This window comes from Erithacus rubecula (assembly GCF_903797595.1).
Source record: "Erithacus rubecula genome assembly, chromosome: 12".
In the NCBI taxonomy this organism is placed as follows: domain Eukaryota; kingdom Metazoa; phylum Chordata; class Aves; order Passeriformes; family Muscicapidae; genus Erithacus; species Erithacus rubecula.
Genome location: NC_136664.1, coordinates 8,707,794 through 8,851,972, shown reverse-complemented (window position 1 = coordinate 8,851,972; position 144,179 = coordinate 8,707,794). Strand labels below are relative to the sequence as shown.

The 144,179-nt window shown below is 38.5% G+C and overlaps 1 protein-coding gene across 1 annotated transcript; it reads left to right on the top strand.

Annotated features, from left to right (window-relative positions):
* The first annotated feature begins 37,596 nt into the window (after positions 1-37,596).
* SMPD3 (sphingomyelin phosphodiesterase 3) lies at positions 37,597-136,263 on the top strand. The gene is made up of 8 exons (XM_079316561.1): positions 37,597-37,877; positions 101,999-103,620; positions 115,205-115,280; positions 121,570-121,725; positions 125,711-125,800; positions 126,606-126,669; positions 130,814-130,976; positions 131,785-136,263. The coding sequence occupies exons 2-8, from the start codon at positions 102,289-102,291 to the stop codon at positions 131,884-131,886; spliced, it is 1,983 nt and encodes a 660-aa protein (XP_079172687.1). The 5' UTR covers positions 37,597-37,877; positions 101,999-102,288; the 3' UTR covers positions 131,887-136,263.
* Positions 136,264-144,179: the final 7,916 nt, after the last annotated feature.

The window sequence follows — 144,179 nt, the reverse complement described above, 5'->3', positions numbered from 1 at the left end:
CAGCTGATTACACATTTCATCTTGTTCTGGGAATTCACCACATAGGCCTGGTTTTCACTCCAGTATGCTGTGGTTTAGAGCCTTGGTACTTTTTTAATCAATCAAACTCCAACTGGATTATCACAACATTCCTAATTCAGGATGTAACATAAATACATAATTTAAATGTTAATCTTTAGAATAGACAGAATTTAAGGTTTGCAGTTAGTAATCTATTCCACAGAGAAATTCTTCTTTTCAAAAACATGTTATGAAATCTTTAAAAATATAGACCTGATTATGAACTTAATCTATAGTTTTAGGTTTTCTAGCCTCAGAGTCTTATTGGTATTATTGAAATCAATAAATTCTAAAATACATTTGTATCTGGGAGAGAAAAGATCCCAACTGAGTGTCCTGGGCTCCAAAACATACACTGTGCCATGTGAATACCCACACAATGTGTGTGTGTTTTCATTCAGGTAAGAAAATACAAATTTATTTTGCTGTACTTACATACCTAGGGTACCACGCAATAGCAATGTTGCTATGGGAACAGGTTTTCACAAAAGTAGATCACACATGAGAGGCAGCACATTTTTGGGTGTTTTTTGTGTATATTATGCCAGAGTGGATAGTAAGTATATCAAAGTAAAGGCTAACTTGAAGTCCTACATGCCCTGATTTAAGATGAGATTCTATTAATTATTTTGCATTATATTTTTTTAAGGATTCTACAAAGCACTACTTGTTTTCTTTTCCCTCATCTGTATGTACTTTATATTTAATGTGTAATTTCCTATCTTCGTATCAAGTCCTCCCCTTTTATTTGTTTTTCCCTAAATATATTCATAATGCTCATTTACTCATTCATTCTTCCTGCCCATTATATACCTTTTCCTTTCTTTTTTGCACTCTTTCTCTCTCTGTGCATATTTTTCTCAGGATTTTGAACTCTCTTTTGTGTATTTTGCAGTCTCCCTTTACTCATAGTGTTAACCCCAGACAAAACACTCAGCATTTGCTCTGACATGAAGGCCAGCAGACAATCAGAGCCACTGTAACAATGCTTAGAGTACATTTTTTCATTCAACAAAACTGAATATGCACTTCTTCCTTCCACTTCCTCAAAAGATAACCCAAGAAGAAGAGTCACTTCTGCTTCTTGTTTTATGCATTAAAAGAAATATGGCAAAAAGACATACACTTTCATTAGTTCTTTCAAAATCTCTCAATAAATCAATTTTTCAGAGTTTATTTCCTACTGTGCAGAATAGCAGGTATGATGTTTTTTGTAAACTGCTGGTATAACCTTTGCATCCTATAGAGAGTTTCAAAAGCCTAAATCCCCAAAACTTTAAAACTGCAAGGTAACACAGGCAGCCAGCTGAAGAGCAGCTAACGACTGTGCAAGTGTAGCAGTATTCCAGAAATCTGTCACAACAAATCCTTCTTTTTAAATGCCCACAAAAATTATTAAAGATTTTTGTACAAAGATTTTGACATTAAAAAAATGGTATATCATGCCTTATTTTGACTTAATATGTATTGAAGAAGACTCTAGACTAATAACTTGCCTGATGAGCATCCTGTCCTGGGGTATAGAAGCCATATTGTGCTTCATTTGACATTTTGAGCTGTTAGTCAGACACCAGCAGTGTCAGGAAAACGTCATCCAAAGTGGAAGGTAATATATTCAGATCAGTTCTACTTTTCCAGCTTTCTGATTTCTTCCTGTTCCATGATTATTCTTCTGCATCAACATTTGCAGGAATTTGTAATTCAAATATAGAATTTTTCAAACACCAGCAGCTCAAGTTCCATCTGGGATTTGAACAGTCAAGCTGAGCTCCTTCTGCCACACACAATACTTACACCACCACTGCCAATAAATATTGTGAAATTAGAATTCTGCAGGCAGACTTTCTAATGAACAGAACAATTTGCTCTTTCACACTCTTACTATGATTCTAATTCTGATTCCCATAAAAACTAATTTTGTGAGGTAACATTTTTATATCCCAGTCAGTCAAAATGTTAGCCACATAGCCCTAAATTCATGTGCATACTTAATAAAGTTTTAAAAACTGAGTATGAGTGGCATGTCTACATGAACATGAACTGAAAGGTGCATAGCACCAATTGTGTTTTTTTTATTTTTAAATTTTTTTTTATTTACTCTTACAAAAACACAGAAGACTCAGCATATGCTTTTATAAAATTTAGCATGCAACAGGAGTAGTGGTATAATTAGCTTATACATACAAAGCCAGAAGAGATTTCGGAGTTACCCTCTTTATGCTTAATGTATTCAATTAATTAAAAACACCAAGATCTGCAGTTTTTTTTACTGTATTTCAACAGACATTAATTTTCAAAAAGAGTGTGTTGCATTTTTGTAAGATGTGCCATTTAATCTTTTCCATTTATAGTCCACTACTTCCCCTGCTGCTAACTCAGAAATAAAGTAATTCTGAAGTTCACCATCATACTGAAATTATTAACTATAAGCCATTTCCCTTCTTCAGCTATAATCAAGATAAAGTTGCATTTGACAAGTATTTGAAATAGTTCTCATTTCAGATGAGATGGCTACCACACCACAAAACAAGCTGCTTCTATACTGCTTTGCCTGAAACTGTTAAAAATGAGGGCAATTTAGAAAATTGACACAAGCTCAGAAAATAAATATCAGAAACACAAAGAGCTTGAATATAGTGAGTTTTTCCATTTCTCCCTCTTGTTTTGAAGAAAAAGAATGACATATAATTATGTGAGTTATTGTGTGAGGTGGGGAAAAAAACCCCCAGGTATTAATAGCTTTGTGAAAGGTCTTTAAGCACACATAAGATACTTAGTGACTGCATGAAATCCCATCTGTTTGTAGGATAAAAGCAGAATAAGTCAATATTGACCAATTAAGCTTACTAAAAGAATATACCATTACATTGCAAAACATACAGTGTGAGTAATCCTTACAAAATCTCTGAGGCTGTTAACAGTTTTCCCTGTCCAGTTATATGCATTTAGAAGCCCTCAGAAAATAGTTTCTCTTTGTCATTTAACTTCTTGGTAAGTATAGCATGAAGTGAGCATTTTCATATAGAATGCTACAGGTTTCAGCAGTTCCTTAGGCATAACCACCAAAATGCATGGCTGTAGCTGGCAGAAGAGTATTTTAATAGATGTGTATCCACAGACAACAAGGGTTATTGAACAGAGCACTACATGGCAAATATTAAATTAAACAGTCAGTAAAAGCAGGTGTAAACATCAGTTCTTTACTGACTATGCTCAGTAAGCATAGACAAATAAAGCATAGACAATAAAGCATTTATTCCTGAACACACAATATTTCAGAAAATCCCCCAACTCTCCAAGTGTACTGTCGATGAAGGATTTTGCAGTTGTCCTCCTTTTGGGGAGTGTGACACTAGATGGCACATCACACCATGAAATGTGTAATGAAGTGTAAGAAAATGCTGCTTGCACTACAGCACACTACTCATTTAAAAAGCTCCTTTAATCAATTCAGTAGCATTTCTATATTAGACTCCAGGTCTGCTTCTGAAAAAGGCCCTTGAAGAATAAATTTCATACAGTATTCATAAGTAGATGTTTAATTTACTACTAAATTAATCTTAACAGGCTTTATTATATATTAAACTTTTATTACATTAGCTGATGCTAAAATACAATTTAATATCCACATGGGAGTCATAGGTATTAAGTTATGCTTTTCTTTTAAAGCCATTTGCAAAATAACACCACCCTGGTTTAGTGCAACTAGTGATGTTTTACTGTCTAAACCATTATTTTAATTCACATAGTGTAACTACCAATCTTGGAACCCAGAACTGATAGCAGTTCTCAGTACTCAGAACTCAGTGATTTTTTGCATATTAGAAATTACTCAGACTATAAAGGTTAGTTGTAGTCCTTCAGAAGTCATTTTTTCATGAGGTGAGGTTGTGTCACAAATCACAATGGTCAAAGCTGTACAGCTCAAGGTCTGCAGCTCTCCAGGCAACCAGTATATTTTATTCATAAGGCAAGTATTAAGCACATTTTTAGGCCTGTAAATAAATATCTATGATTCACCTAGGTATTGTATTTGTGATGCATGGTTACACAAAACCCTTTAAATAAATTAGATCTGGATCTGTATTTCACATGCCTTGTAACAGCTTAGAAACATTTAAGCAGGAATCTAGCAGGCAGAATACTCTTAAGTTACACTGATGTTTGATGCATGGATGCTGTAACAAAACACAAAATAATCTCTGAGTAAGATTTGGCATGCACTTCTTTTGAGCTCCATGAATAAAAAAAGAGAGCTTCTCTTTTCAAAATAGAAATAAAGGAAGATCTCATAGGGAAATAATTCAGTCAGGGGAAAACAGTGCTTATATTTGCTTTCATATAAAGGCAAGGAAGTGAGAACACAGAACAAAATGTAATTTTTTCCAGAAAAAAAAAGCAATTTTTATAACTCTATTTCATATAAACTGAGTCAAAAGCCTAGAATGTTTTAAATGACAATGTAATTGAAAGAAAAAGAAGTTAAATGGTTGCCATGGCTGCCTCCAAATGCCTTCATATGCTTTCCCATCTTTATTTTTAATCCCAACTCTGAATTTATGTCTTTTACTACCATGTCAAACATTTTTCTTCAGAAGTCTATTCCACTGGGTGATATCTTTAGCTGGTAAGGCCAGACAACTTTGGGATAGTAAGTCTCCCAGTCCAACATTTCAGTTCAACATTTTCCATGTTAAAAACACGACTGAAAAGAATACTTCAATGTCTAGTTCCTCTGCTATGCAACAATAACTTCAGTTAAACAGTTATAGCCTTATTTACTTTCTCAGCAGGATTTTTCTTGTCTCTGGGTAGATAACCCAGTCTAGAATAAGATTCTCTTGCTGTATAATATGATTTGCTCCAATTACATAGGAAAAAGAGCCCCTGGTGCTCTAAGTTCAGCTAGGCAACCAGCACACCAACCACAGCTATTTTGGTAGCAGCAGCACCTTACAAAGTGGGCTCCACAAAGATAATGTGGTTAAAACAGTTTCACTCAAGGAGGCTAAATTGGCAAAAATAGCTTTCCCTCAAATGCAGTAATCAGGCTTGTATTTGCATGTTGAAATTACAGGCAGTTTTGCATTGCAAACAGGTTTGTGGCAAACCAAAAATACCGGGTTTTTTTCTCTTCCCAAAACCCACATGTTGATTTATGCTGTCCATTAGGTAGAAGGAAGTTTCCTCTGTCTTCAAAATAAAGCAATCCTTTAATAAAATGAGTTTGGACTTTGAAATGACAAAATAGCAGCTGGGATAATGTAACCCAAAGACAAACTCTCTCCTGTCATAATGTTGTGGCTATAACCACCATAATCCCTTGAATTCCATTATTTTTGAAGAAAGATCCTGGCTTGTCCTACCATCAATGAGGCACTGTTTCCAACAGAATTACACTCTAATTCAGACAGTTTAGAGTATGCCATGCTTTTCCTCTGTAACCTAAGGGGCAAATTGGAAGTTGAAAGAGTGGTCAGCTTCCTCATGAGGAATTGATGCTAACAAATTATTAATGAAAGAACTGTGTTTGCTGTTATTTCAACACAGTGTGAGGGTGCTTTTAACATATTTTATATAGAAATCATGGTTTAAGTGCAGCATTATGTGGGATTCCATCCTAGGATGGACAAATAAAACACAAACAATAAGCATTGGGGGGATCTACAATTTCAGCCAGTATCTAGATACATATGGTTACATAAACTAAGAATTATCAGTGGGTTTGGAGAGACTTGATTTTATTTGTGTCATTTCAGTTAGTGATAGTGCTGGAATTAGAAGCTGAAAATCCAAGGATGCAAAAAGATTCAGAGATAGCACCACAGCCCTGACCTAATGTGAAACTCCTGTGCTGTGAGGAGAGCAGTTTAGGCTTGGAGGATAACAACCACCAACAGCTCTAAAGTCACTGTGGGATCATGCATGAACACGACCTTGTGCACAAACTTTAAATAGCAAAGAACAAAAACATGAAACAAAATAACCAGATTAAAAGGCTACCCTTTCAAAAATCACTGGAACTGTGTGCTATGTACTTTACCATTTCAAGCCCAGACTTACAGCCTTGTGTTAGCTAAGTCCACAATTAAAGGGAGAGATTCTTCAAAGAAGTCAGCAGTTTCCATTTAGGATTGAAATGAAAAGTCTCCTAAACTCCTGCTCAACCAGCAAGTTTCAATCATTTCATGTATTTTTAACATGCCACTGTTGCATTTTGGGGGTCTAAATATCTATCAGGCCTTGTTAAATAGAATCTTTGATGCAGTGTGGCGAAGAGGTATTAGAAAAACATTTTTCTTTAAAACACAGTTTTAAAAAACCAGAACCACTTCAACTAAATTATCATCCAGTCTCTTACTGCAGCCACATTCTTGCAATGACTGTATTGAAGTGCCACCTTCTTTGCAGCAATAAAAGCCCTACAGATCTGCCACCATAAAAACAGAGTTTTGTGGCATGCCAGCTGGGTGCACTCCTCAGATTTGCATCCTTAAAACACCCCAGGTAGTTAAAAAATCTGGTAAATTTATCCTGACATTTCTGATTTCTTTCTTTCTTTGTAAAGGGTATTTTTTAACATTCCAAGTCTAAACATCAGCAGAAAGCAAAAGCTGGAAAGCTGATCACAGTACAAAGCTGACTAAGAAGGAAATAAAAGAAGAAAATGTACATGCTTGGATCAGAAATCTGTTTGCAGTGGTAGATAATTTGTACACTTTTCCCCTACTGCATCTGAATTTATAGGAAATAAAGCCAAGAGCAGAAGACTACTATCACTCAGGAGTGTAGTTCTTGAAGCTACAAAATTCTGAGTACTTTCTTTTACTGTTTCAATTTGACTTTACAAATGGTGTTCTCCATTTCTTGCACTCATTGTAAACTACATAATTAAAAGACATCATACTCTGCCACTAAAGAATTCTTTGTTCCCATTCCTTTTCCTAAAATAAATTCAAGTTAAAGTACATTATTATTATGGATGTCTAGGAAAGTAGAATACATCTAAAGCTTTTAAGTGCTCCTTCCCTAATTCAGTTATTCACATTAAATTAAAAACTTTCACTTCAGAATGTGGAGTTGATATTGCTATGGCAACATTAGAGGAGTGAATCCACATTTTGGAAAGATTTGCTATCCAGATTTGTTGCAGTATGACAAGCCAGAGGATCCACTCTGGCACCCAGTGTTTCTTATCACACTCAAGAATGGGGGATTAAAAGAACCAGGAAGCAGGATCCTCTGCTGACACTGCAGGTGTTCACAGATTTAACAGTGGCCTAGCAAAAACCTGGAAATCAAAAATAAAGGCTTGTCCAAAAAATGTCAGTAAATTCCCTCAATGTAGGACAGCAAGCAATGACAGCAGAGGAGTGAAGTCTTCCAGTCCTTTAGATGTCACAAATTTATGGACAACAGAGTAAGTCAGGTTGGACTGCAGTTTATTGCAAATTGAATTTATAACCAGCAGTAGAGATTCAGTATTTTCACTCTGCATAGCAATTTTTTCCAGTAACACTCTGGAAAGGTTTAAGTAAACAGGAACAATTTGTTCAAGAAAAATGATATCTCTATGACTGTTATAAATGTCCCATATCATCTTATCTAGAGCAAATGCAAAGGAAGAAATTTAAATACCAAAAAGAGACTTTACTTAGACATATGTCAACTATACCAGGCTTAGCTGAATACCATATGCTATGGAGACATGACTTACATTCATATCCATATGCAAGTTAGTGACATTGTGCTTCTCTATCAAATTAATATTTTAAAGGATATTGCAGAAATAGTGGAACAAGGGTAAAAATCAGATTATACAGGTAGATTAGCCTTTGGCATTCTCTTTACCTTACTTTAAAAATACTTTCATATTGGTCTGTATAATTTAAGAAAAATTCTTTAAAGAATAGAAGCCAAGATACAAGGAAAATTTAGAAACATATTCCATTTAATAAAATCTTACTAGATCAAAGCCACCCTAGGCTTAATTTGAAATTCATATGTTTAAACCACAGAATGGAAATTTCCAGTTATATTGAAAGCCATGTCCTGCATATAGACTTTCCTTTTTGGAAACTGGAACCACAGCCTTGCTCTTTATTTACTGAACTTTCTCTGTACTTGCTCATCATTGAAAGTCTGTCATTAGAGACTCTCTGCATAGTTCCAGGCCAAAAAGCAGAACTATTTCTGAACCTTTGCAGCAGCAGAGGTAAAACAGGGATACAAATAGGAATTCAAGGCATGTGTTAACATTCAGGATCTTGAGCAGAATTCTTTAGGCAAACAAGAAGGCAAACAAGAATGAACTGCAAATGCTGTGTACATTAATCCTAGACGAACATATGCAGCAGAATAAAATGAGCTGTCATTCATTCACTTTACTTCCATTTTTTTCATTTTCATTTCCAAATGAGCACCTAGTTTGAAAGGAATCCTGTTCCCTGATCTTCACTATGATTTGCCAAAACTAGAGAGCTTGCTTGAGGTGTTTTCATGAAGAGTAGTTTAATTTTTTTGCTTGAGTTCAGTTTTTAAGGATCAGTGAGTGAACAACTGCATATAATTGTACATCTTTCAATGTGAGGAAAAAAAATGGAATATTTCTTAATAATAATGTTGTAGCTATGCTGATGTAGGGATCAGGAAACAATGATTTTATAGTCTAAAAACTGCATGAACAAACAGAAGCTCAGCAAGTAGAAAATTGTCACTAAAATCTAAAGTCAATCTGGTACATGCTAACTAAAATCAGACATATTTAGCTGTTAATTTTGTCTTATAAAGCAGTGATTATCTATCCTTATCACAGCTCTTTTTCAGTTTAGTGCTTATGACAAAACACTGCTTGTTAGTGTAATATTAACATTACTACAGTAATATTTTAATGATTCATGTCTGTGTGGAACAGAATTGACTGGTTAACCATTGTTATGATCCTCCAGCTTTTTATGGCTTAACAAGCAATGTGTACTCACAAGTGTTCACAGCCTAACTGTTTAATCTCCTTTGTTCTAGGGATCTTACTATTATCTGGAGTTTGATTTGTTAATTCTTAATTTAATCAAAATTCAGAAGATTTATATAGCACTTGCACATCAATTGTAACATTAACTCTTCATTCACAAAATTCTCCTTTTGGTGCCACGTGATTTTTTAGGCCATCTCAAATGTTTAAAATAAAGTAATTAAGAAATTCTACATGGTTTGAGGAAACCATAGCAAAAAACAGCTTTTGTAGTTATAAAAGACCCCAAGGAAGTGCAAATGAACAGTTCTGCATATTTTCCATGAAGCAAGTGAACTCACTGTGTAACTATGAAAAAATAATCCTATTATTGGAGTTCCAGGAACAGTATAAGTAACCTACATTCCTTTTTTTCTCCATTCCACATAAATTCTCTTGATAATCTTCCTTCCATGCAAAGATGAACTATCAAAGGAACAATAGAGAACATACATATATAAGAATCACCAAAATCAAAATGAAGAAAGTCCAGAGTAACCAGACTTCTCTGTTTTTCAGACCACACTTGAACTCATGAAGTCAGAAAACACAGTGTCATTATGTGCCTTAAACAGAGCTTTTTATTCCATTTGTGCTCCAGAAGAGGAACTGTGTTAGGTGGATATAAATATTGCTCTTTTTACATGAACAAAAGCAATCGTCTTCATTTTTTCTGTTCTATTTAAGTAGTTTCATTGCTGGCTCTGATGACAGTCACATAATCTCCTAATTCACAAGTAATGTAAAATCTGGCTAATGAGTGGCAAGATTTATTTTCATATAACTGACTACATATAAATTATGCAAATCTAGATGCTAGAAATACTCAGCATCTTAACTCTTACTTAACTTTTCTGATTTGCTCAGTTGAATCCCCTTAGAAATTGAGATAATATTGGTTGAATATTTCAGACTTTGAACAGAATTCTTGCTTATCATCTAAAATTAAATTATTAGAATTTTTAAAGAATAATGTCTGTGTTTATCACTATCATTGCCAGTGCAGAGAGGATCTGTTTTTAAAACATCCACATGCATTTAAAAAAATGCAGTTTAAATCAGCAATCTAAGCCAGGGTTTAGAAAGGGGCATTAGGATACAATACACTACAATACAATATGTTGTATTTTATGCTCTACAGCAGTGAAATTAAATTTTAAAATGAGCTGGAGGTTAAAAACTTCTCTTAAACACATGGCTATAGACACTCTTGGAATTATGATAAAGGCTAGTAATTTATCTTAGTTAAAAAAAAAATCGTATAAGTTCAAGATTGCAATTAATTACTGCATCTAAAGAAAGAACACCAAGAGAATGAACAGGATGTTTTAGCACAGAGCTGCTTTTAAGTTCTCCTTTCTTTGTCTGATCCTCCCTGTAACATGCAAGGAAATGCCACCAGGCAGGGATTAGTGTCACACTCCTGAGGCTGCAGTAACTCCAAGGGATATTCCATAATCCTTCACTCCTAGCAGAGGATCCCAGCTCCAGAGGGACCCATAGGAACACTCTGAATATTTAGCACATAATGAGGAGAGAGGCTTTGGGCAGGGCAAATATGTAGGGAGAGGGAAGGTTGTAAATTATTAAATGTTTCAAGAATTACGACTGTTACTAAATGACTGCACAGTTACACCATGTATCATCTGTAAAGGGTGATTATGAAACAAAGCAATGTTAAAACAGGATGCTGAAATCAGTGTAAAGAACTCAAGAACTGTTCTCTCTTGACAGGTTTATGCCATAATATTAGTAAAATATCTATAAAGATAGATATTTTCAAAACCTACCAAAACATTTAGCCAGAGCATTCTGCTACTAACAAAAAAAACTAACTAAATATGTGCTGTCTTGGATAGGCTTAAAAATGCTGCAGTATAATAAACATATCTATAAACTAATCTCTTAGAGAGTGTTGATAATTTGATGTGCTTCTGAAGAAGAAAGCTCAGAATACACAACTGTTTTTCATATTGATAGTTTAGACCAGGTGGCAAAACAATTACAAAATTTTAACTTGCTAAAGTCCTCATTATATTTTCTCATACTCTATTTACTCTAAAGCTTCCACTTAAATTTTTTTGTAATAAACAGAAAAGAAGAATCCCCTCCAAATAGTGCTAAATTGGGTATGTGTCTACATAACAAAAGTCAAAATCAAAATTCCAGCTTGAATGTATGTTGTGCATCTCTTTGTTACTGGTAAAGTACATCTTACCTTTATCTTTGCCAAATATATGCATCATCTTTAACATTATTTTCTCTGAGAATTGCTACTCCTGGTAAAAATGTGAAAAAAGAAAATAGAGAAAAGAAATGGTCACATTGTACTTTCTTAAGGTCATAATATAATTTGTCACTCCTGTTACTATAGAAACAGAGTGGATTTCATCATTCTAATGCATGCAGTGATAATTGTTCTGCTTTCAGTCCATGGATAGGTAGTTAATGGTGCCAGTTGCTGTTAGCACAGACACAGACTATTGTCATCTAAGCACAAAGCTGCTGTCTCCTGCTCTGTCACTGTGAGCTTTCCTAACCATCAGCAATTCATATGGGAACATTCAGGCAGAAGGAAGAACTGTTCACAGGCCTCCCTTCTGTGGCTGAAACAGAATTCCCTGCAGGAATTATGTTTTCAGATGAAAATCAAATAAATATGACACAGCACAGAGTGTTTCTTCAGATTGTCCTGTCACGTCATTGCACAAAAAGTGTTTTCTGAGTGGTAACTTACAAAATTTGCATTGTATTGAGAAAAGCTTCAGTTGACATCCTATCTATAGAGGAAGCTTTTACTGTACAGCCAGATACCATGAGCTTACAACTCACATCTCTGTGCAACTGTGTGTTTTAGCCTTGAGATTATCAACAGATCAATGGGTACTAAATAAATGTAAATCCTGTAGTTCTGGGAGATCACTGTTATTCCACGGGTGCTCAAATTTAGGCTCATTTAGAACATGCAAGTGAAAAGCAACACAAAGTGAAAGCAATATGGGATAAGAGAGCAACTGTCCAAATTTCAGCAGGATCCAGTCTCAATCCAAAACTTAGCTGCATCTGTTTTACAAACAGATAAAAATGAGCAGATAATGGGTTACTGAAAGTATTGTTATCACTTTTACTCAGGTTTGGCTTAAAACATGAAATATTTATTCCCAATCAGTTATTCTCAGTCCATGTTAATTTGGTGATAATTAATGGAAGTTATGGGAAATATTAACTCCTTATAAGAGATGAAGCTAATGTGTAGTTTAAATATTAATGAGCTTATTCTTTATAAGGATAACTGCAATGCTTAATATAGATTAGCCAAGCATACAGATGCTTTCTTAAAATTGTCATGCTTCAAATCAATAGGGTTACAGGTTAACTATAAAACACTCTTTTCTGTTCTTAGCCTTCCTCACTCAACACCACGAAATACATAAATTTCACACAGGATTTCCCTCTGACATCTCTGTGCAATTTGGTTCTGAAACACTTTCATAAACCAACACTATATGAAAAGCAATTGGCTTTTCTTGTCAATTTTCCCAGTCTAGAACTGACAAAAGTGCTGTAATGAATTACAGCAGTGTATGATCAAAAAATAGACATTTATGCAAAGTACTATGAAAACTGATTTATGACTGGAATTATACTTGGAAAGGTCTGTTTAGAGGTCCCATCTGTGAACACAGAAAATTACAACAGACAAAATGTTGATGGTGGTATAATTTGTAAATACCCATAATGACATTAGCTGTTGCTGGATGGATAAAACCACCAAGCCACACAGCTCCTGCACAGTTGTTTTATTAATTATTTCTCCTCAGATCCTAAGAATTGTAACATATGGATTCTACTCATGAGGTTTTATTCTGTGTATCCGTGTGTGTTTCTGACTCCTGAGATTTTCCCAATTCTCCTGGGAATCATCTCTCTGTTATTCATACATGTGTACATACATACCCTACTTATTTTGTATTTAGGTCACATCAGCTAAGAGCACACAGCAGCACCAAACAGGTCACCATATGTCCAAAAATTCCAGTTATAATTGTTATGTATGTGCATTCTGAAACACATTTGTAAGCATACACATTTGTTCAGAAAAATGTTAACCACAATTAGAATTTTGGCAATATATCAGTCACACAGTAAACTCAGTCTTTGGAGAAACATCAGGGTTACATGAGTTCTCCACAGTGCACATGCTCATACAACTTCCTCACAAATCTCAGGCAAATATGACAGCCTTGTGTTTTCTGAAGATTTTACTTTCTTGGCAGACAGCCAGGCTGAGAAGATTCTGCTGGAGCCCTATAAGCCATAGTTGGTAATATCTCACTTCCTAGCAAGTATATATAGAACTAAGTGAGAGGAGAAACAAGGTTCTAATTCTGCACCATTTGACAAGAGCCCAGTGGAAGGAAAACCAAGAGTGTTCTCTGCCAGTGTGGCTTGCTGCAGAAAGCTGGAAATGGCTGTGACCATGATTCCTCCCTGGCACATTTGCCCACAGCCTGGCTCATTTGCTCAGGACAGGCATTGAGCTGGGACTTGGAACAGAAACAAAGCGTGATCAGTAAAGTCTTGTTGACTTTTTTTAAACAAGTGTTTGCTTTGAGCAAGTATAGCTAAAATAAATAGACCATAATAGGAAGAGAGTAACTAAGGCATGCTTCAGTAGCCAAATTGACTCCTGTAACACTTTGCTATAGACAATATTAAATATTTCACCTTCATTAATGATATGATGTATCAAAATATACTGTTTTCTAACCTGAAACTGGACCAGAATGCACTGTGTGGCAAAAGACAAATGAAAATAAGTAAGAACAAATTACATACAGTGGTATGAAGAACAGCAGTACAATTAAAATTTGGAGAGCAATAATCCAGCAAAAGTGGCATTCTTTTCATATTCCAAGTATCAGGTAGTGAGATCAGTACCTTGTAAGCAAAACTGAAGCATGTAAAGAACCTGTAACATTTCAAGACAAATCACCTATGCAATTGCAGCATTTTTTATTATAACAATACAATCATATAAGGCTGAATGAACTCACAGATAAACCAGTTGGGAAAAGTTTCCTGCAAAATCCACATACAGAACATTTGTGAGCTACTTAGATGAGACTGCATCTTTCTTCAGGGAAAGCTGGGGAGAGAATCCGTGTCTGTGATCCAGGTCCTATTGAAATCCACACAGATTTTGCACAAGAAATTGAATCAGCTTGCTTTTTTAGAGATGTCTTTTGCATGCAGCTGTTAATTTTCTCGATAGTTTTGTGATTTAATTGTATTTCCCTATACTTGGCATGGTGGGCAACACCACAACAAAGAGAAATATCCTCACATGTACCAGAATCTAGAACTCACAGGACACTTACTAGAAATTTTTAGACACTAATATTGAATACTTCCAGGCCATGCACCCTTTACAGATATTAGAGAGGGGACTGAGACAGGAAATCACTTATTAACAACATTTTAATGTAGGCTGCCTTGTTCAGCAAAGCAAATTGGATCTAGGAAAAAACCTTTCCCTATCAGCTCTTAAAATAATTCAGGTAGTATTCTGCCTGATCAAAAAGACTAACCAATTTCCTCCTGACCACATCCTTCTCTGCTCTGACAGTGAATGCCATGAAATAAAAGCCTGTAGGCACATGTTGGAGTAAAAATATTTTTAGATTTTTAATCCCCTGGCTGGATACAGCCATATTAAATATAGATTACTTTTTATGACTAGAGATAAAGTGGAATGAAAATAAGAAAATTGTCACTGAATAAAAAAGAAGTGTGTCAATGAAGGTATATCATGTCCTGTAGATAATACAGTATAGAGAAAGTTAATGTAGATGTTCATCACATAAGGCAGAACAATGAAAATAATATTTCTGATGTATATAATTTAATATTAATAATTTATAAATATAGTCTTACTCTAATTCCATGACTGAACCATTATTGAATTTACAGGGTCTTATTTTAAAATGTCCTCTATACAAAATGATATTCAAGCCCTGCAACCACCATTTACATAATCATATCTGGGGACATAGAGAAAATACAATGATTTTCCATTTTAAAAAATCCTAAAACTCAGTGTTATTTGTACTTAAAACACAACAATTCAGTTCCTTTAGCTAGTCTTGCAAAAAAAAAACCCAGTCCCATTGCACAGAAAGATTCCAAACATAACTTAGAATTATAAATAGTATGACAAGCTGATCTTTCAACTAGGTTTTCACTGTACAGGTGCAGTCAACAAGTTGGACTTTTCTTGTTATAATTAAAAATATGTTGGCTTTCCATTGAGGTTTCAGGGTACCTCCTTTTGTTATGGATAACATTTTACTTTCTACAAACACATCTGCCTTTAAATACAGAAGTACCAATCTAGCAAACCAGGCAATCCTCTCTGTGTAGTTGACCACCCAAATGCCAAGATTTGAGTGGGATGGAACTGTGAAGCTGTGGTGAGCAGTGAAGGGACTGCTGGCAAAGGCCACTGTGAAAATTAACTGCCCACTGAACAGTTTAGCAGCAGACAGAGAGAAAAAACATTAAATTCCATGTTTTAAAATATCACCCCAATTTATCCAATTTATTGCAAGATTCATATAGCCTATCTTTTCTGTCTGGAGCAGAGTGCATATAGGATAGATTGGAGAAAATGAAGGTGTTTCATAACATTCCTGCTACCTTCAGTGAAAGCAGCAAGGCTTTCCCATGAAAATGCTTCTCTGACTATTCCAGAATCCAAGTTTACTGAGTTAGTCTGGAATCTTAATTTAATTTATAAACTTAAATCATTTTTGGTACATCTTAATAACATATATAAAAACCCAAGGGGAAAGAAAAAGGGAAAAAATCAATTCCCTATCCTTTGTGCATATCTCTCTGCTCTGTTTACATAAATCAGTTGTTTATAGCAGGAAAAAAAGGAAATAACCCCTTTACTTCCAACACAGGAGGTATCTAACTAGACAGCCAATGGGGTGGTAAAAGTCCTGCATTTTTTTTTTTTTAAAGCATTCTTTCATTTTTCCCCCCAAAATAGTATAATTTATATGTATGATTTGGTCTGGTTTGTTTTTTGTCTTTTTTTTTTTTTTTTCCAGAACTAACTCTTTTCCCAAAATGTCATGGCAGACATCTGAAACACTAATCAACTGAGAGACTGGAAAAGTTCTTAGTGGCTAGAGTTTTCACAGAATAAACACAGCCACTTAGCAGTGACTGAATTCAAGGGCTCTGCCCCAAAAATAATGCAGAACTCCAGTTTTACCTATTTCATAGAAGGAAATAACATTAGAGTTCAACATCTCTCCGCTGATGAAAAAGGGTTATTTGGGCTGAAACTCCATATTAAAGTGTAATGTTCATTTTTGTGAAGTAAGAATCATTAAATAACACTGAAGCATCTATTATTGCACAGTGTTTAAAACATTTTGAACTCATAGTTCTATTTCTGGATGTTTCTTTGTCCGTGTTTGAAATTTTGAAATTGTTCACAGCTCAAAGAGGAAACTGAAGGCAGCCTTTAAATAATTGTCTCTGCAGATGAAAGAACTATATTTTGAAGATCTAAGGAGTCGAGAAGAGCACAGTACCACAAAAAGGCAGTTTGATTACAGAGGGTCAGACTAGCCTATGTTTCATCAAGTGTTATACATTCTGCTTTTAAAAAAACCTTTAAACTTGTGGAAACTTTCAGTATATTACAGTATGTAGACTTGAGAGCATAATCCTACACCTCTGCTATTTGTCTTTGCAGAATTGCTCTCTCAAATGTCTTCTATGAAGAGTTCATATTAGCATGTTGACAGAATTCTCCTCTTTTCATCACTCTTCCTAAGAAACAGGTGTCAGCACACTAAAATTACTTCTGTTTCCAATAGTGCCTGCCCAGTACTGAGCTCCTGGTGCATTTTCCAGCTTCTGTTTTTTTATTTCTTCTCCAATTGGAAGATCGTCTTCTACCAATGGGAGTCTGAAGGGAGGGTCATTTGAAAACCTCACCAGTTATGAGACACATAATTGTGCTCAGATTGGACACTGGTATAAACCAGCAGGAGTCAGTAGTTGGGCACTGGCTCATTCCAGAGCTGAATTTGATACTTTGTGTTTATATTAATTGTTTCTCCATTTCAAACAAATGTTTATTTAAAGCTGATTGAGGTAAGAGCTGACACAGTGTGCCATTTATATCATCAGTGCCTTTGCCACTTCAGCTCAGCAGGTTTTACTTTGAAGAAGCAAAAATAGCTTCATCAGACAGTGAAAGAAAATCTTAACGTTCTGGTTAATCAGCAGCAGTCTGTGAAGAAAACAGCAAAGTAATGAAATCTCCACTTCTGAATAATTGTACTTGGGAAGCAGTGAGATTCCAGCATAAATTAATTCTGAGCATCCAACTCAGTTTTCAGCTAGAATCAATCAATCAAGTACTGAAATGAAATTCACAGCTCTTCACAGCATACTCTTTTCAGTAGGATGCAGAAAGATTAAAAAATAGTATAAAATTAAGGTACTAAATTATTTTTTTCCTGCACAGGACATCTATTATTTGTACAATAGAAATCAGTTACTGATGTAGAAAATTTTAATAACCTTATATTCTCAATGTTCCAAATCCAAGTGATGGATACATTGAGGTATATTCCTCAGAATTCTAACTAAATGTGATTTACTACTGAAGAAATGTTAGCAGCTCTATCCTAACACCCTGCCCCCAATCTTCTGTTGTTCTGCAATCTTTGCACAAAGTTCATAAAAAACTCAACTACAAATTTTGAAGAGGAGTCCACATCAACCATACTTCTTAGACTGAATTTATCATTTCAACCACTTAAGAAAGTATAATGAAAAGAAAGCAGGTGAAGTGCTATTTAAGATATACCACAAAACTTGGGGCCTTCACCACCTTGAAGTGACAGGAAAGGGAAGGAACCAGGAAAATTTTTACCCACAATAGTGTCTTGTACAGTGTCAAGTACCCAGTCACAGAAAATGAGAATTGTGTAAATAGAATGCAAGAGTGAGACATAAAAATGACATCCTAGGTTAGAATTGGGCTGTTATGGGTAAGCCAAATGTAACTCTTAAGATCATTCCACCTTAGCTAATCAGAATTTATAACTTGCTCCAATTTAAGTCTCTGAAGTGCCTGAAAACATCTTTTGCAATTTTATTCCATCACTGCACACATCTGTCTCAAAGAAAAAGTGTCCTTAAATCCATGAATATAACATATGCTACTTATTCCATTCCTTTGGGTACTTGACCAGTCTTCCAGAGCCCAGAGAAATTTAAAAGCCATAAAAAAACCCTAGCAGAAATTCTAGATCAATTAGATAAAGGTTTGCTACTTTGCTAATAAAGGACAAATTTTCTGTAGAAAAATATCCTTATTGTGACTGGAATTAGCTAGAAAATGTCTCCATTATTCTGCTGTGCTTCAATGCAAATGCCTAAACTTTTAATATTCTTGAAAAAGTTTTAGCAATTTAAACTGCAACCTGTGTAATCCCTAGAACCTAGCATTTTTCAAAGTGGGATTTTTATCTGAAGAGAGACTCAGTCTATTTTATCTTCAGACTACAATTCAATGGCTTCTGCTGAGGGTCTTGTGACAGGGGAGTTTCTGTGGTAAAGAAGTGTTCACCCTAGAGATCAGTAATAATACCAAATAATTTCAATATATATAACACCAACCACTGAAAAAGCACCCTGACAAAGAAACATAAACTGTTCATTGCTCATCAGGACCATGTTTCCATCTAGATGAGAGAGGAATTGAAAGTAGGAAGGTTTAAGTTTTCTAAAAATATTGTCAGTATTAGAAAATGCATTCCTTAATATAATATGTAATTTTATATAATAAAATTATATTATTTTAAATTCTGAACAATTAAGGAACTTTTCACTGTTTAGTAATCTCTGCATCTCAATTAATTAATATCCACACCAATTATTAAATTACTGAACTGGTCCTCATTTGCAATAAAACAAAGACCGTTGTAACATTATGTATGAAATGCTGTAGAATTGGCAACCTTACTCCAGTCTCTTCTATACTGAGTGAATTTTGTTACCTTGTGGTGGCAGGAAAATTATCTATATCTCTTCTATGCTTTACTGTAAGAAAAAAACATATGCAAACTTTTGCTCTCTTATTTTTTTTCAGTTACAGATTGTTTAAATGCTAAAATATATTTTAGACTCTATTTCAGCAAATTACTGGGGGAATGTAAAGAGAATTCCTTCATCTGCTTTTCCTATACCTGCACAAAAAGCATTCCCTGCTCATGGCCAAGGTGTGCCATAGAGACAAGAAGAACCACAGGACACTTAACTGTGTATCAACCAGACAGAGACAAAACATGCCAATACCGAATATTAGATGAGATATATCTTATACTGTAAGGACTGCTTCCACTTACTGATACAAACATGGACTCTGATCACAGAAAACTGAAGGTGCCCTTCCAGGGAATGGTACAGTATCTCATTCCAGCCAAGCTCTCTGTAGTGCCTCTGGAAGACAGACAGAAGGCAGAAATTTTGATGTTCTAGAAGTATACAAATAAACACTTAACTAAATAAAGACTTGCACACTTGGTTCTGCTAACAGCCCCTTCATTATCTTCTGCAGGTGCAGCAGCCTCTGCAGGGGGAGACCTGAGCTTTGATAACAGCTCTTCTGGTTATTAGAAAGGCAAAGAACAGGACCTATAACAGCCTTTCTAACACCTTCAACTAAAAGAGAAATAGTTAATTAACCTGGGACCAAATCTGAAATTATCACATCAAAGAAACAGATCTGAGAATTAACAGTACATTTAACAGTTTTGTTTTCTGGAAAGATAACTGGAATGACTGTCAATAAATAAGCATCTTCATGAGACTTCTGAAAAATAAACCAATTGGAAGCTGACCAGTAAATGAATACTGCTGAAAGGCAGAACACAGAGCACATAAACATATGATGGTTTTGCATCATTGGAACAAGTGTCATATATGTAACATTTCCTCTGCTTATCCCAGTATTCAAAGTCCTGCTGTAACAGTTTCTAAACCACAAAAACTTACAAGTTGACCAAGTATCAACTGAGAGTTTAATGTTGTAAAACGGAGTATAGTTTTCTTATTTCTCATCTCTCTCTGAAGGATGATGATTCCTCTTTCCCCTTGCTGGAAAAGCTGAAAGCTCTCTGTTCATTTGTTACGATATCCCAGGAGATCAGGAGAGACAGAAATTACACTGTCATGAGCACAGCTCTCAGCATTTGCTTTCTGGCTACAGCATCTCCAATTTCAGTTTTGTTTTTAATGCTCGCTAGTGACCCACATCAATGCAGTTCTAAGGCAACATTATTATGTAAAAGTCACTACAGAGTCCAAATTAAAGATCTCATAATTGATCTGAATGATGTGTTTATCCATAGCAGAAGGCTTGGATTGCAAGGCTTGCTTCTCCTTAAACTAATGGTAGTCTCCTCTGTGGTCTCAGTTGCACTCTTTATTGCTTAAATTAGAAGATCAAAATACAGTAGTTAGTAAAGATGTTTTGGACCACATTCATCTCTGAAATTACTCCTGCAAGTTGATAAAGAAAAAGTAAGCATTTTTGCTTTAAAAAATCACAGTGAAACTAGTGTTTTTCTATGAGAGGAGCTAATTATTATTGTACAGACAGGCAGTAAATTTAGAAACAGAAAAATAAAGCATAAGCAAAAAATAAAAGATTTAAAACACTGTCTAGGTAGATGCTGGCTTCACAGATGCCACAAACAAAAAACCCCAACTGGTTTAAACTATGTGATTGCCCACCTTGTGGTCACTAGATCTTAATTTCCATGGCTTGGGAAAACTTTTAAACTTGTTTCTTTGTGACAAAGCTCAACATAACTGTGAAAGTGATGAAAATTATCATGAGCATAGGAAAAGCAAGGCAGTAAAACTACTTTTGCATAAAAATTCTATAAAGCAATGTAGAAAAGTCTTCCTCAGCAGTAGCTAACTACAGTTCAGTTTGTTTTAAGCAAGATTTTGAGTGCAAGTCAGCCACTGCAGTTGCTACTCAAACTCTATCCAACATCATTGTAAAAGTGATTTTACAAGCAGGAATTATTCAATGTCATAACTGAAGCAGAACTTTGGCCCTTGTACTTTAATCAATAATGGGTCACATATCACAAGAAGAAAGATGTTGTGTATCACAACTGCTGTAAGAACTAGCAAAATCCTGGGAATGAGCAAGGTTGGCAAACTGTAGCAGCCAGCCCTGTGATGCTGCCACAGCAGACAAGAACATAAACTTCTTTTTGAAATACTTGGCATTATAAAAAAAAAGAAAAAAAAAATCTATTCCACCTGAACAGACCAGATCAGCAAGAAAGTATCCCCCTACCAAGGTTATCCATGACATTTTATTGATTTCTGACATTCTCTAGGATTTAAAGAGCATTATATCTACATAAACCAGTGCAGTATAATCCTAAAACATCTAATCTATCCCAGTTATTTCAAGCTAGAGATGTTTTCCAGCCAAACAGACCTAGCACCAGGACCCAAGGACTGCCTCTTCTCATGTCAAGTTGAACAGAACACAAATCCTTAATTCCTGAACTGTCATGAAAATGCTCCCTCGAAGTGAGTTACCCATGAGCTCCTGCATTCCTGCTCTCTCACTCAGGGATATTTATTTCAGCACTCTTCCCTTTCACCAGCACAGACATGTGCAGCTAACAAATCTTAGAGTTGAAAACTTCATTTTCATCAAAGATCGATTTTCTGAAAAGCACAATCACATCACCACATATGCACCAGTGTCAGAGCAGCAGCAGGTTGCAAATTTCTGATCACAGATGGCTGGGCTTGGCTTCAGTCTCCTAGGAACTCTAGCCTAAGTTCTTACTGGTTTGTGTATTTTACAGTCCACTTCTACATCCATTCCTATGTAATGCTCTCCATGGTTTTAAAATGCATTCATGTATTCCACAGATTCTCTGATAGGACATCAGTGATCCTGCCAGAGGGGGGAAAAAGAAATATTTCAAAAAGTCATGTTTACTGGATTTAAAATGATATGCTACTGATTTGCTAAGGGGGCAGATTAGACAAAGTGCTACTATGAAATGTAACTGAGCTTTCTTTGCCTACTGAATACTTTGGAACAGTCCACAAAAACCCTTTACCATTAAGCTCAAGAAAACTTACTGCAGTTCATTTAATCAGAATTCTTGCTAGCACAGATTCTTGTCTACACGTACTTACAGGCCAAGAAATCACTTACTACTGAGCCATTACAAAACCTCTTCTGGAAATTACTCTTGCTGACAAAAACAAACAAAAGCCAAAACTCAATTCTGTACTGTTTAGTGTCCTCTCAGAAAGAGCTGGCATATAAAGATTAAAAAAAATTCATGTGAATGATGAAAGCAAGAATTTAATTTATGCCTTATTTTCAGCCTCTTGTTAAACAAATCTTTCATTTATTTGTCAAGACAGATTTCATCCTTAGGTGTGTTCTTTGCTACTATATGTAATCCTCATGTCAGATATATATGGAATGCACATTTGTCTTCCACTTATAAATTAATCAAGCTAAAAAAATTGCAACAGTTTTTCATTCTCACATGTAGACATTTGTGAGCTCTAGTTGGCAAAACTAAAGAAATTAAAATATTCTTGTTATCTTCGATATCTTTTTCTAATTTTCTTAATATAATGGCAGAGTACAGAATTAGTCCAAATGATGAAAAGAAAGTGATTTTAATCTCATCCTAACCCATACCAATTATGTCTAATACATTTATGTACAGAGTTCAGAACTGAAAAAAGAAATAGGATGACAGATGCATAGTGACTTTCCACTGGACTTTTCTCTTTTTTATGCTATCTTAATCTATTCCGGGTGTCTGATGTTGCAGAAACTTTTAATTTACATTTTTTAGTACTTAAATACTGTTTAACTGATATTTTATACACAGAGGATTAAGTTATCTACTTGAGCAAAGACTTCAAAATTAGTCCTTTCTGATGATATTTTTACTCTACTGAGCGAGAAGCTAGAAAGACAAAAATTGTTATATTAGCTTGATTATGCCTATGATTAGCTCAGTCTTGTCTCCAGTGCTGTCCGATATCAGACACTGATTGCAGAAGCATAACAATTTTGAATCCATTTTGTAGGCAAACCAGGGAGTTATTTTGTTAGGCTCTGGGCTTGCTGTAGAGCTGAAAGTTTTCTAATAATTCTTAAAATCCCACAACATTAATGCAGTAAAAATCATACTAAATTGGTATAAAAATTCTGTTCTCTATTTTAAACTAGAAAAATCTGAAAACCACACTTCCTAGGTCAGCTTAGAAGTGGCTCTCTTCCAGAGGGCTCTAAAGTCCATTTCCAACTATTTAACAATTCTGCTTCTGGATGCTGGGAGCAATATTTACAGATCACTAGATGGCCTGGGACCCTACTGAAGGGAGGAGGTAAAATGCTCCATTGGATTTGTGGTAGAAGAGAATTCCGTGGCAAATTTAACAGGCCCTGCAAAATCCAGTTTGAATGAACACAGAAAGGTCACAGCTGCAAAATAAGCAAAGAAGGTTTCAGAGAAGAGTTCATAGGAAATACATAGAAAAGGCAGTCCTTTCTAAACTGAAAAGTGAGGATGCAAAACAAAGTCTGATGTTCCAGGCATGATTTTGATTGTCTTTAGGCTATAATTATGGTGATACTACAGCATCAAGTTCTCAGATCCATCTTATGTGAAATATTTATTATTGTCTTGGAGCAGTCAACACTAGGAGCTTAAGTAACAAATTTTTAAAAAAATTGCTCTAAGTGCTAATTTCTGTGAAGACTTTAGACCTCAGACCTCTTTTTCCATGATGCTTGTAGATTATTTCCAGTTCCTGCATATGAATTTCCCAAACCTAAGAGCTCTTTTTAAGACACCAGAGAAACTCGATTTATTTCAGTTTTCTACTTTCACTTATAGTAAGAGCTAGGCTAGATTTCCCATTACATTGTATAAACTACACTTGGATATATTTACCATGCTCTATAACTCAGTCTTTCAACTTGATAAAATAGACAGAAGATACTGGAATTGGAGAAATGTGTTAGCTTGTTATACCAAGTGAATTCAGAATGCATACGAGTAGAGGGAAGGTAAAGAAAAACATGTCAAGGTAAACATCTTAATAATTTGTAAAAGTTTCTGGTTCTACAAATAATATAACCACTTATGTATTTGAAATTAGGTGCTTCTTGTGAATTCTTGTAGCAGCTGGTAAGATCCCTGCTGCAGGTCATGCATGACAGTACAAGAAGAGTAAACAAAACCAGGAATAGCTTGTCCTAGTGAAAGGAGATGGGAACATTTTGCCCAGAGATTGCATTTTTATTTGATTAAAACTTCAGCACTTCTCATGACATTAAACCATTTAATTAATTTACTGGATGATTACTTTCAGTGCTATGCCTTTTAATAGAAACTTAACCTGCAAGAGAGAATTTCTGAAGTGAGCAGGACAACCAGCATACTTCAAATAACAAAGCAACTCATATAACAAAGCGTGTACATAATTCTAAAACAATCCCATAAAAATCTACTGACAGCAGGAGCACTGCATTAGTCAGGGTAAAGAGATGAGTTACTATCAAAAGTCAGGCTGGCAGAGTAATGTTTTTCCTGTTCATCAGTGTTCTAATGTGCCAAACAAACCATTGCAGATCACAATGACATCAAAGCTTTATATGGAAGAGGGAACTCTTGTCTTGGTATTCACTGTTAAACTCAGATCCAAATCCTTGGCTTATTTAATTCAAACCTGTTGCAAACATTCAAGCTACTGCCCATCCATCCAGACTGCAGGTTTGCCTCAGTTCTTCCTTATTGATGGGATTTCACACCTGAACAGATCAACAAAGAAACAAATACTAAGAGCTGAATCCTGAAAGCAAATCATTTAGAGATGAGAGCTCAAATGCAAACTAGCAAGTTCAGGAAAGAGATTATATTTCTCAATGTGCTGTTGACAATGGCTGTTACTAATTTTTGGCTCACAGGTAGTAATTTTCAAGAAATAATGAGAATTTGTTGTATTCCAGCACAGCTTCTGCACACAGAAGCTGTGAAAATAAAATACACCGTTGTCAATATTCACACAGTTTGAAGGAATGAAAAGAAGGATATTTGGCAGAAAGTGTCTCCAATTTTTAGGACAAGTTATGTGTCTACTTCACATTCTCTTTGTTAATAAACATAGATAAAAGGAATTGACAGCTGTGCAGGGGTCTTTTACATATGTGGTGGGCATGTGAAAACACACATGATTTTTAAATTTTATGACTGAAAAAATGTACAGAATATCAAGTTGAAGTCCTTGTGCTTCCTAGCTCATTCTTAAATACATTCCATACCCAATTATTTTAAAATAGAGTGAAAGAAAAAAAAACACCAGCAAACTTCAGTGCTGTTCACTACCTGTGACTAAGAAGTGTTTCCAGCACTTTTAATTTTAATCTCCTGACACAAAATTTAATTTATCTTGGTCCTCTGATATCAGTCTTAGCAGATGATGCCTAATGACAACATTCTGGTGTTTTAATAATAACAAAAAGAACAGCTATTTTATTTTATGACCTGTGATTGGTTCTGCACCTCTTCTATATTACAGTTAGATTAAAGGGTAAGTAAATATATTTTTTGGCAAGTTTTCATGTCAAGTGACACTGGATTGTGCATAAATAAATGCAACAAATGTTAACCAACTAAGGAAATAGTGTTCAAGTGCCACAGCATACAGCTTGTGGTAATGGTGATTATTATAATGAACAGTAAAAAACCAAAAAAAATCCATTTTACCAGATCCAGAAAATAGAGAAATGGTTAACTTTATAATCAGCATCCCAGCTGACTTGCAAGAACCACTATCACTCTCTTGGATGGTATCTTAGAAGAGCACAGCTCATCAGAAGGGAGAGAGGATCAGCTGCAAAGAATTTTTTTTTCTTTATGAGGAGATAAATGTGGAAATGAGAATTGATATTGTGTTAAGCTAGTTTAGGTTTGAAATGAAAGTCAGATAATTCAAAGTTATGATTCTCATAATTAGAAACTGCATTTACCCTTCTCTGCCATGGCACTGCAAAGCACCTGCTCACAGGAGCTTCACAGCAAACAGATGAGAACCTTCTGCTCCAAAACCCACCTGTGAACTCCTAAATCAGAAGATAATGTTATGTCTTTCATTTGCTGAACTTTGCTGGGATGCAGAGGAGACTGAAATGTTCTGTTGATATGACTTAATCCAGTTGGAGTATTTACCCACTGTAACCTTTTGTTTAGATGAGCTCTTGAGGGCCCACACTTCTCTTCCTGAGTGAGTACTGAGTATAAATGTGAAGTGATGGTCTGGAGCAAAGCCTGTGGGTGTGTCTGGGGTTTGTACAAAGGTCTGTTTGTAGAAGGGAAAGGTTTCATGCTGCCTTTCTTTGCTCTGAACTTATGCTTTGTTCAGCCCCGAGGAAGTGAACTGAAAGAATGAACTTGCAAGATGTGTGAAATAAAGTTTTAAAGATGCAAAGAACATGGCATTAACAAAAGCAGAACTGTCAGGTGTTAATAAGTTTAATGAAGAAATCATACATACCCTGACAAAAATCTTCAGGACACAATGTACAAAAACAAACAATGCATATCCCAACAGTTGGTCCACCTCTTTTTGCTAATATTGAGACTGCTCTCATTAAGAACAAACTTTTAAAGTAAACTATACACTAAAAGTTTTAAAGCTCTCTTATATGAGCTAATGCTTTTTTCAGTTCTCATTCCCTCTCCCAGGAGAAATTATCTTCATATTGCATTCAACAAATACACAAAAGCATGATGAAAAAGTATATTTTATTTATTTCCACTTAAGTTGCCAAATTCCCTTGATTACTTGGGCACTCTAAGCATTTGAAAATGAAAGATATTTCACTCATCTGCCAAAATAGGTGACAGAACCTTTGACACCAATGATCTAGGGGAAGCCACAACCTAAATTAGGCAGGCCTGTTGCAATAAATTGATAAATTACTTTTACAAAACTGCACAGCCCCAAATGGTATGCAGCAATTAGCAGAAGAGATTCTTAGCACCTCACCAACATGTGGAAATTCAACACTTTGGATGTGGCAGGGGATTGGAATATATGACCTTTAAATGTCTCTTTCAATCCAAACTATTCTCTAAGCAAATACTTCTAAAATTGAAGTATTGTACAATAAAATATATACATTTTAAGTATACAACTTGACTATTGTAAAGCTTGCTTTTCACAGGAAATATTCCAATAGCAATGGTGATTAAACAGCTTAAAATTTCTGGTACTTCTATGATCATATCCCTTGAATCTTTACCTTACTATTTTTCCAGAGCACATGACTTTATGGAAGCCATTAATGAAGGATGGGGAAACATTTTCCTTGGAGGAAATTGTGCCCCATTCCCCTTTCCCCTCACCTCCCTCAGCCCCTCAATTCAATTCTTGATTCCAATTTTGGTGAAGATACAATTTTAAAAATGAAAAATCAGCTGAGAATGAGAAATGAAGAGTTCTTTAAATGGCTTTAAACAAAACCACATTTCTGTTCATTCTCAATTTCACATCTAAATGGCTTGTGGCAATTGCTCAGCATAGATGAAAGTTCATAATCCTTTTAATAACAATTTGCCTGCTGTTCAAATCCATTTTATTTTTTGGTTAACTGAAGATATTTTGGAAAGTATCATAAAATCATAAGAAACCAATTACATTGCTTTGTTGACACAATCCATTTTTTATGTCACAGGGTGTGAAACTGCTAAAATGTTAAAACTGGAAATTTAAGGATGAAGTCACGCAGAAAAAGAACTCTGAGAAATAAATTGGAGTGCTCAGTGTCATCTTCATATTCCTTTAGTTAGCATTGGAGAAAGGAAATATTTAGCACAGAAATCCAGACTGCAGCAAGTCCTCAGCCTTCAGTGAGCATCCAACCTGAGCTGCTCTGAAGGTGGGATGATCTTGCACCTGTTGTACAGTTTGAGGCAGTTCTGCACCTACCACAGTGAACACTTTCAAAAAATGCACTCAAGTGCCTGCAGGAGATAAAAGCAAGGAGCTTGGCAGTCTGTCACTTGAAAAAGAAATATCTCTGATAGTAGATACCAAAAATGTTTCACTGGAGGAGAAAACTATGCCATATCAGAAAAAATGTTAACCTCTCTCAAATTCTGAGTCAGCTGAGATTTCTACCAAATTCATGTGTTCAGGTTCATTCTCCCTCCTGATTCACTTGTTGAATTGTCCTTAGAGGAATTAAGGATTTAAATAATCAGTAAGTTTTTAAAACTAACTACCTAGTGGGAATATATTTAATAAAAAAATTGTGAAACATATAGCTCTAAATACTAAAATCTTTCTTTCTAATCCAGAAATAATCACAAAATAGAGCCAACTAGCAAGATCAAATCAAGTAGCTACAAATATCTTCAAAGGCTTTTGCTTGTGGATTTTTTTTGTTTGTTTTTTTTGTTTGTTTGGTTTTTGTTTGGTTTTTTGTTTGTTTTTTTGTTTGTTTGTCGGATTTTGTTTTTCACCAAGAAAATTAGAAGGTAATAGAAAAGCTCTTCAATTCTTGACTTTGGTCTGATCTTTTGATTTATTATACAATGTGTTCATTTTGTCTCATCTCTCTAATATTTTTTTTCTTAGAGGTTTCTGCTTTAGTAGAATTTGTTTCAAAAAGCTCATTAAACTTTTTCCTAACTTTTTATTACATTAATTTTTCCACCAGATAGGCAGTATATTCCTTCAGTATGGACTAATACTTAATGAATTTTGTTTTAATCAGCTTAATTGTTTCCCTCCTCCCTGTACTACTTCAAGATCTATATTCAGATCAAATGTTCTTGAAATAATCTGTTATTCAATGTTAATCTGAGAATCAAAGTCAATTTTTTTAATAGAACCTAATAAGGCAAACTGTTTATGGCAATTATTCAATATTAAACTAATTTGAATCACAAAGCATTTTGAAATTTCCCAACTTGGATGCCCAAATGTAGGCAGCTTGATCTATGCTTAGGAATCTAAATTAATGGTCTGGCTTTTCAAATTTGCTAAGTAATTTTTTTTTCTCTAATAAGGCTTAACTAATTAAATCTAGCACAAAGGTAGTATTTTTGAAGGATTATGAAAGGGGCAAACACTTGGGTTTCATTTCACAATGAGCTTGCAAAAAGAATAATGATATTTTAATGTTTTTATACTAAAAAGTAACATGATAAGTGGCTTTCTACTCCAACATAAATAAAACATTAAACAAAACAGTAAAACCATCCATAACATCAATGGAGTTGTCTTCTAAAAACCAAAACATCCAATTCAAATGAATAATGAAAGGCTTCAGCACAGTTTTTACGCTTACAGTATTTACTTATAGATCATCTAATTTCCTCCTAAGGCTAATGTGGAAACTGGAAGCTGCTACCATACACAATCAATAATCCTCTTAGAAGCTTAGTGTGAGATACAGGAGACACTGCCAAAAGTAGTTGGCCAGAAATTAAATTCATTTCAGTTTTGTTGCTGTTGCTGTTGTTTTAAGGAGAAAGCAACTCAGACATTTCCCAGCATCTCTCATTTTGTTTACTGACTTTTCCTTGCAAAGGATGATGTTCAAATCTTCTAAAGCTTTGTCTGTCTGACTGGACCTTATTAATACAATTTGGACTTGGAAAAAAAACCAACCAAACATTTTGCAGTTCATGATTTCTGTGAAATGTTGGTTACAACACAGAGGGCAAATTCAGCTTGTCAGTCATTAAACACATTTTGGGCCCTGAAGAAGGTCAAATCACTTTTTGGTGATTTTGGGGTAAGAAAATACCTGGTTGCAGTAGAAAGTGGAATTCCAATGGAAGATCACATCTGATGAAAGGGACAGCAAGGAGCAGAGCCAAGTAGACTCAAATATACAAGATGTTGCACATTTTAACTAAGGCTGTTCTTGAAGTCAAGCAGAGAGAGCTACTCTTCTAGGAGTGATCCAGCCTGACTCAGTAAAATGATAACATTTTCAGAGAATGATCAGAATGGTCCACCATTAAACAGCTGCATCAGGCACTCCCAAGGAATAAAGCATTCAAAAGAATTATCCACTTCCTCTAGAGTCACTTAAATGTCTAAGTTATTAAAATATACATCCCAAGTGTTGACTGATAGATCTGTAGGCACATTTAAGTTTTCCCATCACTGGGCCATCCAGAAAAATAAGCATTAAACACGATTTGGAGAGGTTTCAAGTCAAATGTAAGAAAAAATTCTTGGATTCACTGGCAAATTCTTGCTTTAATGTTATTTTTTCAGGTTTTGAACAGAAGCTCTGCAAACCCCTTGTTCCCACAAGGGAAATTCAGACACTAAAAAGTGAAGGGAAATAATCAATGCAATGTGAGTTGTAAGGAAAAGGTAGTCTATTATTTTGAAATGTCTATAATCCTCAAAACTTGGTAATGTTATGCAAGGGGAGAGAACTGCCAAAAATCAAGTTAGGAGATTGCACCTCCTACTTGGAATTACTTTCAGTTCTGATTAAATAGCAAGCCCAAAAATCAAGAAAGCACAAGCATTTCCAAAAAATCAACATAAACTAGTGATCACTCAAAGTAAAAAGGACTAATCAGAAGAATCCTTAAATTTAGTAACTAAGATGTATTTTGTACACTGTGCTGAATCGTATGTTTTTTTTTTTAAATCAAGATTCCCCTTTACTGGGGACCTTTATATGTTATATAAATCCAGTAGTGAAGGAATGTGCCTGCATTCCCAAGGATGGACAGTGAGCAGGGAGGAATACAGATGAGTGCATAGCTCCAAACAGAATGATCAAAAATCAGAGACATTTTTATTTGCCCATAGAAATCAGGGCTGTAGTGTCTATTACATGTCATTAAAACTGTTCACAGGATGAGAGCTTGAGATGCCCTGATGTTTCTGGTTATTAGGACAAGACTAAAAGCAATCATCATCCTCTATTGCTCACTTGGAAGCTACAATTATCCTGGCCAGTAGGACTTGAAAAAGGACACCCATTCTCCCAGAAATCTGAAGCATAGTCTACTAGTCTGGATAATTACACTGCTTAAATTGCAGATCCAACCATAATTATTCAATTTGCTGAGCAACAAAAAGATCTGAAGCTGGAAATAAACATTTGGGTCCTAATTTGCAGTCTTTTGTACATTCTACCTAGAAACATAAGATTGGATTGTGTGCCTTCAACCTAAGCTTACGTGTTTTTCTGAGTGACTGTCTAAATTTAATCCTTCACTTTTACATTTTCTTCCACAAGGATCCTTCTAGATCTCAAGACATTTGTCAGATGGGCTTCAAAATGAGTTTTGTTAGACATCTAATGAACAAATAAGAGAAATACAGGTCAAGAGAAAGAAAAAAAAAAGAAATTTCAGACTGCTTTCCAATCCTGATGAGGTAAAAAGAACCTACCTACAAACTCCAGCACATCTAGTTCCCTGAAGATACTCAGATACTGCATAAATCATTCACCCCCATTACCTTATAAGAGGTAACAAAACCTCTTACAATATTGAACTCAATAAATGTTATGGCATCAGATATCTGATGACAGCTAGCTAAGTGTAATACTGCTGTCTTGAATTTAAACTTTGAGAGTTGAAAGAAATATTAAGTGAAAAAAATTACAAGAAAGTTGCTTTAATTATGCTATTTTTAACTTTCAACATTTTCTAAATGTAATCTGCTCTATGCAGTTGATTTGACTACAATTTATATTAATGAAGCATTTCAACAGCATACTGCTTTGCAATAAAAAGCTTGCAGCTACAAGCACAACACTGATTAAAATGAAGGTTTTGGTAGTAATCTGAAGAAAGCTTTGTTGGGTTGCACCCAGTAACTGAGAGGGGTTGTGGTGCTTTTTTCTCCCCCTCCACGGAAATAGAAACAACCTGTCATGGTTCAAAACTATCTCAGATTAAATTTATTGCATTTTTTTCCCTTGTTAGAGGAAGATTCTCACCCATACCCATAAAAAATTCCATCCATAAGTTATAGGCAGCCTCGAGCTAACTCGTGTACCATAAATACCAAAAGAGGATACTCTCTGTCAGCTACCAGATGTCTTCATGTCAAACGATGGTAACTTCCCTTCTGGTTGTGTGGTCCAACAGGTGATTTAAAACAAGTTTAGTGAGCTCCAGTGATTTTTTTACACTGCAGGCCTTCAGCTCTTGATAGTAAGCTGAATTTAGAAGTAATTGCTACTCTCTTGTCAAGCAAATGCAAGTGCTTTTGAAAGCCAGGGTTTATGGGCATTATTCTGATTGTGTTTAGGAAGATAAACGAAATAATTTTATTTTTAAGGATTCAGTGTTTAATTAGCACACTTGTTTTACAAAACTCAGCTGTAGTGACATGATATGTTTGCTTGCCTTTTGGAAACTGACACTTGAAATGCTGCTGTGCAAAAGAAGCTAAACTGAAAGTGCAGCAGTAGATTAAGCAAACTTGCTTTTGGGTGACCATGTCAGCAGAATATTTTCATTATCAAAACAACACTGTTAATGAAAAAACCTATCTAACTTTATTCTCTGGATCAAGTTTTACCTTCTACTGCCTTCAGATACAGTTTAGTCATTATGAGCCCTCTTATCCTTCCTTGGTGACAGCAGGACAGTCAATATAATCCATTCTCTTTTCTTTACACAAAGCACAGCTGCCTTATCATGAACAAGACATAAATTTTTTCCCCCATAGAAAAGAATATTTCTGCTTCAAATTTCTTTCTATTCATGTAGGTTTCACAGTGAGGGAGTCAAGCCACAGCATAGACTGGAAAAATTAATTTCCCACTGTGGATACTAATAAATAGAAGCATGCAATTAAATCATAACTAAAAATGTCTATTCATAGCAGTTAAAAGAACAAAATTTGCTGGCAACAATTTCAACACCTATCCCATTGCCTTACTGTGCACTATACCTTGCTTTCCCTGGTTTTTTCATTCTGTACTTTTAATCTTTTACCTGACTTGCTTCCCAACAATACAGCTCAATTGGAGATACTGCATTGTGCTCCATTTCATTTCTGCAAATACCACAGCTGTTGTCACCTTCTGTGGAGCCCACCTGATCACCTTCTTGCATTCTCCAGATCTCAGAGAACTACATCAAAAGATTGGACTGTCTAATTAAAGTCTTTTAGCATTATTGTCTGACAATTCCCTGTCATAATTCTGAAGTCTTGCACATTTACAACTATTTCACACTTTTTTTTTTCTCCTGGTTTGTTAACTGATGCTCTAAAATCAACTGCTTTCTCAGTTCAGTCTATTCTGTCTGTGCATTTGACATCTACGCTTAAGCAGTGATAAACAAAGCAATACAACTCCACACATAAAATACTGTGCCACAGTATCTCTCACTGATAAAACATTGAACCTTCAATGGCAGAATCATGAAACGCTTATGCAAGACACATCAAACCAGTTTGCAGTACTCTGTATATGAATTGGAAGGTCTAAAATTAATTTCAAAGCCCTATTTAGGTGGTGACTACTTAAGACCTGATCACTTAAGTCCTGATTAAGGCTGTATCTATGATTTTTTTGAAACAGTTGTATTTTTGAGTAAGTAACTTGAATTTCTTCTTTTATACATAATTTCAATTTATGAGACTCTAACTGTATATGGCTGTGCCATTTATTTTAGGTATACCATTTGGCACAATCTCAGCTTTTTTATTCTGTTAACAACTTAAGAGAAATTATTCTTACTTTATTCTGTCAGTTTATTTCTTTGCAAGGAAAAGAAAATGTTGGTCCTTTATGGTTATAATCTACTGAGGATGAGAAAATGGAGGTAGTGAGGGTGAATCATCACATCTGCTGTTCTTTCATTTAATAAGAACAAACCTTCGAAAGCATAATTGGGCAGTCCTTAGACAGAATGATCAGTGATCCTTCAGTATGTCTAATTAAATGTTTACTGAGACCATCAATAAGAATTTGGATGTACAAAATCTAAAATAAAGAAACACATTGTGGTATCTGTTGAAAATAACAGTAATTTTTTTCTTGCTTTCCTTCATAAGATAGATGACCTACTGAGATAAATGCAGGGATTTCATTGAAATTGGGAAGAAATTTAATCTTCTATCTGGGTTTCCCTGAATCTATTTTATGTGTGCAGGAAAATGGGAGTCACTGTCTCCAGGGTAAGCAGATTGGTTGCTGCTGACAACAGCACACTACAGCTGCTGTTAGCAGAAACCAGGATCCATGAATCCAGGAATTCAGCTATACTTGAATGGGTGATAACTCCTCATGTGAGATCTCAAAAAACTTTTCATATCTGATTTTATATATATTCCAATTTTACTTCTGTCTGCAATCAAGTGTAAGTGTAAAAACCTTAACCTAGCCAGAACTAATTGCAGATTTGAAGGTGGTTCTCAGGAATTTCTAGGAGTGCTTGGAAGCAAAGCAATGTTTGTCTTCTATTTTGGTGCCCAGAAAGTTACAGTTCAGAACTAGGGGTATGAAAGGGGAGAGAAGGAATGATGTGAGCTTTTGATTAACTATGTATTAAAATAACTTGTATCAAATTGTTTCAGCCACTAAATCCTTTAATTAAACATAATTTGAACTGTATTATGGTTTGAATGAATATATTAAGATTATTCACTACTATTTTGAAAATATTTTTAGTATGTCAATATTTCTATTTTTCTTTTTTGCTAAGCAAGACATAGCTAGTAGCTTAGCAGGACCATTTCAGTTAACAAAAGAACAAACTTGGCTTCATTAAGATTAATGGAGTGGGGAAACAAAGAGCAATGAGCAGGGAGTAATGGTGGCTGCCCTCCACATTAGCACTAAAACGTTTTCTTACTTGTGGTCTTGTACTTTGGGATACAGCTGCCTATACTCCTGAAGGTTTTCCTCAGGCCTTGTGTTTGCCTCAGTCAGGCTCTGGCAGGGCAGGGCAGGTTTCCCACTGTCTCCATCTCAGGCATCCCCCTGGGGAGGGAGCCCCAGTTGCACACAAAGCCCCAGCCTCGAGGAAGTACATTCTATTGTTGTGTGAATGTGAAGGAGATGCCAAATGGAAGAAATTGTTTTCCATAATTTGTTCATTACTATACCAAACCCACATCATGAAGGATCTCAAGAAACATTATTCAAAGTGAAGCATTTGCTGTAAAATTTTCATAAATACTTTCCACATCTACGAATATGTTTCAGTCAAATAAAAGTTGTAATAAAGTAAATGCTGTCTTAATCTTATCTACTGTACTTTGCTACAACTTTCTGATGCTGTAAAGTTCAGCAAGGTAGAGAACAGAATATGTAATTCTGATCTGAGTGAGTCTTGTGGAAACACTGGGGAAGGTACTTCAGGAAGCAATTTAGCAGTCAGCATGTAGCAAAGATGAGAATAATTATCAAACAGCTGTATATATTCCAAAGACTTATGCTGTGATCAAGTTAGCATGCTGGTGGCATAGAATGCCATATCATATCAGAAATCCATTACAACAGATCTGTCAGTACTTTAAATCCATGAACCACTATGCAAAATGCAACATCAGCATCAACTTTTCATGCTTTCAGCATGGCTGCAGAAGAGATCTTGCTCAGTAGGGTGTGACTCTGATCCAGTTGCTGTCTCCAAAACCAATTACATTTAAGAACTATCCAAGAAAGCATCCAAGAGTGGATGAAAAGAAATTGTTAAAATATCCACCCATTGAATAAAAAGAAGCAGTAAACCTATCTCCTGCACCACTAGTTTAGAATAAACCACATAGGGATGAAGACAACCCAAAGGGAGGTTTTGCTAACACAGTATGAATAAAACATACTGCTCCTTTTATTTGGCTGCCCCAGATTTCTGACATGTTTCTTGAGAGTTGGCAGTTTCTTGAGAGTGCAGTTACTAAAACCTTCTCCTGGAAGAGGGCAGTGCTTGGAAAACAGGATTTCAAAGTATCAAAAGCAGGAACCTTCATGCAGCTCACATGTACCAGATCCTCTGCACCATTTTTCAATGCCACATTGAAAAATATCACAAATTCAGGGTGAGATGGGAGCCCAAACTTCAAAATTTACTTGTTAACTGTTTTTTTTTTTTCTTTTAAATAACTCTTGAAAGATTCTTCTATTGCAGTCATTAGCAAAAGAGTAAGAGAACTTCTAAGTTAAAACTACACTAAATAATGACTTTTTCTTTTGATGAGCAAGTAAATAGAAAATACTTAAAAATACTGTACTATTTCATTTGTAAGTTAACTAATAACACATCCTGCTTCAGAAAATGCTTCATAACTACGTGAAAAACCCTGTATAAACATAGATATCACATACACCTTTCTAAAAGCCATCTGCAATTGGATTACAGGCTTTTATACTACATTTTCTGTAGTGTTTAGCTTTTGATGAGGCTAAATTCTGACTCTGCTTAGGTGCTCTAAGCTGCTAAACATGTATCATATAACCTACAACATGTATCATATAACACACAACATGTATCATATAACATACAACATGTATCATATAACATACAACTTGTATCCTCTATCTTCGGGATCTTGGTGGGAGGAAGGGAGGAAGGATGGCTTTTGGGATTCTCTCGAAGACTGTAACAACTATACTACCACTTTTTATTTTTCTCCCCAAAAACCAAAAAAAGGATAGTCAGACGGTGCGGGAGTGCTCCCCATATTAAACTAGAAGAGCCAGAAAGACAATTGCTGGAAGCAGTAAGTCAAGTGTTTAAAATCAAGTAGATGTGACTGGCATGAGTTCTGATGTTACTAAAGGTTCTCCAGTCTGAATAGAAATACAGTACTTCTTATATTCAGCAAGATGTTCTTATTTTTTCCTTTGTTGGTTTATTTTGGACTTTTTTTTTTTTTTTTGAACACTAATGCTTAAGGTTCCGATGTGTAATTCATTTCCAAGCTATCACACATTCAATTTGTTTTACGTAGGCCGCAGATAGCAGACTTTGCGCTTTACTGCAATATAAAAAGAAGTTTTTTCTACCCCCATCAAAAAATCCCGAAAGAGGGCAGGACGAAACATTTTGGAAAGTCTGCGCACCAAGCGCAGCGCCGCAGTGCCAACACCCGGCGCGGGGCAGCGGCCGGGCGGGCGGAGCTCCGTCCCTGCTGGGGGCGGCGGCTGCGGCCGCTCTCCCGGGGGCTCCCGCCGGGCCGGAGGCGCTGCGGCCGCCGCGATCAGCCCCGGCGCGGCCCCGGCCCCGCCCGAGCGAGCCCGCGCTCCGCCGGCGGCGGGACTACAGCTCCCGGCTGTCCCCGGAGCGCAGGCGGCCCTGCCGCTGCCCGCGGGCGGCCGGGAAGCGCGGCCCCGCCGCCGTTCCGGGGGCGCCGCCCGGGCCGGGCCCCGCCGAGCGCAGCGGGGCGGGGCGGGGCGGCCGCAGCGCGGCGGGCGGAGCGCGGCCCCCCCGCGCCCAGGGGCGGGAGCGCGGCGCCGGCCCCGCCCGCGGCGCTCCGTGGAGCTGTTCAGCGCCCAGGTGCTGAGTCTCCCCGCGGCTTACGGAGGCTCCGGCGGCGTTCCCTTCCCACCGCTCCGCGGCGTGGCCATGGGCCCGGCGCTCCGCCGCCTCCGCCAGGCGTTCTGAGCGCCCGCCCGCCCGCCGCGCCCCGGCGTGGATGCAGCAGCTCCAGGCGCCCCTGGCTCCGCGGGGGAAGGCGGCAGGTAAAGCCTTTCCCTCCCCGCCCATCCGCATTGCATCCCCCGCCGCCCTCCGCTCGGAGCTGCCGGCTCGGGGGGCTCTTGCCGAGCCGAGAGCCGGAGGCTGCGGGAGGCGCGAGTTGTGTGCAGGGAGCGAGCTTCGAGAGGCGGACCGCGGGGAACAAAGCCGTGCGGTCCAGATGCTTTTTGAGTAGTTTCGTTATTTTAGTTTCCGGGGAGTGGGGAAGGGAAGAGCGGGATGGGTGGTTAGCTACAAATATCTGTACTTAGTTAAATGTAGGGAGAAAATACCCTACGTATATTAATTTGCTCATGGAATCACATTCCTATTCTCACGGTTCAGCAGGGTAAAAGATGTGTTTGTCACACAGGTAAGATAGCGCTGTAGTCAAGACTGCAAAATGGTTTCCTTGAGTACCCTCCTTAACTGTAATGCTTGTATAGATTTTTCACTGCAATAATTTCTTTTTTCTTTCCGTGAGGATTACCAGCCCCACTGAAGAGCTAGGACAAGCAGCAGAAGGTCAGGGTAGCAGCCACCGTGTTTCTGTGACAAGGTGTGAGAAAAAGAGAGGAAAAATTCCACTGTATTTAAGGCCAAATGGCAAGTTGCATCCTACATGAAGTCGTTTACAGCCAAGCATTGTGCTGTTATGCCTGATGCTTCAGGCTTCCTCTTAGTGCTGGGTGATGAATAGGGAATTGAGCAAGCATATTAACCATGCATAATCAAGCAGCAAGTGTTCTTCACTGCTTATATGTGTAGTACCTTCTGTCACAGGATCAGCAAGTATTCCTGAGCTATCAAAAGACTGTTTCACCCTAAATTGAGTAGGATGCAGCTGCTCCCTTTTTCTGTTGTTTGAAAGACAGGTTCACTTACTCTTCTGAGAGTGGCAGGGGAAGGGGAATCCTGGCCAAACAGAAACTCAGCACTTTTCTCAGGTGTAGATGGTGAGAAAAGTTTAACTGAGCAGACCGCATGGAGTCAGACCAGGAACTTGTACAGTTTCTGTGCTGATTTTCAAAAGAAACTGAAGAACCAAACTAAGATTTAAAAATTGCTTCCTTTAGAAAATCAAATGCAGTCTCATTAGCATACATCTAGCACTTTGCCTTAAGTTACTTCTGCCCTGTATCTAGAATTTCTTTGTGTGTTAAGCATCTCCTGTTCCCCATGTTACTGTATCATTGTCAGAAGAAAGCAGGCAGAAAAACAGTTGCAGGGAGCAGAAAGGTAAGTGCTTAAAAGCAAAACTGTGGGACTCACATAAATTCGCATAATATTAAAGGTTCTCCAGTCTGGACAGAAACACAGTACTTCTAATTTTCATTGACTTGGCTTTCTTTTTTTAAAAAAAAATTTTTGTACTAATGATTAGAGTTCAGGTGTGTAGTTCATTTCTAAGATAGCATGCATTCAATTTGTCTTATAGAGGCTGCAGATTAACAGATTTTGTTCTTTACTGTAATAAAAAGAAGTTGAACAGATTGAATGCAATCTGACACTCATCTCACATCCGAAAGCTCTCCTTCCAACAGGCACCTTGGGCATGCAGGGGCATAACATCTGGCTTTTTTAACAGTAGCCTTTTAGGGATCAATTGAGTTAATAATTACAATAGTGCTTTACTGTAAAATTAAAAATCAATTTGTGCACGTGACTGTGTGCAAGGCAAGCTTCCCATCACACCAGCAGAATTAGATTCCTGGCACAGCTCCTCCCTACCTCTGCCTTTTAGTCTAAGCACCATCGAAGCCCCAGAGCACGTGATCAGCTATGTGTGATTTAAGTGATGCTATTGAATTTTTTCCACAGGGAACAATTACTGTAGAGTGACAAGTCAACCATTTTGATCTTAACAGATCCAGCTCTGTTTAGTGATGGTAACCATAGCATACCCTGCCTAGCTCAGTCTGAATATCTCACTATAGCAGTGCGCTTCTAATTTAAAAGGACACTGTTAAACCTTAAAATAGGTTCTCATTTTTGGGTAGGAATAAGTGGCTTTAGAAGGACGTTGTAGACATTTCAGCTGTATGTTTGCAGTTGCTGCTGCCTGCAACAGCCCTCAAGAAGCCACTAAAATATGGGAAAAGCTAAGCAGCATGCTCTGACCACACCCCTACATTGCCATAATTCATACACCGACACTCTGTGCTTGCTGCCACATTCATATTTCTACCTGGTCAGTTAGGACAAAGACAAAGCTGCTTTGTCCTAATGAAGCCAGTGCAGCATGCTTTTAATAGAGCCAATGATCTGGGCTTCCCAAAATATATTAAAAAGGACTCTTGTGTTCTCCAACATTGTTTATGCTAAAGGCTATTGCAAATAGAATATTTCTGCTAATTACTTGTATGTCAGCTTGTGCAATAAACAATCAATATTTTACTCATGTAGGATCCACTGCAACTTTCTGTGTCCAGTTATCATGCATTCAGCACAGTAAATTAAATCTCAACTTGCAATTTCTTTGTGGAAATGTTTATTTTAACTTCCAAAGGAGACTGCTGAAGTCATGGAAATGTTTCCATTACACTTAAGTAAAAGTCTATTTTTCAAAAGGGCTTGCACAGAAACCTGACCTGGATATATTTTTAATGTTAGAGCCACTGTTAAGATCATACTATACAGCAACACAGTAAGGGTAGGGGTTTTGTAAGGAATTAAAAAAATCCTTATAAGCACAGTCTGTACAAAAATGCTATAGTTAATAATCAACATGTGCTACAGAAAAGCAGAGACTTTTTAACTGTTTTCTGTATGAGAGAGAGTGACAGGACACATACCTTTGTATGGTATGGAGAATCAAAGTACTCTGTATTGCCAAAACATCTTTTTAATATTGTCCTTTAGGTATGGCTGAGATGCCTTATGTATTTTCTACACTCCAAAAAGAGAAAAAATAATTTTATGTATTGCATAGTGCCAATTTTCTGCTTGAATTCTAGCAATTCTTGGCATTAAACATAACTAGATTTTACTTATCCCCATAAATGCCTGTAAATTTCATATGATACTCCCAAGTCTACTCTTTAAAAAAGGCACTTAAATGCACACTGCAATAAGCAATTATCTACTGCTTCATTTCAGAAGAAAGGGCCTGCTAGCTAAAAATGAACAATCCCAGGTACTTACTCCATGTAGCAAGTAATATTTTCAGTGATTTTTGAAGGTTCAGCTTCTAACTACTAAATATTTGACTGTAGTGTTTAAGCATTTGTTTTAAGTTCTCCACAACACTCCACAAAAGAAGAAAATTGTAGCTGCACTCCAGGCATTATTGCTATAATCATATACTTTTATGTCTCATAGGTCAAAGCCACTCTAAAATCTGGGGAAGTGTTAGACTGTGATTGAATTGTGACATTGTTGTAAAAAGCAGCAATCCATAATTTGAGCTGACAGCACAATGCTGACAAGATTTGCAGAAATATTCACTTCCATTTAATTTTTGTCTTGAACAAGTAGTTTCTGAGAAATGGGCAGTTTGGAGACAGTATTTATGTAGAATTGCAATGAATACAAGATTTTCCTCCCTGAATAAGTTCTACTCAGCTTTGTTTCTAGTGCTTGGGATGGGGGCAAGAGGAGGAAAACTATGGGACAGAGGGCAAGCCCTGCACATGCAGTTGTATTTATCCACTGGGAAGTCACCAGATTTTGGTGATTCCTGACTTGGTCATACACATACTGCCCTTTGAGGGCTCTGCTGTCAGAGCCACTCTAAAAGGAGGCAGAATGCTGTCATGCCTTAAAGAAGTGACCAGCAAACATCCTCCTGAGTCAAAGCAGGAGCAAGCAATTTCATGATTATAGGAAATCTCGGTGAATGTGAGGGAGACTGAGAAATCTTTCAGTGTTGAATCTTGTGCTGCAAGTTTGAGGTTTAACAAGCATATTTAAAGAACAGAAAGCTCACTCTGTGTGAGCTGACCCCAGCCTCCTCAGTGGGAGTAAGTGCCTGGGCAGAATGCCTGCTCCTCTGTCAGTGATGATTATTCTCTCTGGTCTAATACTTGATAGTTTGCATTCTTCATTCATCTGCTATTTTACAGAGCAGAGGTGATGGACCTGGACTAGCACCTATTTGGAAGAACTGCACAAAACAATTTGTCCTGTTATCTTTCAGATTTCTTTTTATGCTTTTTTTGAGATGTGTGTTGGGTTTTTTTAGATCTCTTCCTACTTGTCCTCAAAAAATGCAACTTGACAAAATTTGCAAGTACAGACAGTATTTGAAGTATTCCATGTGAAACACACAAGACCAAATTATTGAAAATTTCTGAAACAAACAGACTTCCATTAGTTTCCATTTAAGATGGTTATACAGTCTTCTTTGCTGTCTCAAGGAGTACAGTTAAGGAAAAAATTTAACGTGGGTTTACTGTACAATCACACCCCCACCCCCACTCCCTTGTCTTCTAAAAGGCATCAACTTGAAGAGCATTCTATTACTATTACATAATTTCAAAGTTGAACCACATACAGCTGCTTAAATCTGAAAGCTGAGATAATAAATTCAAGACAAGTGTTTTCTCTGAGGTACTTAAGACTTCTGTTAACTACTGTTCCTCAAGTACAATTTATTTCAATATTAATAGCAAAAATACCCTTTAAAGTGACAAGCCATATCTGCCACTCAAAAGTACCACAAGCTTTAATATATTTTAAAACTGACTCAAGTAAAAGAGAGATAATAACTGGATTCCATCTGTCCCTCTTGACTATTTCAAAATGAGTTAACATTGATTAACACTTTTGCTTTAACACAGGGTTTTTAGCTTTTTCCCACCTATACTGTGCTTCCAGTAGAAGCTTTTCACTTTTAAGCAGGATGTCTTGCTTCAATCTTTTCTCTGCCAAAAGAAGAGTTAAGTGATCGTTTTATTTCTTTTACTTACTCCAAACATTGGTACTGCTATGCTGGAAAAAGGAGTAAAATTCCATAGATTTCTTTTGGGTAACTGCATTGCAAAGAGGCTAGAGGTAAAATTCATGATCAGGAAGCTGTGAAACTTTGTTTTCTTTCTTCATTAAGGAATTACTGCCTGGAAAAAAATGCAGAGTTTAATCCTTTCTGGGAAGAGATAATATCTAAGGAAAGTAAGCTGCTATCTGTTGAGGGGCTGTAACTTTCTCTACTGGCTACTCCACCCTTCCCATATTGCTAAGCAGAACTGTCTGTCATTGAAAACAATGAGAAATTTTGTCTCAGTGAGAAATGGCAAGTGAAAATACATCAGAATTATAACTGTGCTCTGAAACACTTTGAATATCATAGACTGGGAGAAAAAATACTCTGTTCCTGACTCCTTCATCACAGTTACTTCTGTGAAATCAGCACTGCCATACAGATGAGAGATCAAAGATTTATAGCTTTTCCTCTAGGAGTCCTTCACTGAGCTCAAAGCTGAACTCCACTGATGACCCTATCTGCAGAAAGAAAAGACAGGGAGAGTCTAGCAAACACAGCATGGACAGGAGTCTCTTATCCAAGCTAAGGAGCTAGCAGCGAAAATTGAAGAAAGATAAGAATCTTGTTAAGTTTATTATTTTTTTGTGAGCTGGTATGTGTTAGAAGATCTAGTCAGAGGATAGAGAGTAGTTGGTGTTCTCTTGTTGCCATGAGTGAGAGGAAAGAAGAATAAAATCCCTCTTGGAGTCCTTTAGTGCCTCTTTGAGAGAGAAAGAGAGGGAGGAAGAGACCCTGACAATATGAATTGCTGGGCAGGTGGATACAGACACTGCTGGCACAGGCTGGAGATGGGGGTCCTTGCTAGTCCCAGAGTCTGCACATACCACCCCTTTTTCATTGATAGAGCTTTGAGCTTTGTTACTCTGCAAGCATGGCAAGACAGAGCAAGTAAAGATGACTCTATGGTCTAAAAACAGCCCTTCATTGATTCTAGTCCTGGAGAAACTTTTCTTTCTCTCACAGCAAAGCTAGCAAAAGTACTGAAAAACCTAGTCCTGATAAGATGCAATTATGTAAATTACTCTATTTACTGCCAGGGTATCAGCTATAATGTAAATATTCCTTTGAAAGGACAATGTACAATGGAAATTAAGCACAAGAAGTTGGCTACCACATCCTGGCAAACCTAATTCCAGTGTATATTGCTGTAAACAAATGGAAATATCTTGGATATAAAAGGATTTTTATTCACTGTAAGAAGGCCTGAACTTGCCATTTCACCTTCCATGTTAGACTTAACTTTCAAATAACATGAGTGACAGAAGTAGGTATCTGCAACTTCTTAAGAACCAGTTTCCTGATAATTTGCCAGAACCTCAGTTTTAGCCAATATCCTCTTCTTTATGTCTTCAAAGCAAAACATAATGTAGCCAAGGGACATAAAGTGAAAAAGTGCAGGCACACCTAAATCTTTATTGAACATAGACACATTTGTTGAAAGTTTCTCTGATGCATAGCACACAGACTGCTGCTGCACATAACTATTACTTCTCACACTATTTTTTCTTGCACAAACAAGTTTCAAATGTCACACCTAAGAGGAGGAAAAGGATTTTTTGTTTGCTTAGTTATTGTAAATAAATACATCCATTATACCCATTCACTCCTTCACTTGGTGGTCTGCCAGCAGCTACCTACAATTCTTCAAATGGGCTCCACAACACAGCCAGAAAGGTGGTTTTCCTCTATGCAATCTCAGTTTCAAATTAATATATTTCCTCCCCATAGAAGCTGGGAAAATCCTGACAGATGGAAGAACCAGTAAACAGCTTCAGTCCTGGAATGGCTGCATATTAACTCTATGTCAGGCAGAGATTACAGCTCTAATTTCATAATCTGCCTCTGAAGAGCTACTTCTGACAACACTGCAAGGCCCAGCTCCAGATTTCTCCATTAAGAATTCACCTATAGAGTCTTTATATCACAACACAGCTGTTTCTACAGAATATGAAAAGTCACTTAATTTAGCTTCTTATTGAACACTTTATAGGTAAATGGAACAGCATCCCATGCCCTGTTTTTAAAAGTATAAAAAAATAATAGTAAGCTCTACACAGTGATGTTCCTATTACTTTAGGATGTTACAATGAGCATTGCTTGCCAACTGCTCACATAGTTTTGATAAAATATAAATCTATTTACTTATAGTACAATGTAAAAACTATGATGAAACTAAAGCCACAATGGAAAGATTTTCTTAGCCTAATGTAAAAGTTAAGTTTTTATTCACTTCACACTTCCTTAACTATATTGGTGGAAATTCCAGCTGATGTGTTAGCAGGAAATCTCTTTGGTAACTGAGATTATTTAAAGCATAAAACCTTGAAATCTTGTGAGGCCTAGCTTTTTTCCCCCCTTTTTCTTTTTTCTTTTTATTATTTTTTTTTTCCTAAGAGGGAATTAATTGAGATTCCTTTTAGTTAATAGCATGCTAAGTAGTAGCTAGCTCCTTCTAGCCTGGCACGTAAGTAGATTTTGTCTGCTCTTAAAATACCCTTCCAATCACATCGTGGTGAATAGTTTCATTCTTCTGAAACCATTTTACATATTATTTCAAGCAGAGTAAATTACTATAGGTGGTGTGTTCACCTAACAACAATGACATTTCTTTATGTTCATGGGCTAATGTTTAGTTTGAACTCAGTCTACAGAGTATATCCTGGTAGCAAGAAAGGAAGATAAATTGTAGCTCACCAGTTTCCTCTACATCTTTCTTGGATTTGGATACTTGCTCTTCTTTGCATAAGACAATTGTAGCTTCACTTCATGAGGGAAAAAGTGTATTAGTTACCAGTTCACTGGTGAAGATTTCTGGACAGTTTCAAATTTCTTTGCCTTTGCTGGTTATATTTAATCACAAGACTTGCCATGATCACACCTGAGCACCTCATTTAATAGGGTTTTGGAGATAATCTCTGCTGTCACTTTCCTACTGGAAGTCACATTCTGGAGTTAGGGAGTTGATTTGCCTGAGACAAAGACAGAAAAATAATTAATTTACTCTCACTTTCTTCTATGCTGCTGTCTTGTTTGACTGTTTTCACTTTCTGTGCACATAGGAAAAATGGCCTGAGCAATGGCAGAAAAACACTGTGTAACTTAGTAAAACTTTTCTGCACCACTGGAATTATTTATTACACTGGCATAAATTCTGTTACCAATATAGTAATCCAGCTTTAACTTTTTAGTCCAGTAGGGATGAATGTATTATGAACACAATTCTACCAGCATAAGAGCATCCCACTGTGAGAAGACCTGTTTCAGTGGCAATGTTTAGTTTGGAAGCAAACCTTCCTCAGATGGACAGTCCTTCACAAGAGGCATTAAATGACAGATCTAAATTTATCCTGAGGTTATAAGTAGAGTAGGGAAATAAAATACATCTTATTAGTTATGGCTGTAAGCACACTCAGTTTTCTTTATCATTAAGAAAAACTAAGTGTGGAAGAAATCCAGAAGATTACAAACAATGACATCTAACATGCAAATCAACTGGGAGTTTTAATCTTCTGGGGCTTCGTTGTGGACAGCTGCCAGCTGCAGATGCTTGGCTGACTAATTGGCACTAGGAATAAACAATATTTGAGTTTGTCCAGGAAAGGAACAGAAGGTCTGAGAAAGGATTATCAATGTACATTAAAAAGAAGAAAAGCTGGTATATCTCTATTGAAATTATTATCTGTGTGGTTAATTTCTGCTACTGAAAATTGCACTAAATATAAGTAGTTGTTTATAAAGCTCTCAACACTAACTGAATCTTAGCTATTGGAAGATTATAAAGCAAGTATAGTGTACAAAAATAAACCAAACTACTACCATAATAAGGAATACTATACTCTCAGGGCTTCATAAAGCAATTTTGCATCCAGGCCTGAATGGTTTACAAGCAAATAGAACTTTTCATCAAAAAGATTGCTGGATTGTTTAGCAACATGCCAGCCCCTGAGCTACAAGACAATCTATCCTATCTGTAACACTGATACCACCACAAAGAAGTTATTATCTAACTTATTGGCAAACAGTAACAATCTTACACTTCTCAGGAGCTGTTACCTGACTCGTGCACTATCTGAAAATACCTAGATCCTTCTTGCAGTGATTGTGGAGTTACTGTGCCACGACCAGCAGAGCTGCATTAGGCCTTCCTTGCATTCAAATGTGCAATCCCCAGGTACAGTTCAGGAACAAGTTGTCAAATTGAAGAAAATTACTCTAAAACTTTCAGGAAAATAAATGAAGTAATAGACAAACAACTTGCAAAGGAAATTGGAAAAGGGAAGATGCAGAAGAAAGCAACCATTAAGAGCCAAGAATGGGATAAAAAGGATTGAAATATAGGATGTTCATGGGCTGCAACAATTGTTTTAAAAGCTGCTGAATAAAAAATTAACAGCTGATGGCATACTCACTGGGACTTACATCTAGTCTGAGAAGGAGAGCTGTTAAGATAGTGAGTGAGCCAGCAAGACAGATGGCTTCTGAAGGAACTGACACTGCAAGAGCTGGAACATTCAGCAGAGAGGAAAAACAACAGCTATACCCATGAAGGGACTGCTGCCAAGCACGTAAGTGAAGTGAGCAGAATCTCACAACTTCAACAGTTTCTATAAAAATGTCGATGATGTGCTGAACTGCAGGCAATGTATAGGGCCCCAAGCTGACAGTTCTGCATCAGCATAGAAGCAAATAGACAAAGGAATAATTAAAAGGTCATTACCTGAGAAACAGCAGCAAATAGCTCATGAAAAAGAGATTTTACAAGTGAGGAAATGCTCAATAGGCATAAGCACTGAAGAGATAAACATATCACCTAGAATTCATTTGCAAAAACTACCTCTTTATTCAATATGAAAAACAGTGTCAGAAGCTAAGATTTATGACATCACCTCACCCCTCCTCACCACTTTAAATATCTTTACTAAGAATAAAATAGTTTCTCACAGCTACAAATTTACTATCAGTAACATTGCAGACATTCATAACAGTCAACTCTAACACCTGCATCTTGAAACCCACTCAATGTTTGCAGTCAAATTTCCACATACTTTCGAATAGTTTTAGTACAATCCAATTCTCTTTACACTGACACAAAAACCAAAAAACAGTCAAACGCTGAAAAATCTGGCCATAACATATTGTTGAAAATTGAGTCAATTAAATGCCCAGTGTTTAGGGGCTGTAGGAAGAGCAAGTTTGAGAGCTGAACAGCTTTGCATGCACAAGAAGGTCTCATGAAAATTGATCTCGAATTTTGGTACTGTCATGAGAATAAATAGTTCTGACAAAAAAGGAGGTTTAGGATAATACCCCAAATGAACACCTTATTAAAAAAATACTCTCTACATTGACTTTCAGTTAGCCAAGTTACTATTTGCTATTACTTTTCCTTATTACTTTTCCAGCCCATTACCGCTGCCAATCATTGAGAACAAGAGGGAAACTGCATCCTTTTTTTGAGTTCTGTGATGGTGTTTCTGCATTTAGCATTACCATATAGACATAAACTGAAATACACTTTGTTATCATTAATTGTGCACACTATAATAAGTGTTTAAGCTGTACAGTTAGAGAAAAACAGCTCATTGCTGAAGAGAGATCTCCAGAAATTCTTTAAGCACTGATGAGTCTATTACCACTACTGCAGTGGAAAAATTATTATGGCATGGACAAGTAAAATATTAAAAATCATGCCAAATTTTGTACAGAATATGATTATCTTTCTGGTATTTGGGAAATTAGATTACTTTTCAAGATGCAGAAAGGTTTTAATATAGAGGCCAGGCAAGCTAATTAAATAAACAGTATGGGATGGCTCCAAAACATTATAGATCACACATTAATGGAGAAAGCCAAAATAATTATGAAGAACTCAAGTCAGGCATCAATAAAGGTAGTAGGGCTTATTCATTATTATCCGTTAAGGCACCTTTTCCCTAGTATAAGAACTGTGTGGTTAGAAGTTTGTTGTATACCATTAGAAAGATACAGGTAAGGTGAAGCGAGGCTATTCCTCAAGAGGGCACTGGCACGTTATTATGAGGCCAACGTTTGATATCTCGGAAGAAATCTAACATTGAGGTGAATAGCACGCAGATCACACTTCATCTAGAGGAAAGCAGGGGCGGAGATTTCCCCTTCCACGGGAGAATCTCTGACCAAACCCCCGGAGCCAGCGCCGCCCCAGCGCCCTGAGCGGCCCTGCCCTCACACCGCGCTCCCGCCCTCACAGCGAGGCCCCGCCCCGCCGCCGGGCAGCCAATCAGAACGCGCTCATCACCTCCCCCGCAGCCAGGCAGCCAATCAGAGCGTGTTAATCTCCGCCCCCGCCGCCGGGCAGCCAATCAGAACGTGTTGATCTCTGCCCCCGCCGCCGAGCAGCCAATCAGAGCGCCTGGCGGGAAAGCGGGACCCGCGGGGCAGCGCGCTGCTGGCGTCGTCCTTGTGGCAATTAACCCGGCTAGGCAGTATGAAGCAAAAAGGAGTTTTAATGGCGGTAGCTTTCTTAAGTAATTAAAGTCATTTAAATTAAGTAATTTGTTATTAAATGAGTATTGTTTTAATGGATAATTTTTTTCCCGTCGGTGTGCAGGTCTTTACCCAGACTGTAGCGAGCTGAATCAAAGCCTGGTTACAGTTTCTCTTGCGGGAGGTGCAAGTGATGCTCAGGACACACGTGCCCATTTTCAGGGCATCTCGTGAGGGGCCAGCCCAGCACACAAAACAGGGAGTTAGACAAAACCAACAACAAATGATAAATAAGTCTTGCAGGACAATGTCTTTCCTCTGAAATCACTGAGAAATGATGAAAGCACAGGAAGCACATAGATCTGCCATCCTCTTACCAGGAAAATTAATCCACAAACACCAGAAGTTTATGTCCAAAAAGGAGACAGATGAGTCCTTTTTGCTTAATTTGAATAAAAGGAGAGGCCAATGCGCATTCCCCTGGGATCTCTCAAATTTTTGGAGGATTCAGCCTCCTATTTTCTGTCTCTCTTTCCCCACTGGCAGAGGTACTTGAGAGGCACAGACTTCCCAGAACGCCTGACATTCCCCTCTAATGAATAACCCTTCCTTTTAATTTTTAATTCTTACACGATTCATATTTTCCCCCTTTTCTTCTTTCATCTTCCAATATCCAATTTCATTTATCAGCAAACCTACAGTTTGTTTGTAAAGGCAAATCTCTTTTCCCATTCATCAATCAGTGGAACCCATCCCATTGTTTCTTTTATCTCTCGGTGCCAACCTTGTCTACCAGCAGATCTGCAGCTTGTTTGTAAAGACAAATGCGACATTCCTCTCACTCTCCTCTGCCCTGAGTGAACCTGTAGGTCGGGTAAGCACTCTTAATCCTCCAGGGTAGCCTTGGGTGGCTCTTCTGTAAGCCTCCACCAGATTTTATTGAGGCTTTAGGATCTTGGGATCAAATTGATTAGCTATTCTTTGTTGTGTTTGCTCAAGGGACAGGAAGGGAACATTAAATTATGCCAACCTGAGGTTACTTGCTAATGAATAATGTAATTATACACCAGGGTATTTAGAAGGGTTTTACATTTAATCCCTTATGTTTTTGTTTTCTCATAAGAATCATCTATGTTTAGATAAGCTAGAATTAACATCCTCTCTTTGAAGAGTCTGTATTTGTGACTACAGTAAAAAATAGTTTTTGTTAGGAAAATAATTTGTTTAAATTGTCAGGGCAGGTGGCAGAAGTAAAAAGCCAAGCACTTCATACATGTGTTTTAAAGGCAAGAATTCCTTAACAGATGCATAGAGATGCATGGAGACTTCTCCTCATGAATGATGGTTCTTTTTCTATGTGGCAGTTCAGGGAACTAATGGAAAGTGACTTACTAGTATAGCAACTATATGAATTGGCCAAACTGCCATTTCAGTTTTACATTTGAACACAGAACCATAAACAACTACTATACTGCTAAATTCTAATATCCTCAAATAAATTCTTATAACAGAGCAACTTTTATTCATGTCTTTGGGACAAAGCATTGTGCTGAATGCAGAATTTTGGCCTTGATATTTCATATTTTATGTTAAAGTTTAATTCTGTGAAAGCTTTAAAATGTGTAATTCAATCTCAACACTTTGTTTTAGAAAGTGAATTCTGGGGTGTGTGTTAAAGCTAAGTGATACCATTCTAGCCCACATAAATAGCACAAGATCACATTCTCTTTCACAGCTGTATAAATTTATAATTGGGTGAATATTCTGGTTTTGTCTTTTTTTTTCCTGTGGTGTGTGAACTGGGATAATTTACAGACATTGAACCTGATTTGATTACAGGAAAAGTAAGGTGTGAGGGATTGCTTCATTTCCTTCAGGCCAGCTCATTGTTCTGGCTCTTATCTACTGTCTCTAGCAACACCTCAGGCTGATATCAGTGAGGAATTGGCAAAAGGAAGATATACTCAGTGCTGGCTCAGAAAGACTAATATATAAATAAAAAGGAGGCTAAACCCAACAGTGGATGGTGCCAGCAAATGTAGTAGTAGTAGTAAGCTTTGTGATTTCAAATAGATTTATTTAGTAGATTTACTCTGTTCTAGGTTGCCTCTTCCCTTTTCCTCCCCTGGTAGAAAAACACTATCAGGACTCCCTTTAGTGACTGCAGTGTTGGTTTTGAACATATAAAAATAGTTTTTTAAGAGCTTGGAGCCAGGTTTTCAAGTACTTGGCATCTATAATTGGGGCAGATTTTCAAAGGAGGTTAGCACTGACTGTTCTGAGCTCTTGTGAAGATTTGTCCATTTTGATTTTGTGCCTAACTGAACTGATTTGTTGAAAATCTGGTCTCTGTAGCTAAGCATGACATTCTTAGAATGCTGTGAGGGCAGTAATAACACTTCCAAAAAAAAAAAAAAAAAAAAAAAAAAAGCTGTACAGCACCCCCCCACTCAGTTCAGTACCCCAAAATTGCCTCCAGAGCACAGAGGATGAGTAAGGCAGAGCTGTGAGTTGGTAAGTGCTGCCAAAGAGTTTTCTAGGATTTCACAGTGAAAACAAGTATGGGTTTTGCTACTTCTGTTCTGGATGTGTTTATTTAAAGTAAAAACTGTTGTGAAAGGAAGCTATAAATGCTAGTTATAAGAGTGCAAAAATGTCCTATGTATTTGGGAAGCCACTAGAGGAATGCATTAATTCAAATTTACTGTAGCTGTTGTTAATAATATTGTGAATTCTGAGATAACAGCACTGCTTGTAGAGTCGTGTTACCTTCTGACCTGGGGCCTGGGATAAACATTTTGATTGTCTATCACTGTAATCAATAGTGTGAGTTGAGTCCTATGTTAAAATAGTAGCAGTATGAACAAAATGAATGTTTTGTGTTGGAAAAAAAATTAAATCAGCCATGGGCCATCTTTTTTGCTGACAGAGCTGTTACAGGGTGGTAATATTGATTTATGTGATTTTTCCGGCTAGTTATGTCACTCACTCTTGCAGATTACTGCAGAAGATTTCTATTTCTGTTTTCGAATAATTCCTTTTATTTTAAATTAATTTAGTGTCCATTTCTGCAACGTTTTGGCCTTGGCTTTGGTCTCTTAATCATTGTGTCTGAAGAATGAATTATTAATTGTTGCAGCTGAAGAAAACCAATAATTTTAGTAATTTTCTGTGGCCTTTTGAGGGGAAAAGACAAAAAACAAAACAGAGCTTTATTTTTGCACACACTGTACTACTTTTGGGCTGTGCTTGCACAGTTGAAATAAGGAGTTTCAATAATACAGGATAAGCAAACAATAATACTGTAATTTTCATGTAGGAAGTGTGGGATACCTGCCTACATTCTAGGGTTGCATTTGTAGGATAGCTGAGTGAACCTCTGGTAAACAAATGAAAATAAACTGAAAATGACTACATTTGAGTTGATAACTCTGAGAGCAGTAAGATTCAGAGACATTCACATGGAGGTGATAAGGGAAAAGAGATGAGCTGCTGTTGAGATACCTGCTTTACAGACCTTTCATAAAACTGAAAGATTAAGGCTCCAGGTACAGTCCTATTTTGCTTCCATTTTGTCTGGATGGCTGAATGCAGGTTGTATTTTACTGGTTGCTTAACTATCATATTGTGTCATTATCCTGTTTTGTTGATGTCAGTGGCAAGTAAGTTTCATATTAAAGATTTTGGCCAGGCTTTGAGAAGTGTTCTTGTGTTCTTGTTAGCTATGGACACAAAGTTCTGGGGTTGGTTGTCTTTGTACTGTTGCATATGTGCACACTAATAAACACATGTAATGGGTCTCCTGAAGTCAGTGTGCCATACAGATTCTGTATTTACTGATATCAATTCCATGTAGCAGTTGCTAATATTTCATCTTGTGGTTCATTTATTTTTTGGAAGTAGAACTTGTACTCTGAAATGGCAGAGCAGAGCCTGTCCTACTCTGCAGTTCCCAAAGCTGTTTTCCCAGATATGTGACTGGGTCACTGTGCTTGCTCTCTGTCCTTTATGGCATGTACATCAGGGTCTCAGTGGTAAATAAACAGCTCGGGAAAGAGTTGCTTAAATTTTTTTTTTTATTATTATTTTTTTTTTTTACTAATTATTTAGTATCTTTAATCTGTATGTTGAAAGAATCTCAAAGCTGAAGAAGTCTCACAGCAGTAACAAGCCTTATTTTGGACAAAGAATATTTGATGTGCTTATGATAAAAGCGAGCATCCTTTTGTCACACTTTTGGAGTGGGTGGATAACTTAGTTGTGTTTTACATCTGTATCCCTTGAACGTCCTTCCTCAAATGAAAATTTGATTTGGTGAGGTTAATACACTGAATTTGATTCAACTTGATCCTCACTGACATTGTGAGCCCATTATGGCATCATTACTCTCCAATTACAGGCATGAAGGTGAGAAGTGACCTAGTAATGAAGGGCACACACCCAAAATGGTGTAGTGAGAATTTTACATGAGGCAAAAGGGGAAAAAAAAATCATCTGCACTAATATCTGCCTAAAAGCTGTTTGTCATAAGTGACTAATTTGAAAGAGTCTCCAAGAAGGGCTTGTGCTGAGCATTATTGTGCTGTTGTTGGGATGTGTTTAGTTAACTGTGCAGGGCTGCATGACGTGCCAGTGACAAGTGCAAAAAACACCATGAAAAGACATACAGCAGTCAGGAAAAAGTGCAAACCAATCCTTTCTGGTGAAGTTTCATAGTGGCCAAGACAAAAGTTCTGTGAATAGATGAAAAATGGTCTTGGATATAAGTTTAGTTACTTCTTGTCATTTGGAATATTTTATTAAATTATTAAATGTCATCTTGCATTTAAATTTGTCCAGCTTTCTGCTCTGGTTTGCTTTCTGGAAAAAATCACTGAAGTTTTCTAGGTGCTATGGAGACCGTGCTGATGTCAGAAATGTTTTCAGTGGGGGCCTGGAAAAGGGAACCAGATGGCTGCAGTTGATGGTGAGCATGGCTGGCTGTGGGTGCATAACCAGCAGTGGAGTGCAGGGCAGAATTGCTGAGCTGGCTGTGGAGGGTGAGTCAGACTGCCTGCAGGGTGAAGAGCCTGCAGAGAGGCAGAGGCTCTGAGCTTTCCCCTGGTGCTGCAGTCACTCTGTGTCCTGTGGTGTCCCCAGAGCCACCCCACATGGCTGCACTGCTTCAGTTCATGCCAGCTCAGGTGCCTCTCATTTGTAGATCTGGCCCAGATTACACTGCCAGTTCAACTCTGGGTTTTTTGCTGTCCCAGGAAATTATGAAGTATCTTTCTGGTGTTCTGTTGTCCTGACTTTTACAGACCTTTATTTTCTAGGTGGCTTCTATGGGGCTTTTGTAAGACCTGATGACCCAGGGGTGAAGAGACAGTACAGGTGTAGCTGGAAGTGTCTCTGTTAATGAAACCAATTCTTGGGTTTTTAAAGTATTGTACTCTTGGGTGATGTTAAATGCTGTTGCCTTAAAAAACTTATCACAGTATCTTGCATTGAATTGGAGCAAAGCCAGAAACAGCACCACCAAAATAGCTTTCCAAATTCCAGACTTCTCCCACACTCTGAGAAGAAACTCCTCCTCTGTGAACCTTGAATCCAATTCTGTGCAGCTGACACTGATGCAGAACTCAGCTGCTCAGGTCATTGCCTTGGCTCTGCTGCACAGTTCTCTGCTTGCCTCTCCTGCTTGCTCTTACAGTCACAGGAGCAGCTGCTTAGCTGTGATCTGCTCTGCCTTTCCTATTGTGTCACTTGATTTTAGTTTATATTCTGAAGTACAGATGAGCAAAGTGTCTCGGTGGTTTATTTACTGAGCTTTCTAACAAGCCTCTTTTGTTTCACCTTGCCTTGTGTTTAGAAGAAGCTGTTCTAAATATTTATTGGGGTCACATTTCTTTTTTCAAGTCCATGCCTTTGAAACTCTTATTTGCTGTGATACCTGTGAAGACTTTACAGTGATTAAACAGTACTTATTATGATGTTTACTTGTATTTTCCAGTGACTTTGTTCAGTTGTCTAAAAATAAAATGAAATATTCTGTAAGCTCTTCAGAGCAGAAACTGGCTTTCTGTACAAGTATTTAACACAGCAGGGCCCAGAAATCCAGGCAAGGGCCAATAATACCACCTCAAGAGAAAAGAAAAAAAACTGTTTCCAGATATGAATTATTTTTCATAGGAAGCAAGTGTGGGATGCCTTCAGGAATCATTTCTTCATAATAAAATGTGCATTAAATCTAAGAATATGCAATAATTTTAATCAAGCTGACATGTCTACAATGGAAAGATCAAGATTTTTTTATCAATGGTATTCAGGGCACCAGTAGCATTTATGTGAGCTAGAATGGTCTATGTGCCAAAATGATTGTGCTGGAAAGCTACAATTATTCTGTAAACTTCAAAATCCAGAATTCAAGATGAGAGGAGGCTGAGAATTTCTGCACTTGATTGGCTCAGGCTGAAAGCTGGAGAAAAAGCAGTTTGCCTTTTATGCATTCTGTCAGCTACAACAATGCTAACCAAAGAAAGTGTCACCTCCCTAGAGACTCTTTTGAGACAAATGTGCCATAGGGCAATAATGAATCTTAAAAGAAATTCATGATTGGAAAAAGCAGTGTTTTGCATATAAATGTTTCTAATGAGGTTATGAGCATCAGTCTTTTGTTCTATTAGTTTGAAAAATACCATGTGAATCATTGTAGCTTTTAGTAATTCAAGACATGAAAGGTGTTATTTATTTTTATTTGTGTTATGTTCCTTATAAATTATTAAATTATCCCGTGGCCAAAAATGCTATTAACTCTTTGAGACTGTACAGAAGTATTATTCATAACATCAAAAGCTTAAGTTGCTAATGGGTGACTTGGATTAGCTGTGATCAGCAGAGAGCAATTCCTATGATCTCCTGGACAGGAGTACTACAGGTAAGTAGATTAAAATTTATAAGGAAATCAATTTCTGCAGTGTTGTTGACCTGATGAATTTTTTAAGAATAAAGTTATATTTTAAAGCACCAAATAAGTCACTCAGATTTTGAAAATTTTTCTCTCACTATCTCTTTTTCTCTCTGTCACTATCTTTAGGGCCTACACAGCACAGATTTCCAGCTCATCTTTTTAGCCATTGGGAATTAACTCCCTGACTATATTTTATCTTAAGAGAATTAAGATCCCTGTAATTTGCTGGAACCTTACAAGAAAACAATCCTAACTCCAACTATGTTAGGAGCTGCTAATCAAAACTCAATTAGATCAACATTAAATTAAAAAGTATGTTAGAATATATTTTTTTGTGTTGCATGGGAAATTGATGATTGTTTCAATTGTCCATTTTCATGCCACAGCCATCCCAAACTCTGCCCACAGAGTGTGTCACCAGAAAAATGCAACTGTGCTGAGATTCCACTGCCACATGTGATTAAACAAATTTTGACACTTCTTGGAAATCTCACAAGCACATACACAAACTGAATTCTGTGCATAGATTTTTTTGGGCCAAGAAAATATTTAGCTGTTTGTACAAGTGTTTCCAAGTTCAGCTGTTGCAAAATTCTACTCTTAATATATCTATTTTAGTAAAGCGGGAATAAATGGTAAGCTGCACAGGGGTGTTCTGGTTTGTTGTTGTTTTTCCTCCTTGCAGAGTGCATCTCTAGGGAATGACTATTACAGGATGATCTGACTGGAAAAATCTGTGTTCCATTAAGACTTTGATAGAAGAAGCAATCCAGCCTATTTAGCAAATAGAAACTTTATCCCATTGCCTTGTCATTGTGTTCCAGTGGTGTTGCCTGAATAAGTTATGATAAAATAAAGGGGATTTGAGTTCCAATAAGTGGACATAATGCCAGTAGGTACTTTTCTGTGGTTCTGGAAAATACTGACAACAAGTAGTTTCATTTCTTCTTGGGTGTAACTGTGACCTGGTTGCATTGTGCATTATAACTATTACAGTTTTTCACTGGAAATAAACTTCTAAAATTTAAGTCATTCAGGAGTCCCTGGCAGTTCTTGCAACAAGGAGGGGATGAGAAATGCAAATGATAAGCCCTAATTGCTTACTGTGTTATTGCTTTCCTTTGCTGATAGGAAGCACTGTAGTGATGGCTGTTTCTAAGGCTTGTATGCAGTGATTCTCTTTTCCTGACATAGATGGGCTCCAGTGGGGACTGCAAATATTTTTGTCTGAAGACAAAGCCAGTTATGATGTGGCTTGTGCTGATCAATGCTTATTTTGCTAAAGTTTGGCAGTCAACAGTATCTGGTCATTAGCTGCAAAAATAGTGTAGAATCCTTGGGATGATAGCACTAAGAAGAATGATTTCAAGGTTTAATGCAAGTCTGAAACTGAAGGAAGTGCACCTGGTGAATAAGATGAGCAGTTGGTTCTGAGTTACTTAAATGTGCAGGCATTATTTGTTTTGCCATAAGTGACTTTATTTATCACAGATCTGGATTCCAAAATAGAGGTTTTTTTAAACTAGAGGTTTTTCTCTCCTGGACTATTTTAATGATTTTTTTAATACAAAGTTTTCAAGAAAGGAAACATTAAATTATTGTCTGACCTGAATCTGCCTTTTGCTTTTGAAGTCAAGTAGCCAGCCAATAGAAACCTGTAAATGAGTGGTATTGCACTCCAACTTTTAGAACCTGAGGAATTTGCAACAGGTTAAAGGTTGCAAATACTGATAAAAGTGTTTATTGCTAGACTATATTTGTGGATTGTAAGGTTATAGTGTTCTTTGAAATGTGTGGGAGAATAGCAAACACCCAAGAGAGGGGAAGGAGAATACATGGGAAAATAAGATAAATTGGGATTTTTTTGTTCCTGAGTATTAGAAATTCACTTATAACTGTATTGAAGTCTACCAATATTTCACATTCCTGTATTTTTTGTCTATTAATAATCACCAATGTATTCTTCATTCTTTACTGCTGGACAAAGAAAAAGAAAAAAATATAGGCAACCATTACAATGGTCCTTATTGATTCTACTATCTTCAGTTTTGGTTTGTTTTGGTTTGTTTTAGACTCAGAAATGCAAGGCTTTTCATGTGTCACATCACCAGAACAATACTTTTCCTTAACATGTTATACCTTTTCTCTCTTCAATAGTGACATCTCATAGAACTGACAGATTTATAGTTACTGTTTAATCTCTACAGAAAAGTAGAATTTGCACGAGTTTCCTGTTTCTAATCCCTGTTTGAGATAGCATTCTGTGTAACATGCTTTCTTTTCCTTAGTAAATCATGTTTGAAAGATTTGGCTGGTTTCAGAAATTAGTTCTGCTCCATTCTTAACATCACAATTCTTTGTTTTCCTTTGCTGTAAATCTGACTTCTGAAAAAATCTGTTATTTTTCAGACAAAGGCAAAGTTATGTCTTTTTTTATTACCTTTTGTGCAGCGGACATTAATTCATACTATACTCCTTGTTATAAAAAATGGTGAAAATTGATTTTAATTAAGTTTTGTGGGAGTGGAATTTATTTAATTTAGGCTTCCTTTGTGGTTAAACTGGTGTTGGTTCTACAAAAACACTGAAGAGACTTGCTGTACTGATCGTAAGATTTAGGGACAGGGAGATCTGAATTCTCTCCCTGACATTTCTTCATGTTTTCTCTGTATGTCAAGTTGAAATCTTGCTTCCTTCTGCCTTTAGAAATGCTTACAAATTATCCCTGAAAAATGTGCTGATTCATAGATGATAGTGCACACAGTGTTTAGCTTTGGGTTTAGGTGTTTGTGTGAGACCTTGTGCTTTCCCCCTAGATGAAAACAATTGTCTTTGAATATTCTTGACTGCCAGTACTTTCTGAAAATATAAAGCATTCTTTAGCTACACAGGTGTTTTTCTTTTCCTGATTGTGTTTCTCTACAGTTTAATTAGAGCTGGATTTTTAAGCTGGCATGGATTTATCAGTACCAGTGACCTTTTCTGCCGGTATCTTCAAGAGAACAAGGACAAAGAAACAGGTGTTCTGGCAGAAAGTTCAAAATAAAATAATTCAAAGTGGTTTCAAAGGCTAAGGGAAACATGCAGGTTACATTTCTGTGAGGAGTAGTCAGCTTGTGTAGCTTTGTGCAAGTGCACCATGAAACTGCTGAGTGCACAGCATCTCAGCTAATCCTCTGCACTTTTTCCATTTTCAGTAGAAACACATGGGCACTTCTGTGGGAAGTGTATTTCAACTTTGTAAGTCTGAGTAAAAATAGCTGCTTTACAGAGGTCAGAGCAGTCTGCCCTGCTATGCCCAGAACATTTCTTGGATATCTTTGAAAGCAGAGCTCAACACTTGGGCTGTGTCTTTTTTCACTTCAGATAATGTTTAAACTCAGTGTGCTCAAATGTAGAGCAGTTTTGTTTGGAATAGGCTTTGTCCCAATTTCTTGTAAGAGATGCAGCTGCTAATTCACACACAGCTAAATGACTGCCAGATCCTCACAGGGACTTGTGGCACCACCAAGACATGCTTAATTTATCACATGCACTTTTTATTACTTTCATTTGAAAAGTGGAGCAGTCTGTATTTACTGTCTATATTTGCTTCTTCTTGGTGTCAGGTGGATGTTGATGTGTTGTTAACTCTGATGCTTGTGCTAAAGGCACCAATTAATTTAAATAATCAGAACTCAAAGAAAATAGGAAGGAACAACATATCTAGGGAAAGAGAGCATTGTAGTGTCACTTAAAAACTAAAGCAGATGTCTGATACAAACAAAAGTTGCCATTTACAAATGGTTACTCCTGCCTTCTGCCTTGTTCGCCCAGGTGAAGTGTAATAGAAGTGTAAAGTATTATGAAAATCAGTGTTTTTCCAATTCTTAGTGATCATTAGAATGATGAATACCAATCTTCTGTAGAATGATGGTAAGGAACAATTAGTTTGCCATTCCTCCATCCTGCTTATGTGTCTGTGGTAAAATTCTTACCATGTACTTAGTTTTAATCCAAGAGAAAGTAAACCAACTTCATATATAACCCAGTTTGGATAAGCACTGTAAATGTTACATAGAAATTCCAATACTTAAAAAAAATTAACTAATATTACTGCTGCTCTATAACAGAGACACACTGAAGGGTAAGTGAAACTCAACATGTCACATTGGATAGGATGAAAGGAAAATAAACTGTAAAGGGTATCTATGTATAATCTAGTGACATAGACTGGCAAAGCTGCACCATCCCATTGATACTAATGTGATGTTGATTGTGACTCTTTTGATGTAAAGTTGGGGATTTCCCACTGGAAACTTTCATTTTTATAAGAAGCAGCAAGTAAGATGGTGTGATTTTGCAATTTGTTTTCTCTTTTCAGAGTTGTGGGAGATTTGCACATCCTGTCATAGGGTGTGTGAAAAACTGATTTATGCATAGCTACATGGATTTGGTAAATGTAATTAAATACATAATATAGATTTTAGAATTTTTGTTTATTTGGGTTTTTATTTTAATTTGTTAGCTTTAATCTAAAAGCAGTTGTAATTAACTCTTGTCAACAGGTAAAGGTGTCTTCCAGATGTATTGGCAGACTGTGGCTATCCTCTGCAAGAAAACATGAAAAAGAAGCAAAAATCCACATTAGAAATTTATACATTAAAAGCATCTGAAGATAGGTGCCAATTTTTTTTAACAGTCCTGAAGTTGAAATAAACTGCATTGATGGATCTTCAGAGTAGTTAAGTGCACTAATTTCTGTTATCACTGCACTACAAAACAAGTATTGTCATATCAACTGCAATGAACAAGTATCTCTCCATCTTTTTTGTTTAGATCTTCAAGGTGTTTGTGCCCATGTCTTTTACTACTGTTCCTGGATATAATAAATTTTGCATTCATTGTAAGAAAAACACATTTCAGAAGATAGTTACTGTATATATGCAGAATTATTCAATTAGGTATGACTAAGCCTAAATAAAGTGTCAGGTATTTCTGTCGATACCATTCAGAAGCTACTTCAGTATAGGTTAAAAACAAACAAAAATGTATAGTCTAGCTAAGGATTTGGACTTGTGCTTTCATATTCCAAATGATGACTCAGTGATATGAAGGTGTTCCGTGGAAATGTGCTCTGACACATGGTCATCCATCACTATGAGTCTGTGATCCCATAATAAAAAGTACAGAGATTAATGTTTTATTACAGCAGGATAGTTTTTACAATTACATATGTAATGGGAGAGGGAGCAGGGGGATTGCAAAGTCTCCATCTTTTTAGAATTAATATGGAACTCAAATGACCTAAAAATGAAGAACATTATGATCCTGGAAAAATTAGCTGGCTTAAGTTTCATTCTTCTCCCCATCATGGCTCATTAATGAGGAAAATCCTTTCCATTGCTATTTTGTACAAAGCGATATTCAGTGAGAACAGAGAGTGCTCACAGCTCCTAGATGACACTGAACCCTCCCAACAGCCATACAGAATAGTTTTATCTCTGCAATGAAATGTCTGTAGTTCACACTATGGTTCTTTCACTATGGTTTGTAGTAGCATTGGTTCTTTGTGCTCTTCATGTTAGAAATTACTGATAAAATAGGAAGAACAGCACTATGTCTGCTTGATTCTGCTTTCTGTGTCTTGGGCTGTCCAAAATTCACAAGCATGATCTGATATAGAAGGTGATTACTGCACAAGTCAATATTGTTTTCCTTAGTAATTTACAGTTATGAATGGTGGGAAAGTTTTTGATGTCATTGTTCATTCCCTCAAATTGACTAGTACTGACTAGTAAAACCAGGTTTGGCTTGAATATTGGGGAAGAGCAAGGTAAGGAAATCTGCCCTTAGTGACCAGAGTCATTCTATTTTGTTGTTTTCTTCTAATTCAACACCAGTTCTGGATATGATAAACAGAGCAGCTGATGTGTACTCTTTAAAATCTGGTGATGGCCACTGAAAGCTACAAGATGAGAATTATATACCTGATTAGGCTTGATTTAGTCAGTAGCAGACTCATCAATTTCTCAAGATGCAACAAGACAACTACACATTCTACAGCTGTCTCCTGAAATGTTGAGATCAATAGGGCTGGAAAAGGTCAGGGATTGGGGCAGTTTTAAATAACCAGACAAACCCAGGAACAACTCCTATTGAAGAAGGGTCATGGTTATTTATCCAGCCAGTGTCACAGCTTATCAGGGACACAACACTAATGCAGCTAATCTGTATAAACCTATTATAGACAGCAACTAAAAATGGGGGGAAAGGCACGCTCCTGAAACCTGGGGAAAGAGGAAATCCACTACTGTTGATTTGCTATGGATGGTACTTGCCAATGTCAGCATGTTGCAGTCAGTGGATAGCTCAGCAGGTACCCTGCTGATTTTATAGCTGATGTTTAGGAGGTGGGTGCAGTGGCAGAAATGCTTCTCATGTCTGTTGTGTGTCACTATTGTCATTGTGCAGTGTAATAGGAATATGATTTAGGGAACAGCCCTAAACTGATTGAAATTGGGAAGTATTTTGTTTATCTGCAACTGTGTGCTCAGGTCGAATCCTTTATTGTCCCATTTTGTAAAGCAATTTAACATTCTTGAACAGTCTTCAAGCTTGTTGCTTTCCCACATTGAACTGCTGTCAGGAGAAAATCAAACATAGCATCTGTTTCTCATTGACAGAATTCATAAAATGGAATGCAGACAGGATACAGAGCAGGTGTAATTTCAGCACTGCTGTTATACATCATTCTTCCCCAGCAATGGAAGAGACAAGTTCAGCCTGATATCCTGCACCAGCCCTCAAGGTGAATTCCTTTAAGCAAAGCTGTCAATTTTGTCATTACATCTCAAGTTTATATCAGAAGTTCTAATGAAAATATATGTAGCTTCTTTTATCTATTCTCTCACTTTAAAGAGAAGGGAAGGAAAAAAGAGTCTGATGCCAGAGTTGCCAGATTGATGACAGAATTCCCTGTTCCACTTCAGGGACTTGCATACTTGGTTGCCTGCCTGCTGTTAAATGTAACTGGGAACCTTAAAGGGATGTTTCATTCTGTGAAGGTGATTGCAGGGTTATAACCTCATTTTTCTCCTGCTCACTGCTTTGCTCTATGATGGTTAAAACATTTAAGAACCTAGTTTGAACCATCTGTTAAATAGATTTAATATTAAATTTTGGAACTGACTGGATGCTCAAATCAGCACATAATGTTTTGAATGGACATAGCAGCATGTTCAGACTAAGAAGGAAAAAGTGCAGTAGAGAGTTAGAGGCTTTTGAGAGTCTGTCTTTAATGAAACAACCTCCTCCCAAAAAGCATAATATGCAGAGTGGAAAATTAAATCAGCTCATGTTAGTTGGTGCCTTACCACTAAACCAGTTGTTTTGGCACCAGAACCAAACACTGTGGGAGATGGATATGAAGCAATTTCCACTTGGAATTTTATTTGGGTAGAGAGTTTGAGATAATTATTACAAAATTACTGTGGATCTATAGGGGAGTAAGTCCATAAAAACTTCAGATTTACTGCTGTTTTATTAATATAATTGCTGTCTTGCTGTAATAAAATATATTAAAATATTGCTTAAAATGTATCTTGTTAACCTTTCAGCAATCACAGACATATTAAAGCAGTGAAATTAACATTTGTTTAGAACAAATAAAATTTTCAAGTTTGAAAGAGCTTATATATAGTTACAAGCCGTGCAGGATCATTTTTCATCCATTTTTCTTTTTTACCATAGTAATTAGGCAAGTTGCCAGACAGCACAATGCAAAATTTTCTTTAATAGATTATTTTTTTACAGGCACTGCTGGATACATACAGACATCTCCTGTATTTTTTTTTCCTGGTGATACTCTCTCCCTGATTGTATTTTCCATGGGAAATATTTTAGGTCATTAATTAATTTTTTTCTAAGTCATCTACAGGCTGTTTGTGGTTTGAGCCATGGCAGCTAGTAAGGCAATTACTCACACTGGCCAGACTGTTTCTGGGGGTTTTTTGTCTTTGAGGTACCATGAAGATACTTGATATGGAGCAATGGTCTAGGGTGCTACAAGAACATTCTGGAATAACAAGTGCAGGCAACTGTCCTGTACATTTTACAGCAATGCAAGCATTTGAATGTGAGAATCCTTCTGCACTCAGGCACTCACATCTGTAGCTCCCTCTGATTTCCAGCATGAGTCTGTGCTGAGAAAAAACATTTTACTGCAGTAGTTCCTTAGCTCTTTGTTTTACATTGATTTTCTATTGTTGTAGGACTGGCTGTGTTCTCAAGAATGTTTTCTTTGGCTGAAAGGTTGAGGGTTTTTTGCAGACAACCAGGCTGCAGAGAAGGTTTTTTGTGTTCTATCTCATTTAAACGGCTGTAACACCATTTAACTCCAGTTATTGACCCATGGTACAGGGGATTTCTAGAACCTTAAGTGTGATTTTATGATATTTCTGATTTTATTGAAATGTAGTCTACATGTGTGGATTTGGTAACGTCTGTTTTTCATTCTGCTACTGTAGTTCAACCATTAGACTATGAATAATCAGATCTGGAGTTGATTTTTAAAAAATCAGACTCTCAACATTAGCAATTCACTTAGTAGTAGGAGTTACATTTATTTTCCTTTAAATATTTTTAAATCCCAGGTTTAAGCTTTCAGATATAAAATTTGAGTTGTTTGGAATTAAGTTGATAGTAAACAGATAACTTGGGTTTAACCAGTTTTCATGGGTTCAAAATGACCTTGGAAAGATTTTGTATTGTAGGTTTTCATCAGCACTAGTAAGCTATTTAGAAGAAACCAACCTCTTCTCTTCCAAAGTCTATTGTGAATTCAAAAGTCCGCTTCTCAGTGCTGTAAATCTTTTTTTTTTTACTACAGTTCAGTAAGTTACTTAGCAAAAATATACATCTTCTATTGCAGAGGCAGCTGTCTTTTAATGTTTATTGTACCTTTTAACTGAGACTCCAGCACAGTTTGTGTTAATCCAGACTTTTCCTGAGGATACAATACAGAATATAAAAACTTGTGTTAGGTTTTAAAACTCTAAAGGTTTCTGGTGGGTTGAGCAAATTTTATATTAGGTTTTAAGACTTCAAAGGCTTGGTTTGAATGGAGAATATTCTGCAACTAATTGCATCCAGAGAATCTGTGATGCTGTTTACTGAGAGAGCTCCTTCTTTTCATTTTTACAAGTGAAATGCAAACATTTTGCCTGATTGCTGCCATCTTCCAGAAAATCTGTGCTTCTTTTTGTTTGTGGGAGGAGTTGAGTGGTTTTGACCATTTTACATAAGCTCCACAGCACTTGAAATCTCTTAGTCATAGCACAGTAATAAATGCCTGTGGTAGACTTGATTTCTGTAGAGTCTGAATAATTGGAGTCTGAACAATGGATGTTGTGTGTATATGTGATTTGATGTACTAATACAATAAAATGCAATAATAATAGTAATAATAATAATAATAATAATATTCAAACTGATGCAAAACTTGGTCTTGCTGAACCAAAGGGAATTAACTTGAGGATATAGAGGAACCATTTTCCTAAGAGTAGGAAAACATATCTGCAGTTAAAAATTAATTGCATATGGAAAACCACATTTGAAGCTGCAAGTAAAGAAGATATCTGAGGTTTTGTTAATGGAAAATGTAGCACATCTTTCATTACTTAGCTTCATGTGCATAATGTACTATTTTGCCTGGAGATCTCTCTTGGGGTGGAACAATTTCTTCTAGAGTATACAAAACTTCATATTATTTTCTGGCACACATCTTGCTGCAGAACCTGGGAAGTGTCAGAAGTTTGGTTACTGAGGCTGAAATTTCAGTTTCTTGCTTAGTTTGTAAGATCATATAGCGTGTGCTGTACAGGCATGTCTGTGTATGCTATATATTTGCTGCCTTAATTTTAATTGCAGAGTGTCTCCACCTTCTTGATATAAAGTGGCCATATTGACTACAGAAAAGTAAATAAAAAATAGTTGTGAGTCATGTTGCTGTATTGAAAGAAAAATCTGTATGTGCTATTTTGCAATTAATCACAAAGGTTTTTCCTTACAAAAATAAGATTGATACTTGGATATTTGTTCCATCTTCATTCCCCCCTTCCTTTTCCCATGTTTATAAATGTGTTGCAAACCAAGTGTTGATTTTTTAAATCAAATTTTGTGGCCCTTTCATGGATGACATAGATGACATCCCTTAGACTGCAGCTGGCAAATGGGCAAAATGTGTCACAGCCATGGAAAACTGTTCAGAGGCCCCAGGTATCCAACTTGTACTTGGTTGATAATTGGTTAGAAGCCAGTGTGGGACTAAGTCTGAACAGAAACTGCATCATTTTCTCCCATGGTTCCTTCTAAGGAGCAGTCTGAGAACTGAGATGCAGCAGCAGCAGCAGCTGCTGTCCTTGTGGCCCTCAACAGTGATAGAAGTTGTTCTCTGTTCCCTTCAATTTAAAACAGATCAACTAATACATTCTGGTAATAACTTCTTGTAGTGACAGCATGTGTGGAGATACTTCATCTGAAAATTAATCTGAAATTGAAGTCCCTGTTAGGCAGCTGATGCTCTAGATCTTTGCTGTTTGTTTCCTCTTCTGCTGAGGAGCTTGGTTCTTTTCCAGCAGCAGGATGAAGTAGTAGCTGCACTGGAGCAGTTCCTTGGCTGTAGTTTCTGAGCCCAAGATTGGTGTGTTCTCTTATTGTACTTCAAGTTTTGTTCAGACCTAATACAAGCAGGAAGGACCTTTCCTATATAAAAAGCTGCTTCATTATGTAACTTATAAAATAAGTCCTCTATCTTTGTGAAATATAATCATTTCAAAATTGGCAGTCACCTTAAAAAATTATATGCAAAGGTATCTTGTTATTTTAACTATGAACTATAAAATTGGATTATTTCAGACACATGTGAACCAATTTAAAATAGAAAACTAATAAGTGGTTTTCATTAAATCTGTTGATATTTATTGACTGATAGCTATGTGTGAATGCTTACATTTTTACAGGGTAAAAATTCTTTCATGCTTTCATTTATTAAAAAAAAGTTTAATAATCTTCATTTGTTTGACTCAGAGGTGGCTCTTTTTATTAGAGATTTGCTGTCTCATTTTTGAAAAGCCTATTGTTTGCTTCTGAAAGGTTCCTAATAGAGCTTTAACAGGAGACTAAATTTGAACAGCTAGGAATATTTGAATAAAAAGTTTGCTCATTCTCATTCTGGGTTGTTTAAATTTTGATCTTTAGAACTGCAGCAAGAAACTTGAAGACGTCTCCATTCTGCCTCTGCTGCATCTTTAGCCTTTGAATTTTTTCTCTACCAGGAAAATCTTGTACATGGTACTGATTTTGATCATAATTATTGTTTGCTGCTATAGACATCAGAATTCTACTTCTGAAATTAGATAGTAGGAAATATAATTTCTTTTTACTTTCATGGAGAAAAAGGTTACATACTTAGATATTTTACACACAGACTGTCCTAAAAATGTTTGAAGTACTAGATTGTTGTAATTCTTGTAATAACTTGTATTTGATCAAAATGATGTTGAGTTATGCCTCAGTAACTTTGAGCTGGATAAATCTAATTTCTGGTTAAGAAACAATAATCTTATGCAGAAACAAAGAGAAAGAAAGCTTGAAACATCAAGCATCAATCTTACATCCTGTTAAACAAGGGTTTTTCACTCCTTTTCAAGATCTTGTGCAACAGTGCATGAAGAACCAGGCCCAGGAACAGGCTGAGTTAACTGGGGATTTCTTCCTGAGGAGACTGTATATTAGTTTTATTCATAAATGTGAAAAAAATGGATTAGCACTTCAGCCCTAGCTAATAGTTGAGGAGCTGCAAACACCCAAATTCGATCCAAATTCCCTATTTGGGGATCAGAAATTTGTCATTGTTTAGTCAATTTAAAATAAAACTAAATGCATGATTATGTTTGTAGCAATGTTATTAATTCCATGTAGTGTGAGAGTGGAATTGTGTGCCTGGTTGCACACAACTGGGGAGTGTAAATTACAAATGTTTGATTGTTCACCAGCTGATGGTGAGCAGGTGCTTTATAGCTGAGTCTTCCCAGCCTCTGCACAGCTCAGAAAAGCAGCAGTTACCATTTCCCACCTAAATCCTGCAGAAGAATACTGTAGAAAAGGAAATAGACCTTGGTTTTTTACATACATGGGTTATGTAGAAAATAAGGATTAACTGAAAGCAAAATCATTGGCTGAATAGGATTTTTTTCTGTTTATCTCCTGCCTAAAGAAGAACCAATTTTGAACCAAAATTATTGAAATATTATACTGTTATATTTTCAAAAATCAAATATTTAGGGCTTTCATTAAAAATTCTCTTATTTTCTGAAGAAAAGTGCTAAAATAAAAATAATTATTCAAAATTGCTGACTTTATAATCAAATTAAGATAGAAGGGACAGAGAGTTGAAAATTTTCTACTTCTGGGGAAATATTTCAATATTTCAGACTGTTGGCTGTCCTGAGAAAATAATTCCATGGAGAGAGTTTCACAGGAGCTCACAGAAAAGAATCTTGCATATTTTGGACTTCTTAAAACCTAGACCCAAATGTATTTTCAGAAGACTGTGCAGCCATGGCAAAGGTGAGATCAGCATCTGCTGCAACAGCAACTATGTCTAAAGTTTTCTTGTGGACAATTTATTAGTAGTTAGATCTCATAGAAACTGATAATTTTGGCCATAATTGTACAAAATTGTGAGAAGCAGTGACAGCTCCATAAAAGTTTGCCTTGTCCATTTGGGTTGCCAAAAAAGGTTCAGGGAGATGGCAAGGGGAAATTTCTTTTCTTCCTGTTTATTTTGCTCGTAATTTTGTTGTTGAAGTTTTCCAAAGATCTTCACTATAGGTTCACAATTTTAAAGTATTTTTTTTGTGTTTGGAACTATGATGCTTGTGTATAGGGGATCTTTTAATCTCTCAAAAGTTCACAGGCATTGTGGGCCTGGGTTGTCAATAATCAGCTCAGCCATACCCACAGTGAAATGTTAAAATTGCATTTGCAGGTGTTGCCTGCATAAAGCCAAATGTAATTGCTAGAGAAGCCAGCAGGAAATGCAATTCACTTGTACATGTACCAAGTTCACAGCTGACTGCAGAGATGAGCAGCAGGACTCTTGTGTGTCCTGCAGAAAGGCTTGGAATGGTTCTAGACCCTGTCAACCACAAGTTTGTCCTATTATTGCAAAGGTTGAACTTCTCCCATGTAGAAGAGTACTTAAATCACTGCTGGTAGTCCCAAGTTTCCTATTTTCTTTAAAGTCAGATTAGGCCAAAATATTAGCAACCAGAATGGCTTTTTCCTTGGCTTAACCACAGGGTACAAATCTCAGGTTTTTAACTGCTGCTAATCTGTTGTTGAATCCCACTGAGGAGAAAAGGTTGCTGCATAATGATTTCCAAATAGGTGTTTAAAATTAGAAAGCAATATTTTTTATTGGGAAATTATAAATGTTCTTTTTGTCTAATATTAATAGTGAAAATTTTGCATTAGAAATATTTTGTGGAGCGTTAGTTTGTCATGCTGCAGTACTCTTCAGGCAGAAATTATTTTTGGGGACCCATAGCATAATCATGGTTTTGTGAGAAAAAACTACTGAGGTTGGGAAAGTCACTTGGTTTTATTTTAACAAATCTTCACAAGAATTTGGTAATGGAATGTGTCCTGGAATATTTACACCAAGTAGCTGTATAATCTTGTTAAAAGTTGGTTGCTGGGAGGACTTTTTGCTTTACAAGAAAGCTGTTTATAGCTTTTGACTCTGGAAAGAAGATTGGTGCATGAAAATTGTCTTGTGGAAGCAGAGATGTTTGTTTATAAGATAAAACCTGTGTAAGTAGCATTGCAAAAGCTTTTCCTTCCTAACAGTCTTATATGAATTGTTATGTTACTATTATGTGCTCATAATAATTTATATTTAATCTTTCTTCCATTAATAGCTGACTATAGAACTATTCTCACATTTGGCATGCTGGCATTGCTAAAATCAGAAGTGTGTGTGCTAGAGCTTGGTGTGAATATTCACCTGTGTGAATGCTGTTGATGTTAACAGGATAACAGAGCAAACCTTTTCAGGAGCCTGATCTTCAGTCAGGGAAGTCCAGGACTGCTCCTGGCAGGTGTAGGAAGTGCAGTGCTCTGATGTGGCAGCACCAGTGGAGTTCCATCACTGGAGTTACAGGGGCTCTCCATGAGGACAGCAGGATGTGGCTGCAGTCAGGATCTCTGCAAACTGCAGAAATTATCTGTCACTAGGATGAGGGGATGTGCTGAAGTCTGCTGCTGAGAAAGGAGGGTGCTGAGCACAGGGCTGGAAATGTCCACAGTTGGCTGCTGAATATGGGAAAGAAAAATAGCTTGGGGTTTTTTATAAAAAAAAAATCCTGGAATAACCTCTTTAAACATTTTTTAGGCATATGCATATTGAATAGCCTTGATTTGTGATACATAAATTTTGTAAAAAATGAAGATTTTAAGCCTTTGGGAAGTCAATGTGTTCAGATATCTGTGGATTTAAGACACATCTGCTCATCTGCCATTAGTTTTTTTCTGTTATACAAAATGTTGAATCAGTCAGTGCCTCTGAAAACTGATAAGGAGAGTATGTCTTTCTGTCTGGCTGATTCAGAACAAAGTAGTTCAGAAGCACAGTGAAAAGCAGTCATTGTTTTGTCTTGTCACTTTTGTGCCATATGTTCATTTACTCAACTGAAATGGTGACTGTATGACTATCCAGTCTCCTCTACAGGATTGTCTGGAGCTGTGTAAAGGGTTCTGACAGGTGTTTGTAGTAACTGTTAAACTTAGAACTTGGTTATACATGCCATTTTGCTTTTGCCACTTTTTTGCAAGAAGTTTTTAGGTGTTTGAAGCATATTTTGCTCATAAATGTTGATTTAAAAACCCTGATTACTGCAGACAGTGCATGAGGCACTCAGTAATTCCAAATGGGATTTGTGGAACTTGGTGGTAGAACAAAACCATAGAGCTAAATGTCAAGAATGAGGCACTGATATAAAATAAAACCTTTCATTACCTGATTACCAAAACCATCTCTAGTGACCATGCTTTGGCACATACCTTTCTCATGCTTAGCAAAGGTAAATATGTACAACTCTGAAAATGCCACTGTTGCACAATTCTTTTTCAGCAGAAATCTGTTGTGTTTCCCTTGAAGTTTCCTCTTCAACAGACATTGCTGAAATTTATGAGAGAATAGTAAATACGTCTCATGTGAATGATAGCAACGCAAGTTATCATTCAGGGTAAAAATGCATTTTTTGGTTGAGGTTTTTTATGATTGTTGTTTTGTGTGCTAGTTTTAAGTCTATTGTGACTGAAAAATGCTGAAGTGCAGAATATCTCAGCTGTGGCAGAAATTAATGACAGGGCTGAGTTATGCAGTTGGAAGTACAAAACAAATGTAATGCAATTTCTTTGGCTTTGGTGACTTGCACTTCTCAGGAAAATCTGAGGTGTCTATTATCTGTGACAAATGTACTGGCGAATCCAGGCCTGGGAACATAACTTTTGATTACTACAGGGAATACTGTACTTGATTTGTTGGGCAGGATTTGCCAAGAGCATAATGAAAATTGCTTTGTCATTTAATAGATGCTTCAAAGATGCAGAGAGCTTGGATGTGAATATTCTCTATTAAGGAAGTGGTTACTGTAAGCCCCTGTGATGCTGGATTGCTAATACCATCTGCCCCTTTGTCTTCTGATTGTCTTATTTGCAAGATTTCTGTTTGTGTAGTTTTAGAAGCTGCAGTGCTTGAATGTGCAGGATCTTGCAGCTGTAATTGTCTTTTACAATATGGGTGGGGAAATTATTCATGTACCATTTGCCACCTGACTGTAAAGCATGATAAAAAGTGATTATTACTACTTTTTTAGTGCAGATAGTAGTAGAACTGTCTTGTGGAACAATTGATATATATTTACCAACTGGTATGCCTAAATCATTTTCTGTTTATATGCATCCCTTCTGAAGGTTGTATGATTACAAGGCATATGATGTTTGACCTACTAGTGAGACATATATGCAGGGGATATTTATTAACTTTTGTATGGAAAATTCTGAGGCTTGGTACTAAATTTTTTTCCAAACATTGTTGCTTGTTCTTATTTACAGCACACTGTATAGTGTGCATGACAATTACCTGTGGTTTTTTCTAATAGCACCTGATAACACTGTTATGAAGGTAGTGTTGCTCAGGTGCCCAAATCTGAACAGCAACCCCTAAAGGTAATCTCTTTTTCTTTACTTAAACCTATTTAATTTCTGTTGGTTTGCTAGGAGGGAATTCTCTCATTGCAGTTCTAGAATAAGTAAGGTTTGGATATTGGTTTCAGTTTAAAAGGGAAGAGCAATAATGTAAGGGAGGAGGTCATTTCTGAATGTAAAAAGACTGTCGAATTTCCAAAAAAATGGCATGCAGAGAGGACAAAAATAATAAATAACAGACTTAATAAATGATGTAATTAAGCAAGATTAAAGCAATAAAATATCTAATGCAAAGGACTGGTGATTTCTTTTAGTCATGTTGGCATTAATAGCAAATTTCTCATGGGAAGTCTTGGTCAGTTTTAGACATTGACAAATACTGCTGTTCTTTAAGCAGAATTTGCTGGGTACAGAGAACCAATTAGATTATTTATGTAAGCTTAGAAGTTTACTAATATGTAAATCACTATACATACTCTGAGTGATTTCACATCTATGATTCTGTGAAGTGTTAGAATTCTCCAGTGTGAAGAATGAATAAATAAAGTCAGCATTTGTTCCTGAGTGAAAATCTCTCTCTCTGTTCTCCAGGTGGGTGATGGACTGATTCAACTGGTATGGGCTATCAACTCTCACAACAAATATTCTTCTTTGGAGCAGAAAAGGGAAGACACCAGGTGCAGGAGAATATAAGGCTTCTCTTCTTGCTGTGCCTGTTAAGTAATGAATGATGACAGACACAGAAACTCAGATACAAAACTGCCATTGCACTTGTTGCTCTCCTGCTGTGGTATTTCAATGGCAGAAACACCTTCTAACAGTGTTTTGAGAATAATTTAGGAACCATGTGTTTACCTTGCTATCTCAGTATCCCACTCTGTTTACTGTGGCACCTTGTTGTCCATTTACAGGGATGAACTTCCTGGGAATTCTATTTGAGTCAGTGAAGTGAATTCTGGAAAAGAGCAGTTCTTTCCAGCATCTTGCACCTGACCTTTCAGAAGCTGAGATTCCAATTTCCTGATCCAGATGGTTGAGGAAATAGAATAAGTCTCTACAGAATCTTTACAGATGCAAACAGTTTATTAATAATTCAAATTGCCTGAATTAAGACAGTCATTCCATTCTTTATTCAGTGTCTGAATTAGTGTAATCTTATTTCCTTTATTTCCTGTACTGCCTTTACCAAATCTTATTTTGATATAGCATATGATTAGACCATGCTATGAAATAATATGTTGTAAAGGGTTCTATTGAATGACTTTGGTCATAATAATTTAGACAGTGATGACTAGAATGTATTTGAAAAGAAATCTTTACGTATAAGACCCAGAACACATAGCTTGTAGTATTATATAATTATGTGCACTCATTTGCAGTTGCATCTCAGGATGGTAATCTGGTCTAACAGAATTTGGATAAGAACTTTCAGATATAACTAGGTCTTCTATTCAGTATATTCAGTATATCTGGTTTTATGTAATTTTTGTGCTGTTTAAATATTAGTTGTTTCAGCATTAAGTTTTAAAAGTGTTCATGGTCTTTTTGTCTTAAAAATGAGGTAAAGTTGTTGCAAATGAGCAGCTCTTTCCCTATTAGGTGTTTTGAAATTAATCTTGCACTTCCATTTTGGGTACTAAAGGTGTCCTCTCTCTTTCACACAGAGGGATGTGAGAATCCTTAAAAATGCTAAGTTACAAAAGGAAGTATGTGATCCTATGAGTTTAATTTAAGCAAAATTTATTAAATAAAATTTAAAGTTGTTTATGTCCAATGGGAACAATATAAAAATGAATGGAACACTTAAAATTTATGGGGAAAAAAAAGTCTAATTTTTTAAACTCTCACTGTCCATAGAAGAAATGTTAAGTTTAAATAAGAAGTTAATTCCAAAGCTGCTGTACAGAACTCTGTCAGTCAGCCAGAAATACTGGTTAACCCATGCTGCCAAGCCTGGATTCTCACACTACAGGAAACAGCAGAGCCCTGCTGAGTGAGGCTTATGAAGCTGAACTGAGCTCAAGTGGAGGTGAGATACCCCAGTGTCCAACCAAGAGGAAAAGCTCTTAAATACTTATTTGAGTTTCTGATTGGTTTTTGGCCATACCTACTTAATCAGTATGCTGCCAATAACCTTTAGTAGTGAGAACTGGACTCTCCAGAAAAGTAGGAGTTGTGGGTACTAATCAGAGCAGGTTTGCATTTTTTTTCCACCTGATAGTAAAATTGTAAATGCACAAAGCTGCTTCAGTTCATAATCTTGTAAACATTTCTTTGAAACACAGATAATTCCTCTCTCTTCTAGCTTCTTGTTTTAATAAAGGGATTTTCTTTGGGAGGGAAAGAATTGCCTGATTTAAAGTATTTACCTTTCTAATAGACAGGCTCTGTAATGCTCAGCTGTGGAATTGACTTGCAATTGGCTGCACTTTGAATTCTGCAAAATTGAATGGTAAAGTAACAGCATAACATGAAAAGCCCAGATCACCCCCTCTCACACCTGCAGTCATTAGAAATGCCATTTTTCAAACATCAGGCACACAGCTCTCTCAGTGACAAGGCTTCCTGGCTTCTCTTTGTCAGGTAGCAGTTGTTAGGTTATGTGAACATGAATACAGAAGGATTTCCACATCCACTGGTCACACTGATGATGGCTAAAGCATTCTGAATTCTTTTGTGAAAGGTCAGCTTTGTTGGTGGAAAGCAAGAAAGGGCTCCAGAGACCTAATGTTAAGGCAGGTGAAGTGGAAGAACTGAGATGTGGGAGGAATCTTACAAGCAGCCAAGACACTTCTGTTAATTATATTGCTTTTTAATTTTTTTTCTAAAACTCTAAGGAACTGGAAAAGAATGAAGTTGAGAGTTGATTAATAGTTGCCTAGACTGCAGTTTGAAAGAAATTGATAGAGTGCTTTTGGAATAAATTTGACTTTTAAAACAGAAAGATAATCTGTTATTGCTTTATTTCTTACATCATCGTCTGGCAAATGAGATACACTTTGAAAGAACAAAACATAACTGAGATACCAGTGTGACAGCACATCTAATTCACAATCACAGAAGCTTCCAGAAGGCATCAGAATCATGTTCTCTGTTTGTTTCTGCAAGAAGAGATCACACTACTCCTACATGTGTAGAGAGACATGGTGTACTACAGGTGCCTGCAATGCCTGGAGTGTCGTTTTCTTCAAAAATAAACATTTCCTAAGCACTGAGTAAACTCCTGCATCTATAACAGAGAAAGTTACGTAAATCTTTAGATTGACAAGAGTACTTAATTCACTCAGTATTTGTCATGGGATATATCACAGCCCCTGGGCATCCCCATAGCATGTCCACTACAGGCAGTGTCTAATGGATTGGCGAGATGTTGTTATGCAGCACGGGCCTTTGACTGGATCATGTCAGTCTGTATGGTGCAAATGGAATGTAGAAAAGGGCTAAACTAACAGGAAATCCTTCCTTTGGTCATGAGGCAATCCTGGAGACACTCACAAGCAAGGTTAATCTGCATGCATTGTGATTTTGACTTTTTTTTTCTGATAGTATTCTAGTATCTAGTGTTTCATTAGTCTGACAGTTATTATTCTGAGATAAAAATAATGGAAACATGAAGTGCTCTTTGCTTTGTTTTAGACTTTAAACTGCCATTTTTCCTGTATATGAAATTGGATCTACTAAGATGATGACTGTTATTATGATGACTTATTTAAAGACTTTTTCCATTTCTAACCATTCTTCTGCTTTTCTGCTGAAAATGGTAATGAAGATATCAGATTTAAGAATTTAAATTTAGCCTGTTCTGTCCTTATCATGACTCTACTCAGATTGAAAGAGTTGTTGATTTATATTTTTTTGTGACACTGTTTTGAGGAGTAGGAGTATAGACATGTAAAGCTTTTCTTTACGAGGCCTTTGGGGTTTTGTTTGTTTGTTTCTGTTGTTTTGGTTTTGGAGGTTTTGTTTGTTTGTTTGTATGTTTGTTTGTTTTTTCAATCTAAGTTGTGCTTCTGCTCTTTCCTCATGTAGGATTGGTTGTATTTCCACACAAACCCCCCTCTTCTATTTTTTCCTCAAATAAGTAGTGTTATCAGTCTAAATTTACCTGATCCTGAAGCTAACAAAAATCTCATATGAGTGCTAATAGGGAAAAAAAGAATGACATAGAGCCTGCAGTTACCATGCCAACACTGTTCCCTGGGGTGTAGCAACACAGAGATGGATGCTGTGAAATTAAGATCTGTGTGATAGGTAGGAGGTACCTTTGCATGTGACTGAGCACAACTTGGAGCTTTCACATACATTGTATTTCACCATTTGTATTTTTAATGTTATGCACTACGCTGGTCTTTATGTTGTTCCCTTCACTCTCTGTGTGCATATTACAGTTTCCTATTTTTGTGGAATGAGAGAATTTGGTATTTCAGAGTGTATATAGTAAGTTTAATGGCTAAGATTCGGTGAAGAAAGAATGACTTCTGACTTGAATTCTATGTAGAATTTAATTGTCTCTGTAAAGCTGTTGGAGTGCTACTTACTCTTACCTCACATGGGCACAGTTTGTTTGTGAGGGCAATACAGATATAAACAAAATGTTTCACAAGGTAACCACTGACAAAACTCACACATGAGACTGGTGCAAGAAAATTTCTCTGCTTATATGTGCTTTTTTCTATGTTTGCTTACAACTGATCCTTAGGCATTTGTTAAATATCAAATACAAACTTCCTTTTTTAAATGTACTTGATGTGTTTACCTAAGGCTGCATTATTTCATGAAGTAACAGCTTGTTCCTCACTACATAAGTGCTCCTTCTCCTTCCTTAGATTCCAGAAAAGGGCTCTGTTCCATATCCTCTCTCCCACTCTATGCTTTGTGCATTGATGAGATGACAAGGGATTAGGGAGTACAATTCTTAGTCAATATTTAAGATGTTTGTAAATCAATAGGACCTTGATTAGAATTATGTGTTACAATTCTATAATATTGTCCTATTTGAATGTTTTGATTTAGTGACTACTTTGCAAAGCCCTTTTTTAATACCTTCACACACTTATTTTTGAAGCAAAACTTTTCTGAGTTAAACACCTTAATCTGTTTTCTTTTTTCCCTGCTGCCTTATTCGTTTCTCCATCATCCAGTCACAAATACATGCAAAGCAGAGGCAGAGCTGTTTATAACATGATGAGCTCACCAGGTTGGCTTACTTGAACTTTTTTTGAAGACTCTGGATTGGTTATGCAATAGAAACTCTGTGGGATATTTTGCTGACACTTTTTCAAGTCTCTGAGAGGTTACTTTGTGCACTAGAAATGCCAGTCTTGTAGACTGAGACTGAAAGCAGCAGAAAGCTCATCAACTCCTAAATTTAAAGTCTGTTTAGACTTTTTTGTGGGTCATATTAAAGATAACAGTCTTTAACTCAATAGCAGCTAATTAAAAATATTTAAATTGCAATGTTTATGCATACTGATTTTTGCTGAGGTCACAAAGCATGGTAACTGCACTTACATAATGTCCCAATGAGGTTTCCTTCCTTCCAGGCCACAGCTAAACAAGAAATGTTCAGCACAGCTGCAAGTGCACTTTGTCAGTGTTAATAATTAACATTCAAAAAGCAGCTAAAACAAGAACTCAGCCAGAAAGGTAACTAAATCTATTCCTGTTAGTTATGTGGAAGTATAAAAGTGATTAATATATGTTGCATGACATTTTAAAAGCTGGTCTGCTACTGGATAGAAACTTATCAAACCAAAATACATGGTTTGTGGTTTAGATCTGCTGGGTGCAGCTATGTATACTGGGGACTTAGAAATTAAAATTTAAAAATAACTGAGATACTAATGCATCTGGGTCCTGTCAACCAGTGATTCCTTCTGGGAGTGTTTTTTTGAGGTGGCAGCTAAAGCATCACATTTTTAAACCTTTGTATTGAACCAGGCTCAGTGAAGCTGTTCTTGACATCTGCAAGCATCATGTTAATGAGGCTAAAGCATAGAAAGGTGGATGAGAGCAGAAAATCTAATTAGGAGCTGCTGCATAACAGCTGTTACATCAAAACATAGCACAGATACAGGAACAATAGGGAGATGAGGGACAGTAATTTTGTATGATAAATGTATATTTTGTGTGTGATGCACATAATTGCCTGTTTTGGATGTATGTCTGATACAGTCTGTCTTGGATTGCCTCATTTCTGTAGTAAACTACTTGCCTGTGACTCCATATGAAGAAGGAATTCCTTGAGAAGTTGAGGCTAGCTCCTTGTTTGTCTACAAAATTTGCCTGTGAAAGCCATGAGAATTGTAATTCTGACTTAACAACGATTTTCACAGCCTCAGTTCTTTCCTGTAAACCTTTATGAATTAATTAAGCTAAGGAGGAGGATCTAGAGCTGTAAGTTACTAAAACTTACTCTTTTCAAGTTTTTAAAAAATTCCCTTGAACATTTTTCAGGTTGTAGTCTGTAGGGGTTGTGTATTGATCAATGTATAAAAGTAATGAACTTTTCCCTTGAAAATATCCATAAACACATATCAACTTAGCAGAATTTTTCTTGTAAGCAAAAAAGCCTTTATCTCTAGTCTTACATCCTGAGTTTTGGATTTCTGCTGGTCTTTTAGCAACTGCATGTATGATACCAAATTCTGCAGCTGGAATTGGAGTGGAACTCCTGTTGCCACATGGAATGACCACTTGACATTATTCTTGAATGCCTGCTGATACTGTATTAAAAAGAACTCTGTTATTATGTTTGTGACCCAGCTTGAGGGAAAACTGTTTTTCAAAAAACTTTCATTTGCTCATATAAGCTAATGAACTAAGCAGACCTCAAATGTAACACAACTATAAAACAATATGTATAAATCTATTTTCTGTAGAGAGTAATGTGACTTTTGCAGCTATGTTAATGGGAAGAGCCAGGAAACAGTGGGACATGGCAGCTATTTGAGTCCTGTGTACCTGAAATTAAACTGAAATTTTCAACCCTAACTAATGGTTAAAGCAAAGCTTTTTGATTGTGAACCACAGGAAATCCACTCACAGGGGATATTTAATTCATGCACTGTCAGGCAGAGCACCTGGAACATGATTTAAGTGGTAACTCTAGGTATGACATCTACCTGCCTTGCACTGCACAGGAAATGAGCTTGGTATGATGCATAAGTGAAGACATGCCTCTGGATTAAACCCACCAGATTGTCTGAATGCAGAAGTTAACCAGCTTATTGAAAGTGTGCCTCATGAATATTAACTCTAACTGCATTGCCAAAGCAGAGAGCAGCTTACAACATCTGGTTAATAAAGGGATGCTTCTCTTTAGCATGTGCTACCCCTTTTCCACTCCTATTTCCTCAGGAATGTTTCCAGAAGATTGGCACTTGACTTCTCCCATAGTGGATTAGTTTGTCAAACAAAGACCAGAAGCCTGGGGTTTGCAGCTCAGTGTGCTCATGTGCTAATCTTCATATGCTGAGCAGATTTCTGGCTTCAGTCCTGAAAGATGTACTTAAAATGGAAACTGTGTGTTCCCAAATAAGCCTTGATTTGCAGAGCAAAAGGGAAAATCACAGTCAAAGAATGAGCTAATAAGGAGCTGGGCACAGTTGATCATAATCCAGGGCTGGCAGCAGGGATTATAGTAAAAATATTGCCATATATGACATTGGCAGTGGGGGTCTCTCCCAGGAATCTCTCTGAATATTTAAGCTCAGTGCAGCAGAGTTGTGTAATTAGGGCTTCCCAAGATGATTGCAAAGTCTGTTGAGTACCCCCATGCAATTCTAAAATCTAAGAATAAAATTGACCTTGCTTAATTACAACCCAAGCAAAAAAGCTAGAATTGAACACTATATATGAGAAAAAAAAAAATTATGACCTCTATAATATGCTTGTAATTCTGATATCATGGGAAAATGATTCTGAGTTTTGCTGTGATGATGCCTGACATGGCTCAGTGCTGCTTGTTTCCTTGCTTTTGCTAAAAGCTGCTTGGGTCAGCCCTCCTTGAAGATCTCAGCAAAAATGAATAATCTCCAAACTGAATACTTATGTTGATGTTGGAAATGGCAAGGAGGTAGCTGTACTTAATGAAACACCAAATTCTTCCATTTATTTATTGTTTCTTTTTGAAATCCAGTGGTTAAAATTTCATTTTGGTAATGTTGGAAATTTTATACAATTGTCAATCTTCAATGCTCTTGAATGTGTTTAGCTGTGAGAATTGTAGTATTGTAATTGTAGACTGTATTAAAAAATTAAAATAATGGTAATACAGCTCATCCTGAAAAAGAATGATATGAAACAGTCTCAACAAAAACCATTGACACACTGGGTAGATTTGGTGCTAACATACAAGTATTTCAGTGTGTTTGATATTGATAAAACTGTTTATAATGTGAATTTATTAAACTGGAGCTTTATATAGCAACCTATCAAAATATACATCAATAGCTGAATTAAATATGAATTATTGTAGTGGAGAAAGAGAGAAGAAAATAAATAATGAAAAAAATAGTGACAGTAAAGTCAACATTAAATTTGGATGGGAGCTGATGAGTTAAAAGAATGCAGAGCACAAGATGATCAAGGTAAGGAGAGGGACAGTTCAAGTGCAACCACATACAGTGTCTTTGCCATAGAAAGAATAATGAATACATAAGAGATGTTATTGGACATTCTCTGCTTTGTGTAGGGGTTTTCTAAAACACTTCATCATGAATGCACAGAGAGTGGAAGTGACCTTTACAAAAAATAAAAAAAAAGGAGCCACGACATTTGATCTGAAAACTCTTCTCAGAAGGTTTTGTTTCACTGTCTGTTGTGGTGTGAACTACCAAGGAGAGCTTCTGCTGTGGGGTTTTCTCCTTTATGTTACAGGGTTTTTTTCTTATACTCCTGTAGATTGTTTTTCTTGAAGCTTATGCTGTGCAAGTGGCTGCAGGCACAGATGGGCAGCCAGGCAGGCCGGGCTTAGTAATAACAAATAATAATAACATTTTACCTCTTTTGTCTGTGCTGTGATAGCAACATGTATTCGATTTGCACTCTGATTGCAGAGCTCTTGTCAAGATTCCTTGTTTTTGCTGCTGGATTCTAAAAGCACTTGGTCAATTGATCCTGAGAAGTGCTGAGCTTTTCCCCAGTCTTTCATACTTGCTATCATCAAGTGAAAATTTTAGCAGTAGGTAAAGATGGATGAATCAATAAATGTTTAATGATTTTTATTGAACTAGAGAATCAGGAATGTATATGTAAGAGAAATTTATTCTTTCTGTAGTATTTGTTTGTAAAATTAGATTAATAATATAAGAATCTCAATAGAACACTGGATACTTTCCTTGCAGCCAATAACTAAAATATATTTTTTTTTTACTTTCTGGAGAACTTCCTGTACTGTATGTGCTGCACTTACTCAATTTTTAAACTTGTGTATTGGTAGGAGGCTTGTACTATGTGAGTCACAGGTTGTTTCTTTCTTTGTGTTTTAGCAGCATGTATTTTAAATTTGTTTGTAATATCACATTTTTTTCATATATAACCATGTGCCTAATTCTACTTAAAGCATCACCTTAATATAAAATATTTGAAAAGGAGAACAAATATGATAGGAAAAGCCAGTGAATTTTTGAAATTTCCAAAATGTGAAAGGCTTTTAGTAAATGGTGTGAGATCCTAGTTCAAATCTAGAGTTGCAATGTGACAATTCCAAACTTTGCAGCTGGTGCTTATCTGTATGACAGAGCAAATCTTGGACTTCAGTAACACACACCCTAACAATCCAAGTGTTATTTAGTTTATAAATGCATTAACAATGACCCTTTGCAGTTGGAGTCATTACTTTGCAATCCTTTTAAGGAGAGCTGTGAGCTTGCTGGTTCTCTGATCTTTATCCTATCCCAGCCTAATAGGGCAAGAGTAGTTGGGTAAATGACAGCAAAAGCCTGCTAGCAGCCTCAAATAAGAATCAGCCCAAATATAAGCAGAAAAAAAAAATCAGAAAAAAGTGGTTACAGGTGTCTTTTGGAGAACCCTGTTGTTATACCTTTGTTCAGTTTTCCTACAGTTAGGGATAGGAAGCAGGGGCCTCCCATGTCTCTGAGTGCCTCTGCTTTAGTAAACTCTTTCCTCTATCCAAAATGGGAGATTTTGCTTCCTCCTTTCCTGTTTCTCTGAGTGATTTTACCTTTTCTGCTGCATTTTGGAATTGTTTAGACTAATATTCTCAGGGCAGTGCTGTATAGTGGAGAGATTTGGGTTAAAATTTCCTCGATCCTAAAAAGGACAAAAAGCTAACAGACCATGTTGGTAGATCAGTGGGGGAAGTAGGGAAAGCAAATAAATCATTAAATAAATGACTGTTGTGGGCTGATACAGGAGGATTTAAATAAGAGATGCTTAGAGGAGATTGTTTGAAAAGATAATGATGGAAGCTCTGTGAACCCTGCAAAGCAAAGATGGAGACTTATTTAAGCTACTGACTTCTAAGGGAATCAGAAAATCCCACCTTCAATGCTTTGTGTGTGGGGAATTCTTAATTACAAGAAACTTGTTGGTCTTTCTGTAGAGGAGAAACAAAGGACTGAGTTGTAATGTTGGAAAAGTCAGGGCTGTAACACTAACACAGTTCTCTGGTGGCTTTTTATCAAAGACATTTTTAAAGACATTTGAGCACCAAACTGTTCTTTGTGCCTTTGAAAAATCCCTTGTGTGAAAGCAAGGGTGATTTAGAAGGGCTTATCATTTGGAAAACCTTTGATAACACCTCATACTGGTTTCACAATTCAGGACAAACAATCTTCATTAATTCTGAATACAAAATAGCAAACTGCTTACAAACTCCTGCTTTCTCAAATGCTTTCTTAGTAATGAGGAGGCCACAGTGAATGTTTGGACACCTGATGTGGATCCCTGGAAAGGGTGAGTTGTGAGCAGTGTACCCTGAAAGAGGTGCCTAAAGAGCAGTGCTTCAGATCCTTGTCCACTCTTACACAAACAGTCCAATAAAATGCCAGGTTTTTTGTATTTCATTTATTTTCAATAATCATACTTCTGCTGCAGATCTGGAGGAGACTGCATTTATGCCTTTGCTTAATCTTCTGATTTCAGAGCTTACGAACACAAACTGCATTTGAAAATGGTAATTTTCCTTTAGTGAAATGGCATTAATAGGGCTTGCACGGTAGCTGCATGACATTTTAAAGAATTTTGTGATTTTTGTGTGCCATGTGGCATCAGTTTACAGTACTCAGTGTCCTTTTTATGGAATGCAAGACTGGAAGGGACCATCTGGGTTATCAAATAAAAAGCCTCACATTTTCAGGCAGAGAGAAACAGACAAACAGACCTGGTGCAGAAAGACCCACAGAGTCGTTTTCTTTCAAGTGTCCTCCCTTGCCAAATACAATAAAATCATTCCCAAAACCTTACAACAAAGTAAAAAATATTTTTAATTAAGAAGAAAGAAAACTACTGTGTCAGGTTTTTTCGGGGCCAAGAAGAAAAGCTGAAGTGCAATGAATTGCATACTAGTTGGGGGGAAAGAGAGCACTCACAATTAACTGAGAACGGGATTCAGAAGACTTGCAAATTTTTCCAGTTTACTTACTGCCAACTGCATTTCTAAAAGCAAAAATGAGCTCTACTTGGCACACAGGTTGTGTATAAACCTCTTACCAATTTGGAAGGGACACCAAAGCTATTGAAGAAAGCCTGTCCAATGCACAATGAAACTCTGATTCCACCATACAAGGAGCATTTCATTTTATTGTCTTTATTAATCAAATTGTCTTTATCTTTGAGAGAAATATAAACTAACAATTATGAGTAGATAGTCTAATAATGCAGCTATTCATTGTAAGCAATTTTTAGTGGGTTGATTTCAAGTTAATTTTGAAAAACAACATCTTTTGTTCAGAGAAAAGAACTGCATGTGTTACCATAACATTATGCAGATCAGCTGCCATTACAGCAGCATTTATTTTAACAGGAGGAGGTTTTCCTGCTGTGAGGGGGACAGGCAGTTGTTTAGTTGAGTGCAAATCTTTTTTCTATCTTAGTGTCTCTTGAAAGAGATATCCTTTTTTCCATATCTGTGAGACAATGAACAGGTGTATGTATACTTAATGTATCTGGAGTTTCTTAACCACAGGGGCATGTGCTGTATTGAATTAATCTCCAGAAGAGAATTACACAAGAGAAATTCCTCTTGCCTGGCCCTTTTTCTTCTCTGTACACAGAAGAGAGAGATATTCCTTCAGAGAATTAAGTATTTTTTATTCTTTGCACATTATCTGTGATTAAATTCTTTTTTGTTGCTTTTAGGAAGGTTTTGTATCATAAAAATAATTTAATGCTATGAAGAAGAGTGAACTGGCAGTACTAAACATACACAACATTGAATTCACCAGATCTTTCCAACAGCTTTTACATGAGTGATGGCAAAATGGCTTAACAGTTCTGCTTATCAATATTAATATATGCAAATACATCCAGGAATGTTGGTGCAGACCTACATGCTCACCAGTTCATACAAAATTCTTGTGTGAGTGAAGTCAGGAGTGTGGTTAGCATGGCACAAAGTAAATTCCCTCTTGAGGACAAATTTTCCAATGCTCCTGATTGGTTTTTGACAGGTGTCCCAGCTCCTGTCTGTGACCAGCTCCTCTAGCTCTCATTTAGATATAATTTAGGTTAAACTTTCTTAATTTGATTAGACATTTTGCCTAGCAGAGATTGAAAGATTTGTTTCTACATGTTGTGTTTAATTTATGTATTACCCATACTTATTCAATTTACAATATAAAAAAATTATCTAAAGATTCTAAAAATGCCTTTTTAAACATACTAATATACAATTACAACAGCAGGAAGTTATTAAATAACTTTATAGATGGAAACAGAAATTTTAATTAAAGTAATTAGAGTTACCTCATTCTTCCATAAAGCCTGTGTAAAATACAGGAAATACAGAACACTAGATAATACATTCCAGAATGTTAAGAGGTAGAAATTAAAAAACTAAAGCAAAATTAAAAACAAAAATTAAAAAATACTAATAATTTTAAAAATCCTGTGTATTTCTCCAGTGTTTGTGGAGTTTGTTTTTTTCTTCTTAATGCAAAACATTTCTGTCAAGGCAGGTTCTTCCCAAACCCTTGCAAAGAAATGTTTCATTTCTCATGCACTGTGTAACTTCAATACTGGTAGGGTTTTTTTACTGTTACTCTCTACATCTGGTTTAAAAACTGTCCTGTTGGAGAAAAAATTCTGACTAGCATTTCCAGTGCAAGACATGAAACAAAAAATCTGATAAAACATTCACACTGCTGAACATCTAAAAAAATGCTGAGGAGCATTTAACACAGGATTTCTTGTAGCAGCACTGCTTTTGTGAAAGGCAGGCAGCAATATCCTGCTGGTTAAATAAGCAGCATTACAGCTTTGTTGGGAGCTTCTTGCATTTTTTTATGAATATAATATTGCTTGCTTCTTTTTTGTAGTTTCTCATTGTTTCATGTTGCTTTGCTATTTGCATGCACAGGGTTATCTCTTGCTAAGTTCCCCTCCTCTATCTGCAGGAGACAAGGAGCAGCTTTCAAGAATCCCTTTGACATCATTTAGTAGATTGTACTGAGTGCTAATGGTGCTTTAAATTTTATCTTCAGTTTCTCAGGGTGTGATACTAAATATGAGCTGAAGGGTTGCAGCACACTCAGACTGAACAAGCCTTCTCTGGTTAAAAATGAAAATCCCAGAAGTGACTGAGAAGCACCTTCCAGCAGACAGAGCCTCTCCCTAGGAGAGGGATAACAAGGTTGGGATAAATTGACCCCAACATTTATGTTTTCCCTCAGTAAGACAGAGAAATAATCTGGAAAAATTAATTTCTTTTAATTCCTTCTTCTATTTACTACATTCCCACATGCAATTAGATAGAGGTAATTTTGAAAGAGTCATTCTGGATCTCTGCATTTGCTCAATGATCTCTGCTTGTTTGGTGCTGAACTCTCAGCTGGTCAATGAGGGTCCAGTTACCAGGGCATTATCAACCAAGGGATGATGCAATTCTGCCTCAAGGGTCTGGTCTTTCTGGGAATGCATTTCTATGAGGGGCTCAAAAATTTCAGACTGAGAGGTGAAGATTGCCCTACAAAGGACAAAGCCTAGCTGAAGGAATATGAGAAATAATTGTAGCTCTTACACAGCAGGTCCCTGCATGAATCTGATCTTTCCCTTAGACCTTAGGTCATGGCAAGTGATGCTCTTCCATCTGTTCCTAAATGACAATTCACTGGGAGACTTTAAAGTGAATAATATGAATATGCTGAATGCTTCCAAAGGGTTCTTTGGGGTGTGTGTATTTTTTGTCAGAATTTGTTTTGGGGAGGTGGGGGTGGGAAGGGGAAATTAATGCAAAATAAAGTAGATAACAGTGTATGTCTTCAATGTGAAATAGTTATGGCTGCTGTGGGCTGCTGCTCTTGGTGTGAACCTTCTCTATGATCCAAGCAGAGCATCTGTCCTCCCTGTATTCTGCATTTGCACTGACATAATGATTCTGAACTTAGGATCAATAAGCTGAGAGAATTAGTCATTATATATGAGTACTGTGTTTTTTCCCTGGGAATTTAATCAGTAACACCATACACAATTAATTTGAGCAAATCTAAGCAGGGTGCAATGGGATCAGGAGCAAGAATATATTCTAAAGAGTCAGGCAACACCTACAATAACTGTTCAGATTAAAATTAGAATTTGAATTAAAATTCAAGTGATACCCATTTGCCTTTAACGAATTTCTTGGAAATAATCACTGCTGAAGTACATATTAAGCCCTCTCATTAACCTCTAAAGGAATGTCTCTAAGTGCTGCTCCTTGGCTGAGATGTTAATATGCTAGTCATGCTGATGACCTGTTCACAAAAGCTGAATTACCAGCTGCATTTGCATTGATCTACAGAAGAAGAGTGCTATTTCAGAGCTGTGGTGCTCTCCAGCTACAACAGTATGCAGTTATTTGAGTGATAATACAACAAACATTAATTATGTTGATGAAAATGCATCAATTTTTAATGTGATGAGTATGAAGTATATGATTTTATACATATGATGGGAAATCTTATGCAATGAATAATAATTTTTCCATCAAAGGTACCAAAATAGACAGTCACTGCACTCATAAAAGGTTATGGTGAAGGGGTGAGACACAGGGCAAGAAATTGAGTGATCTCAGGGGGGGAGTTGCTTTGGTAGCACTGCAGAGCTGATTGTTGCCTCAGAAAATAAAATTGCTGTTTTCAGAGGAGAGCTGCTCTTCTGATACACTGACAGGCTGAGGTTCACAGCTCAGGGGGCTGGATCAGGGACGTGCCTCCCTAACAAATGTGCCTAAATCCAAGCACAGAGCTCAAGCAGGACTGGGAAAGGGGGCAGAGGAAGAGGAAGGGCACACAGAGGGTCAGCAGCTCCTGTTGGGGCAGGTGATGGATGCAGGAGCAGCACTGCCCTCTGCTCTGTGTCTCTGCCCAGCTCCTGCTGCTGGGAGGTTTTTTGGATCATTGTGTGTCCTTGTTCTGTGCAGTGGGCAAGGAGGCAAAGGCAGGGTGGGCTCTGAGCTGGGGCTGAGCGACACAGGGGTCAGAAATGTCTCAAGGTTTGTGAATCAGTGCTTTGTCCTCTACTGGCTGCCATACCTGGTCAGTACTCTGGTCATGATGTTTATCCTCCTGATACAATAGAAGAAAATAATGCAAATTTTGTAAAGTTAAAGTGTTGGGTCACTGTGGAGAGGTCACCCTTTGTTCTGGCCTCACAGCCCAATTAATAGCAAGGGTGGAATTAACTGTTTGAAATGAAAGCCAGTGATGAGACACATCTCTATTTCCTTCCTGTAATATTTCACTTTAATTTAGCATATCCTGAAGGTAGAGTTTTATGCCTAAAAGCAGGTAAAAATGCTATGTTGAAAGTAGAAATATGCTGTATAAAGGCAAATAAGTAGAAATAACATCTATTAGCAGCACTTACATGTTTGGGTGCATTAAAAGAAAACCATGAAACAGAAAGTGTTAGGCAGAGTCAAAAAGAAAAGACATGTTGTAAGATTTGGGCTTCCTTCTGTGTGAATGGCAAAGTATTTTGTTGGTGATTAGTTTTTTCTTGTGTAGTTATACCTAATCTGTTCCTGTTGGGGGAATTTCCATAAAAATTATTATTATTATTCAGTTATACTCCACAAATATGAAGAAATAGAAATAATTAAAAGGATTTTTTAAAGAAAAAAGGATATAGTCACAATCCATAGGGAAAAAGAAATGGGAACAATTATGTTCAATACCTAGTAAATCACTAAAACCTAGGGCCAATAGATTTGTGTCATAAAGCAAAACAGTTGAGTCACACATCCTGTGTGGTGATTACTTTTAGTATATGATGGGAAAGTCTCCTAGATTATCTATTTATAAATAAGATTTTTTTAAAAATTGAGTTAGTAAAGTCTGTCCTAGCCTTCACCATATGAAACTGAAATGGCATTAGTTAACCCTGATCAGCCTCCAGCCTCCTTGTATGAGGCACAGTATCAAAAAATCCTCAACTGCCCCTTGTTCACTGTTACTCAAGTCCTTTACTCAGAGATTTAGCTTAAAACACAGCACTGGTAATAATGATATTAATCTGCTTTTTCAAAAATATCCTAGGATTACAAAAGAAGGTTGTCTTCTGAGCCCTAGTGGGGAGTTGCTTAGAAGGTCCATGCATGGGTAGAGAAAAGGAAAAAAATTAGGAAAATTTAAAATTACTTTTAGAAACTTCTCCCCAAAAAGCCAATAAACCTTTGAGTTATTTCAACTTTTCAAATATTATACAGTACAACACAGTAGAGAAATGGTTTGGGTTGAGCTCTGTGCTATAAAATAATCAGTATCTGTGCTGCCTGGAGTATTTTGGAGTTTGAGGTTCCTGATTTTTTTTCCTCTGCCAAGTAAATTTTCCTTTTAAGAACTTCTTTCACATGGCTGTTCCCACAAATAGATAGCATGGGTTTCTTCAGAGACTGGCTCTGATTGTAGCTGATTTTGACATTCTTGAAAAGCCACAGCTACCATCTGAAAAAGGGTCAGGCCTGGCTGAATTGCTTGTTGCAAATCTGTTGTGTAGACTTGTGGGTATGAGCCATTGTAGGTGGAGTTGGTGAAGAACTTTCAAAATAGGCTCCTGATTTAACATACACTGGGAGCTGTGAAGTGTTTTACATAAAAAGTCATGTATAAACATGTGTTACATAACTTCAGCAAGCAGCTGTAATGGAGCTGGGAATGCAAACAGCTTCCAAGGGGTCTGGGCAGGCAGAGCCCACAGCCTGGAGAAATCTGTGCTAATTACAAAAGCAGTTGTTTCCTAAAAACTTGTTTGTCACAGTTCTTGCAATTGAAAAGAGGGATGAATGTGATAAAACAAGGCAGCTATTTGGTTTCCAAGAAATATTCACAAACATAGAATTAGTGCTTTTATTTGTTGTTGTTCTGCTTTGTTTGTTTTCAGATAATGCTCCAGCACAGAAAATACTGGGTTGTAGAAATGGGAAAATCATTTAAGATTTTATTTTATGCAGAAAGTGGAAAATTATTTAAACCTGCATTTAAGTTACAGTTGACTTCAAAGAACACCTCTGATTCTGGAGGAGTGGGTTTGGAACTAAAGTGAATTTGCTTTGCATTTACTTAGTTTCTATTCATGCCTTCCTTTCTCCTGTTAGTTGCTTATAATTTAGTTGGTGCATCTACCAGTGGACTATATAAAAACATGGTATGCTAATGACATAATTAATATGCCAAGCAGCACATGAAGACACCTTGACAGGTTTGTGGTTTACCAACACTGGTTTTACAAGATGAGGCTGGAGCTCTCCAGCTGCCTTATGTGAGGTGTTTGCTCAGTCTCTCATAATGCTGGAAATCAAGTTGTTATCAGCTGAGTGAGCAGCAAAGTGTTACCTTCTTCTGTGCTTACCAGTTGGGTTTCTTTGCCTTAGTGAGCCAGTCATAATTTTCAATTAGTTTAAGGATAATAAATTCAGAGAGCAATTTTGATCTCAGCTACAAAATTACTTCTTTAAGTGCTTAAAACAGTTTGAGGTACAAAGGAAAAATTATTCATACATAGGAAAAAAAATCCTAGAACAGAAACTTTTAAAAATTTAATAGAAGTGGTTTTTTTTTCTCTGGAAGGTTGAAATGGCTGGATGTTACAGCTTTTGGCCAGTAGTACAGTCCATCACAACAGATCAATAATTCTTTCAAGCAGAGTGAAGAGTGGAACCAGCTGTGCTACCTGTGCTCAGTGCTCTGTGCCAGTTCAGTGATCTCAGCCCAGCTCTGACCAGCCTGATGGCACTTACTAAGAGAGCAGCAGCAACATTTAGGGACTCTGTGCTTGTTTTGGCCATAGGGCTCCAGGGTGAATGAGTGTGGCTTGTAAACCCAAGCCTTCTGTAGCCTAGGAGAAGGTGATTCATTTCAGAGTAACTGAGAGTGGCTTGTGCTGCTGCCCAGGTGTGTCTGTCACAGCTAAGGCACTTGTGGCTCCTGATCACACTGCAAGCTGTCCTTTTGGTGTGAAAGGTTTGCTGTTTAATTGCATAGACATTAAGTGATTTCTTGTCACCTGTAGCCAAGGCCCAGTGGAATTGGAAGTTCTGCTGTGTTTGCTGTACAATATAGTTTTATGTCACTTACACAAGGCCTCAGGTCTCTTGATTTAGCAGCTTAACATCTGTCAGATTCATAGAACAGTCAGAATAAAAACTGATGTTCTCTTTTGTGAATTCCCTTCACTAGAGGTAATGCAAGGGCTTTATTTCTTCAGTTTTGCTGGTGCATTTACTGCACATAACAATAATTATCTGAGATAAAAATCTACTGTACTTTGACTCCCGTTGATAGTGAAGCTCATTACACCCCCATTATAATTATTACCCTCTTTATGTATACCTTGTTAAACACTTCAAAAGCTGGCATCCAGGGGATGCTGTTTTAAGAAACTATTTAAGTGATCAGGATGAATTATGTAAGATATTAACAGTATGTTCCTTCTACATTACTTCAAATCTTACAAAATTTGGGGTGCATAATATTCAGAATTATACAAATAATATTATTCTGTCTAACAGTTCTCTGACACTTTCCCAGTATGCATTTGCTTCACTAATGCAAATTTATCTCTGGGAGCAGTCCTACTAAAGGTAATATTAGTAAAAGTCATGGCTAATAAACAAAGGGTATCTCTGCCTGCAATACTCAAGTAAATGTATGTCCTGAAAAGTGTAGCACAGGCTAGGGGCAGCCAGCAGAAATAGAAATGCAACTAATAGCTAATAAGGATAATTACAAAAACCCCAAACTCCAAACATTTGTGTTTTACCAGTGAAGCTGTACCATCCAAACACGGACTCTTGGCTCTTGATATGTGACAAATTCAGCTGTGCAGTGGGGACCAGATAACCCAAAGCCACAGAGATTACCACTATCAGAAATGTTACTTTTCACAATTCACACCTTTTTCCTTGGCATTTCTTTGGCAACTGTTCCGTGACATGCAGGAGATAATGCAAACTTGGACTGAAATATGATTTTCATTTCAGTGCTGAAGAGCTCCACTTCCAAGAACACAGCATTCAATATATGAAAGCCTGCTTTTCTATTAAACACAATTGAATTTTTAGAAATGTATTTCTGCTCTGCAAAATGACTCTTAAAAATTGAATTCTGAAGTGAATCATAGGGCAAAATGAGTTTATTTAATAGCAGGACAAGACTATGCTGCTTTGGAAAATGTAGCAAAAGTCTCTACAGTTTGGGCATTGCTATTGACAATTCTCCTGTTTAGCAGTTGCATGAAACTAATAATTTACACAGATGTTTTACATGCCTGTGGGTGCTCTTTGTAAATAATGGACTGCACAGTTTGTCCAGAGAATGAAACAAACTTGACAAATACATCAATGCAGGTCTTGTAAAACCAAACCCCTATTTAACTTGCTGTGGTAGAATTGGTTGTGCAGAGTTTGCTAAAACCAACCTTTTCAGAAATAGTTAGTTGCTTGTGCTGTGGATATGCATCAGAGGCACGTTAAATAAATAAAAAAAAAAAGCAGTTTTTTTGTTTTTCTGACTATATTTGGACCAAATTTTAATGCACTTAAATTTTTTACCTCCTTGTAATAGCTGTATATGTCCATAGTAGTCTTTTGCTGAACCATTGTAACAGCAAAGCTTACCTGAGTGAGTAAAAGCAGAATAAGATTTTTGATGTTTGCTTTGCATCCTAATGCTGAGATCAAGTTGTTTATATTGGAGGTAGGCCCAGGTCTATTTTGGAGTCATCACTTATGATTTTCTACAGTTTTGTTATTTGGACTGAGATCTTACTTAACATGTCTGATATTTTAGTGTATGAAAATATCATGCATGGAATGCCATGCATGAAAATCTAATCTGGAAATGCCACGAATTGGTGCACACAGCTTCTGGTTATTTATTCAGGAACAGCTGTTTCAATTAAACATTTTACTTTTCATCACACTAAAAAACTAGTAATAGTTTGACTCGGTAGACATGTTTACAAGCATATTAAATATTTAAACAAATTTTTTTCTGCTGATGGCTAAGAACATCTAGTGTACTTCATTTGTTGGTGGTCACATAAGAAGACTGCAGAGGGTCTTTTTAGATGTAAGCAAACACTCTGTCCCTCTTGCTCCTTCTGGATATAGGAAACTTCTGCTTTCATTCTAGTTCCAAGAGTAAATAAAAAATGGGGTGTAAAATGAAATATGTGTAGGTTGTTCTGATCTTTACAAATGCATTTAATAATAGAAAAACTACAAACATTTTATGTATTTTTAAGGAAATGAAAGTCCACAGAAGAGTGAGGTGAATTTTGTATCCATATATGCATACCCCACTAAAGTACCTGCTCATTTGCTCTCATTCCTTGTTTTTATTCTTTTAGATTTTTGTCAGATTTTGTTACTGGGTCATGCTACTCTCTTGATTTAAAAGTGGTAAAATGTTGGGTATTTAGCATAGCTTCTCTTTCTTCTTTTCTAAATATGACCACTTTGAGTAACAGCAACACATCTTTGATATTTCAGGTGTGTTAGGGATTAAACATACATTTTGTATACTGCAAAAAATGAGATTACCGTTTATTCTCATTTTTCCACAGAGTTACAAAAGCTTCTGGTTCAGAAATAAGATTCCCCTCTCCCTATCTCACTTCAAATTTGGTGTTCACTTTTTTTCCTACTGAGTCCTTTCCCAACTCATGCACAAAAGCAGTGAGGTCTGAAGAATAGAAATCTCTAAAACCTGGAACCTGAAATGTTGCAAGTGTCAGGGCATGAGCCAGGATCTCTTCTGCCAGCAGAAAATATGGGAGGCTCATGGGCAATTTAGTGTAGAGTGCCAGAAACCTGGTTCTTATCAGGCAATGTCAGAAGACTTCAAAGGATGCTTTGTGTCTGAACATTGCTTCCTGTGCTCTAACAGTGAGGCATCCAGAACAGACCAAGCATATTCTCAGTTTGTCAGGATGTCTTGGAGAGCAAAGAGGAAGGATCAGCATTTTCTGTGTAATGCAATTGTTAATAAAAAGTGAAGGAAGTTTTAGGATAAGTGAGAGACATATTGCAGTCCTTCTGGTTTGTGTTCTTGGGAGAGTCAAAAAGATTTTTTTCAAGAATGCCATTTCAAAAACACGTTGCAGGCTTGTGGCATTCCACCCTGAAGGGAAGCACCCAAGATTTGTATGTGCCCATGGTTTAAAAGGAACCACAAATGTCAGAGGCTTTGAAAAAGACAGTTTTATTGGTAAATTACACACTTGGAATGAAAATTGGTATGTTAGTCTCTTATCTTCTCGTGTAAACACAGTGGTGGATTTTGAATAAAGGGTAGAGTGAAAGAGAGAGGAAGAGACAGAAAGATCAGCAGTGCTGGCTCCAGCATTGATCCAGCAGCCTGGGATGTGCACACTGGGGCTCTGTGGAGGTAGGTTTTACAGACAGGCTTTCCTCACCCTGGACATAACTTTCTCACTTTCTATGCAAGCTGTTGCAATGTGCAGTTCATTCTTGCTGTGTCTGGAAGTGGATCAGAGCCTTTGGGGTCAGGGTGGTCTTGCTTCCCCTACTGAGCCAGCCTTTGGTCCATGTCTGCTTCAATCCCATGGCTGTGCTATGCTGTGCTTATTCCCAGGACCCAGTACAAGGACATTTGTCCCAGAAAAGTGCCTTACCCTCCTTGTGGCCCCTTCTCCAGCCCTATCCCACTGTTTCTCACAGATATCCTTGCCAGCAGTCCGTGTTGGCTCCGTGGCTGTCTGTCCATCAGTGTTTGGGACCTGCAGTCAGCTGAGCTCCTGCAGGGGTGTCTGTACAGATGTGCAGCAGCAGGATGTGCAGTGAGCCAGTGGATTCTTCACATGGGTCATTTTAGCTATCCCTGTTCTCCCAGGGCTGCCCAGGAGGAGTGTGTTCTCTAGTTAGAACAAGCCATGAGGCTTCCTAGAATAAACCTGCACATCTTCTCTCTGCTTTCTGAAGGATGGTTTTAAGATAAGTGTCACCACAAAAAACCTGAAATAATTAATTCTTGGGTATTTGAGAGACTAGTAGCTTTGTAATATCTGAGCTAAATTTAACTATGCTTTATGTAAAGATGGCAACAAATGTTCTTTTAGAGTGCTAAGTGACTGGATGGAATAATTTAAAAAGTCACATATCGCTTTCTGTTCTTCTTTTACATCTTACTCTGTAAGAAGAAAGTATGAGAAGATTGGCACACTTTAATCTACCAGTGTATTACAGTGCCATGAATCTACAAATAAGTAAACAAAATATTTTTGCTTGGATTTGCTATAACATTTGAAAAGCTGCAAGTGTCAAGTGCTCTGGGTTGGTTTTTTTGGTGGTTTTTTTTTTATTTTTATTTATCTTTTTATTTTTCTTTTTGGAAAGAGAATTATAATAGATGTATGTCTGGCTGTATGAAAATGTGCAACAAATGTACTCAGCCTATCTTGGAGCAATTTGATCATAAAATTTTTGAGTTTGAATACTTGCATTTTTGTCAGAGTGCTTTGACATAGCAGCAAGTTTTAGGGGAGGGACTTGGTATTTATGTGTTGAGCTTTGAGCTGTGCTGGTTTATACACCTTTGTCAGTAGAGCTGGAAACTGTGAGTTAAGGATTCTGGTCTTGTGTTTCCATGAAAACTTACCCAAGTTACAAAGGCTCTGATTTTCCAATTTTCCATAAGTAGAACATGAATAAATATACTTTAACTTTCTTTATAAGGGTAGCTGTGCTTTAATTCAGTAGCATTGTATTTTAATTTCCTTTATAAAGTATTTTGAGAATTGTAGGTAAGCATTTTTTATAGAGGAACAGATATTTATTGGCAGGAATTTGTCTTGGATTTACTGTAGGTTAAGGTAACTTTTCTTTGGCACCTTTAAGAACAATTTCAACAGTATAAAAATATCCACTCTGGGGAAAAATGATTACTTTATACTTCTATTGAGCTGTCTTGGAGTAACCAGAAGCCTGGGGGCTAAAAGTGCTGTTTGAGAAAGCACAGCTTTTCATTTTACAGGGAGTCTGTGCCCCCTGATAATTTATGGGCAAGGCATGGCTGTAGTCAAACCTCTGCAGGATTTAGATGGTGAAAGATGAGTAGGGATAATTTTATCTCCACTTCTGTCTTGTGCACCTAAAGCCAATATTGTTCCATCTCACTGAGTTTTGTTAAACAAACCATCTACAAAGATCAGATTTATTTAGCCATTATTGAATTACTCCAGCTCCTGTAAAATACGAGGCTGAAGCACACTAAAAGGTGATTTTGTAAATAGAGCCCATTCTGCCTCTATTGTATAAACAGAGCTTAGTGTCACAGATTCATACTTTTGTAGGCTGCAGTTGTCTCACTACTGAAGTTCACCAAATAAGGTCTCAAAACAGAGAGTGTTTAGCTTTCCAGGTGCTGAGTGAGATCACCAAGTGGTCAGATGAACTTTTTTTGGTCTAAATTTTGCCTGATAGCAAAACTTTTCAGGAAACTTAGAGCTCTCTGTATTTGCAGTTATTTTCATCCATCAATATGCTATTGATTCTACTCCTAACCAGTTCTCCAGGCCATAAATAGGAATTGATAATTTGGAAATACATGATTGTCCCCTGTACAAGAAGAGACAGTTCTGCTGATTAGGATGTTTTTGGTATGAATTCTGAAGTAGTTACTTTAACCATGCACTCAAATTTATGTTTGACAGTAATGTCCTTGCAGATCAGAACTGACATTGGTTGTTGTTACTTAGTTTGCATAACCATGATATTTTTAGAGGCATTCATGGCATTGTCCCCTCTAAAATACAACAGAAACTGTCAGTCTGCTTCTATTTCCACTGAAATAAAAATAATTGAAGAAAGCTTATGGAGTCCAGATTTTTAGATGAGTCTTCATGCCCTCCAGTGAAGTAGAACTAAATGCCCTCATAAAAAGTTCCCACATGGCTTGTATTTGATTAGCTGGCTGATGTTCACAGGCTGGTACTGGTGCACTCACAGTCAGTGACAGAATGCACAAAGCTTTGGAGGTGTTTTTCAGAGTTTGTAGCTGGATTGGTGAAGTTCTCTGGGTTTGGGAGAGGCCTCCAGGGAGCAATTATTGCAGCTGGTGTGTAAACACAGCTTTCATTGCTGGGAGTGCAGTTTGTATGTGTGAAGTAAAGAATAAAACTCTCCTAGCCTTGAGAGATGTGATGTGTCCCTTCTGCATTTCTGACTCTGGATGTAAGTTTTGAGCAAGTTCTGTTGTGTCAAGCAACTCAGTGTGGCTTGCAGGAATATGAAAGCTGATTGTTTTCTGCAATAATGCATCCAGCTTCAATTTTGCATCCATTTTGAAAGAAAAAAGGGACAAAACTGACATGTTTTTAACACTTTTCAATGGGTTATAATTGTTCAGATCTTTTTTTAACCTGTGTTTCCACAAATTAACATTAATGAATTTGTATTTTTTTATTAAGTTTAAAACATAACCTGATTTATTTAGGTAGCAGAAGGTGTGTGGGTATGGTTTTTGGCCTAGGAATATGATCTGGGACTACAAAATTCAGCTGATCTGCTTTTGGGAATGAGAATCTGTTGCCATGGCCCACGTTAACTGTAAAGCTCAGAGCAACTTTTACAGTGTGACCACAAATTTTCAGCACTTTGAGGGAAAAGCTCCCATTTGGGGTGTGGATATACACAGAGCACCAGCCCAGTTTCTCTGCAGCTGCAGGCAATCTGCTGTCAGGTGAAGGGGATGCCATCCTCACACTGTCCTTTGGTCCCCCCTGACCCATCTGCAGCAGGATGCTCCAGCAGGAGTGACCAAAGGGCTCCTGCCCTGCTCAGCTCCTTAAACTGGGCTCAACAACAGCCCAAATCTCCTCCTGTGTCCAGCCCTTAGAGACATTCAGAGAGAGGCACTGCTGAGATTTCCAAAGCCTCCTTAGGAAAATTTAGCCCAAGTGCTTGATCCCTCCTGGTTTCAAACACAGATTGCATCATCACAAATCTGCTCCCTAAATATGCCAGAGGCTCAGCAGCTCCCTGAACCTGTGGGGGTGCTTGGGGTTTTTTTTGTAGACATGTGCTTAACTGCTGACAACACTGGTATTCAGTGAGACTTGTAAATTCACACTTCTTAGTATTTTATTTTTTACAGGTTAGTTCAATTGAGTTAGACATCTTGTTTATACTGATTCTTGCCTGATGGCTGCCTATGGGCAGAAGAGACAAGCTGCAGAGCAGTGTTTGATTACCTTCTTTATGAAGAAGGGAGAGCCTTTAGACTGAAACTGGTAAATGAACATTGCAATGGCAAGTCTGCAAAAACATTGTCCCACTACCCTTCTCCTCCTGCCAAATCCTTGGTTTGAATGGGTTCTGCTTTATTCATCAGCACTAGTGATTCACCAAATTCAGCTTCTCATACCTAAGAGGATTCATGTTTTTACTAAGTTTTTACAAATATTTTCCTAAGCTGTAAATTGTTATTGACTTAAGAGGAAGCTAAGGTGAGCTAGTAAGTTCCACTTAAATTCCCTTAGCCTGCACTGTGAACTCCTTCATGGAATGAATCCCAAGCAGGATGACAGGATTTCATTTAAACATCAGGCTGTGAAGTGATCACAGGGGAACAAAAAACATCTTCATTAGAGCCCCTGACCCCTTGAGATGGCTGCATCTCTGTAATTACAGCCGTGTAATCAAGCATGGAAAGCAGTTCATGTGGCTTTGGCCTTTTGCAGTAGGTTTTTTTCCACAAGGTTAGTTAGCTGTTGAACTAGACTCTAATTAAAAGCATGTATAAGAATAATCAGGGGAAAGACACTGAATAAAGGAAGGAAGATTTTATGGAGTGTGTCTGTGAGGAGAACCAGATGAGGACAATAGGGAAAGCAACAATTAAGTTGTGGTTTGTCTAAGAACTGAATGAGGTGAGAGCCTGAGTGGGAATTCCCTCAGTTAACTCAGATCTTCATTTCACCTGTGCTCACTTACAAACACTAATTTTTGCTGTTTCATGTGGTATAGTGGGACCATTTAGTAAGATTGTTTTCTCTTATTCAAATTACAGTGACAATAAGGAAATCAAGGCAACAAAAAAAACACAGCCTAAATAAACTGATTTTCTAGAATTCATTTTTAGATGAGTATTGCTACAATTTTCACTGGAGATCATATGTCAGGATTCAAGAAACACTAGTTTTAATGATTATATGTAAACTATGATATGAAGTTACCCATAGGGTAACTTTCCAAATCAGCTAGTTACTTCAGCAGTTTTATTCTGTTTTTAAATAATTAACTCTTCTGCCTGTGATTTACTTATAGTTTTAAAAATACAGTTGATATTACTGACACCTTTGAAGAAATTGTAGTTGTCTGAATTTGAAGTGTATTTTAGTTTCTAAGCAGATGGAGGTTAAAACTTTTCTGACCATTTCTAGACTGTTCTCATGACCTTATTATTGTGAGATTTGTTGTTTTTCTTTTGTTTCTCTTATCACTTGTTGACTTCTATTGTCCTTTATTTAGTTTGCAAGCAATGCTGGAGTTAAAAACATCTCTTTTGATCTATGATGTCTCTATCATACTTCTGGGCATAATTATAATCATAAAAATCTTTGAAACCTTTCTGCCTGATGTCTTGTTATCACTAAAGTTGAGATGTTCTACTCTGCCACCATAAAAAAAAATTAAATAAAATCTATTTTTAGCCTTCAAACACTCACAAAGTAATGAAAACCACCAAACAAGGCTGCAGTTTACGTCTTTGTAGCATACAAAAATATCTGTTTCACTGCAATATCTTAAATTCTCCCTTAATCTCTCAAACCCCTATGAATAAAGCATTGGATTACCAAGTAATACCCTTCATCACAAGGAATTAGGCACTTTAGCTTTAGGCTCCATCTGAACCTCTGCATTAGGAGAGATGTTACTGACGTCATGTTTTCCAAGTTCCTCTTGACTCACATGGTGCCTTCCCTCACCCTTTAAGATCTTGTTGAGATAAAATCTGTCTCTCGTGACCCTCTTAATTCTCTTTTTTGGGTGGCTTTGAGGCACTAGTGTGTATAGGATTTTCTAGCAAGGAGTAGGAAACTTAGTTCCTGTTTGTGTGTGTGCCAGTGAGTCTGTAACGGAGCTTTGGCAAGTTTTGTGGTTGCTTTCATCTGTAAGGTTAGTAAGTCAGGATAATAATTTTCTTTCAAGAAGAGGGTTTTTAATTAGGACCTTGACGTGCCTATGTTTTCTGTCTGCAATATGCAAAAATTTAAAGGGCATCCGGCTAATGATTCCCTCTTCCCTTTTGTCCAGCTATTGTATTTTAAAATGTTCTGTGATACCAGAATTTCTGTACTTCTGTGTCATAAGTTGTGGGAATTCTATTAGAATTCATGGAATAAAATGCATGGAATACAAGTGTGTACTCAAACCCTTATTGCCTCCTCATTTCAGCAGGCTGGCAGTGAGGAATGCAGCTGGCACCTGGTCAAAATCTCTCCTGATTTTGAAAGATACTCTCCCTTTTTTAAGACAGAGGAAGTGTAGGAGTCACCAGTGTGGCCTTGAGCAATCATCCAGCCTTTAGTGCTTACATAGAACCATAATCTTGCTGAAAGTTGTTGAAACAAACCTCAGTCCAAACCAATTTGCCTCATGACGTGCTGTGCAATCTTATCCCATGAAAAGATTTGTGATTGCTTTAATTTTTCTTTCATTTGTACAAATACACAATAGTATGCTGGATCTACAGTAAGCATGAATTCCTTTCATGTAGTATGTCCCCACAATCTGGATAATTGCCTCTGTGAAGCTGTTTCAGTTGGGTGCTTCATGGTTTGCTGGACAGCTTTATCTTGTAGATTTATCTTGCAGATTATTGATACTGCAGTCCATAACAGAATTGGCAGGAGGAGTATTGAATTGTTTGTTTTGTTGTTTTTTTTTTTTTTTACTGCAGCACATCACCAAGCAGGCACTGACTGCTTTATCTACAAAACTGTCACTTGGTTTCATGTTCCCCAGGGAACTGTAACATCCTGTCACCATATACTCAAGGACACACCTATTAAAGAACTAATTAGGCAATTTTTTATGGATCCATTGTGCTTTTGCATTTTCTTCTGGTGTGTTATTTTCAAATAGTAAAAGTCATTATATTGTATTTTACCTTATAATCTGCAACACTACTACACCTTTCACTGGGAAGGTTGTCAGCCTGAAAGTTGGAATAAAAGGTTTGCAGTCTGTGCTCACTTCACAGATCCCAAACACAATGTTCTGTTTACCCTTGGCACTGCTGTAAACAAGAATCTTTCTGGTCTGCTGAGTGATTATGTAAATAGGGGTTTTATAAGGCATTTTAATCACCCAGTAGAACGGAATAACTTCTTTGGAGTTTTTTCTTTTCTAATGGTAATTACATAATTGGATAGGTTTAAAGTTATTTTTTTCTATCTGATATGTAGATGCCAGAGTCACTTTTGAGCTTTTTTTCTGAAAAATCCTAATAATCATTCAGGAAAACAAATCTGCCAGGCTCCCCCCTATTATCAACATCCCAAAATGCCTTTGGCAATGAGTAAATGCCAAGCATTTGTTATTTGGCACTTGACTTGTCCCTTATTTCTTTGAACTCAGACATGTTGCATAAGATTGGTAAAGTTATGCTGAGGTAATAATTGAAACAAAAAACCCCAAATCCTGCCTTGATCAAACCTTTCCAATTTCCATCTAAATACACTATATGTAATAAGCCTTTAATTGTTGTGAGAAAAACTCAACCTGTTTTAAACTTCCAATAAGTGTTACTTAAACTTCCAATATGTTTTGTCTTTTGTTTCTGCAGGTTTCTGTTTTGCCTCTGGAGAATTTCATTATGGCAGCCCCCAGTGAAAAATGACATCCTTTGACAAATACAGATGCCAAAAAGCCAGACGAAAACAGTGGCCTTGTTTCATTTTTACTCCAACACAGTGAAATGGTGCTCTTAAAATTTTGTTATTGACTCTCACTGGAAAAAAAACCCAAACTCCTGACCGGACCTTTTTTCCCCAGCCCTCTCCCAGTGTTCCTATGGATGCTTGACACAGTGACATCATGTAGTAGGCCCTGAAGCGTTGTCATAATTAAGTTGCAATGGTTTTATACACTTCTCCATTTCCCAACAGCTTTCTGTCAGTTCTGCATTCTTTTTCCTGGGGCCTGATTTTCCCATGTTACTGGCTAGCAGACAGGCTCGTGGGCTCTTTTGTTCCAACCACCTATGAAAAACGTCAAAGAGCAGATGACCCATGCTATTTTCATGCACTCTGCATCATCATCACCACTCCCATCTACCTGGCACTCTTGGTGGCCTCTCTTCCCTTCGCCCTGGTTGGCTTCTTGCTCTGGTCCCCGCTGCAGTCAGCCAGAAGGCCCTACATCTACTCCAGGCTGAAAGACAAGAGCCACGCCAATGGAGCCACACTGCTCACGGAATGGAAGGCTGCAGGCACTGGGAAAAGCTTCTGCTTTGGCAGTGCCAATGTTTGCCTGCTGCCCGATTCCCTGGCCAGGTTTAATAACGTTTTCAACACGCAGGCCAGGGCTAAGGAGATCGGCCGGAGGATCCGAAACGGGGCGAGCAGGCCACAGATTAAAATCTACATAGATTCTCCAACCAACACATCCATCAGTGCAGCGAGCTTCAGCAGCCTGGCCTCCCCCCAGGCTGGAGACAACCGCACTGTTAGCGCTGGCATCAAAAGGACAACTTCCATGGAGTACAAGGGAGACAACTGCGGCTCCAACAACGGCGAGGAGAGCAGAGAAGATAAAGGGGGAAGTGGAGAGCCACATGAGGGAGAGGAAAACACTTGCATAGTCCGTATCAATGGAGAGGAGAACGGCCACATGTCAGACGCAGAAACAGACGCTGCCAACGGCCAGGCTCGTGCCAGTGGCCCTGCAGAGCCCCCACTGGAAGGTGATGCAGAGATCTCAAAAACACCAAACCACAAGCAGAAGGAAGGAGATTCTGGGAGTTTAGACAGCTGCTCTGCCTCACGAGAGTCCCTAGTCAAAGTCCGTGTCGGAGACGGCACAGTGGACCAAAGCACTGTCAACAACAAGCTCCTCTACAAAGCTTCAATCATGAAGAAGACTTCAGTGCGGAAAAAGAAACACACAGATGAGACCTTTGATCATGAGATCTCTGCTTTCTTCCCTGCCAACCTGGACTTTCTGTGCTTGCAGGAAGTGTTTGACAAAAGAGCTGCGGAGAAGTTGAAAGAGCAGCTCCATCACTATTTTGAATACATCGTGTATGATGTTGGGGTCTACAGCTGCCATGGCTGCTGCAGCTTTAAGTTTGTGAACAGTGGTCTACTTTTTGCCAGCCGCTATCCTGTTATGGATGCTGCCTATCACTGTTACCCCAATGGAAGAGGAATGGACTCCTTGGCTTCCAAGGGAGCCTTGTTTCTCAAGGTAAGAGCCTTTTTGAAGCTCTAAGTATCTGTATATGTGGCAAGTTATAAAGTTGCTTTATTTTCTCATTTCTTTAGACCTCAACAGAGTTAATATTCAGATTTAGATTTCCTGATATAACCTAATGGGCTATAGATATAGTCTTTATGGGTTTTGTAGCCTGAATACTGTTTTAAAATGATGGATATGTCTGAAATAATGAGGGACTTTTGGAGGTAGAACTCAAGTATCATTTCAAGACTCAAAATCTGAAGTGGCTTTCATGATATTTTAGTTTCTTTCTTTACAGAAATCTAAACCTCATAACGTGAGTACAGTACAATGGGCATTACTGTTGGAAACCAGCTTGCACTCGTGTGTTTGTCTGGCAATCAAAAGGCAATCAAAAGTCTAAATGTCAGTATAATAAAACTGAAAGAATTGCAGTGAAATGTATGGCTACTCTGCTCTTTTGCTTGCAGAAGAATTAGTAAGGAGAGATATGAAGAAGAATAAACAAGGCAGATATGCCTGGGACACTGGGGAGCACAGAGCTTTTTTGCATTATTAACACAGTTTACTTAAATTAACTAATGGTAGAGAGAACAGGAAGCCTGGGGTTATGTATCTGTAAATCAGGAAAAGCAAAAATAAAAGTCTGCATGCAGTGATTTTCTTTTCCAAGACCTAGTGGTTGTTCATGCTTAATTCTTGGAAGTATCTGGCTGTGCTCTTTCTAAACTGGAAAGTGGGCTTTTCTAATCTGTGATTAGTCCAGAACCAAAAAGTTTTGACAGAGATCCAAGTCTGTAGACCCAAACCCAGAAAGATGTGAAAATGTCCAGAATTTCAGATTTTGTGATTTAGTCATAGTTTGGAATGGGTTTCACTAACTAAATACTGAATTTATTTTCTAATATTGCTAAAGTACATCAGATGCTCAAATTATATGTGCTTTCTAGTCACAAGTCCTCAACAAAACCCGCTGACAGCTATTAAGAATATAGATTGTGAATAAGAATCAGTGGGAGGCTTTGTACTCTGTACTTTTTAACCGAAGCAAAAACTTTTGGTACTGTGACTTGTGTAAAAAACCCCAAAATATTAGATTTTAGTTCAGTATTTCATGTACATTGACCTAAACAAAAACCTATCTGAATAAAGATTTCCAAAAACTGGGTCTAAACTGTTGCACTCTTACGTGTTTATGAACACCAACTATTTATTTTTTCACCACAAATTACTGCAAGCAAAAAATGAACATAGATCTTGTGCAGCATAAATATTTCTGGGGTCACAAAGACTACCCTTGAACATATGCATATATCATGGATTAAGAGATTAAAACCAATCTGTTTTTAACTGCCCATTGCTGAGTCATTGATTTGCCACCCTGCTAGGCAGGCTGCAATGTCTCCATTTCTCTTGCAGAAAATTAAGCCTCTTTTCAAGATTCCACTGGGATGATGAACTTAATTATGAATCCAAGATGTTAAATAATGTTACAGTTAAGCAGGGAATAGAGGCCAATTATTATGAAGTTCCAAACATGACTCCATTTTTTTGAATATAACAGAATTCTGTCCAGCCATAAGCTTGTTTTTCCTCCTGTCAGTATCATTCTGATATACTTTTAGGTCAGAATGAAAAATATTTTATGAAGATGTCTATCTTAACATGAATTTACATTCTTTCTTATTTGTACATTAAATGACCAACTGTACATATGTAATTTCTTTGATGGCAGCAACAACATAGACTATGAATAATTATTTAATTTTGTCTTTGAAATAAAGTAGGTTTAGAGGTTTTAGCTGTTTTTATTGATGACCCAGCAGCTGGGTGGGTATGGGCTCCAGACACAAAAACTACAAGCAGTAAAAGGCTGGTTTGTTTCAGTGAGAATCAGTGCAGTGACTGCAGAAGCTGGAGCTGTTCCAGTGGGGCAGCAGGCAGAGGTGTCAGGGTGGCAGGTGCTGCTCTGGCCAGCACTCTGCCATCCCAGTGGACAGCTTATCTCCCCACTTCCAGGTGGGACTTTACAGAGTTTTGAATGTCTATAATACCAGCCACAACTACATTAGAGCTGTGCAGAGCCCTGCAGAGCACCAGTGCCCTACTTGCTTGCCAGTCCATAGGGGCATGGAGTTGAGCCTCTGTTCTATGCAAACCCTGGGTTTAAGTTCCTGGCTCCTGTGGAATGCAGAGTTCCCATGCCTGAATCTGCAAACATCAACTGAGTTTTGTTTTGGAAGAATACTTGCAAGGACTGTTCCTCCTGCACAGCTTCCATCTCTGAGTAAAGGAGCAGTCCCTCTCTGTGTTGGTTAAAAACCAAAAGTTGTGCAAAGCAGTTGAGGGGAGAAGGCTCATATGTTTTGAGAATATGGATAAAGCCAGTTAATGTTTCCACTCATGGGGAGGATGAAGCCTTTATTCCCATTATTCAGAACCTTAAGAAACACCCAACCTCAAAAATTCAGAAGAACGTTCAGAGAAAGAATCTGATTGTTGTTTAGTAAGTATAATTGTCTCCTTACTACACATAAAACTGTTAGGGAGATCTCAGAACTAAATATTTAAAGAAAGTTTAAATAATTTGAAAATGACAAAACTAATTTGGGGCACTCTGACACAAAACAGATCCCTACTGCCCTGGTTAAAGTGTTTTGCATGTTTTTTCATTTTAGAATGGGTTCTGTTTCCAGTGAATAAGAAATTATTTTCCATTGCCCTCGTCTTCCCTGCCCTGTCTTCACTACCTAGATTGTAAAGTTCAGGTAGAGATTTGGAAGGATTTGAGAGATTTGCTTAGTCATACAAAATTATTTTACCTGAGAGACTTAAAGAGCTCAAGGATTATTATTAGTAGCTGTAATAACAATCAGCTCTTACCTACTGCTTTTCATTCCTACATCTCAGAGTGCATAATGAAGAAAGGTCAATATCTGCTTAATAGAAGGAGAAACTAAAGTACAGGAAGGCAAAGTGATTTGATTGTGGCTTAACACCTAGGGTGTCACAACAAAGGAGCCAAGTTGGAGTAAATTACAGAGGCTTTTAGCACAGTTTCATGCTACCTAACAGCTACCTGGAGACCTGTGCAAAGGCAGTCTGCCTCTGTTCTCCTCCTGAGGATGTCTGCCACAAAAAGTGCTACTGCTGGGGTTTTCCTGACAGAGATCAGATTGGTTTTTCCATCTGTAGAGGCTGATGCTTTCCAGGCCAGGATGAAGAAAGAGGATGATGTAGTTGTGAGGAGCCATCGTGTGAAGCCCATTTTCTGCAAAGCTGGAGGACTAATTTGCACTTGGCACTTGGAACTCTTCAAACTCCACCAAAGTTTTTGTCTCCAATCTGAGGGTCTCACTGGGATGTACGAAAAACACAGTCACAGAAAAAAGCAGCACAGATGAAGGGGGGAAATGTCACATCCAAGTGACAGTTTCATGTCTGAAGTGTTAAACCATAGTTCCTAGTTGCCACTAAAGACTCAGAGGAGAAGTTAGCAAATACCTAAATCAGCCAATCCCTTTTCATACTAGGGCAGTCTGGGCCCTTGGGAGACTCTGCTGTGACTCTGTTCTGGCGTGGCATTTCACATTAATTTAAAATGCCAGAGAGAAGAGCCCTCGAGCCACTTTGTAGGTTTTATAACTCCCATTGTCTGTGCTGCTGCTGGGCTGCAGAGGTGGGGAGTGAGCCTGGCACAGCCCCTGTGCTGGTGGCTGGCACTGGAAATCTGGCTTGGACTGCTCTGTCTGGAATCTGCTGCAGATTTCAGAGGTCTCAGCTCCTCTGCAGCTGCAGCTTTGACACACACATAATGTTAATGCACTGTAGTTTTGATGGATTTAAAGGGAGTTAGTTATAACATGCACATCCTTCTCAGAAACTGGATGCTGATTTTACAAGTCAGTACTGCCAAATCGAGTTTAAAAGGTGTCAATGAGTGCAGAGCAGAAACTGTGTAATGCATCACCTGTCTGTAATTTACTAGAAGGATTCAAAATGTCAATGTCCCTCTTTAGACAGAGGAGCTAGTGTGGAGTCTGAGTTATGCTGTGCCAGGGATGCTGTGTAAGTTTTGGACAGCAGTGCAACAACACTGGAAAGTGTCCTTAACTTGATTTGGTGAGTTTATCTATATTTTTCCAGGTGAAGCAATCTAATAAAAACTCACTTTTGCTGATAAATTTCACCTCTCTTATCCTTAAATAGTAATAGGCAGTAATGGAAATCTAAGCTATCTAAGAGATGTAGATGCACACTGAGAGTGGGGAGGTGAGTGAAGGAGGCATCATTTTCAAAATGCCTGTTGACTGAGAGAGAGGTTTTGGAGGCTTCTTTCTCCCAGTGGGACTGGCAGATACAGGAGTTTGGTGTGTAGAAGGCTGCTCTTCCTACTCTTCCTAGTAGGAAATTATTCTGGGTTTTGACATCTGCCAAGGGAGTCCATTTCAGCAAAAATAAGAATTCTAAGTTAAAGCCCAGCATGTGAACATAATGCAGAACTACAGTCTGATGTGGGAAGCTTGAACAGCTAATAGTATTCTTCAAAATCAAAAGGAAAAAGAATGTCTTGTGCATTTTGCTGTATTTCTGGAAGAACTTGTGTTTAATTAATATTAATTCCAAAGGTTATTAACAGATTTACTTTTCAAATTCTCTGAAAATGAAGGCTGTTCTCAGGGAAGTACAGTAATTGTGCAGAGAACATGTTATTATTCATTGCTTAAAGGAAACCTAGCAACCTTTGCTTTGTGTGCAAAGCTCAACTTGTTTTCCAAAGAGCTGATATGGTGGTAACAGATGGTAGAAGGAGCAGCAGCTCTGATTGCAAAACTGTTTTGAAGCACAATTTTTACTGTTTTCCCCTCTCGAGGAGCTGCTTTGTGTGAGAAAATGAGGGTTCCCTGAACTAACCTCTGTGATTCTCCTTTTTGATATTTGTGATGCAGATGCATTTCACTGGGGTAATTTTAGCTGCCTTTGCTGTCCCCAGCCTGTGTGTGCTGTGCCTGGGAGTGAAGGGGCAGTGCTGCAGTTCCACTCTGGGTTCAGGGGAAGATTTTGGACCTCAGGAGAGCACAGAAAACAGGAATGGCATCTTTCTGACCAGTTAAAGAACACCTAGAGTTTCCAGTGGTCAGATTTCCTTCTCCTTGATCAGCTGTCCAGTACCTACAGTTATCCCAAGATGTATAAAAGAAATGTCTAGAGCTGCTCATGAATTTGTTTAGATGACTCTAAATCTGTGCCATTTAAGGCAGGAGGGTAACCTAAACATTTTCCACATGCTGAGTTTCAGCTGTAAATGTTAATGCAGAGGTTGGATGGAATCCAATAAACTGAGACTTTTTTAAAAAAAGAACAACAAAAAAAAAGACTCTACCATGGCACTGTACCATGTTCCTTCACTTTGATATAATTAATGTTATTGATAAAGGTCCTTTTCCCCTTCATTTATGGGGATAAATAAAAACTGTTGTGCAGAATGAAATACAGATTTGAGAAAATGTCAATTGTAGGCTTTATCCTCTTCAAAAGAGGAAGAGTCCTTCATTTGTGGCACCAATTCACAACCACTTTCCCTCATATGTAAGCTTAATGAAGATTTTCCAAATAACAGATTCTCTGAGTTCATGAAACAATAATTGTTGCACATGGAAGGTGGAAAAAAATAGGATTCTGAAATAATCAAGTGCAAATGTAGCTAGAAAGAATTGCAGAGCACCACACAATTTTGAGCTGACTTCTATAACATTTTAAGCTTCTTTAATATATATAAATAACATGTTTATTGTAACAAATTAGGTATTTAGCTAATGTGTCTTCTTTAGAAGCTGCTGCATATTTCTGAAGGCAAAAGGCAGAGCTGTTAAAGGATGGAAAATAAGATAGATCTTTTTGCACCATGTCTAAGCTAACCAAAAATACATCTTTCCTGGGAGTTATGACTAATCTAAGTCATCTCTGTGGGACAGGAATGTCTGAGGTGGGAATGGGAGCAGCTGCAAGTTTTCCTTGGCATCTTCTCTTAACAGTAACAGGAATGAAGACTGGGACACAGTTTGGCTGTTCCAGTTAAGTTCTTAATGCCCACTCTCCTGCTTGTATTGGAAATTTGCTGAAATGAGAAAAAAAATCCAGGAGCAATGGATACAATTTGGAAGATTACAGAAATGTTGTACTGGAAAGAAAAGTATTTGTATTTTCCATTTCTTTTTTTTTTCCCCTTCCTCACAGTTAAGTCATTATAATTGCATTGGATTACAGAATGAAATCCCCCTGCAGTGGGGATGGGGAGGTGCAGAGCCTGCAACCAGCACATCTCAGAGCACCAGCCCTGCAGTGTGTGTGGAAACACCACTCCTTGGCATGGGCACCTGCTTGGTCCACTGAAATTCTGCTGAATCTCAGGCTCTTTTAAGGGAGCTTCCCTTGAGCTCAAACAATATTGGCTACATATGGTAAGATGAATATTTCTGTGGGAGTAAGTCACTGTCACATCAACTGTAAATTCTGTTTCTGTGCCCTGCACTTACTCTCTGTCTGAGGTGTTTTATTTCCAACACAAAGAGTTACTCAAGGCCCCTGTGCAGATGATATTCTTTACAAATGCCATGTTCATACTTCTGTTTTTAAGGAGACAGGATTTTCCCCCCCCAGAGCATTCAGAGTTGCTTTCAGCTTGGTTATTTTTTCTTCATATTATGACCATCATTAGTGTGTTTGCTGTCATGGCTGAATTCATTTCCTGTATAGCTTTGTACACTTATCCTCTTCAGAAGAGCAATGCAGGGAGCAGGACTGTGCTCCACATTTAATTCAGTGGCAAAACTGACACCTCCATGGTCACCTAAGCAGATGAAATGGATGGTTTTGCTCATTTACAGCCCAAGATGTGATTAAACTATACTGGCTGAAGCAGGAGCTAGACTGTGGAGATCCCAATTTACCTGAAGGAGTCTCAGTGTTACAGGCAGGTTATTTTTACCTTTCCCAGCTCTGGCTTTATTAACCACATGATGATTCTGGGGTGACAGACTTTGTGAAGAATTTCTTCCATGAGCATGCCAAAATGTGAGCTCTCATCTGGTTTGCATACCTGCAATGCCATATGCTTGGACTTGTATGTAAATAACTCCTTTCTTTTGGAGGGTACGTATTTAAGAAACTACTTTATTTTGGATGTTTTTGGATGGTTCCTTCCTGGCAATGTGGACCATCTAGCAAATGTCACTAAAGATTAAGTTGTCCTCATAACAAATGTCTTGGTTTTATGTATATATTATTAGTCAGTATTTGAGACTCTTAGATTGGTTCTTTAATCAAGTGAGATTTCTCATGCACAATTCAAATTTATAATCATTAAAGAGCATTTCCTTCAAAGTCCCTGATGATTTATTAACACGACAATGACCTGTCTGAGGCTGTTTTTCAAGGTGGTAAAGAAATACCCCAGTACTGAAGTAGCATTCTCCTGGGTTTTGTGTAAGTATCTGTTGATGTTTTTCTTGACATCCAGATGTGAGAGAATTGCTTTGCACTGCTGGAACAGATGTGTGTAAATATAAACTCTTAAGAGAAAAGCTATTTGTCAAGTTTGCAGCTTTGTACACTTACTGTGCTAGCATATGGGAAACATGAGATGTGCAAGATTTTCCAGTTAGCCCAGGAAACTCCCATGACAGCAAGCAGTGTGATTAAATTTAAAGTTATTTTCCCTTGCTGTAGCTCTAAAATTTCAGTTCTTGCTACTCATTAGTTTTTTTTTTTTTTTTCCTGACAGCAAGAATCTTTCTGCCATAATCTTGCTGGCATGATTTCTTTCATCAGCCATTTATTACCTGATACCAGTCTCAGTGGAGGGCAAACCACTCCTCAGTCATGTAGGACAAGCTTTTGCAAAACAATTCTAGGAATATCCCCAGTCTTGCACAGCACAGTCCCAGCATGGTCTCTCCAACAGATTGCACTAATGTGCTGTAGCATTGAGATTAAATCTTTTAATAAAAAGCACTTGATGTCAAGTACTTTTGTGTGCTTGACACAGCCAGTACTTGGAAAACAAAAATTCAGAGCGGTCAGTTTTGCGCTTATTTATTTCACTTGCAGGTAGGGGACAAATATAAATATGCAGCAGCAGAAACTGACATTTTGGATTCCAAACACACCCTTAGCAGGATTTCTCCCTTAAGGGAAAAAGTGCCTTTCTCATCTGTAATGAGCTTTTAGGCCCCCTCTCAAGAGCAAACAAAATGCAATGGTCAGTGGGTGTAATAGGGATCTGAATCCACTCTTAGCTTCTCAATGTTTGACCAATTTGATTATTGACAATCTAGTGAGAATTGGAATATATATTGCATATTTCAGCATAATTGTGAAAAATGCTAATTTTTAATGTGAACTGGACATTTTATTACAGCACAAGTAAGTTTTAATTTTGCCTCTAGGTAACACTATTGTTTAACAGGTTATCACATACCTTTTTCCTCCTGTAATAATTTTAAATTAAATGTTTTAAAATATTGGGCCTTATATTTAGATGTTATCTTCCTGTACTTTTCCATGCACAAAGAGGAATGGTCCATGGCACAACCAAGACTGTGTGATGATTTTTAGTGTGCAGTGCCTGAAGTAGGTCCCTACAGAAGGATAATTCAATAAATGTGTTATTGACACACATTTACCAATGTAGAGCACCTGAGGTGAGCTTAAATCAGGCTTATGGTGACAGAGCCACCCTGGCTCATTTGTTTACATTTATTTCCTTTCTAATTGTGGCTGTAGATGTTTCTTCTTAGGCAGCTAAAATTATATTTGTGAAGTGCTGACTCGGTGTGGTGCAAGTGGAGCTTTCCTGCCAAGGTCCACGTTGGATGAAGGCTCAGCCTTGTCCTCCTGCCACGTGGCTGCCCCAGCCACCACCATCTCACACAGCCTGGAAAATGCAAGTCTGAAATAGCTGCAGTGCTTGGCCACACAAAAGGATGTTTTTATGTGGAATTATAAGGTTTGCAGTATTTCACAGGTCAAGTAGGTTTCCTGTCTGCACAGCACACAGTCCTTGTCCATCTGTCAAATACCAAATTAGACTGAATAAACAGATTTTTCTTATGATTTTACTTCAGGTTGTATTTAATACAGTGGTGTCTCTGCTGTAGCTGGGAACTGACTAGGAGGATGCAAATGTATTTATTTACTCTCCTAGTAGCTGTCACACATATTTGCCTCCATTATGATTATAATTTAGTGGCTGCCATCACTACTGCCTCTCAAATAAAACTACAAACCCCTAAAAGTCAGAAAAGCTGTAGGAAATGTGAAATCTGGGAGAGGAGCTGCTTTGGATGCACTTCCATGCTGGCCCTTTCCAAGGAAATTCTGATTATGTTAATGTCTTCAGCTCTTGCTTCTGAGCTTTATTTTTTTTTAATTAGCAGAGTGTTGATGAAAGCCCCTCTCCTTTCCCCATGGGACTGTGTGCTCCAGCAGAGCCCTGGGGCATTGCCCCTGTGGGCATCTGCTGTGCTCAGCACCCCCATCCAGCACAGCCAGGCTCATCCTGGCCAATTCTGACAATTCTTTGAGAGCAAAAGACCCCAAGTCCATTTCAGCACAGATCTGTGCACACAGGCACACTGAACAACACACATTTATTTGTGATTAATGGAAATTAGTATGATCCTATGCACAAGTTGGTTGAGGAGTACATGGCTTTGTCAGGCACTCCATTAAGGCTGCACAGGAAATTCTAAAGCCAGTTTGAGCTGACTCTTTTTCTCAATTGTGCTATATTTTATGTGTGGATATTCAGCCTTTACACTTAAATCTTATATGCTTTTTGAATAGAAACACTGGAATGATTCCATCTGCTTTAGTCAATAAGGAGATTATAAGGAGCACATTCCTGCTGTAAGGCAGAACACTTTCTGTGCAGTGTTTTCCTTCCAGAGAGGTGGTGAATGATGCTGAGAGCTGTGTGACAGCCACACTTGCCCTCTGCTGCAGGAAACACTGCACATTTGCAAACAAGTGGAGACTTTTTATAGTTTAGGGGTTTTTTATACAGCATTGAAGAGAAGCTGTGATTTTGAATTACTGAGTTTGGGAAATATGGTTTATTCACATGCCTGCCCTAGACAGTAGAGGGAATAAATAAAATGTTTTCCACTTTTCTACTGGAATGGCATATGCTGCATAAGAGTTGGAGAGAAAGCTCCTCCTGATTCAGCAGAGGCTCTGAGATATCCAGGGGGAGGAGGGACAGGGCAGCCCTGCAGCAGCCCCTGGCAGCAGCCAGCACAGCTGCCCATCCCCTGACTCTGCTGCAATTTGTGAGCTCAGGAGAATCTCCTGCCAGGCTGGATGCACCAGTGACTGCCTGTATTTGCCTTGTCTCCCTCTGCCTCCCTGAAGCAGCTTGGCTGAATGGGAACAGCAATAAGAACACCATCAATATCCATTTGTAAAACTGTCTAAAAAAAGGACTGAACAGACTGAGGACAGAATAATGCCAGTTGTTTATTACCTACTCCCCTGGCTGGCACAAAACCTCAAAGTTAACAAGGCATTGTTAAGTACAAATGACTTCTAAATTCACTTACTGCAAAGCTGTCTTTTCAGTTATAAAATGAATCAGATGGTTCTTGAATAGCTGAAAAACAAGAAAACCAACCAAGCTGACAAAATTGTGTCCATATGAAATGGAGCTCTGCTTGTTATTTAGAGGTGTCAGATAGAATTTGAGCCCAGCCTTGTGAAGTAGAGTCATCTGTGGTGGTGTTTTCTGAGCCCTGGGTACAGCTTTCCTTTATGGGCATTTTCTTTTATTCATGCAGTGCTGCCACATAAACTGTCAACAAGAAAACCATACACTCAAACTAGTTTCTTGCCACAATCCAAAACTTACCCACTTATCATTGGGAATTTTGATTTGCAGCTAAATCCTGAACTGCCAAAACTCTCAATAGAGTTGAAAACCTAAACCAGAACTTGATTTTAAATTGCTTGTGTGTCTACCTACAAATACATTTTTAAATGATTGTAGCTTAAGATACAGATGAGGAATTATACTGCATTCCAGCTTCCCTGGAAGCCTTTCCTCTTCTGTGTGTAAGAACAGAATTCCATGTAGTATTTTTGTCTGCATGACAGGCATAGGGATGCTGCTGTGGGCTGAAGGATGCAAACACTGCTGAGGCACACCAGGGCCCCAAACACCTTTGCAGAAGAATGTAAAAAATCCATCAAAATCCAAAACTTACTGTGGAATGCAGAAAACATGATCAAACCCAATATTTACTTCATAAATATTGGTGAGCCTGAATTGAGACCAGTGAAGAACAGGAGAAAGTAAATTTTTTTACTTGTTGCAGATCAAAATCAAAGCACTGAACCTGGTAATGTGCAAAGAGTTGGTGTGCTGGCCACAAGCCCCAGTAAGACCAGTGAGCCTCAGTGTGTGTCTCTGGTGGCTTTTTCTGGTTTCAAAATAGACTTGGCTGGAAAGAATGGCAAAAAAAGCTGCACAGATGGTCTTGGAAGTAGAGTTGCTTGAGCTCTTTCATTAATCACCTTTTTATTTCTTCCCTTCCAGGTGCAAGTGGGAAGTACACCTCAGGACCAAAGAATTGTGGGATACATTTCCTGCACTCACTTGCAAGCTATTGCAGGTACTGTCCTTTGATTCCTTCCTGTGCTTGTCACTATTTCCAGGATTTTGGTGGTATTTCTGTGCACAAGAGCAATGGTGTTGCCCCTCCTGTGTTCTGACAGTCAAGTGCAGTATGTGCTGCAAAGGAGGGTGGATGAGTATCCCAGCCCTTCACATCTTCAGTCTCAGAGTAATTATTATAGGGCAAAAACAAAAGAGAACTTATCTTTGCTCCCTCTTAACCAAATACTGGTATTTTAGAAATACATTATTATCATTGTTACTCAACAGCATTTACAACTCATACTGTATTAGCATATAAACAAAAATTTCTTTGTACATAACTGGGGGATAGTCAGAAGATACGTGTTGGAACAGCTGCTGATTTCTGGTGGGAAAAGCCAAAATTCTCTGGCTTTTGACCTGCAAATTTCATCCATGAATGACTAGCAAGTTAATATGCTCACTGGAAAATTCTTTGGGTCATATGTTTAAATCAGTTCTGTACTTTGAGTAGGTGTAGTTAGAAAAGCAAATCTACAGACCTTTACTTTGAGTGTGATCAGATTGGGTTGGATAGCCCTCATTAATTTAAGAAATAGAATAATTATTAATAGTGATGATGAAATGATGGCTGTGGTTGTCGTGCTGCTGGCTGCTGGAAGCAGGAGAGCCCTGCCAGACTGGCTGCTGCCAGCCCATGTGCTGGGACCAAGGCAGCCAGGGCTGCTGGGGCTGAGCCCCTGTGCTGCCCTGCTGCTCCTCCCTGCCTCAGCCACACACACCTGGCAGCAAAACTGCCAGCCCTCCAGGCCATTACAGACACTGGATGCTTATAAAAGAGATTAATGAATTTTTCAGCTGCTTTTTAACAATGTAAAGGTTTCTGCTTCCTTCCTTCTCTGCTTTTCTATTTTTAACCTACGGTAATGTTCTGGGAGATTGCTGAGATTTATTGATGTTCCAGATTCGTTCAGTTTTTTGGGTTTTGTTTCTAGTTTTTAGTCCTGTTCTTTCTTACTACCTAGTCATGTATTCTCGGCTAGTCTTTGATAGCCACATTGTGAAATCCCTAAAGTATTAAAGAGGAAGAGGGGAGAGGGAAAAAGAAAGGGGAAGTAATGTTCTATCATCAAAGTCAGCCTAAAGTTTGTTAAAGGGTAAACCACAACCTTTTGTTTTCCTGCTTTGTATTTTTAGGCTTATCAGGTTCAAACTACATTCAAATAGAGCAGACAATGATTTAAGAGTCTGTCCCTAGATATATCATATTTGTTTATGTAATGAAATGGAACACTAAAGTTAGTAACTTTGGCAGAGCAGTGCTTTCTGATTTGCATCATTTGATTCATAACATCCATACATTAAACAAATTATCCAAAACCCCAGCTTAATGATGTAAAGATATGTATCTATAAAAACAATCAGTGTTTGAAAGGTCAGCCATTTAAATCATCTTGTTACATCTGGCTGAGTGCAATCTGGTTTCCCTTCTAGGTTACATAAACTTACACTTGACAGTTCTGATACTGACATAGGTATAAAGTGAAATGATCCAACTGCTTATGAACAGGGACCAGCTACTAATGCTTTTCTCAAGGTATGTGCTGGCTCAACTCTGTTCTGAGCAATTAGTGTCTATTCAGACCTGATCCTCAACTTTACAAGAAATTTTAGAATTAGATGTAGCTTTTCCTCTCAGGTCTCTGCCTGGTACTGGTTGCTGCTATGAAGAAGCTCTTTATTTCCACTGTGGAAATAGTTGCATTTCAGTGACAAATGAAGGGATCTTTTAATGAGATTTGATGTAATTATTTTCCATGGGGCTGTTAATTTTACATGGTTCTTTTATGTCTGTTGATTAGTCAGTGATTAATGCTCTGGGCAGGTTTTGCTGCCTTGAATCCACCCACACCCCGAGTCCCGTTGAGTCACAGCTCACACACCCCACCAAGCCATCAGCACAGAGTCAGCCCAAGCTGCTGCAGCCCCATTCAAGGGATGCAGCCTGCTGGATCTGTCTCACACCCTGCTCACATCCCTGCTCTGCATTCAGTGTCAATGCTGCCACTGGCAGCCCACATTCTCCAGCCCAGCTTCAGGCTCCCAAGCCTACACAGAGCAGAGGCAGAGCTCAGCTCTGAGAAATCTCTGAGTGTTTGAAGCTGTGGTGGTGCAATCAGGATTGGCTCCAGTGCAGAGCACCCTGAGGCAGTGACTCCACAGATGTTCCTGCATGGCAGAGCCTGTGCACCCACAGCAGGGCAGCCTGTCCCTCCTTCCCCCTCCCAGCTGTGCCACCCCAGCTGTCACAGGCTCTGCTGAACTCGGCTGGGGACTGCCCTAGCTGGACAGGAACAGCAGAGTAAAAGGGGACTTTGCTCCTTTGGGTTCTTTGGTTTGTTTTATTTCCTCGGTCTACCCTGGATGAAGTGCTACAAGTGCAGGGGTCTGCACACAGTCAGGTGTGACACAGCCTGTCTCACAGCTGAACTGAAGCCTTTGTTTGTGACTAGGAAACAATTTTTCCTTGTGATTAGGCTTTACATCCTACACTTTGCAAGTTTGGTTTTTTTTTTTTCTCTTCTTCCCCAAGCTTCCTGCCAGTATATCCCATACTGCACTGCCTCCACTAGATCTTTTAATTTCCTGTGATTAGGCTTGAATCTGCTTTGTCCTACAGCCACGTGCTCCTTCCAGTGTCTCTCAGAATAGGACAGAACAGTCAGTGTATAATACTTGCCTGAGTTCTAACTGAAGCCAGGGTTTCACTCCAGTGTTTTCAAAGTGTATGGAAAGGGCAAGTATGATTATTCTACAGTGCACAAAGGTGAAGTATTTATTTATGCTGCTGAAGTTTCCCATATTACCCTTTCATCCTTCTGCAAGATTTGAAGCTGAAAGGAGCTTTCAGAGAATTTGGAAATGCTGGCTGCTGGAACCCATCACGACACAATTATGTGCATTTTTCCAGGCCAGTTCCTGAAGAAAAGAGTGCAGAGCAATTAGCACAAATCTGTATTCTTTGGCTAATCCCTGGTGGCAGTCAGATCACTGATTCTATCTGAATATTTAAGAAGTTGAACCTTTGTTGGGAGTTACTACCTAGTTCTCTTCTGTTAATGTTTACTGAACTGTCTGTTCCCCTGATGTGCTGGATGCAACTTTGGCTTCTCTTCTACTTGGGTGTCTGATGAGCTCACTTATCTTCATCTCCAAAGTTATTGATCCTTGGGAGCTGCTGAGAACTTGGGTCTGAGCAGTAACTTTTGCATGTGGATACTGCAATGAGCTGCAGTGAGCTGGATAACACTAATCTCAGAAAACAGTTCCATCCAAGTCACTCATTAGAGGGATTCATTAGAGAGAGCCCATCTTGTGTCCTGGAAATGAAGCTGACTATCTGCCCCTGCTCCCAGTAGTGCCCTGAAGAGCAATCACTTCCATGACCTCTAGTGGGGATAGTCAGGGATGCTGGGCTGTCACAAGGCCACACTTTGCTGAAGACAGATGAAAGTCATGTTCCCAGAGCTCCAAGGCTCTGTTTACCTGCACAGCCCCGAGGTTAAAAGCTGTGCAGGGCTGTTACAAAGGCTCAGCATCCCCAGAGAGAGATGTATGTCACTATGCAGTCAATGCTTTTCTAGTGACAACAATGCATCTTATCAGACACATCATTTTGCCTGTGTGTGTCTTGGTTTTTCAAGGTTTTTCTGTTGGAGAATTTTACCTTTTTGTGTTTCAGTTAAGTGGGTTTGCTGTATTTTTCATGATGATCTGGGACAGGTTGCTGCCTGAGTTTTATGCCCATGTGGTAATGGCCCTGTTATTTTATTTCTCATTTGGTGAATCCATGCCAGATGGATAATTCACAGAAAATGAGTAAAAAATCCTTGGCCATTCAGGAATGTAAAAGCACATCACAGAAAATGAAGCAATTTATGTAATTGGGACTTTGTGGGAAATGAGATTTTACCTCACTCTTGTCAACAAGCACCATGCTTAAAAGTTATCCTATGAGGAAACAATGGCAGGTCAGAAAAAGTACAGCCTAAGGACAGGAGACAGGAGAGGAAGATTCAGATGCTGCAAAAGGAGGACAGTCCATGGCTTTGAAAGAGATTCACCATGAGAAAGCAGGGACAGCTTCAGGAGGGGAAAGTTCTTGTCCAAGTGTAAATAACTGGTGGGAGGGTGAGGAACGTGGGGCAGCCTCTCCTCACTGGGGTGCAGGGATGGGACAAGAGTCACTGGGCACAAACTGAAATGCCATTTAAACACAGGAAAATGGTTTTTATTGCAAAGATGATGAAGCATCAGAACAGGCTACCCAAAGATTATGCACTCTCCAACTATAGGAATTTTCAAAACCTGGCTGGTTCAGGTCCTGAACAACCTGCTGTAGGTGATCCCTGCCTGGGGCTGGATGATCTGCAGAAGTCCTTTCACAAGCTCATTCATTCCATGAATCTGTGATCTCTCCCTGTCTCTAGCAAATGGATCTGTTAGTCACGCACACCTTTTGTAGTGAGTGTCACCTGCTCCAGGCTCTGTTTATTCCACCTGACCTATTTCCTGTGCTTTTGTTTAGCTCCATCTTCACTGTGGGGCTTTCTTGTGCTGTCAGGGCAGGGGCTTTCCAAGAGTGCCAAGCTGTGTGAGTAGGGTACAATGGGAACCTGAGGTACAAGTAATTAGAAACTGTAGGTTAGGGAATAGATCTGCTTTTATATTACAGCCCAGCTGGTAAAGGTTTGTTAGGAGTAACACAAACAGAAGAAAAAATCAGGTTTTTGCTGTTGGAATTACCAGCCTGAAGAGTCAATGTCAGAGCCTACTTTAGACCCTCTTTCTCTACTAATGGTCTTTTCAATATTTCTTTTAAATATTTAGTATCACATCAAATAATCAAATAATATTTATGCTTCTGTTTGTATTTAACTGTTGCTTGAACACCTTCCTGCTCACCCCTGCCCCGAGATGATGTTGAAATTCCAGCCTGTCAGGGTAAGAGTGGTGGGAAGGTGAAGCCTTAATGGCTGGAGCCTGTGTGCCAATGCAGTGACAGTGCTGATTTTGCAGAGCTTACTCTATAAAAGTCTCTAAAGAGTCCTGGTGGCAGCTGCAGATGAGTGATTAATAAACTGTGAGGGTGCAGACTTAAATATTCACCATCTCCACAGTGGCCCCTGAAAGCAGCTCTGGACATACATAACTAAACAGATTTTACAAAGTAGTAAATTATGTCAAAGTAAAATTCTACCCAGACTAAGTAATTTTGGGCTTTCTGCTTTTCCTTCTTATTCTGGTATTTGAAAACAAATCTTTTATTTTGAAGAAAAGTAATGTTGTTCTGACTTCATTTGTCTTTAAAAGTCTGAAACAAGCAAAATTACCACTGTTAACTCTAGGGACAGTGAAACCAAAACAAAAAGAAAGACAATATGGTAAAGAATTATTACTAGAATGTGTCTCTCTGCTTCTTTGTTCACATCAAAATGATTTGCTGTACTCATTGTAACAGAGAGACAGTAATCATTTTTTATTAGACTTCATGTCACCTAATGTGCTGGAAGTTAAGTGTGGTTAGTTGCTGTAATTAAAGAGCTGTTTTGTGTGTCAGATGGGTCCATTTGGCAACCAATCGATCTCAGCCCTTGCATGTAGAACAGGGCACATCCTGCTGTAACTCCCTGGAACTGGTGAAAAGAATCTTGTTCTTTATTCCTGAATTGCTGCCTACCTAAACCTGTTTCCAGCATGTACCTTTAAAAATATAAAAAAAATAATTCTAGGTTAGGCATTCTCCTCTTGACCTTAAATAGAACCTTTCCTCAGATTGACTACTACAGTATTAGTAAGCTGAATGTACCATTGATGTATATTTACTCTTCACACTTGAAAGCAAAACTTTTCCTTTACAAAAATCAGAAAGCAAAGCAAGATCAAGTGATTTACCCCAGAACACAGGGTCTAGTTCTGTCTGCAGTAGGATTTTAACTCTGAATTCCTGATTAGAAATGTACTGTATCAGATTCTCCTATTACAAGAAGCATCATTGGTTTGGGTGGTTTCTGCAGGGAATTTGTCTTCTCATTTCTTCAGATGTGTCTGATTCCAGAAGGAGATACTTAAAACCATCAAAAAGTGTGGTTCCCAATAGAGTTCCTAACAGGCCCAGCACCATGAGTCTCCTTCTGGCCACACCATTTCTTACCTTGCAGCCTTTTTCTCAAGATGTCTGCCAATAGCTCAGCAACTCATACCTGGCTGAGTAACATTTGGTTTTGTTTGTTTGTTTGCTGCAGGAGACACTACTGTTCGATGTGAGCAACTGGATATGCTTCAAGATTGGCTGTCTGAATTCAGAAAATCTACCTCCTCCTCCAGTACAGCCAATCCAGAGGAGCTGGTGGCTTTTGATGTACTCTGTGGAGATCTCAACTTTGATAACTGCTCCTCTGGTAAGACAAGGTTTGCATTTCTTGGTGTCTACCAGTCCTGAAAAGGAATAGGAATGCTCTTGATCCCTGTGGGTTATATGTATATGACTATATACTAAATTATGACTGGCTTTTGCTGGGAAAATCTTAATTGCTCACTCTAAAATAGGTATGAGCTTTGAGTGTGAGCTACTCCCCTTGGCTCATCCCACGAGCTCTGTAGAATTATTAAGCATGATGGGCTTTAAGGCAAAAGAGCAATAATTTGTTTCTTGTGGTAGCAATAATGAGGACAGACCCAGTGGTTTACCTCTACTTCAATTAGGTAGACACTTACTGTCCAACAGTTTTAGTTACTGACATGTATGGGATTTTTGTGGAGAAAAAGTAGTAAATTCATGCAGTTAAAAATAATTTGGTAGCACATACATACAGGCATAGGAGACTAATGCTGCAGAGAGAATTCAACATTGCTGAATCAGTCTTGGAAAAAATTAACTGATGCTGTGTACTTTTGGTTTATTTTATTTTAAGAAATTTGTTTTTTTCTTTCAATTGGATGCTGAGGGTACTAGAAAAAGAACTCCACAAAACCATAATTAATGGGTGGTGAGTTCACAGAGAAGGAAGCTTTTTCCTAACATGAATATTACTTTGTGTAACAGTTAAATTGCCAGTGTGGAGTGCAGAGCTTTGTGTCTGTGTGTCCTCTGTGCCTCCCTGCTCTGCCCAGCTCAGCACCCAGCAGAGCTCCCTGCTGGGCTCCTGGGTCAGTGGCTGGGGCTGAGGGGCCACAGCTGAGATGCTGAGAGAGCTCAGGGCAGGCACAGGGAGGGGGCTCATCACAGGGACAGTGCCCAGGGGCTCAGGCTGCAGCATCCAAATGGGATTCAGCAATTCACAGCAGGGCTTGAGGATGAACAGGTGAATTTAGCAACAGCACCCAGTGGATTCTGCAGTCTTTGTAAAAAGTCTCAAGTAACTGAGATAGAAAGCAACAACTGTACCAGGAGCACTTTTAACAGCATGCATTGCCTGATCTTAAAAACCTCCAGACTGTTTTCTCTAATCTCATTTCTTGTATCAGACATTGAAATGGAGCATTTTAGCAAAGTTTAGTAGAAAATGCCACCAGCCCAAACCCCAGCCCTTCTCTCACTCGTTTCTAACTTGTATGTATAAAGAGTAAAACATCACAACTCAGGCTGCCCAGTAAACTCAGAGTGGTCTGAATGCTGCCCAGTGCTCTCACTGGTGGAGGGGAGCAGTAAGAGGCAATGGCTACACAATGCTGGAGTCAGACAAACACATCTTAGGGGGAAGAATGATGCAGCAGTGGCAGTGATTTTTTGGGGGAATAGAGGGAGGAAATGGTCAATGAGAGCCTCAGGTCCCAAGCTGCAGCAGTGCTGGCAGGGCAGCAGAGGCTGGACTCAGACAGACACATCTGCTGTGATCTGACCATTTCACTTGCAGGATTGTTGGCTGCATGGAGTGGCCTGGAGGCAAAGGTGTCCATCAAGGAAACAAACAAGCTGCAAACAGAATGGGAGAGTGCCCAGTCAGATCACAAATGGAGAGTGAATGGGCTCTGCAGCAGAGCAGAGGGAGAGGGGATGAAGCTGTGAGGCAGAACATATGGTCAGGGCTCTCCACCTGAGAAGTGTTGGCACTCTACCCAAGATCTTGCACAAGAAGCACAGAGCATAATTAATGCAATTCTGAGCTGTCTTTTTAATGAGAAAGCAAAAATAACAATTTGGTTTTGCAAATAATAGTTCTAAGCATTGCAACTGCTGCTAAAGAGGATTGAAAAGAGGGTTATAAAAATTAATTTTATCTTTGCTATCTCTGCAGCTTATTTACATCACCCTGCCCTTTAAAATGCACCCAGTCTGGAAACTGGAATTAAACTGGCTATTTTTTTTTTTATTTTCAGATTGCTTCCTTTCCATATGTACTGAGCAAGATTAATGCGAATTTTTAAAGTTCTTTCTTCCCTTTTTACATTACTCATTGTTTTAGGGACATTTGTTGGCATTATAGGTTAATTGAGTACCTTAAGTTTTTTTGAAGGAATAATCAGCTTCCTATAATTTTCTTTGTGATTTTTCTGTATCCTTTCCCACTTCACAGGCTGATACAACAGCTAATTAATGTTTCAGTGAATACCAAGCTTCTATTCTTAGTTATATTGACAGTACAGTTTTCAAAGATCTTTAGGGCCATGAGTGACCTTATGCTTATGACAAATTTTCTGCAACTCAGTTTTCCCCTCCAACTTTACAGAACATTATGGCAACATTTGTACAGGGTATTCACACTTAGTGGGAATGTTATCAGAAAGTTACTTACTGTCATTTTGCTTTGGAATGACTTGTGTAAAAGTCTAGTATGTTTTAAAACCTTTTAACATAAGAAAAAAAGCCTTCCAATCAGATGGGAAAAGTGTTTTGTGTCATCAGCTGTGATTTGTCATGGTCAGCCCCACAGTTGTAAATTAATAATTTTTTAATCTATCTTGGTTTTGACGGAGATTCTATGATACAACAACGGAAAACTTGGAGACATGAAAAATGGCAAAGATTTCATCTTCCACTTTTCCATAATCATTAAACAAACCCATTGGCTGTTCAGACAGAAAGAGCAATTCTCTGTGTTGCCCACATGGCAAAACGTACTCCAAGATTCCCTGAAAAATTAGTTTTTCAATCTCCTTGCAGTTCTGAGGATGTTCTCAAGACTGAGAACTAGCTGGAAAGATGTAATGAGACAGATGAACTGTCAGTCAGCTGTACTAAAGACTCTGAATAACAAAATGACAAATGAGCCAACAGCTGTGAGCACAGCACTGCTGCTCTCCACCTTTTTGTTCAGCAGCTTCTCCTTGGCAAGACCAGTGTTTTACAGGAGGAGATTTTATGTGATCCTTGGTGTGTGAGATGGGCTTTGTCTGAGACACAGCTCACAGTTCAGAGTTGTTTTGGACTTTATTTCCCATTTTCACACATGCTCTTAGCATAGACAGTGACAAATACACAGCAGCAGCAGCAGCTCCAAACTCAGGTGAATATTCTCCTAAGAGAGCCTTCAAGTGTTGCTAAGATGTTCTAGCCTTGTAAAAGGTGTAAGTGCTGTGAGGAAGTTTTCAGGAGCTGTTTGCAGTTTCTTTGCCATTTAACAGTGGAATTGTAGCTGTTGGCATTTTCAGGTTCCAGTTTTTTTCCCCAGTTATGGTGATTGTGGTGATAAGCAGCACACACAGAACTGGATCTTGCTGGTTTGCTCAGGGTCTGAAATGCTGGTGTGTGCAGTTTTGTGGGATTTCCTACCAAGGAATCCTAGGAGCTTGATTTGCTGTATGCTTTCAATGCAAGGAGCACAGTAGCAACTAGGAAGAATTTAATTTAAAGTTTGATAGATCATGCTGATTTAGAATGGCTTAATGCTGTGGATAATATCCCAAGCAAATTATCATTGCCTGTCCTTTCTCTTATCTGTTATAACTTGGAAAACATTCAGTCACTGAATTCTTCTGAAGCAAAGAAAGCATCAGGTTTTATCTTCAAACTTACTGAGATGTGTGAATATGTCCACAAACAGGAATTTCCTTTGCCATTGGGAAGCCAGCCCAGTCTCCTCTGGCTGTTCTGTCTCAAGCACTGTGTAAGCAAACAGTGGCAGTGAGAGAGGGAGGAGATACACTGGAAAACTTTTGCTTCAGCTTAGAGCTAAAACTACAAAAAAATATCTTGCATTGAAAAGACTTTGTAAGAAAGTATGAGAAAGCACTGTTAATAGCATTTGCTGGAATTTCTGACTGAGGCAAGATCCTGCTGCACAGTGAAGCTATGGCTGAAGTGACTCAAATCAAAGCCATGAATTTAGGATTCTGCTGAGGAGAAACGAGGGCTTGGTGCTGCTCCTGTGGCAGAACACACAGCTGTGCACAGGTTCACAAGCAGGAGCTGAAGTGCCTTTCCTTGGGGCTGTTCTTTCCCTGCAGAGGACAAGCTGGAGCAGCAGCACTCTCTGTTTACACACTACAAAGACCCGTGTCGAGCTGGTCCTGGGGAGGATAAGCCTTGGGCAATAGGTAAGACCTTCTCCAGCTCCCAGTGTGGGAACCCCCCTGTCTGCACCCACAGCCAGCTCCAAGCAGCAGCTGCTTCAGCTGACCAGCAGTAAGAGCTTGCTGGAGGACAAATATTCATATTTATTCATTTCTATACCATGAATTTCATAGACCTTAACAACATCTTGTAGAATGATAATTAAGAACCAAACAGAGATCTAGAAGTCATGCATCAAGCTACCTGAATGCCTTCCCCAATATTCTATTTTTAAAATAATCTCTAGATTACTTGGAGAGGGAGGCAGCCAAATAATTGTTTCTGTACTTTGTGATGCAGTGAAAGCCTGCAGCTTCTGCTCAGAGTGTTCCATTTGGTGCTCAATAAATACTGTCAGTGAGGATGTAACAAAGCAAATCAGCTCTACGAATTTGTAAGGTTTGTATTACAAAAGATTTCCTGGAACTCTGAGATATTAATACCTGGTGAGACTCAGTTGAACTTGCTGAAGTTTTAGAAGAGGAATTAATACTTTCTCCAGAGGAGCTTTAATAACTGTGAAGATACTAAAGATAAGTAGACCTTTTTAATAATGAGGCTTTATTCTGTGGTAGGAGAAAAACAAATTAGAGTCATGGGGGCTGAGAAAGTGGAAGTGTGGAGACAATTGCAAGGTGTCAGGCAGTAGGGAGGTCTGGAGAGGGAAGTGAAGACACTGTGCTGCCAGAGCATCCCCTGTCCCCCACACACCTGTGCCTCTGCAAGCTTCCCAAGAGGCACAGCCCAGGAGCTGTGCTGGGACACTCACATCTCCCTTTCTGTCCACAGGTACCCTGCTGGATCCTGAAGGATTATATGATGAAGAAGTGTGCACCCCAGATAACCTACAGAAGTATGAGTTCCTAACCTTTCCACATGTTTTAGACAGTTCTATAAAAAGCAAGTTCATTGCTTGCTGTTTAACATTTCAGATGTTCAGACTCAGAGATAATTTATTGACTGAAAACAAATAATCAATTTTTTACCCAGAGTTGTTTGGGAAAGAGGATAAAAGGAGCAGGAAAAGATGCTGGTTCTCTAAGTCAAGTGGGGTCAAAAATAAAACACCAAAACAAAACCTAACCCTCTTCATCCCCTAAGAAAACCAAACCAAAACCAACCAAACAAAAGAAACAAAACCCAAATAAACCCTGTGTCCTAAAGTTGCCTTTTCAGACAATGAGTCACAAAATTCCTTTGGGGGTATTATGTTTTATTCCCTGAAGAGTTACTCATGTTCAGCAGTCATGTTCCACTGACAAATAAATGACTGATGAAATAGTGAGCCATCAAATAATCAATAACAAATTAAGAATACTCCTTCTGCTACCTCTGGGTGTACACAGCACCTCTGGATGTGACAACTGGAAAACTGCCATAAGTGCTGGGAATAGAATACACATAAATCTTCTTGCCTGCCAAGTGTGACTCTCGATTTTCTGCCATGTGTTCTAGTTCTTTTGCACTGATGAAATAACCCTCTATGAGACTGTAATTGCCCCAGGCTCTTTCTGCAGCTCTGCAGGGACAGGGCATGTGTACATTCTGTGGAGGTGCTCATGTTTTGGGACCCATGGTCTCCATGAGCTGGCAAACAGGGAATATTGAAAGAAATTCAGGGAAATTTAAAGCAATTAATGGAATGTGGGCTTTAAAGACACTTAAATGTTAAATAGCATAGTGGCTGTGGGGCACTAGCTAACAAATATTGTTCATATACACAGCAAACCAGGGCGCTGTCTAGAATTGATCCATTCTCAAATTTTTGAATAATAAACCTCAATAAAGCATTATAGACATTTAAATTGGCAATGTCAGCTATCCAGAGAATTATTTCTTCATCAGCACTCTTCTCTAGTTTATAAATAAAATTAAGTATTTCACATTACTAAAATAAATAGGCCATAAAAGCAGCAGAAGAACTCATTCTTAACTATGCCTTTTGTGTTAAGCACAGTGTACATAAAGCATCAGATTAGAACAACAGACTTGGTACAAATAATGAGCAAGTAATTTATAATTATCAAGCAATTAATTAGCTAGATGTAACAATCTGGGCCCTGCCACAGTCCTGGAAGCCACACAAGGCTTCAAGAAATGCACACAAATAATCCCATCTCACAGAGATAATTGTCATTTTTAAGTTAAGCACTGCAATAAGGTCATTTTATCTCTGAACCCTGACCAGAGGCAGGCCTAGGAGAGCACATTCCAGCACAGCTAAGAAAACATTTAAATGCAGTGTTTTCCAGTCTCCACTACTGGACAGGGGCTCACAGTTCTGGGCTAAAGGGTTCAATACCAGTGAGAAAAGTCTTCCTTAGCTTCTGGCCAGAATGAGAGGTGATTCCCCCTCAGGTTTGGGATGAGGGAATTTTGCTTTTGGCTCCCTTACACTCACTGCTCTTGGTGCTCCTTGGCTCACTGCAGCTGGGTCAGCATCACCAACCACCCAGCACAGGGCTGGGGCTTCCACTCCAGCTCTGGGGGGTTTGGGACTGAAACCCTGCCAGGGAAAAACAAAGTTCCAATTGTTTTATTCTCCATTTCTTTGTATCCTATGAATCAAGACAGTTATTCTGATAAAACTGAGGTTTAGCTGTGTAACTCAGTCAGCTGAGGAACGTTCCCTGCAGTTGTCAGGGTTGAAGTGGCAGCACAGCAGAACCAGCTGTCCTGAACTTGTGTCCTCCTGGAGAGACAATCAGCAAACCCCTGTGCACAGAGAGCTGCAACTCCTCAGCAGCAGCACATGCATGCACATTTACAATTTGCTTCCCTCGTGCATTTGAAATTAATATTTCCCTTCCATGAGCACTTGTGCAGGTTAAGTGAATACCCAGCACTCACTCACAGACTTTTTAAAAGGCAAAACTGAAGCTGAAACAAATTCATGCTTTAAATTAATGCAAATAAGATTTTTTTGCAGTAGTGCTGCAGTTTCAGCACTTATCAGTTTCTTCTGAAACTGATCAGAAGTTTCTTCTATTTTTTTACTTAATTAGCTTTGCCAAATATAAATACAATTTTCGAAAGAGGTCAGTACCATCAAAGGACTTGCTTCCTTGAACCTAGAAAAACAATCTAAGGAAGTAAATAATTTGCAAGAGCTCTTTGGAGAATCAAACTGGGGTGCAGACAATAAGCTAATTTAATGTGAGTTATTATTAAAACAAAGCAACACATAAAAGAAAGTTTACTTTCATAAGCTGATTACAATAAGCTTTAAGAACCTTCAATACCTCCTTAAGTCCAAAGGGGAGTTAAGAAAAGTTCTGATCAAATGATTACATAATCAGAGTTTTGTGATGTTATCTGCTGCAGAACATAAATTGACCTCAAATGTATCAATTGACCCAAACTTACAGGTTATAACACTGCTGAGACCTAATCAGCTGCAGCCAGTGCTGTACCCCTCTGCCACCATTCAGGTCTTTCCAAAACCCCAAAATTTGAAAAAGCAACCCTCTGAATATCACACATTGAAACATACCACAAGTGCTTGCCCCTTGTTTTTCCTCCATTCTGTATTCTCACATGTATGCATTAAAAAATTCCTGAACCCAGCCCCATAAAACCCATCCAAGTCAAGTCTTAAAAACCGTGTGATCAAAACTATCTTATTTTATTCCAAGGTGAAATTAAAGGCTTTGTGCCTGCTAGGACCCAAGTCCATGGCTCAGTGTTTCTCCTGCAACAGTTGATGATGCAGTTTAATGGTGTAATCAACTCTTACAAGGGAAACCACAGAACTGTGAGCTCAGGTTTTGGCAGGTGAGTAAAGGAAGGAGATTTTTGAGGAGGTGGTTTTGAAAGTTTATGTTTTAAGGCAGATACAGCAAAACCACAGCCTGAGCAGCCTCTCCCTGTGTGGGCTGTGCCACTCACCTGTGCTGGACCTGATGTCCCCTGTGCACAAACCCCAGCATGAGCAGCCCCAGTCCAGCTTCAACTCAGCTGGGGCTGCTCCCCTCGGTGCTCCTGTGGCAGAGCTTTAAAATAGAACACAGGAGGGTAAAACAAGATTCCTTCAAAATCCAACACAACAGCCAAACAACACAGAGCAGCACAGGATTACTGTACAGAGTGACAGGGACCCTCGTGGGGTACCTGGTTCAAGGTCACATTTGAAGCTGGACTCAGTTCAAAGTTAGAGGATCTGCTTAGGACCTTAACAGACTTTTGTTTAAAACCTACAGGTAATGTTTAAGCACCCAAAATTTTAATGGGAGAGCAACATCTTATTTCCTTGAACACAAGATTGGTACCTAGAAAACCAATTTTCAGTTTTGAGTGTTTCTGTATGTGGCCTTGGGCTGGGTAATCTCCTTGCAAGGTGGGGGCAGTCCCAACACACCTGCTGAGCAACTCCTCCATGTGGAGGAGTTTGCAGGGTCACATACAGGAATCAAGTAAATTAGGCTGTCATTTATAGAGAAGGAAGAGTTGGAGTCCAAGACACAGTAATCTGGTGCTGAAACTTGCTCAGAACCACCCACCATAAGCCCAGATGTGTGTTCCTGCAAACCAGTCCTCACCACACCCTGTCTGTAAAGCTGGATGTTGTAATTTCAGGAGCTGGTCTGATCAGAATTGAGAGGTTTGTATCAAAGTGCTCAGGTTTGTACTCAAGCAATCCAGGAAATAACTTCCTCCTCTGCCAGTTCCATCAATGCTGGAAATCCACAGAGGGGCTCTGACAGCAGGTTTCCCTCTCAGTGGGGAGAGGAAACCTTTGCTCTCCTGGCTTCAAGGGAGCTCTAGGACAGCACCAGTGATGCCAAGCCTGCCACGAGGCTTTAAGAGCCCTGTCAGCAGTCAGAGCAGCCTCATACTGGAAATGACATTTGGAAAAAGATGTGCTATACAGGTTTAACAGTCCTTTTGGGACTGGAATTATCATTACCAGGGATTTGGAGAGAACCTTGGGTAACATATAAATGGCCAGGATCAACAAATGCTTAAACATTAAAACTTTGGTTTTTTTAATGAAATAGGGTGCTGGAAAGTGAAGAAGGAAGGAAAGGATACTTAGTCTATCCCACCAGCAAGAACCACAGTTCCAGTCAGAAGGGGAGGAAGGCATCACTGAAGGGAAATGGGAGAAGGATTGACTACATGCTCTACACAGAAGAAGGTCTCTACCTGGAGTGGAAAGTGGTGAGTTTCAGAGTTGCCAAAATGCTACAACTTGCACAACACACTTCTCTGAATGGCACTGCAGCCTGCTCTGCTTGGATTAACACCCATACTCCTGCTGCTTTGCTATTTTCCACTTCTGCATGCAGGTATCATGTTTGTAAAGCTACTACATAACAGAGCTGAGTTTGAGGATTCCAGGAGCGGCACTGGTAGATGTACTGCTCTCCTAAAACAACCAACCAACCATGATTTTACTCCTTTAAAGCTTTTGCCAGCTGTTCTGCCTGATGCTTTTCTCGTGCCTGCAGCCTGAATATGTTTTAATCTTTTCAAGTGTCTGGATGTCCTTTTATGCCTATATAAACCTACCCAAGTTACAACCCTGCAATATGTAGGCAGAAATTGGTATGAACTACCCAGAGGAAGAACTTGTAGGGTGCAGTCTGCTTCCTAGTGTAGGGCCCTGCCTTATACAGAGTTCCATGATGAAAACAAGGAGCTCATTCACATTAATTTACCATACCATGGATCACCTTCTGCAGCACTGCAGATGAGTCTGTCTGGAACAACAGAGGTGTTACTGCAAATGGAAGGAAAAGTGCAACAGATTCCACCCCAACCAGCTCAGCTGGGTGCCACCAGTGGCCACCCCACTCTGCAGGACACTGCCATGCCCTGAGTGCCAGCTCCCCATCAGCCCAGCCAAACCAGGCTGGTCCCACACCTCTAGAATACACCAAGGTAGTTCAAAGAGGCTCAGTTCTGATGTATGGACTGACAAACCGATGTTTCAGCTCCTTATCTTACTTTTGTTCTCTTTCTGCAGGAGGTGGAAGAGTTCAGCTTCATCACCCAGCTGGCAGGCCTGACAGACCACCTCCCAGTAGCAATGCGCCTCATGGTGTCCACGGGAGAGGACGACCCTTAAACTGAGCAGCTCTGAGACATCAGGAGAGGGAAACACGAATGATATTTCAAAAATATCACAGCATAAGAAAGAACTATTCTGGTGCCACGTTAGGAAAGATGACCAGACCTGACCTGGGCTACTCCCAGAAAGTACCAACAATGTGGATCTAAAAAGGGAAGAAATGGAAGGGGCTGTGGCCAAAGCCACTGTCACAAGTGGCTCAGGCAACAGGGCAGGCCTGTACTACAATGCTGTCACTGTGGACCGGACGGAACCAAGATGGAAGTCCTAATTCCTTCTGAACCAGTGCCATTCTTACTAAAACATGTTTTTATACTAATATATAGCACAATTTAGTTTGTACTTAGTCGGTGAGTTAGTGCGCTCAATGGTTTTCCGCATCATTTCTTTGTCTGACTGGGACGTGCAGCTTTTCTCTTTCTTTGGCCTGTGACAGTGGCAGTCTGTGCTTGCAGCAGCCGCATGCGCCCGCACTGCATGCACGGGAGCACCAGCCCCAGCCACACCTGCTGGCACTGCAGCCCTCCTGGCAGGACAGGTAGAGCTTAGAGCAAACAGCTCTCTTCAATTTGCAGACCGGTATCTTTCCTGTCTGATTTAAGGATAATTAAGAGATTTGGAATTGAGACTTCAAGAACACAGTCCCGCCCTTATTCCAGCTGTGTTCCCACTGAAATTATGAACTGTTTTGTCTGAATGATGACTCCAGAATCAGGCCTTCAGCTTTCTAAATGCAACTAATTCCCTTAAGAAGAAATAGTTTCCCTGTAATGTCTTTTTTTTTCCCATGTGTGGGACAGTTCTGAATTATGGTATGGGATATGTATGTTTCAGTAGAGTGAATAGATTCCTGTAGTACCATTGGTAACACCAGAGCCAACATTCTGCCTTAGCTAGAAAGGGTAAGTGGGAAATGAATTGTAAAATGCATGCTAGATATAGAGTAAAAATAAACATAAGGGACATTTGGGGGGGGAAAGGTATAGAGCAGTTTATGATTGATAAGGCAGAATAACCTGACAATTTTCTAAAGGAATCAGTACACTTAAAGGGGAAGTGGAACATGGCCAGCAGGAGAGTAGAGAATAGAACTGTCACTCTTGGCCTTTGGTAACTACTCCCCAGGAACAGAGGCTGTTTTGATGTCTGTGAGACACAAATCTCCATTTGTTATGCACCCACAGACTAGCATGGGGGTCTTCCCATCTAATTCATAGTTCATTAAAGCTCTTCAGATGAGGGGCTCCCCTCTGCCATCTTGTCCCCATGACCTGACCTAACCAGCCTCTGTAACCTTAACAAAAATAATGAAAACTTGAGAATCAGGTCCATAATGAGACTTGGCATTTTTTTAGGGATTTAATTTCAGAGGGTTTGTGTTGTTGGGAGAATAATGAGACCCCTTCTATTTTAACCATTACTTAGTTTCTTCTGCCTATCTCCTATTCAAGTTTAGTGTTATTTCCTCTTGTGTTACAAATTCCCTGTGTTAAGAAGAGTTAACCCAATATTAGATGTACTCCACTAAATAACCTGTTTTAGTTATGCTGCCCACAAACTCCTGAGGATGCTCTTGTTTTGGTTTAGTTTACACCTGCTGTGAATCAGCTTGAGCTAAATCAGAATAGATCTAAATTAGAAATCTCAGTCTGCACAGCCTCTGGTACTTGCTTAGTTAGCTACAATAAACAACAGAACTTGTACTTAGAACTGATTTTGCAAATAGTGAAACTCGTAATAGTCATGAGAGTACAGGACTAACAGTATTGGCTAATTCCAAGGAGGCAGCAAGGCCACTGCTTACACTCTCCCTCTGCACCTGGTCTTGACACATTTTATGCCTCATTTTCCAGTGCAGGGGTTCCTTCAGCAGAGACTGCCTCTTAAAAGTGTACTGTGCCAAACCGTGGGGTGGTCTGAAGTGCAACCCATGGGGACTCAAAAATGGAACCAGACTCAGCTCCCCTTTTTATAAAATTAGGAATTCAAGTTTACAGAATCAGAGACTTTAGTCCCTGGTGTACCCCAGTGCACCGCCAGTTTCCCACTTTGTATGTCTGTCTTTATACAGAGGGTGCACATATGTGCAATGTGTTTTTCGGGTTTCTTATTGCTCCACTCAATTCAGAAAAACTTGTACCCAAACCAATGCTTTTTAATCCTGTTTTCTACCTTGCTTGTATTTTATTAATCTTTTTTAAAAAACCCAAACAGTACCAGTAGCATTTGTGTGCTGTCCAGCAGCTATTTCTCAGTAGTAAGATTAACTACAAGGTACGGTATTTTTAATAGTTTTCCTAACAATGTAAATTACAATTTGATATCAATTTCACCAAGTATCAGTTGCAGGAGCTGAATTTGACACTGTGTGGGATACAAACATAAAACTACTGCCAAACAATGTTACATTATTTACAGTAAAACTAACGTGGTCTAAATTACTTTAAAATTTGTTCTGTGGCTTTGTGCTGACTGAAAAATCAGCCACTTTAATCAACTTTTTGAGATATGCTGAGAAATGTTTTCTCAAATTTGAAGTAAATTGTTTTAGATTTTGATGTTCCTAGTTCCTCAGTGCTCAAAAACTGGCTAGTAGTAAAATGCTCTGTAACACAACACACATACATTTAACCAGTGTAAGTAGTTCTTTCTAATTTACTGTCTTAGAGATGTGACTTTGCAAGGCAGTGATGCTGAGAGGCTCAGCATTGTGGCACCACTGTACAGATGCTCCTTGGTTTTTTGCATTGATCCTGTGCCTTCTGATGCCTTGGCAATGCTTGCAGGGGTCAGAGTGTCTGTAGCAGTGAGCTGGAATGAACAGGCTTCACCTTCCACAAAAGTGACCTCTGAGAGGAAAATGAGTTTTGCCTACACCACTCCAGCCACCACAATTCCATCCAACACCCCACAGAGAATCCACTCAGACAATGCCTGTACTGGCATGACATCAATCATCACTATAGAATAAAATATTTGCATTTGAAAAAAAAAAATAAATAAATAAAAGGGGCAGTGCTGGGGGTGAAGAGAACACACCCAGGAGAACAAACCCTGGGAAGCTTTTTCAGATGTCAATCCTGCTTTGATTATGGATAGCATGACCCAATTTTAAGTAGAATTTTAAGTATTTATAAGAAATCAAGTTAAGCTTACTGTGCTATGCTTATCCCATTTTGTACTGGGATTTCAAGCATCTTCAAGAAGTGGGTGATAAGACTATGCTTGGTTTATTACCTGCCCTCACCAGGGGTACTGCAGATGAAGTGTCATTCTTTACAAAAGCTGGATAACATCTTCTGGTTTTCATGTTCAATTTGTGTTTTACAAGAGCACTTCTAGAACAAGTGAACAAAAAGCCCAAAGAGGACAGTTGAAAATCAAGCATTTCCAGAAGTTTTGAAGATGTCAAGTTGGTAACTTCAGATCACTTCAAAAACACACCCTAGAGATGGAGCCAGAGCCCAGGGAGGGAACTCCCAGCCTCATGCTGGGGGAAAAGGCATTTGGCTCATCCCAGTGGTGCCCAGTTTTATTCCATCCCAGCCTGGACACTTGGTAGAAGCTGCCAAAGCACCCAAACAGAAACTCTCAGAGCCTGGCTCCAGGAGGAGGTGTGTCCTGCTGGCTGCAAAAAGAGTTTACCTGCCTTGTGCCAGAATCATGACAAAGATTTATCCCAGAAACACTCAGTTAGTCTGGCTAGACCCTCAGGCTTACTTGTTGGGTAAGACAGTAAGATTTAAGGAACACACAATTCCAATAAGGATTTTTTTTTTTAAATGGCCTTTGTTTGGTGGTTGAGATGAAGCCAATCTGACTGTCCCCAGTTTGGATCACACAGCAGCACAGCAGTGTCAGCACATATCAGCAGCTCAGAAATAAAGCAGTTTTGCCTCCTCCTGGCACTACAGGATGAGGACAGAAATACAATTCAAGCACTTTGAAAACCTCCCAATTTTATCCATTATGAGGGTCAAATTGTTACTGAAGGTCTCACTTTTCCATGCCATTTTGTTTTAAATATAATCTTGATGCTTTTAAAGACTTGTATTATTGCTGAGGTTTAGAAGTCCTGTAATAAGAATAACCTTTTTTTATTTCAATGATTTTTTCGGTATTGTATCCTTCTGGAACCTAATGTTTTTATATGGTAAGCACACACCTTCTGACATTTTGTTATAAATGTATTAAAAAAAAAAAGGAAAAATTTAAATATTTTCATTGGTTTGTTTACCTGCAAGAAAACCACAATCACAGACCTGATAAAAACAAGGTATTTTAAACAATATGGAGGGGGTTTTGTCTTTTATTGGTGCTGAAAGGAATAACTGGTTGATGCAAACAAGATAATAAAATTTCAAGGCTCAAATGATTCTGTGCAGTCACTTTCTCTGGTTTGTGATGAGGAGTCTGATATCACCAACAGAGATCTGACTCCAAATCACAGTCTGGTGGGTGGGTCAAGTACAGCTCACTGTGCTACACCTGTTCTAGTGAACTTGCAGAAAATACAGAATGAAAGGACTCCCTCTCCCTCCAGTGCCCAAAAGCCCCTGCAGAGACACGCTGAGCAGTTTTCCAGGTGTGCAGCCTGCCTGCAGAGCATTCCCCCTGCATCTCACACAAAGTCCCTGCTTTAAGGACAAGGCTCTGCACTGGAGCCTGGCCCCAGACTACAGAGCAAGGCAGGAGCACAGCTGGGCACCACAGCAGTGATCTGAGCTCAGGGAGAGCAGGTTTTTATCTCAGCAAAGATAAAAACCACACATCACACTCTGTGCACAACTGTTGATTTAACAGAACAATGTCAAGAGAAATGAATCCATTTAACTGGTTTAGTCTTCCTGAACAGTCCCATAAAAGCCACTAGGGAACTCCTCCTTGAAGAATTTTTTTTTTCCATAATTTTCCACAATTTTAAGAAGGATTAAATCAGTGGAATGCAAATGAGTAAGAAAAAGGACAGTGCACAAGTTTCTTGTCATGGCCTGAGGAAGGCATCACCCCAGCCTGTGAGACAGGACATTAGAGATGGATTTCTACAGTTTTCTCCATTGCTGCACAGGTGATTTTTCTCTGCATTCTGATGCTACCACTGAATTATACTTTGACAGATTTAATTTTCTAGTGGTAGATTCCTAGACTGCCTCTCTTGCAATACCTGACCTATTTTCCCATAGCTACAGTTGGTTATTATGTGAGCAGCTCATGAGTGGGTTCCCTTCTATGAAGTGCTAAGGAATGACAAGTTAAAAACACAGTAATTTCTTGGATATTTGCATATTGCAGAACAAGTACAGAAACTGCAGCTCCTTCCTGCTCCTGTGCCAAGAGTTGCAGTGTAATTCATGATGAACTCGTGCCCACAGCTGCCTGTGGGTCAGCACTCTAACAGCACTGCCATCTGCCTCTCTGGCTATTTTACAGATTCTCTTGGCAAAGCACAATTATTAAAACACAAATCTCCCTATCCCACTGAAATTCCTGCTCAGAATGCTGCTAAAACCATTATTCTTGTAGCCATTTTCTTTGAGTATTTAATACTTTGGTGTAGTAATTCTGCTCGTTGCAGCAAACTGAAGAGGCTCATCCACATTTTCATGACCTTTCAGAAGATTATTCCAGATTTCCCATTTACCACTCCTAAATCTGTATGCCCATTTTCTTCCATACTTTCCCTGACATTTAGGGAAGCCTCCAAGAAGCCACTTGTGAAATCAGTGTGTGAGGCTTGCTAGAAAGACTGGGAGGAGAACAACAATCCCATTTCTCATATTTTACATAATGGTAGATTTAACCACTGCTCCTTACACCCATTAAATGTGGACAGAAAAAAATATGCATTTATTGAAGGAAAGATTCAAATGGGAAGAGGAAAAAAAATCTGAGAATAGGATGCATATTCCTCCTCCCCAAACACCCTCAGAACTCCTACCTGAGTCTGATAAACATTTCATAGTATTGCAGATCACATGAGCTGCTGAGGTTGTGCTCAGCCACTGATACCTCTCCTGTGGTACCAAGAATCACACCTGAACTAATCAGAAAAGGAGATTAACTATAGCAGAAAAATGCTACAGCTTTTCTCTGTGGTTTAAAGGATGAGATAATTGACTATAACTACAAAATAAAGGGGTATTTTCTACATGTTCCTATTAACACACCAGCTTTCTGTGGCTCCCCTGTCTGTAAATGCTGGAATTCCTAGAAAACAGCACTGCTTACTCTGCCCCTCTGGAAGTGTCTGTAAGCTGATGCTTCACTTTCTGCTGCTCCCACAGGAGAATCTCACCAACTCAGAGTGCCCACCACTGCCAAACCCTCTCTCTCCCTTCTGTAAGTAAACCTTTGATGTCTCCAAAACCAAACCCAGCAGAATAGCTTCAAAGTGCTTTAAGTGCCACAGTATTTGGTAGCCAGGTGTGTCAGAATATCCTTTGTAAACACTGCAACAAAAGCCTAAAGCTCCATACAGCTTTCACTGTTACACTACAGCTGATAATACTCCAGGGGTTTCTGCCAAGCTCTGCTAAAACTCCTCAAGCCACAGCAGTTCGTGTCCAAAGCAACCAAAAGCCTTAAAAGTCCCATTCCTATTTGCAAATGATTTGACCCTTCCAAATCCCAGCAACGAGATGCGTCAGCGGCTGAGCTCAATGGAGACCTTAATGTGCTGCTGAATGCTGGGCTGTCATTAGGACACGGGATATTGATGTCCCTGGCTTCCCACCCGGCTAAAATGGAATTTGCCTCACAGATACACACATTAAACACTGTATTAGCTACTAACTGATAGGAATCCTTCTGCCTTAATGAGAGCAAACAGAGGATGGTGGCCAAGACGCAGCACTGTCAGAGCAGGGAACCAGAGCTGCCTGCAAAGATCAGTCTGCAGGGCAGGGGGACAGAGCCCACAGATGTGACCTGGCACCCACAGAGGCTGAGCAGGATGGCTCATGAAGAGTTCAGGATGCAGGATGCAGCTGCTAAGAACTGCTTTTCAACACAACAATTCTACTGTAACTTTAAGATTCTGGATTCAGGGATGTCCCATCCCTGGAAGTGTTCCAGGCCATGTTGGATGAGAGCCTGAGCAATCTGATCCAGTAAATGACATCCTGCCCATGACAGAGGGGCTGGAACTTGATGGTCATTAAGGTCTTATATTCCAGCCAAATCATTCTGGGATTCTGTGCATTCAAAGAACTGAAGGAGCTTCCAGTGCTGCCACAGCCTCACTCTCTGCAGTGTCTGCTCAGAAGCCTCTGAGCCTTTGGTAGTGTGATGTGGGAGTTCAGAACCTGAAATTTCCCAGTGAATCTCATCTCACCACAAGGAACAGAGAGAGATTAATGTGATGAGGGGAAGATGACATCTTACCACCTCAAAAGTAACTAGGTACCTTTCTTCTCATTGAACAGGTTTGTGAACTTCTAAAGGAGCAGAGGATTCTCAGTTTGAACACCCAGCCCTGCCACATTTTGGTTAATGTCCTTACTACCTTTTCAGACCTACCTAGGTATAATTGCTACCTTTTTTCTAACAGGTCTAACCTTCTAAAGGCCAATTCATAATTCTAAATACCCAGCAAAATCCAGCTGAATCTTTCTCTAAATTTAAAACACTTTTCCTGAGGTCAATTGCCACACTACCACCAGCTCCAGCAAAGCCAACACAGAATGTTTTATATTGCTTTATATTGGGTATCAAGGAAAAAAGGGCAGCTACAAGGTCTGCAGGACACTAACCAAAGTCCCAGGCCTAGTATGGTGCCAGGCACTCTGCTAAATATATTTCTAAGGAAAGGTGTATCACACAAGACAAACTAATTCTCAGTATGCAACCTGGTCCATCACCTCAGTCCCAAAATCAGACAGTTATGAAGCAGGTATTTAAAACTCTGTTTTCTGTTTTTCCTTGGTTACATTGAATTTCTCTTTTCCACATTTGCCAACAAAGTTTTTTTATAGCCACAGCAAACTCAAACTTTCAACCAAACTTGTCTTGTGTGCCACAATAAGCACATAAGAAGGATTTCATGCTGCAGCCACTTCATTGTAGGTGTTCCTGAAACACTGAGCCACTTCTGAACTCACAGTGCTTACCTGGTGAGATCCTTTTGCCCACAGCTGACCTGGAGTGTCCTTTCACCTCACTGCAGAAACCTCACCATGCTGCAGCTCTGTTCCAAAGTCAGAGCAAATTAGAAGCTGTAAATGTAGCATTTATTATACACTGGCAGAAAGAAATGCTGAGTCTGGTCAAGGGCTGGGCAGTGGCTCCACACCCAGTATAAGAGGTCCTTGTCCAGGCCTGGGTTCCTGGGCTGACAATTAGAAGAAGGTTTCTGACCACAAGACCAGGAAAGTTCAAAACCAGCTTCTAAATGACCACAATGGAATGCAAAATAAACAAAAAAAAATTTCTCTCTGAAACCCCAATGCTTTTAAAACAGAGCTGAATGTAGTTTACAGAGATTCTATGCTTCAGCCCAGCTGCAGGAAGGGATGATACAGAACAACCCAGAAGGTCCCACTCAGTCCCATGTTTGGTTTGAGGACAGGGGGAAAATACAGAATTTCTTCTGCTTCATGCTTATTTATAAGAGAAGCATAATTATCTGTTTGGGACCTTCAGTTTATTATTTAAAAAAACCCAACACTGCTATTTTTACTCATGTTTCAAACGTGGACAGAACTGGAGCTTACAAGCAGAAACTCTTGAAGTATGAATAGCTGCCTGTCAGGGCTGGGGGAGAAGACTGTACTTAAAGCACAGGGAGCAGGGGGTAATGGAAGGAAAAGGAATGGGAGGAGATACTGGATCTGCAGACATACTGCAAAAAACATCTAAAAAGATTTTAAAAATGCAACAAAAACAGCTAAGTACATTAAGAAAGAATAAATGGCCCTTAATTGCTCAGGAAACATTCCCCAGAACACACACTGCTGACTAGTTCTGTTGGTGACAAGCATGACTACACCTTGCCTTTATTTTTAGACATGCTTTTTTGTTAAATCTTATTTTAAATGCAATTATTTGATTAGCTGTTGCCCAGCCAACCCAGGGAATGCAAATACAGACTGTCTCAGAGAGTCACAGCTCTCAGCTTCCAGGGGAAGTAAACAATGGAGCAGTGTGTCATTCCCAGCTAGAGGCAGGGACACAAGTGGAATATTCTCCCTCAAGCAAAAGGATATGGGCAGCAGCATCCAAGAAAGCAGCAGGAAGCTGGCACTGGATGTAAGGCACTGCATCAATCTGAACAGATGATCTCCTGTGAGAAAATCCCAGCATTTATTCAGGGCCTGCCTGACTGGCACAGGGACACAACAAAAATGGCACCATTCTAAATGGGGACACATCTGCCATGAGTGGGATAAACAGCACCTGAAAGGGCCACATCACATCCTCACCAAACCCTGCCACTGACAGCTGTGCTTCCAGTCTGGAACAGGGAACAGCCTGCCAAGCATTTCTGTACATTAACACACCCACAGTGGGGCACCAGGAGCTTAGCCTGGGCACTGACCTGCTTGGGAAGCTCTGCTGGGATGGTCTGAGGTGCTGGTGCCCCTTTTGGAAAGGAAATGCTGTTTATGCATTTCTATACCCTGCTGCTTCTTTCATGTCACCTGTGAACACGAAACAAAAAACAAACCCTCAGCCTGGCAGCACCACACACAGGTGAGACTGGCCTTGGAGTGCCTCGAGTCTGTGACAAGAATACAAGAAAACACAAAAAAATTAAATGTTTTGTCAGTAAAGACCCATGAAACCTCTGGAGCAGAGAACCCTGCTACAATACATAAAGACTGTTTTATATTGAAATATGAAGAAATAGTCTTTCCTAGATATTTCTCTACCTTCTTCCCTTTTTGAAGACTTTTTTTCATGTAGGATATGTGTCAAGATAATGCAAGAAAAGATAGAAACCTAACATTTAACAGAGTAGTTGACTTCATAGTTCATTTATTCTGCTGTGCAACACAGAAGGAACTGTTAGTTTTTGTTGAACACTCGTCAGTATTAGCAAAAAATGAAGGGCCAGGGCAGAGCAGGAATCTAAGCTCCTGACTTCTATAAAGAAATTTATTTAATGCATGAAAGAGATACAGCTTCCCCAACAGTTTCATACAAAACAGAAATACATACTAAGCCATCATAATGAAATATGCAGAGTTTTTAACACAGGGCCATAAGGTGTTAACACACTGCCTCCAGCAAAGGCTCCATCCTTTGGAATGCAGTCCTGGACACTCAAGACTCTAATGACACACAGGCTGCACCAGAGAACTGCTCTATCTGCTGTACCACACCTTCCCATAGCTAAGGACCCTTCAGTGCATTCAGGGAAAGCTTTGGGTTTCTGCATCAATTCCAGAAGCATAAACTTTAAATGGAATGTGCTTCTAGGCAGAAAGAGCTTTTGCTGAAGAGAGGCTCAAGTCCCTGATTCTGGGAGACTTCCTGGCTTGTTTTCCCACTGGCCTCTGACAGCTCTGCTCTGCTCTCAGGACCAGCCTGGCCACCAGGGACACAGAAACTGCAGGAAGGAGAGATGGGACTGATTTTAAGCAAGGCCAAGACTCAAGAAGGAGCAATGCCAAGAGGATCACTTAAGGGCCCATCACCTAAACTCCACTGACAGAATGAAACTACTTGAGTTGGAGTCCAAAGACCATTGTTACTCAATAGAAACAGGCAATGAGAAGCCTTAAACAGCAGCAGGTACAAGGCACAAAACACCAGTGCTGATTTCAAACAGCAGGAACATGAGCAGTCAATATTAAAGCTACTGCTTGGCCCTCAGTACCATGTCCCAGCATGCAGGACACACATGTGGCAAAACAGCCAGCAAAGGTACATGGTCTGAATATTTTCTTTACACCAGTTCATTACCCTTGTGTGTTCTTGGCTCCCTCAGGCTGGAAGTCACACAGATACAAACTCAACACATGAACTTTGGTTTCTCGAGTCCCCCAGTTGCTCGCAAAACACAGCAAGCCTCTTGTCCAGCAGCTTCTCCCTGTGGGCTGGCAGCAGGAGCTGACACATCTCATTTGGGTAGGACACAGCCCAAGGTGCTGGGATGCATGGGGAGGGGGAAGGAGAGCATGTCCATCCCTCAGGAGCCTGCAGGAAAGGGTGCAATGGCAGCACAGGGACATCCCTGGCACGCGTGCGCTGGGCACGGGTCCTGCAGAGCAGCCGGTTCATCCCCAGCCCTGCATGCACTCCAGCCTTTCCAGCCCTCCTCACAAGTGACTTTGCTGCTGCCTGTCAGGCAGGCAGGAGATGAGACATGCAGATCTGCTGCATGTCCCTCCAACCATTCCTAGAAACACTGCAGCTGAGCAGGGATTTTGGATGCCGCAGTGAAGGCTGTTTGTCTCTCCCTCCCACCCCATTCATCACTGCAGCTTGATTTATTTGCTGATTGTCAGGAGTGTGAGTAATTGGTTTCTTAGATACCCTAACAGGAAGCCAGAAGGCGCCTTATGTGGACAGATACAGCAGGACCCAGCACCCTGCAGAAGCAGCACATTCAGTAACCTGCAGCACCCACTCCTCCCAGAGCATGAGTACATCACCTCCCCAAGGGAGGGATGTGCAAGGCAAGAGAGAGCAGAGGCTGTGGGAAATGACAGCAGTGAGAGGCACAGTCCACAGCAAAGGGGCTGCTGCAGCTCATCCTGCAGCTGCACTTAGCAAAACCCTGAAAAAGCACCACAGGGTACATGGCCAGTCTTGTGTAACTTAAGGCCAAGATACCCTGGGATTGTGCCCACAGCCCTGTGAAGAGCAGCCAGACCTGCAACTGCAGGGCTTTCCCCTGGCACACAGGAAGATCATCAGCTCTCATTCATTCATCAGTGCCCTTGCCCTCAAAAGAGGCATCTCTGGGGCTCTCAAATCCTAGACAGAATCCTGCTGGGGGGGAATAAAAGTGGGTCATCTTCATGACAGCTTTTGAAAACAAAAACAATGCTCTATAGCTTTAAAAAAAAAAAATATATAAAATGTGTACTTCCCATATAATACAAATATATTTCACATGTGTTAAAACCCAGGTGGTTTTAATAACTGAGTTGTCCAGGGATTTACTGCCTCTGAGTCTTTATCTGCTGCATCTCGGTCAAAACTCATAAGGTTGCATCTGAAATCACACTGTGCTAAGAAAACAAATGATTAAAGCAGAGCTAGGCAGTCAGGGGATTAGTCTATTCTGCATGGCCTTGAGCAAGTAATTTTTAGCTCTGAGGCTCTAATCTTATAGTGAGCCT

Excerpts from the sequence above, each read along its gene's own strand:
- SMPD3 (XM_079316561.1), top strand. The coding sequence starts at position 102,289 with ATGGTTTTATACACTTCTCCATTTCCCAACAGCTTTCTGTCAGTTCTG. Across the intron at positions 125,801-126,605 it reads GGATAAGCCTTGGGCAATAG|GTACCCTGCTGGATCCTGAA; the intron begins GTAAGACCTTCT and ends TTCTGTCCACAG. Across the intron at positions 130,977-131,784 it reads TCTACCTGGAGTGGAAAGTG|GAGGTGGAAGAGTTCAGCTT; the intron begins GTGAGTTTCAGA and ends CTCTTTCTGCAG.